This window comes from Haliotis rufescens, unplaced genomic scaffold (assembly GCF_023055435.1).
Source record: "Haliotis rufescens isolate VD_foot unplaced genomic scaffold, xgHalRufe1.0.p SCAF_13, whole genome shotgun sequence".
Classification (NCBI taxonomy): domain Eukaryota; kingdom Metazoa; phylum Mollusca; class Gastropoda; order Lepetellida; family Haliotidae; genus Haliotis; species Haliotis rufescens.
The window spans coordinates 247,269-369,164 of record NW_025963813.1 but is presented as its reverse complement, the minus strand read 5'-3'; the positions used below and the strand labels follow the sequence as shown (position 1 = coordinate 369,164).

Below are 121,896 nucleotides of genomic sequence, written 5' to 3'. Positions count from 1 at the left end.
CACAATATCAATCATTGGATTGTCACTGGATTGTGTGGTTAAGACTCACAATATCAGTCACAGGAATGTCTGGTTAAGACTCACAATATCTGTCACTGGTTTGTCTGGTTAAGACTCACAATATCAGTCACTGGATTGTCTGGTTAAGACTCACAATATCAGTCACTGGATTGTCTGGTTAAGACTCACAATATCAGTCCATTGTTTGTTTCCCCGTGCTGCAATATTCCTGGGATGTTGACTAGAAAATGTTACTCAATTTCCCATGCCTTGCCTTTTATTAGGTTTGGAAAACATTTTAAGAAGCACAACTATCATTTATGCAGACATCATTTACAAATCCCATCCCCCTTAAAAATAATATAAAAAATATTGTCTGAGCAGGATGAGGATCTTGTTGCAGTGATGGACTTTTTCTGAATAACATCTATCTGGTTATGATGATAAACAAGCCAATAGAATGCAGCAAATTACTTCCTAAGTAGAATTACATTCCATTTAAATTGATGTTATCATGTTTGTCAGCATGGTGGGTGGGGATGTTATTTTGAGGATGTGTATGATGTAGACATGTGAGAAATTATGTCAGAAGCTATATGAATAACTGGAAAACGGGTCTCATTTTTAGAATCATTGTGAGTCTCGTGTTTGTCAGTCCAGTTGAATATATATTGTTTGAAGTTTAAACATAATTTCAGTTATTAAAATCTTTTTGACAACAGTGTAAGGCCACAAGAAATGAATCGCTTGTCCTTTGGATCATGCCCTGTGAGAGTGAAGAAGGGTACTCAATGGAGGATTATACTGAAAATAGAATACAGTTCTTGATATGCATGAGTACACAGCAACTTATCTTTCATCCTTGTGTTAGTATTTTATCACATAATAAAATATTTGTCATCTCACTGATCTCAGTATGTCAGTATACCTTTCTTCTATATGTGTAAGGCCATTTCTGGTGTCCCTGGGATATTTCTGGAATATTGCTGAAAGAAGAGCAAAACCCAACTCACTCTTGGTGAAAATTAAAAGAAAGAAATATAGGAACTTCTATCGCTGCTTACTCCTGTCAGGTAATATGTAGGTTATTATTTTTTGTGGAAATTTTTTTATGTTGTGTTGGAGAGACTTTGTTTTCGATTATTTTGAAAAAATGTTTGACTGATGGTTGTTCGATGTTGCAATTGTTTTGAATTATTTATAAATATTTGTAAACCTGTATAACATGCATGGCAAACTGTTTATTGGTTTGTGAAATAATAATAATAATAATAATAATAATAATAATGATAATGATAATAATAATAATAATAATTAGGCCACTTGTAAAGCGCTGTAACACCATGCCTCTTAGCGCATATGAAAACACTGTCAATAAATGTCAATATTGCTAAAATACATGCAAATGGGTCTTCAGTAGGGATTTAAAGGGAATCAATGAAGGGCTCATGTGAGTGGAGGGGGGGTTCAGTAACAGCCCAGCATGCTGAAGATCTGGCCTTTAAGTTGTAGGGAGATACTGTCAGGAGGACCTTGTCAGGTGAAGGAAGAATGCAGGAAGGTTGATACACAGTTGTGAGAGTTTGTAGATATAGATGGTAGCTCTTGTACACGGACTGATATGCAAGACATTGGGTTTGAACTGTATCCTTCTGTGGACTTGAAGTCACTGAAAAGAAAAATAGAAAATCCACAGCCTTGTAGTAGAAGGTCCCCAAGTATAAGACAATTCTGAACAAGAAGTGTATTTCTTTTGGCCTTATATTAATCATTCAGTTGATTTTTGATGAGATATGACAAACATTAATAGATATATGCAGCCACATTGTGTAGTGAATGTTAAGAGGTTTAAGAAGTATAATGTAGGTATATATGCATAATTGTCTGTGTGATGGTGTAATATTAATTGAAGAAGGAAGTTAGAATCCTGGGCATTTGATGCCACTGTTTGATGGACGGGTCAGTCTTCTGTCAAGAGTTGATTGTTTCTGGGACTGCATGATATCTTGTCACTTGTCAGGCCGATATGAAGATAAACCATTTCTCATGACAAAATGAATGTTGTTGTGTTTTGTTGTAAACCAACTTAGTGTGAAGAAAGGGGAATCTCTATGATGATTACACATCATCAAGGACACGGCACTTCACACAACGAAGTCGTGATAATGATTGGCAGAAGCCTTTAGGTAAGGTCAGACAAGCAGTCGTAAGATTCGAAACTTTGTCAATAATCGAGGAATTTTCTGGACTGTCTGTAATAAAGGGAAACCCACACTATTTACGTTTGACTGCTGGCTGGAGTACTCCACGGAGGATGGGCGGGCATCTTTGTGATGTGCGGACTGATGGCTGGAGTACTCCGCGGAGGATGGGCGGGCATCTTTGTGATGTGCGGACTGATGGCTGGAGTACTCCGCGGAGGATGGGCGGGCATCTTTGTGATGTGCGGACTGATGGCTGGAGTACTCCGCGGAGGATGGGCGGGCATCTTTGTGATGTGCGGACTGATGGCTGGAGTACTCCGCGGAGGATGGGCGGGCATCTTTGTGATGTGCAGACTGCTGACTGGAGTACTCCACGGAGGATGGGCGGGCATCTTTGTGATGTGCGGACTGATGGCTGGAGTACTCCGCGGAGGATGGGCGGGCATCTTTGTGATGTACAGACTGATGGCTGGAGTACTCCGCGGAGGATGGGCGGGCATCTTTGTGATGTGCGGACTGATGGCTGGAGTACTCCGCGGAGGATGGGCGGGCATCTTTGTGATGTGCGGACTGATGGCTGGAGTACTCCGCGGAGGATGGGCGGGCATCTTTGTGATGTGCGGACTGATGGCTGGAGTACTCCGCGGAGGATGGGCGGGCATCTTTGTGATGTGCAGACTGCTGACTGGAGTACTCCACGGAGGATGGGCGGGCATCTTTGTGATGTGCGGACTGATGGCTGGAGTACTCCGCGGAGGATGGGCGGGCATCTTTGTGATGTACAGACTGATGGCTGGAGTACTCCGCGGAGGATGGGCGGGCATCTTTGTGATGTGCGGACTGATGGCTGGAGTACTCTGCGGAGGATGGGCGGGCATCTTTGTGATGTGCAGACTGATGGCTGGAGTACTCCGCGGAGGATGGGCGGGCATCTTTGTGATGTACAGACTGATGGCTGGAGTACTCCGCGGAGGATGGGCGGGCATCTTTGTGATGTGCGGACTGATGGCTGGAGTACTCCGCGGAGGATGGGCGGGCATCTTTGTGATGTGCAGACTGATGGCTGGAGTACTCCGCGGAGGATGGGCGGGCATCTTCGTAATGTGCAGACTGATGGCTGGAGTACTCCGTTGAGGATGGGCGGGCATCTTCGTAATGTGCAGACTGATGGATGGAGAACTCCGCGGAGGATGGGCGGGCATCTTCGTAATGTGCAGACTGCTGGCTGGAGTACTCCACGGAGGATGGGCGGGCATCTTCGTAATGTGCAGACTGATGGCTGGAGAACTCCGAGGAGGATGGGCGGGCATCTTCGTTATGTGCAGACTGATGGCTAGAGTACTCCACGGAGGTTCGGCGGGCATCTTCGTAATGTGCAGACTGCTGGCTGGAGTACTTCACGGAGGATGGGCGGGCATCTTCGAAATGTGCAGACCGCTGGCTGGAATACCGGTACCCCACGGAGGATGGGCGGGCATCTTCGTAATGTGCAGACTGCTGACTGGAGTACTCCACGGAGGATGGGCGGGCATCTTCGTAATGTGCAGACTGATGGCTGGAGAACTCCGCGGGGGATTGGCGGGCATCTTCGTTATGTGCAGACTGATGGCTGGAGTGCTTCACGGAGGATTGGCGGGCATCTTCGTAATGTGCAGACTGCTGGCTGGAGTACTCCGTTGAGGATGGGCGGGCATCTTCGTAATGTGCAGACTGATGGCTGGAGTACTCCGTTGAGGATGGGCGGGCATCTTCGTAATGTGCAGACTGATGGCTGGAGTACTCCGTTGAGGATGGGCGGGCATCTTCGTAATGTGCAGACTGATGGCTGGAGTACTCCACGGAGGATTGGCGGGCATCTTCGTTATGTGCAGACTGATGGCTGGAGTACTTCACGGAGGATGGGCGGGCATCTTCGTAATGTGCAGACTGCTGGCTGGAGTACTCCGTTGAGGATGGGCGGGCATCTTCGTAATGTGCAGACTGCTGGCTGGAGTACTCCGTTGAGGATGGGCGGGCATCTTCGTAATGTGCAGACTGCTGGCTGGAGTACTTCACGGAGGATGGGCGGGCATCTTCGTAATGTGCAGACTGATGGCTGGAGTGCTTCACGGAGGATGGGCGGGCATCTTCGTAATGTGCAGACTGGTGCTGTTATCACACATAGGACTGCCCTATTCAGACAGATAGTACATATTTGGCCCTTGATCCGGAGTAGAATTGGTCTTCAGCAACCCATGCTTGCCGTAAAAGGTGACTAACGGGATCGGGTGTCAGGGTCGCTGACTTTGTTGTTGCATGTCATCGTTTACCAATTGCTTGGATCCATGCTCGTGATGTCAATCACTGGATTGTCTGGTCCAGACTATTATTTACAGACTGCCTCATATCGCTGTCATATTGCGGCGTGTGCGGCGTGTGCGGCGTGAAACAACAAACAAACAAACAAACAGTATATACCTTGGGTTGACGTAAGTCACAAATTGAACGTGCAGGCCTGAGTGTTGATCTTCTGTGGGGATTCCAAGTTAGAATTGGTCCCCAACAATCTCGTCCAAGATGACGAAATGGGTCGGTGACTTGGTTGATAGTTTGTCAACGTACGTTGTGGAACATTCACCATAATTTCAATAACCGGCTGCCTGGTCCAGACTTGGTTATAATAATAGGGTAATTATATTGCGCATATTTCCACACGACTAGGGGGCATGCTCAAAGTGCTATTATTACCCCGGTCGCAGGATCAGTGTGCACTCAAGAATCATTCTCAGCTCCCTCGGGAGTATACAACGCAAGCTGCCTGTTATGCGCTAGAAGGTTAACAACCACATTGCCATCTATCCTATCGGGTACCCATTCACTGATGGATGAACAGAGGCACAATTCGAACAAAGTCACTTGTCCAAGGATAGGCCACACGTCTTACATGTGCTTCAGTGTAGTGCGTCGCTATATTACTGAAATAATGCCGATGCGACGTCAAGTTTTTAACTCACACTTTAAGCACGAGAAACTTTCAGGCGCCAAGCTGCCGAAGCGCGGCCACACTTCTAAAGACTGCGCGACCGACGTTGCTTTACTTCAACTGACCACAGGACCACGTGTCACAACAAGACCACGTGCCACCACATGATTATACACTGACCGCCATCATATAGCTACCACTAATGAGCAAACAGACGAAATAAATCAAGATAGTCCATACAATAAGAGTTCATAAAATGTGCTCAATTCAGAACGTGTGGTATTTTCATTTCAAGGAAATGATCTCGGGTGGCCCAGGTTTACAAGTTATATATTAGCGGTCTAAAGCGTTGCCCTTTGCTGTGCGGACTTGCGTCCCTCATCATGGGTTCGACTTCCAGATCCTTTTGATCATTGGTCTGACAACACCATTCCCGTGTTTCTCCAGAGTGGTAAACATCTACCACCCCCCATCACTTCAAACGTTCCATTTTCAGCCGACACTCGGCGATACAACTGAAACACTTTTCAAAACGGTGTTAAAAGCAACTCACTCACTCAAGCGCAGAAATCAGATTCACAATATTTGTAATAAAAATAAAAGATGAGGTGAAATGGGCATTAACGTTGCGTTCAAGATTCTTGCACTTCTACAGCGACTAATGCCGAGTTTAAAGTGAGTCCACTGAGATACCATGCTGCATTTTTAACATGAACATGAATAATGCCGAGCGCCCTACTTTGTCCCTACCATGTCCCTCCTACTGAATCAGATGCCACTTCTCATATCACTTGCATTTGTTTGAAACAAAATGGCGGTGACTCCTCAAGACGATACGATTGATAATCAAGATCTTTATTGTAATAAAACGGGTCTTGCCCCGCGAAGAGCATCAAATCACTTGAGCACCTTGATAAAATACATGAAAAGATTTGGGAAATAACTGTTGACTCCCGGTTGATAAAGTTTGTACTTGTTTTGTCAATCCAGTTTTCAAGTGTGTATATCTACTTTCTTTTGCCTGGCAGTTTATCTTAACTCAGGTGAGCTACAGACCGCGTAGCTCTATATTCCTTTTCTGTTCTACATTTCGAAATGCAACAGGAAGCAAACACTTAGCAGCGCTGGTGAGATGTATAAACTTTAATCGGAGAGATGCACATCTTTGTGAGCGTGTAAAACAGACGAGCTATCAATCACTGTCATTTAATGACATGAAATAAATAATTTATAAATCACTTCCTGGCCCCAAACGAGAAAATTATCCTTTTCATTATATTTGTAATTGTAGATAAGTTACCTTTTATTTATTTCTTCGTATATGTATTTCAACACAGGAATTTTAACCTTGAGGTCTTCTTTTAGGCTCCCCCACATGGATTCCTGGACATAACAAACTCCACATGCTTATCTGAAGATCCTCAGTCGGGGATGTAGCTGAACTCTGGCAGACTGTGGCGTTAAAGAACATACCCTCACTCACTCTGTAATCGTTTTCTGTACGAATTGTCAATCCACAAGTCCCCAGCAACCGTATAAAAATGCAACTGACCTTTCACACGTCAATAATTTAAGTCTACTTACCAAACTTTCTTCATCACTGATTTTCAGTGATCCATTATCATATTTTCACCGCTATTTTGCCTTTTACGCATCATGGAATCTGTTTCGGATAATCGAGACTGGGTACTCTCTGGCGTTGACGTTATATGTTTCAAATATATTTTGTGCTTATCAAACAACGCATGAGGTACAGCGCAGGATTTGTGGACACACAATCTTACTATAGCTTATGGGGAAAATGACTGCTTCTCTCGTTAACATATACAGTATGCTAACGAGAGTAACCCAAAGCATTTGGTTCATATTGAAATATACGGTCTGAATTGAGACATTTTGTTTTATATTTCATTACATATCAACGTATTTGTATGGACTATCTGATTATATTTTGTTGGTTGTTTAATTCAGCAATATCACTGCTATATGACGTCGTCCCATACATAATCATAATTATATTTCATTACATATCAACGTATTTGTATGGACTATCTGATTATATTTTGTTGGTTGTTCAACTCAGCAATATCCAAGCTATATGCCGTCGTCCTATACATAATCGAGTCCAGGCCAGGCAAACCAGTGATTGACATTATGAGCATCGTCCAACGACAACACGCAATCAACCATATCACCAATGTGGGAGTTTACGGAATTTCCAGATCACTGGCTCCCGGTCAAGCATATATTGATGAATTAGTGTGTCCAACTGGTCAATATGATTGTGCCCTTTACTGCAAATCTTTTATATTCATACCTGCTTGAAAAGACAAACCTTTTGTTAACAGTCCCAGTACCATCGCTGAACATTGTGTTTTTGAACTGAAAACTATAAAGAACTGAACATGAAGGTACATGCCATCACCTCACTGCCAGAATGCCGAGTATAGCTACAGCCGCAAACGCTGTCCTTTAAAAAAGTCTTCATATCGTGCAGATCGTTTTCCGTATGAAAACTCGCATTTATCGTTACATTAAACAAGCATTGGATGGTACAAGAGCCACCAACCTTGGGTCCTCTATGGAGCTTCATTATGGACAAAACCCAGTTTTCCGGCACACAGGCCCCTGATAACGATCGTACTATAATGCAAGTAACATGTCGATGTATATGTCATGCTGAGAAATGAACATTTAAAGAGTTCAGCTTAAAGAACCACACATATGGGTTATTACTTAACTACAGAATATTTACATAATGATTTGATTAACTCGCTGCCAAACCTCCTACACATGTTAAAAGAAAAAAATGGACAGAAAAATCGTTTCCTATCTGTGCGAAAATAAGCAAGGTATAAGATGAGAAATCCGGTTTTGAAATGAAGTTTTTTTTCACTTTAGGGAGGGATTAATATCTTACCGTGTAATTGTCAAGCCTTACCAGAAAGCTGTCCTTTGATGTACAATTTTCATGATTTTCTAGAATTGGGTTCGTTTAAGTACACTTAAAGAAGTGGTCCAAAAACATGTTTGTTTTTCTTGGCACACCTGTGTCACGTGGAGTGGAGCAAGGAGGTAGCATTTCCTGGAAGTCAAGTCAGAAACTCTTAAACAACACATGTAAACAAAACAAAGTCCACGTTGTGATACTCAACACCTTAATTGTTTCTTTATAGAGAGAGGATATCATGAAAAACATACTATGTCAACAGAGATATATTAAAATACGTGTATACAATAGTGTTACAGACTGTTGGCTTCACCGTGTAAGTCAGTGAATATTGCGTACAATCTCCTGATTACTTGTGCAGTTATTCACAATGCATCATTCTGAAGCTTTACCCAAGTGATGACGAATAAAACTTTCAAAACGTTACATTTTTTACTTTGACAAAAGTATGTTCGTTCGTTGTTCTAATAGTCAACTCTCCCATTATGGGACCCCTAGTGGTAGCGTGTCCGCCCGGAGAGTGGAAGATCCGGGGTTCGATCCCCGGCCGGGTCATACCCCAAAACGCTAATGGTGGTACTTGTTGTTACCCTGTCTGGCGCTCGGCATTAAGGGGCTACAACAAGAACTGGTCGGATTGGAATGAGTATACTGTGTCTGAGTAGGGTATTCATGTTAAACTGCGGCAAGGTATCTCAGTGTGCTGGCATTATAAAATCGACATAATTCCGGACAAGTACAAGCACACACACACACACACACACACACACACACACACACACACACACACACACACGCACACATGGTATCTGGTTAGATACATAGAATGTTATTTATCATAAGATGGCCATCATGACGTGTCGTGTTTTGGATCAACTTTACTCAACACTGAAACCTCGTAAATCCACAAACCCTGACATGCAATCTTGTCAGCAACGTAAATCATTGTGATTTTATTGTTTGCTCCACTCATGATTCGTTAATCCGGAACCCGTGAAGATCCGGCAAACGTCTTCAGCAACCCATGCTTGTCGTAAGACGCGACGAACGGGATCGGGTGGTCAGACATGGTTGACGCATGTCATCGTATCCTAATGGTGTGGTTCGATGCTCGTGATAACAATCACTTGATTGTCTGGTCTTGACGCGATGTTTTACAGTTTGGCGTCATCTAACTGGAATATTACTGAGTGCGGCGTTAAATAACAAACAAACAAAACAAAACCTTATTCCGGACATTTAATCAGGAAGATTTCACACGAAACGACGTCAGATAAACGAGGTGATAGTGCATAGATGATAGTCTCCCATTCTGTGCTATGTTATCAATACAACGTGGTTAAAGAATTAAACTGTGAAAAAAAACCACTCCTTCTTATATAATACATGCATGTTGCCTTAACAACGAAGGTGTAAGCGAAAGTATATAGGCTTCCGCTTGATGCTTGTATATACAAAGCAACTGCAAAGTTGTCGTTAGCATAACGCTGGCATGTGTTGACAGGATAAACCAATAAACAAAGCACCAAGAAGCGATAAAGATGGTCGCAATCATGAATAATAAATTATGCTTTTTTGCAAATTTATTGGCACATGAACTTACTTCCATATTTCAAACATATGCTTCTAAGTGTGAAAATATCATCTTCGAGATTATCTGATCACTGCTACTTGTTGATTTTGAAGATATGAGGAAATAGTCTCTTGAAAAACACGATGCACTTCGGTCGGGGAAACGGAAATTAGAAGGGAATGTAGAGATAATTAGCTTTGAACTGTAAACCAGGGAAATACAAGCGTACGTATACTCACGTCCACCATTACCTCAATGATAAAAAGATACTTTCGAATACAGCGGTCTTCCGTTATCATGTGTTTGAAGGGACTGAGGGGAAATATCCCCATGCAGATTATTAGATAGAGGCTATTACGCGAGTGTGTTTGGGGATGGTAAATATCCTGTATTAGGAACAAACATTGTATTTAGCGAGCCTAGCTTGGCGAGCTCAGTACATAGTGTTAATTCCTAATACAAGATATTAACCATCCCTAAACACAAAAGCGTGATAACCCTATTTATCATGTAATGTCATTATTTATTTCTGTGCTTGAAAATCGATTTCCCTCTCTCTCAAAAATTACCGAAACATTGAGAGTTTTCCTGGAATGCGCGCTTCAATATTTATTATGTCACAGGGTAAATGATGTGTCAGTCGGACAGTAGCCAATATAATTCCGACTAAAAGCTGTTTCTTATGCAGTGACGGAGCAACATATACGCAAAACAACAATATTATTGTTTTTACTTGCCTTTCGCGGCAATCCATCTGCCTGTCCGCTCGAGTAACTGCCCTTTGTCAAAGGGAAGCTACTCTAACCCGAGTCTATGAGACGTCACGGCCACGGTCAGACGTTGTTGACAGTCGGTCTGCCCTGTCATAACGTTAAGAAGTGCAGTCAGATGAACACACAGCGACCAAACGAAACAAGGTAACAATTCAAACATATTTCGGCCAAATCCAACTATTTTAATTTTTGGAAAAGGTTTTAAGTCGCAGAGGTCTACAAGCACAGATATGGTTACTGATCCCGCTTGGCTAGGCCTAGTGGCCTCGCAAAATTGTTTCGAAATTTTTAATTTTATCTCCAAAGTTGCCAAAACTTAGCTAAAATGCCTTTGCTACGTCACAGTTAGACACTGATTTTCAGTATATTTGACTGTTCTTTTGATAATGATAGCAATTATCCCCGCAGTTTATCCAGATTCCCGATGGTTAATTCTGACTCGATCGCCGAAAGAAAAGGGCGAGGCAAAAACACTGTAAGTAGTCCCTACATTGACCTTTGATATTTGCATCTCTATCCGCATATGACCCCAACGGATATAGTTTTTATCCGTTGGCTTTATCCTGTCGAGAAACCTGCCCATTATATGATAAACAGGGATCGCAGACGTTTCCCCGTGGTGTGTCGGGGTGAAATGAACTGTACTATTGTAGAAATTAGAGATAGAATGGTTATTGATATAAAGAGTTTAAAGGAAGTGTATGTGGCTATAATTTCGAAGTAGGCGGTAAGATATGTTTGTATATATCGTCGACTCAAAAGGGGATTGGATCATTTTAGTGTTTTTTTGTTGGAGTTATGGAGAGAGAAGGTTCGACAATCCGAACGTAGAGAAAAAGTCTGTTTACTGGGCCGCATTTTGTCGGGTTAACTGTACATATTATTTATTTATCGCTTCGTATCGTTAAAAACAAGCCCAATTTCTCTTTAAATATGATTGTGTATTGATGTAACCAATGACCTTTTTATGTTTTTAATTTTCTTTAAATTTAAATTTCAAATTGAAGCATATTTAAAATTTGACTACAACCTCAAATGATGTTAAGCAATTTTTTTAGCCTGTTTAGCCTGTTAGCACAGTTACTTCTATCTCCGGCTTACAGACCTTTGTGCGTTAAATTGACGATTAACTCACCAATATCACACACAAGGTAATTTGGAATCATGGTCATGATCCTGACAGAATTCAGCAGCTCATGAAGATAAACGCCTAACTAGCACTCATCAAAGTACAAATGATCTTACTTAGTTAACAATAATAGATTACTTACCCGAACAGAAAGTCCCGCTGACTGAAACTAATGACTGTCGACATGACACCATCGTTATTCAATCTGCCAATTAATGTTCAGCTTTGTAAATCAGCATAATCAAGACCGAAACCCCCTCAAAGATCTGGTTTCGTTTACGATTTTAATTCTCATTTGAAGGAACAGGTGCGTGGTGATTTATTCTGTGATTTGTCGAAAATCGACCTTCAACGTTCAACTGTAAATCGCACCTGCTGATTGAGTCTGGAAGGGGAGTTTATTTAGTCTCGTATCAACAGGCTGGTCTTGCCACGATCAGGGCGTATGGCCTCGTTCGTAAGGAAGCGCTGTGATCAGAAGGTTTATAAAGTGTTGGTCTGTTTTTCTACAGATTGTTAGCCAGTCATATAGTTTACGTTACAGAACTTCTGGAAGTCTACACTGAGGTATTTAAACGTCTTACATTCCTCGGGTTGCACTTGGTAGAACTGAGGGAGAACCTATCTGTCCGGTGTTGGTTGCGATGTGTTCTGTTACGTTCCACGTTAGGGGCCGAGCGTCTTATATTGTGGAGGTGGTGTGTGGAGGGGTGTGGGGGTGGGGGTTGGGGGGTGGGGCTGGGGTCTTAAAAATATATAAATAAGTATGATTGTATTACATAACTTTATCTAGTACGCACGTTCAATTGGAACATACATGAACATGTATATATGTATTGTGTGACGTAAAATACATACATTAACGACATAGCGTTACCTTGTCAAGTATGCATATTATGGCCACTGATTTACATATCGCTTTTAGTTTCAACAACGTCAGTAAACGCGCTAACATGACACTGGACTGTCTGGATCAGATTCTCTATTGTCTGGTCCAGACTCTATTGTCTGGTCCAGACTCTCTATTGTCTGGTCCAGACTCTCTATTGTCTGGTCCAGACTCTCTATTGTCTTCTCCAGACTCTCTATTGTCTGGTCCAGACTCTCTATTGTCTTCTCCAGACTCTCTATTGTCTGGTCCAGAAAAAACACTTTTTATGCAAATTGTGTGAATGACGGGTTCTAGCGGTGGAGCAGGCCATGCTTACCCTTGTCACGAACACCTGGTGTCACCCCTGAATTTCAGCCATCCATTCATATAATTTTCATCACTAATTTACTTTTTACGCCCAATTAAATCTGTCTTTGTAGAAAATCGAGACTGATTATTCTCTTGCTTTAATGTTTTATTCCCTAATTTATTGTGTTACTCTGGGCGTACGGATTGCACTGTGTAAGGTTATTTCATCAAGGGCGGACAGAGTTGTTTCACAACGAGGAGTATATTTTGCAGCTAACCGCAGTTTTAGTCTACAGCTTGATGTTACCGTAAACATTTGCAACAGTTTTTCAATATGTTCCACTTGAACATGTCTGCACTTTCAGGTTTTGTGACCAAGAAATATCTGTTTGATGGATAAGACTATGCTTGAGTGAGTGTGAGGCGCTTTTGGAATTCCGAATTACCAAACACCTCTGGCGTTCAAGGGAAGTAACTCGGGCATGTGCAAGGTATTTTCAACACAGCTAATCCACTCGGTATTGTGTGAACCTCATTAACTCGAATGTTATTATGTCGATATGTCATATAAGACGATGTAGCTTTACTGTACTTCTCCATCCATCGTTCGTTCTTACTACTGTTAATAGACAGCCCGCGTGGTCTAGTGGCAAAGCGTCCGCCCGGAGAGCGGAAGGTCGGGGGTTCGAGTCCCGGCCTCGTCATACCAAAAGTCGTTAAAAATGGTACTTGTTGTTACCTTGCCTGGCACCCAGCATTATGGACCAAAACAAGGACTGGTCGGCTCGGATTCAGGATACTGTGTCTGAGAGGGGTATTCTTCTTGAAGTGTGGAATGGTATCTCACTGGGCTAGCACTATAAAATCGGCCTTAGCCCTGACTAGTACAAGCTACCATGCACATACACACGTGCATGGACGTCGTTATATATATATATATATATATATGCAATAATCTTGAACGCGACGTTAAAACCCCATTTTTTCTACTGTTGTTAATGTATTGTCTATCACAGTTGTTACTTTGGTGCAGTTATTTATTCTATTTAATAACTTCTTGTTCACTAACTGCCAATGTGTGCACTAATGTTTAAATCTTTTCAAAGACTAAAACGTAATTATTGATCATATTTAAGCCACTGACCTTACATATTGGGCGATGCGACGTTAAAACCTTCGTCACACACACCAATAGCGTTATTGTGTTTCTTGCTTATTAGTTTTAATCCATCGACCTGTAGTTATATGACTGCAACAGGCACGAAGCAAGAGATGAGATGTCGTGAGATAACGGCGCTGGCTATGAACAAAAATGGACTCCACCTGACACGTGACTGAGCCAACTGACTGTTACACCGTCAGTGAGTAAAGTGTCCTAGTTGGTTACACCGTCAGTGAGTAAAGTGTCCTAGTTGGTTACACCGTCAGTGAGTAAAGTGTCCTAGTTGGTTACACCGTCAGTGAGTAAAGTGTCCTAGTTGGTTACACCGTCAGTGAGTAAAGTGTCCTAGTTGGTTACACCGTCAGTGAGTAAAGTGTCCTAGTTGGTTACACCGTCAGTGAGTAAAGTGTCCTACTTGGTATTTTCCAGTTCAAGTTATTGTGAGCCGGAAAAGCTGTCATAATATAAATCTGGACTTCATATATCAACAGCTACAGATGGGATTGTTTCTGTGCAACATATGTTGAAGTAATGACACGAGAAGGTTCGGCGGAGAGGATAGGCGAAAAGCAATGTTTGAGGTGGGTTGGTATTTATTTTTTTTAGCCAAATTGAAAACACAGATAACCGTGATGTCATAAATGTTGTTATATGTACAGCTACTTGAAACAATATTTACCTTTGCAGATAAGGATGGACACATCAAATATTTATTTATTTATGCATACTAATGTAAATGTGATGTTAATGTTACGAGGTGATGTCCAAATTGAAATGCACTCTCGATGCATACTTGACTACCTTATCGGCGGCCGTTCTTGAGTCTAACTACATGCAGTGTTAATCAATTACAAAGCTTGGAGTTTGAATATTTACGAAGGTTATATCCCATTAGTTAGACGTCCCAATTGTTAGACATTTCTGTTTAGACAAAGAGGGAATATACCTACAGGTGTAATGGATCAGTCCTAATTAGATTAAAGTACTGAGTAGGGATAGGGGACTCACAGTTTAGGGAGTATATATGTTACAATTTCGTTTAATTAACCTAAATTACCTTACTCTCAGCACACGTTCAATAGGCATGAGATTAACCATGTAAACTATGGAGTAGCTTAATTGTCTTACTGTATGATCAGTTGAAGGAGTTCAGTTTAGATTATCTACTTATCAAACAAATAAAAATGATCTTGGGGTACGTATCATTATCAGTATCGATATGGCTGGTTTAAGGATAGTAGAGTACATCACCTCTCGGCGTGGAAGTAAGCAGTTGATATTAGATGGATATATTTACAACAGATACCGCGAGAGGCAAACCTGCACACATTCGAGGGGATGAGTGTGAGTGAGTTGGGTTTAACGCCGCTTTTAACAGTATTCCAGTTATATCGCGGCGTGTCAGCTTAATGTGGGAGGAAAGCCCGAAGTGATGCAGGTCTTAGACGTTTACCACTTCGGTGACACCCACGAGCACGGGTATTGTGCTGACAAACCTAGAAACACAATCGGGGCGAACCGGGATTCGAACCCACAATCATAGGTTTCTGGCGTGCCAAAGGGACGCAACTCTGCACAGCGAATCGCGGCGCCTTAGACGACTGGGCCACCCGTGCCCCCTGGAGGGGATGAAGGCGGGGATGACGATAAGCCGGGGTTGACCTAGCTACTGTTGGTGATGTACGTGGTTTGTTTATCAGTTATGCAAACTAGTTTCTTGGGTTATAAAACAGGAAATATTAACATGACACGCCGTGATGTTACTGACGTACAGTTCAAAATGCTTTTCCTTTCCATAACCATAAGACATATCTTCTAAGAGCAGAGTCCGTTGTATGATTCCGACTTTATCATGAGCATGTGTTTATGAAGCACTATGACATAGTGATGATACCAGATGTTTGCGAAACTCACAGAAAGACATCACGTTTTGTAGCGTCATTAATATTGTAATCACGTTCCTCAGCCAGCGTTTGATCTTCATAACTAAGCCACTGTGACTGATTGTAACGGTGACACCGGCCATCCTAAGGTAGGGAACCGGACGTGGGGTATGCGGATGCATATCATTTGGCCCTGGTCAACAACCGAGAAACAAAGTATTGTGATGTGCTTGCTCGAGGTGCAGCCCAGGTCGTGCAGGTGTGTGTTGGGTCCATCAGCCCCCCCCCCCCCCGAGCCGGATGTCTGTTTCGTTACGGAATTTTAGTCCAGTCAAAATATAACTACATAATTGCAGCCAAATTCGGCAAGGGTGAAAACTGGACTTGTAAAGTCAGTTAACTCCCTTGCCTCGGGAAGATGTACCAAAAGACGTTAAACGATGGTTTTTGCTGTTACCTTGCCTTTCGCTCAGCATTTAGGGGATACAAGAATCGGATCGGAGTCAGTATGATGTTTTGAGTTGGGTAGAGACGGGGAGAACTGATATCCCGATAACCAATGTACGCTGTACAGAGTTGCGTCCAAAAGTCGCCCTGAGATCCGCTTGCCGTGAGTTCGAGTCCTATCCTTTAATATCAGCACCGTTACTCCTCACATCTTCCAGTTTCAACTGGACTTTTGTAGTCAGTTAACGCCCTTGCCTCGGGAAGATGTACTCCTCCCGGTGGCGGGCCGACCTCACACACCACCAGGTTTATAACGAATGCCACGGAATATTGATATTGTTGTAAACCCACTGGAACTGTCAGTGTGAGAAATGTTTGTTCGTGTTCTGAACCCGCATTACAAATATCCAAATATTACAGTTATCCATCCCATGTAGTATTCAATTGATTAATGTCCGACTCCGGAGTCTAGTGGATAGAGCGTCTTCCCGGAGAGTATTCGATCCCTAGCCGCGTCATACCAAAATACGGTAAAAGAAGGTACTTGTTATTACCCTGTCTGGCGCTCGGCATTAAGATGCTAAAACAAGGACTGGTCGGCTCGGAGTTAGTATACAGTGTCTGAGTAGGCTGTTAATGTTAAACTATGGCGTGGTATTTCAATGAGTTAGTACTTTATACTCGACATTAATCCGGACGAGTACAAGCAGCCACATACACACACTCACACATATCTTGAACGAGACGTTAAACCCCATTTCGCCTCACCTCTGAACCCGGCCGTCATAAAATGACCTTGTATTTGACGTTAACGACTAACGTGAGCTACCTCAATATTAAGATACCTGTTTCTTAGATTATCTGTCCAAATATATGCAAAAGCATAAGGCAGCTCATGACATGGCTTGATATATTAGGAAAAACTATGTGGAAACAAATGGTCCTGGTTACATACGAACGAATCCGTATGGAGGATACATCGCATCAAACCATATTGAATAGTTATTATGTTATAACTCAGTGGTAAGAGCGATTGTACCTATTTTCATCTTACAGAACACATGCCATTTACTTTCCATATTGAATTGTTATTATGTTATAACTCACAAGGGCTAGAGCGATTGTACCTATTTTCATCTTACAGAAGACGAGACATGTGATCAGTACTAATAGATGGAGACGGCAATGGTATCCCAGGCCTCTCAGCATTTGCTGTTCAGAGTTGCGACCCTTAGATGTGTCAGGATCCATATGCGTTTATCAAAGGGGCAGACCTGCATTATTTTGTGCTTACCTCCCGTCATGTAAGTGAATATTGCTGACAAACCTAGAAACTTAATCGGGGCGAACAGGGATTCGAACCCACAATCATAGGTGTCTGGCGTGCCCAAGGGACGCAACTCTGCTCAGCGAATTTTAGCGTCTTAGATTACTGGGCCACCCGTGTCCCCGTTAAGGTGAAAGTGGAGGTAAATTAATGTAAGCTTTTCTAAACGTTTCATGTCGGATGTATGCCAATATGATATATTATACAAAGCAGCCCTCGTCATTCATATTCAAAGACGCCACTGTGTTATATACGCGGCGAGGGCCTATATAAAAGCAAGGCAAAAAGGTCACGGGTTTTGAATTGATGGCCCTGAAACTATTTGCGTGAAACGTAGCTATATATTTTCAGTGACATGTTTCAATATTTCAGCATGTTTACTTTCCATCCAACATTCCAGCCACCACCTGCTCCGACCCCCATCAGCCAATGAACACACACATCGTCAAACTCACATATTCCTTATTTCATAAGAGAAGGCTCTCCTTATAGATCATCGGCCGTCTGTGGTAATGCGCCCTGTGTTTGAACATGGCCCAGTTTAAGCATGGTGCGATATCGCCATGGTTTTCTCGCATGACATTGATGTATTGCAACTTCTTCTGCGACAGACTTGTTAAACAAAAGCGGGATTTTGGAACGCTCGATTAGCAAGAGCGTCAGTTCTTTAGACTTTTATTGCAAAACAAGTAAAATTAGCTTGAGACGGTCGTTTTGGCTGCATTTGAGGTGTGGGATTTAGAACGAAGTCATTTGAAACTGCAAACGAGTTACAAAACTGTACTTAACCACATGCACGAGTTTGTGAGTGACTTAAGTTTAACGCCGTTTTAACAGTATTCCAGTTGTTGGTTGGTTGGTTTGTTGTTTAACCCCCCACTCAGCAATATTCCAGCTATATGACGGCGGTCTGTAAATAATCGAGTCTGGACCAGACAATCCAGTGATTAATGTCATGAGCATCGATCCACGCCATTGGGATCGATGACATGCATCAAGCATGTCAGCGAGCCAGACCACCCGATCCCGTTAGTCGCCTTTTACGACAAGCTTTGTCACCTTTTACGGCAAGCATGGGTTGCTGAAGACCTATTCCACCCCGGAATCTTCACGGGTCACATCACGGCGTGTCAGCTTAGTGTGGGAGGAAAGCCCGAAGTGATGCAGGTCTCGGACGTTTACCACTTCAGTGAAACCGACGAGCATGGGTATGGTGCTGGCAAACATAGAAACATAATCGGGGCGAACAAATGAGGTGTCTAGCTGGCCCAAGAAACGCAACTCTGCACAGCCAATTGCGGCGCCTTGGACTGTGTTCCATGAACGTACGACCGATAGATAATATAAAGTTAATACCTATGCTTGCCGTAAAAGGCGGCTATGCTTGCCGTAAGAGGCGACTAACGGGATCGGGTGGTCAGGTTCGCTGACTTGGTTTATGCATGTCATCGTATCCAAAGTGCGTGGATTGATGCTCATGTTGTCAATCACTGGATTGTCTGGTCAAGACTCGTCTCGATAGTTTACAGATCGTCGTCATATAGCTGTAATAATTACTGAGTGCATGAAGTCCTGGGATAGTAACCCCTCGCTAAACAGATCTCACTCACTCCATGGACCATAATTATTAATGGACGTCAATGAAAAGAAGATAGAAATGTTAGGAATCGAAATGTCCCCCCCGTGACAAGGGAACCCTTCAACATTCAGACTACCACACTCTCCTTGCGCCAAAGCTTATCAGTCAATATCGGAGGAGAGCCCAAAGCGGTTCAGACCGTTTACCCCCTTAAACCCAGGCAGATAGCACAAAGGACTTGCATGGCCCAGATTTCCAGAAACATTCTCTGATTATATATTTCGTTAAAGACCAGGGTGCCGTTGTACAAAGCGATCTTAACTTTAAGGTGATCGTAACTCCCATACCTTAACATACACTTACGACAGTTGTAGCTCTAAGGTTGATTTGTACAACGGTACCCTTAGCGCTAAAGTGATCGTAGCTCCCATCCTTAACATAGACGTGCGACAGTTGTAGCGCTAAGGTTGCTTTGTACAACGGTACCCTTAGCGCTAAGGTGATCGTAACTCCCATCCGTAACATAGACGTGCGACAGTTGTAGCTCAAAGATTGCTTTGTACAACGGTACCCTTAGCGCTAAGGTGATCGTAACTCCCATCCGTAACATAGACGTGCGACAGTTGTAGCTCAAAGATTGCTTTGTACAACGGTACCTTTAGCGCTAAAGTGATAGTCATTGCCGTACTTGAGCATTGGCTCACGACAGCCGTAGCGCTAAGATCGTTTTTTTGGTACGGAACACGTCACATGGAAATATTCTATGTATAAAAGAAAATGTGAAACTAATTTAATTTCGGACAGACTTTCTTTAAGATAGAAACAATAGTTTGAGTACAAATATCACTCTCTACTGCATACATGCACAGGGTTACGAAGGATACTCTGCTCAAGCATGTAAATACACCCTACTCCTTCCAAGGGCTCTCCATAATACTTTAACGAAAGGGCGTTATCAACCGTTGAAGCACTCCGTTATACAAAACAAATATCACAATACTCCTACCGATGTCCTTCACGTGAACCAGTTCGCTGTTAACACACTTGACACACACGACCATCGAGTAACTAGAGAATAAATGAGCATTGCTGCTTCAGTTCCCAACATCGGGCTAGTTCTCACGACCGTGCACTCACTACCTGCTTCCATGATCACCATGTTGTTATCAAGCAACAACCAACACTAAAGCTATTATGTTGACATTCAAGTGATCTATATGGCGCAATGATGTTGATATACGTTTGGCATATTTGCTTATAGCCTTTAATCTACGTGAATCTTTAGTGCTGAAACTTTGAGAGATACCTCATTAAAAAAAGAGATTTTTCTGTCACATGGATTACGTAACTATATGATAAAGTCATCTTTATTGCGTATGTAATCCTATCGCAAAAAAGGGTGTTGAAACATGCCCACATACCACCTCAGTAGTAAACTTGGCAGATAACTTAAATATGTTCACCAAGCTCTTGAATTATCGTGGTTAATGGATAAAAACGTTAAGTAGAAAATCATTCGTTTCCTGGAAACGTGGTCTAATCGACAAGAGAATTCAGACCAAAAAAAAAAATTCAAATGTGTTTCTTTTAGCACTTAATTCTTACCGAAATATACCTCCTGAGTCTCAGTCCTGCGGTTGTTAACTGTGCCAGATATATGAATTTGAAGGTTCACGTGTTTCACACGGAATCAACATAGAAACCTTCAACTGCTTGTGTTTGTTTGTTTGTTATTTAACGCCGCACTCAGCGATATTTCAGCTATATGACGGCGATCTGTAAATAATCGATTCTTGACCAGACAATCCAGCGATTGACATCATGAGCATCGATCCACGCAATTGGGATGCGATGACATGCATCAAGCAAGTCAGCGAGCCTGACCACCCGATCCCGTTAGTCGCCTCTTACGACAAGCATTGTCGCCTTTTATCGCAAGCACAGGTCGCTGAAGACCTATTCTACCCCGGATCTTCAAGGGTCTCTACTGCTTGGGAGAAAATGATGTTCAACGAAGACGACGCGCTCATGCCCTACTTGCATACGTCCTGTTTGTAATCGTAGGGCAGAATTTGAAAACTGAATTACAGCGGAAAATAAGTTATCGATTATGATGATCCGAAAAAGGCTCCACCATGACAGCGGATGGTTTATGTAAAAGATGGTACAGATATAGGACACGCGCCCTGAGCCGATGTTACCGACAAGAGAGAAGCTGATGAACTTGTACGTTTTGTGTCGGACTTAAGTCTTAAGTACTACCTACGATATGGCTATATCAATTATCTCGTGCTTTATATAATGGTAAATTAAGACAGTTATTTAAAAAGGTAATAATTTGATAATTATCAAAGTTATATTTGTAATTGTGTAAGAATTAAAGGTGGTTGTGACTCTTCTAGAGATTAGTAGTTTAGGTGTGGACGTCCTAGTCTTTGTGAGTAAAAGAGATACTGTACTTAGTATGGCTTTTTGCAAAACACCTGGTGTCATCACTATGTGATAGTGCTTCATAAACACATGCTGATGATAAAGTTGGAATCGTACAACGGACTCTGCCTTTAGAAGATATTTCTTATGATTATGGAAAGGAAAGGAATTTGAACTGTACGTCAGTAACATCACGGCGTGTCATGTTAATATTTCCTGTTTCATAACGCAGGAAACTAGTTTGCATAACTGATAAACATACCACGTACATCACTGACAGAAGCTAGGTCATCCCCTCCTCGTCATCTCAGAATATTCAGAGATTTTTTATGAATATGGAAAGGATTATCGCTTTTATTTACGACTATTAATATCTAGATGACTGGACATCAGAGAAACATGGGTTAGTGTACACAGACAGTTGTATCTGAGGGAACTGAGTCTCATTTGGTTATTGCAAATTGTCCCAAACCTACATGTAGTGCCTCTTTATGATGCATTTCTTTGCACTTGTACGAAATAAGAAAAATAAAAGTTGTAATTCTTTATAACGATAACACCTCGTTGCTGTGTTATTTAATGTTTTGTCGGTTATATTGTAATGTCCTTTGTTGAACATGATCCAAATCTAATCTGAACGTGAACATTATTTTCCAGATCACAGAATAAGCGCACACTGACGGCAGTGGATTGATAGAGTGGCCTCTTTCTCCAGCTTCACCGTGCACATTACCTGAAAACCCATTCCACAGACATTTTCCACAGAGATCTCCAGGAATCGACACTCCCATATCATTTTACCGCGTGCTGCTCAATCAATCCTTAATTCACTTCGGACAGATTCCATAGCGTGGGACAATAATCACGTGATTGCAAACACCTTGGAAACGTGGTTTGCTTCAATCTGACGTCACAAGTTTCGCGGACTCGCGCCCCCATAGTTTATGAATACTTAAATGTTGACTGTTGTTACCTTGGTGCCTCGAAAGTTTCTAATTCCTCGTCGCACCGAATTTCTGAATTAAGATGTGATGGGGAGGATGAGACGGGATTAAGTTACGAACCGAGAGCTTGGAATGCTACGTTAAAGACGGATACCGTTTGGATGGCAATGTAAGGTAGGTTGTGCTGTCTTAAATGTTTACGTTTTTCTTGCAGAATACCCTGAATATCATAGAATCATATTCAGTCATAGTTATAATGCATTCATTTTAGTTATCAACTGATACACTAATCGCGCTAGTCCACGCATTTTATTCATTCTGGTTCATGTACATTAATTTTCAAAAGATATGATACAAAACAAACGTGCTAATGTTTCTTGCAATATTTGTATTCAGAATGAAAAGGGTGTGGTCAGGATGATCTTTAATGTATATTGTATATTGTGGACACTTTTCCTCGTTTAGCATGTACAATGTACATAACACATGGGTATATGTGAAGGTACAGATTTAATCTTTTAATTTTGTTTGCTGATTCTGGCAGGATATATATCTGGATGTATATTTATGTCTGGCTTAAGCATATACCAGGGTGCCGTTGTACAAAACAACCTCAGTGCTACGACTGCCGTAAGTCCATGTTAAGGTTAGGGAGTTACGATCACCTGAGCACGACGATCGCTTTGTATAACGACAACCTGGGAAATGCACGTGAATTGACATATCTGTAAAAGCATAGTTACCTTTATATCTAGTTCTAAACATGTTTAATCAGTCTAAATTAACTTAAATAAAGTAAACTATCTAAAAACATGTTTCTGCACAATATAAACAACAACAACTGTCAATCTGGTCAACAGGTCTTATACTCAGCCAGCTGGCGTGTTGCAACATTATTTAATTGTTTTTAAAACACCTCTTAGATCTTATTTCCTGCGGTTTGAGTCTGTTTGCCAACAAGGATCCCCTGGTCGTGAGTTTGAATCCCATTTTCGCCCGATTATAATCCATGATCTGTTAACACCATACCCGTGCTCGTGATATTCACCACAATGGTAAAAGTCTGTTACTGTCCCCAGTCTGATGTAATTTTAACTGAAATACTGCTCACGGCGGCGTGAAGTCAATCACATCCATCCATCATAATATGGTATCGCATGGCATATCATTATTCATTATAGAGAAACGTCGTTAAGATCGGGTTAGAATAGATCTTTTGCAACCCATGCTTGTCGTGAAAGGCGACTAACAGGATTGGGTGGTCAGGCTCACTGACATGGTTGATGCATGTCATCGTATCCCAATTGCGTAAATGGATGCTCATGATGTCAATCATCGGATTATCTTGTCCCGACTCTATTAGTTACATATATAAGCTCGAATGTTGTCGAGTGCGACGTTAAACACTAAACGGAACAAGAACAGAAATTTCACTAAAAAAAGATAATCACTCGCGTCCAGGTAAATTGAAGATATCCATGTATGACAAGAGACCATCATTCTAAGACCATTCTACCATTAGGTTCTCACCAGTGGGTGGTGTAACGCAAGAACTGAGTCACTTACCTCGGTGTGATAATTACCATAGCAACCGGATATACAAATAGGTAATTGAGTCACCCCAGCAACGTGTCCCAGGTGATGCGTGAAAAACGAAAGGAAGTAATATTTTTTATATTTCTGCTAATGAAATGGTATTGGTCATGCGACATATTGATGATATTATCAGATACCGAGGTTATGCGTGAACTTCCTCCAGTGAGACAGGTAACGCCAACACTTCCTTTCTGGTCCAAGTTACTTTGTATTTCAGCAATCACTGTGTTATTATATTATACTTTTACCATCAAATTAAGTGGTTGTTTTTCGACGGGCATCCCTTTCCCGTTAATGGATAGTGATGTGAATCCTCCACGCACTGTTAGGTTCCACTGAGGCTGCTGACTCAAGTGTTCGGAAACGGTGTTTTATACACATACCAACAGTGTTCTTGTAATTGCTATGAAATGGTGAACCGATTTTATTCAGTGGAGTTTTCAGAGTGTAATATAAAGTATTATGTATACAAATGGCACGATGCTGCGTTCTTAGAGGCGCTTTACTAAAGCACTGATTGCTTCAAGATTCTCATAAGAGAAACCAAACCAGCAACAAGACTCTTGGACGATTAATTGAATGACCCTTCCAACCTTCCTATTTGTGTCCAATGATTGCTGGTACAGGCTCTGCTCCTAGGGCGATTCATTACTGTGTATTTATTGATGTGCATGGCCAACAATGATAATTAAATATTTTACAGGAAAATTTAAAGTAAAGGATATATCGTATCTTCCTTGCAGTGGAATGGACAAGGAAGACATAAATGTATAAATTGTCCTTAAGCGCACATATTGTCAGTTGGACTCCAGTGACAAGCGTAACAAGGTACATTACTTAAAATTTATGGAATTATTCTAAAGACTATGGCAATAGAAAATAATTATAATGGCAAGTCACAGAGTCGGCCAATTATTCACAATTTCAGGATGATGTGTAAGTGAACCCCGAATGAGAAGTGTGTGCGTTTTGGACTGAATAAGCCCAGAATTATTTAGAGGAATTTCTCAACTGTGGCACGTCGCTTGATACGTTGACAGGGACGGAGCTTCTACACCCCATTCACTGGCATTTACACTGACCTCTTCACTGTGTGTGTGTGTGTGTGTGTGTGTGTGGGGGGGGGGGGGGGGGGGGGATCTGTTGGTTACAGTGTGTTAATCCAAACACTCTCTGCTTGTAATGTGGATCTGTTGGGTACAGTGTGTTAACCCAAACACTCTCTGCTTGTAATGAGGATCTGTTGGGTACAGTGTGTTAATCCAAACACTCTCTGCTTGTAATGTGGATCTGTTGGTTACAGTGTGTTAACCCAAACACTCTCTGCTTGTAATGAGGATCTGTTGGTTACAGTGTGTTAACCCAAACACTCTCTGCTTGTAATGAGGATCTGCTGGTTACAGTGTGTTAACCCAAACACTCTCTGCTTGTAATGAGGTTCTGCTGGTTACATTGTGTATACCCAAACACTCTCTGCTTGTAATGTGGATCTGTTGGGTACAGTGTGTTAACCCAAACACTCTCTGCTTGTAATGAGGATCTGTTGGGTACAGTGTGTTAACCCAAACACTCTTTGCTTGTAATGAGGATCTGTTGGGTACAGTGTGTTAACCCAAACACTCTCTGCTTGTAATGAGGATCTGCTGGTTACAGTGTGTTAACCAAACACTCTCTGCTTGTAATGAGGATCTGCTGGTTACAGTGTGTTCACCAAAACACTCTCTGCTTGTAATGAGGATCTGCTGGTTACAATGTGTAAATCCAACAGTGTGTTAACCCAAACACTCTCTGCTTTTAATGAGGATCTGTTGGTTACAGTGTGTTAACCCAAACACTCTCTGCTTGTAATGAGGATCTGTTGGTTACAGTGTGTTAACCCAAACACTCTCTGCTTGAAATGAGGATCTGTTGGTTACAGTGTGTTAACCCAAACACTCTCTGCTTGTAATGAGGATCTGCTGGTTACAGTGTGTTCACCCAAACACTCTCTGCTTGTAATGAGGATCTGCTGGTTACAGTGTGTTAACCCAAACACTCTCTGCTTGTAATGAGGATCTGCTGGTTACAGTGTGTTAACCCAAACACTCTCTGCTTGTAATGAGGATCTGTTGGGTACAGTGCGTTAACCCAAACACTCTCTGCTTGTCATGAGGATCTGTTGGTTACAGTGTGTTAACCCAAACACTCTCTGCTTGTAATGAGGATCTGCTGGTTACAGTGTGTTCACCAAAACACTCTCTGCTTGTAATGAGGATCTGTTGGGTACAGTGTGTTAACCCAAACACTCTCTGCTTGTAATGAGGATCTGCTGGTTACAGTGTGTTAACCCAAACACTCTCTGCTTGTAATGAGGATCTGTTGGGTACAGTGCGTTAACCCAAACACTCTCTGCTTGTAATGTGGATCTGTTGGGTACAGTGTGTTAACCCAAACACTCTCTGCTTGTAATAAGGATCTGCTGGTTACAGTGTGTTAACCCAAACAATCTCTGCTTGTAATGAGGATCTGTTGGTTACAGTGTGTTAACCCAAACACTCTCTGCTTGTAATGAGGATCTGTTGGTTACAGTGTGTTAACCCAAACACTCTCTGCTTGTAATGAGGATCTGTTGGTTACAGTGTGTTAACCAAAACACTCTCTGCTTGTAATGAGGATCTGCTGGTTACAGTGTGTTAACCAAACACTCTCTGCTTGTAATGAGGATCTGCTGGTTACAGTGTGTTCACCAAAACACTCTCTGCTTGTAATGAGGATCTGCTGGTTACAATGTGTAAATCCAACAGTGTGTTAATCCAAACACTCTCTGCTTGTAATGAGGATCTGTTGGTTTTAGTGTGTTAACCCAAACACTCTCTGCTTGTAATGAGGATCTGTTGGTTACAGTGTGTATATCCAAACACTCTCTGCTTGTAATGAGGATCTGCTGGTTACAGTGTGTATATCCAAACACTCTCTGCTTGTAATGAGGATCTGTTGGTTACAGTGTGTGACCCTAGTACCTTCAGCATGTAGTACCTACTCTGTCTAACCCGATTATTTACTCGCTGTGATAATTATCGTTGGATTATTCACCCCAGAAAATTCCATTCGGTTTCATTTATTCCGTTGTACATTACTTTTCATCATGAATAGTGTTTGAAAGAGGCACGTGCAGCTGAAGTGTATGAAACCTTGCGCCATTCTGTTTCTTTTGACCTGTTTAACCAAATGTTCTCGTCATACGTCACCCCAACTTGGCATCTGGTGGGTCGGTACCATCATAGTTTCTTCTCTGTCAACTGACGAGAAACCAGGTTACATACCTTTATCGTTCCTCTTATTTAACTGTCAAATCAGAATTCCACATGTACATCCACGAGACCGCCTATGGCCTAGTGTCTAGAGCGTCTGCCCCGAGAGCGGAAGGTCGCGGGTTCGATCCCGGGCCGCGTCATACCAAAATACGTTTAAAGATGGCACTTGTTGTTACCCTGCCTGGAGCTCGGCACAAAGGAGATACAACAAGGACTGGTCTGAGTGGGGTATTCATGTAAAATTGCGGTATGGTATCTCAGTGCACTATAAACTCGGCATTACTCAACTTTGGTGAAATCCATGATCACGGTTATGGTGCTGACAAACCTAGCAACATAATCGGGACGAACTGGGATTCGTACCCACGGTCATAAGATCCTGGCGCCCACAAGGGACGCAACTTTGCACATATATTTGCGGCGGCTTAGACAACTGGGCCTTTCATTCAAAGAAAATGACAATGACGTATTCACCGAGACCCCCGTGGGGAGTCCGAGGTAGAGTAAGGCCCATGGGGCGACTTTGTGGATCGGGTGGTCACACGTGGTGGATTGTGTGTCATTGTACCCGGCCACATGGAATGTTCAGCTCATTTTTTCAATCACTGGATTGTCTGGTTCAAATTCGACTGTTTACAGGCAGCCGTCATATAGTTGTAATATTGCTAAATAATATCTGAAACAGAAAAACAAACGAACATTCACGTAGACGAAGTGTTTAGCAAGAGATACGTAGCATACTTGATACGTCAGCAATGAGCAGCCCTCACAAAGGACAAATATCGCCACCATATTCCCATTTCAAATGCCGACAAAAAGTAAGTCATTGCCGTGCGTGAAAGAGGGAGTTCCACTCGATGAAGATATCTGTCAGTGAACCATTATATTTAACCCACGATCCGAAATAGCAATCCTGGAAGACTAATAAATTAGGAGCTAAGGTGTAATAATTGTATCATGTTACTTAACGGCGTCTGATAAGTTGGTGATAAACCAGGTGTGATTTATACAGAGCGGAAGCACGTGCAAACCACCGCCCTCGAGCATTCTTTATAACGAGACGGAAATCGAGAGTTATTCTTTGTATTTCTGAATTATCTTCTCGATCTTAAGGATGGTCGTCTTCTGGCATATGCTCACCATTAAGCGTGCCATAAGGGTAGAATGGCTTTTTTTTTTTCTATGAATAAATCACGTTTCTAAACTAAAAGAACAAATTTCAAAGTTTCACATTAAAGATGAGCACATGCTGCTGTAGAACTTATAACCATGAAATTGATACTAAAAGGTAATACTTTTTATCATTTAATGTTATTTTTGACATTTTTACATTTTATTCTATGTCCGGCTCAATGCGAATGGTGAGATGATTCCAGTGATGTTGGATCTATATGATACATTTGGCTTATCGCCAGTATGAATGTATCTCTATGTTCTGGTATGTCGAGCCAAGTTTGAGTGAGTGAGTGAGTTTGGTTCAACGCCGCTTTCAACAATATTTCAGCAAGGTCGTGTCGGGCGACACCAAAAAATGAGTTTTAGGTATTGTACCAATGAGGGAAATCGAACCCGGGCCTCGGCGTGACGAGCGAACGCCTACCCACCTGGCCACCCCACCGCCCCTAAATCATACTTTCCATAATCCATGTTTTCACTGGATCCACAGAGTTCTGAAGGATGCTGATTGAAAAAATCACTCTTGAGAGCTTAAAGTACTTTCGAATATGTCTGTTCCACAAGTGCTGTCAATCTTGCCATGCACCTCAACTTTTGTCCCGCAAGCTGAAACTCGGTACTCACTTGAGAATAGTAGAATGCATATAAAGCTTTTCGTTTTCTCATAACAGAGAACACCTACAACCAACACATTTACTGCTCACGAGCATAATGCAAAATAGGTTTCTGAAAGAAACAGCTCCTAACCATGTCTCGAGAGTATTTCAAAAGTGCAGCAGACACAGTGTTCTCAGTCAGATGTAAACACAACGTTATAGCTCGTCCTGTTCCTCTCGTGTTCTTCTGGGCCTTCTTTCATCACAGTTGTTTAATGGTCGGCTTAGAAACATGAAGCTTCTCTTTTAATTACGCCCACTGTGCAGCGATGGAGATGGAAAGTGGTGTGCAGACGTTCTGAGTCCGCAGATACAGCTAGTATTTAAATCTGAATTCCCCGCAAACAGCGGACTATAAACTCTCTTTCTGCAAGGCTTCTTGTACTGGCTGTCTGAATTTGATCGGACTGTCAGCTCGTCCGATCATTCTCTTGTCAGAACTCACGTGCCAGGGGCTCGGGGCTTATGTTTTCTAATCAGTTGGGGTTTGTTTGTTTGTGTTTAGAGATCGGTCTATCAGTTTGAAAATAATAGGTGTTGAAATAATAATGAACATGAATTGTTCCAGTTTACATCAATGAGTGAGTGAGTGCTAAGGACCAAACTCGTTGCGAATCTAGGATTTTTATCCACGGTTAGGGCTTTGCAGTGCCATAAATCATTGGGCCAAGCCGGTACCCGGATTGATTTAGAACATCGTGGCGTTAGTGATAAAGTATGCTGATACCTGGAAAGCAAATTGACGTCAATACTCCCGGGAAATGAAAACATGCAGATAAAGATCATGGTATTTTATGTCACAATTGGCATTTTCCTTATTGCAGTTGACGTATTAATAGTTAAACTTGTATACTCAGCGTTATACAACTGACAAAAACAGTATGTACTTTTTATTGTATAACCGGTATTGCACTCCAAACATTTTGATTGATTGCCGACTATTAACCTCGTGTGAAGAATATATTTCAGCGTTATTGCCACATGCCGAGTCAGCAAATCCCTTAATGAATATATTCCCCACAAATTGTCTATAACCTGATGATAAGGTAGGAAACATTCCCGATAAACTGACATTTACTGTCGCCATCAAGTTATATTAAATCTCACCAGGACGTGACATCTCGTACTCAGACATATGCTGATTTCGTGATGTCACGTTCCCTCCTTTCAAGCGTTTCCATTCCAGGGCAGTAAATACCAAGATCAACTAAACTCACATTAAACTTTGTGACCGCCCACCGACAGCATCAGTGGGGCGACCCCCTTTCTCTGCAGTAAGCGTTGAACCGTAGACCCGCCGCAGTCAGTGATACCATGCTGATGGATATTAAGAATAGAGTATTGCTATAACGAAGGATTAGTTTAGAGGATGTACCCGGTGACTTTATATAAGTATATCATGGCGAGGAGGCACTTGTAGTAGATCAGATATGTTTCGGCTATCTTTGACACAGGTTTTAAATTGGTTGCATTATTAAGGATGATATTCTAATTTAAAGACAGGTGTTGGGGCTTTGAGTTCTGCAAGCGTTTGCGTCTTCGTTTCTAACAGTGAACACTCTCATTGGCGCCACCGTCATTATGAGGCAATTTTTCACCCCTTGAGAAAAAACAGAAGCGGTTCTATGACCAACTCTCCCATGGAAGTTAAGTGCAAGTTTGGATGAAAACACAAGGCTGTAACAGTTTATATTACTAATGGTTTGACAACGAGGACCCCTTCTACATATAAATGACTCAGAAGCCTTCGAGGACGTCACTGTTTCTGTAACAAGTTTGTCGTCCGCGTTTCATTTCATTATTATATGATAATTGTTAGAAAACAGCAGTGATGCCTTATTGTATTCATTTTAGGATAACTGCTAGCCAAGAATATAGGGATGAATGCAGTGTACAAGATGTAACCACAAACTAACAGTCAAGATAATCATGACGTATGCACTTTAGTAACTACCCGACGAGATGTTACTTCTTTGTGGAATACTGGCCTCATAGTATACCTGCCACTACTACTACTACTACTACTACTAATTAATAATAATAATAATGGTGATTATAACGATGCATGCAACATGTCGTTTTTTCTGCACATTGACACTGACGGTGTTTGTATAACCTATACTGAAATAGATCAACCCACGCACTGTTGTGTTTTCAGGATTGTACTTCATACAACCGCCATGTAATATAACTTGACGGGCCTATCGATGTGGTGTTTCGCTTCCATGACTGCAGGCCGTCTGGTATATATATTTGTAAATTGGAAGAGCACGCGAGATGTTTCTTTGTTCGCTTTTGATTCACTTGAGAATTCGCCGTGTTTATCGTGCTGGAAAGTAAAGCATAAAAAGGTCAAGTTACCAATTTCTCAATCAGAGAAAATAATTTGTTTGTGTTAGTTGTTCGTGCTAAATTTTGAAACAAATAAAGTATGTCTCTGCATTAAAAGTCTTTACTTAAAACATTCTTCAGTTCATGTAATCAAGTACATTGTTTACTGTCGAGTGAGTGAGTGAGTGAGTATGGTTTTAAGCCACTTTTAGCAATATTCCAGCAATATCAGGGCGGGGGACACCAGAAATGGGCTTCACACATTGTACCCATGTGAGGAATCGAACCCTGGTCTTCAGCGTAAAGAGCGAACGCTTTAACGACTAGGCTACCCCATCGACCGTTTGCTGTCTAACTTCCATAGAACGGATGATTCACCTTCGTTCATTTCCAAATCACGAAACGTTCAGAGATTTGCCAAACGTGTTATTAACCTATCCATGTTTATGCCGAATAATGTCGTGGCAATTGGCAATTCAAGTCCACTGTATTTAAGATATACTTTGGTTTTGTATTAATAATTTATATAAAATGAATGCAGATGACCTGGACAAACAGATTGTGTTCATGTTCTGAAAGGACATGTAATCTATTTCGCTTTAAGGCCAGAAGGAATTGAGGCATTTAATTTTTTTCTATTTTATTGGATTCCGATAGTCACGACAAAGCGTGTGGCCGTACCGCTGAAGTTCGGTTGGAGCTGTATGCCATTTTGAGGTGAAGACCGGAAGCAAGCAGATTATTACAAGTATTAGCATCAGCAACAGTATTGTGGGGTTTTGGAGGGCAAAGGGACCAGGGCAGGGATGTAACGATTCATCGACTGTGATATCCCAGTGGAGATATGATGCATTGATGTATTGCGTGTCTGTATCGTTTATCCCATTCTAAATGATTCACCTCTCACGATGCATCAAAATGGCGATTTAGTAGATTTGGTGCTATTGATCCAAACGACAGATACACTGTTTATGCCTGTCAACTGTATGTTCGAATTATATTGGTTTAATAAAGGTTTTTGACGTACAAACGTGTGGGTCAAGTGGACCCAAAATAAATAATTTTGAGGGTCAAGGTTGGGAACATCAGGGTCTTGTAAAGAAATGAAATGGTGTAGTGTTTCATAACAATCTCATTAAAATCAGATCTCATTTCTCGCTACCGCTAAACAAAGATCTGAGGACATCCCATTAGATGTCGAGATGTCTGATTTTAATGAGATTGTGTTTCATAATTACGTTAGAGCCTTGATTCATTGATCAAGTGGACAGTGGTCAGACACCCATAACTGCTCTTGGTGCGCTGAAGGTACAATGGATATTATTCTGCTTCCCTCCGGACGCAGTATACTAGTTTTTTATTTCTGCGCACAATCTCAACATTTGTGCGTCGCAAACAATCCTTTGGGCATCAATATTTTTCGCTTGTTTATAGAAACAATAACCATCCTCTATTCAATATAATACTCCCGATAATGATGGGGGGAGCCTTTAGATACCCGCTGTCCGGGCCTGCATTGTTCTCTGCATCAACAGAGTATCGTTATGGATGATATAACCCAGCTACCAGGAAGCATAATCTTCATTCCTGTGTGTGTGGCTTGGTGCAACCTCATTCACGTGAATCGTTATTGGACATTCTGTAGGTGCAGTCCCTTTACAGACACGTTGTCAGTTTCGTTATAAAGAGAACCTGTTAGACCTCGTAATTTCAACCGTTCCCAAAGCATGAAAAAATGACGCAGACTTTATTTTTCACAATTCGTGACTCTAATATACAATAGGTGATCTCAGGTACAAAGTATATCGCGTACAACATCTCTGTGCTACACATGCTGTGTATCTGAAACGCATTACCTGATCTGATAAATGTTGATGTTATCCTGCTGACAGCTCCATTGGCCCCGTCTTGCGTCGCGTGGATATATCATCCGCACAACAAGCAATGGCTTTACAATACATTAAACTGATTAGGAAACCAAAGTGGAATTAAAACATTTTAGGCGTGCATGAATATGTTCCTATCCACGAAAACCTGATGGTGGCAAGATAGAAATCAGAAGATAACGAGCAAGCCAGGTTCAGTGTTACTACTTCCTTGTTAAAACATGCAGTGTGGCACAGCGGATCCTACAGACCCTCCTAATGTATTAGCCTCATTCCCAGTGGACCTGCAGAGGTCTGGACACACGAGTAGGTGAGGCGAGTGCAATCTCTTGAAGTCAGGTGATCTTTAATCTTTGTCCATGTATTATATAAAATAACATCGTGTACATTGTAATCAATATATATTTATGGTTTTGTTGCTATTTCATATAAAAGCATGTGACTTGACCAAAAAATGTTTTTTTGTGTGTTTTGAAAGGTCTTTTGAACCTATTCGGCTTTTAAACAAGAAGTAGTGTCAGGCCGCATTAACACTGTGTTTTCTCGGGATTTACATTTAGTTTCTTTTTCTTTTTTGAATATGGTGTCGATAGTCATGTCAATATAACCATACCATTGTAAGTTGTAAGAGTTCCAGAGGAAAGACCGGAAGTTTGGGGTTGAAAATAACACAGGCGGAAAAGAGAACCAAAATATTTCCTCGCCAACAGCTGTCCGCCTTATGTCTGTGTGGGTATGACGAAGATCTCTGCAAGATTAAGCAGATGTATGTACAATATTCGGATAAATAATATATATTCAACCACAAAACATAATCTGAGGTTTTGTTTAAGTTACCGTCAAAGGCTCGGGTAAAGGATAAACGCCTGGCTTGGTGATCGTTCTGTCGTACGGTCGGCACGGGTGGCCCAGTTGTCTAAGGCGCCCCAACGTGTTGTGGAATTGCCTCCATTGGGCACGCTAGAAACTTATGATTGTTGGTTCGAATCCCGGTTCGCCCCGTTTATGATTCTAGGTTTGTCAGCACCATACACACGTTCGTGGGGTTCACCACTGTGGTACACGTCTAAGACATGCTCTTTCTGGCTTTCCCCCCACATTAAGCTGACAGTGCGTGATATAACTGGTACACTGTTCAAACAAGCGTCAGTTCGAACTAGCAGGCACGCTCACAAACACCCGTGGCGCTATATAAGTGCAACAATCTTGAACGCAACGTTAAACCCCATTTCACCTCCCCACACCTCTTTAAATTGGTGATATAATTAAATGAAACAAGCGAGCAAAGATATTTCTCTTCCCACAACGAACTTGATGTCTGAAATTAATGAGCAGATGTGAGGAGAAATTAAGACGGTTCTAAAATATGTCATGTAATCTCACCTTTGTTAACGGTGTATCCGCTAAGCAAGTAATTGATAATAAACGCTCATGAATTAATTAAATAATGTGTTCAGTTGCATCATTCTTTCACAAGGGAGGAACATTAACCTCAAGTGTGTTTGGTGCAGTACGATTCCACAGGTATCCATATATTGCTTCAGCTGTGGTAAACACGGACTAAGCACCAGGGAGGCGGAACTAAGAGCCAACAGTGGGAAACACGGACTAAGCACCAGGGAGGCCGTACTAAGAGCCAACAGGGCGGAAAGACGGACTAAGCACCAGGGAGGCGGAACTAAGAGCCAACATGGGGAAAGACGGACTAAGCACCAGGGAGGCGGAACTAAGAGCCAACAGTGGGGAAAGACGGACTAAGCACCAGGGAGGCGGAACTAAGAGCCAACAGGGCGGAAAGACGGACTAAGCACCAGGGAGGCGGAACTAAGAGCCAACAGGGCGGAAAGACGGACTAAGCACCAGGGAGGCGGAACTAAGAGCCAACATGGGGAAAGACGGACTAAGCACCAGGGAGGCGGAACTAAGAGCCAACAGTGGGGAAAGACGGACTAAGCACCAGGGAGGCGGAACTTAGAGCCAACAGTGGGGAAACACGGACTAAGCACCAGGGAGGCGGAACTAAGAGCCAACAGTGGGGAAACACGGACTAAGCACCAGGGAGGCGGAACTAAGAGCCAACAGTGGGGAAACGCGGACTAAGCACCAGGGAGGCGGAACTAAGAGCCAACTGTGGGTAAACACGGACTAAGCACCAGGGAGGCGGAACTCAGAGCCAACAGTGGGGAAACACGGACTAAGCACCAGGGAGGCGGAACTAAGAGCCAACTGTGGGGAAACACGGACTAAGCACCAGGGAGGCGGAACTAACAGCCAACAGTGGGGGGATATTTACGGGTACACTTTATTATCAAGAAGGTGGTTGATTCGTTATCTGTAGGGAATGCAGGGTCAGTAAAGTGTTTAATTCGCGTCTGAAGAGATAAGGAAGTACAGTTGGCTTTGTTGCAACGTTTCGATCAATTCGTTAAAGTTCTAATATATTACAATAGCATACTGATACTGCAGCCTAATTAAAATTAGTTGCCGTTGCTGAAGCTATGTCTGTGTCATTTAGAAGCATGCATCAAAGCAAGAAATATTGAACGAGAGTAAATGTTGAAGGCGAAATCACAGCTGTGTGATGACATCTCGACAGTACAATACAATGAATTCAAATGAAATAATCCAATAACATAGAAACATATTTTCTACAAATATCCATTATCCATCGTCACATTGCATTGCCCCAGTGTTTCCAAAGTTATATACATGCAACGATAGGAATATGAAATACCTGCGCAAAAACTAAACTAAATAGGCTTAAAAATGTTCAGCAAAGCCTGAATATTTCAATATGTGCGATGCATTTTGACTGCACATGATGCTGGTCTAAGAAACGATTATATTGGATCTTAACGTGAAAAATCATCTTAAATATGCATCATATGTATTTAGATAATCACCTCCTTGATACAGTTTAAAGCGTCAGTGCTCGCCATCCTTGTGTTATAAATTACGCTAATGCAGGCAGAGAGCTCACGAGGAGTTGTTTCCAGACGAATCCTTCCAATTATCCCCTGCCTCTTTAATTAGATGAGCAATGAGCATGATGACTGGACGAAATGCAAGAACGTCTTCTACAAGCAATTACGGAATCATCCCAGATAATGGCCCATCCCCGTCCTTGGGGTATAGCGTCCTCGTTATGCACAATCATCCATCATATCTGGGTGTGTATTAGCAATAATATTTTCGTCGGTGTACTAACATTTGGGATTATTTTCCGAACGGGGAAAGAAAAGGGCAGTTTAATGTTTTTCTTCCTAGAAGTAAATATTTATGGTTATTTCATCCACGAAAATGCGTTTATTATCTTTGCCAAACAAAACATATTCTGACGACGGGAAAACATCTCAAGTGATATCTGTTTTAGATGTACATGTTTGTAGACAGTTGCGTGCGTCAACTCCAGGACCTGAGTCGTCAACATGATAACATTTGCGTGTGTCAACTCGATAGCTTGATACGTCAATACGAGAACCTCTGTCGTATGTCAACTCCATGACCTGAGGCGTCAAGAAACGAATCTGTTGCGTGCGTCAACTCGAGAGCCTGATGCACCAAGAATCGAACCTGTTGTGTACGTCAAATCTAGAGCCCTATGCGCCAACAAGAGAACCTGTTGCGATTTTCAACTCGATGGCCTCATGCGTCAACACAAGAACCTGTTACGTGCGCCAACTCGAGGACCTGTTGCGTCAAAACGAGAACCTGTTGCGTGCGTCAACTCGAGGACCTGTTGTGTGTTTCAACTCAAGGACTTGTTGCGTGTTTCAACTCGAGGACCTGATGCTTCAACTCGAGGACCTGTTGCGTCAAAACGAGAACCTGTTGCGTGCGTCAAGTCGGAACATTTTGCGTGCGTCAAGTCGAGGACCTGTTGCGTGTTTCATCTCGAGGACCTGATGCATCAATTTGAGGAACTGTTGCGTGCGTCAAGTCGAGGACCTGTTGTTCTGCGTCAACTTGAGGACCTTTTGCGTGCGTCAACTCGAGGACCTTTTGCGTGTTTCAACTCGAAGACCTGTTGCGTGCGTCAACTCGAGGACCTTTTGAGTGTTTCAACTCGAGGACCTGTTGCGTGCGTCAAGTCGAGGACCTGTTGCGTGCGTCAACTTGAGGACCTGTTGCGTGTTTCAACTCGAGGACCTGTTGCGTGCGTCAACTCGAGGACTTTCTGCATGTTTCAACTAGAGGACCCGTTGCTTTCAACTCGGGGACCTGTTGCGTGTTTCAACTCGAGGACCTGTTGGGTGTTTCAACTCGAGGACCTGATGCATCAACTCGAGGACGTGTTGCGTGCGTCAAGTCGAGGACCTGTTGCGTGCGTCAACTCGAGGACCTTTTGCGTGTTTCAACTCGAGGACCTGTTGCGTGCGTCAAGTCGAGGACCTGTTGCGTGCGTCAACTTGAGGACCTTTTGCGTGTTTCAACTCGAGGACCTGTTGCGTGCGTCAAGTCGAGGACCTGTTGCGTGCGTCAACTTGAGGACCTGTTGCGTGTTTCAACTCGAGGACCTGTTGCGTGTTTCAACTCGAGGATCTGATGCGTCAACTCGAGGACTTGCTACGTGTTTCAACTCGAGGACTTGTTGAGTGCGTCAACTCGAGGACCTGTTGCGTGTTTCAGCTCGAGGACCTGTTGCGTGTTTCAACTCGAGGACCTGTTGCGTGTTTCAACTCGAGGGCCTGTTGCGTGTTTCAACTCGAGGACTTTCTGCGTGTTTCAACTCGAGGACCCGTTGCGTGCGTCAACTCGAGGACCTGTAGCGTGTTTCAACTCGAGGACCTGTTGCGTGCTTCAACTCGAGGACCTGTTGCGTGCGTCAACTCGAGGACCTGTTGCGTGTTTCAACTCGAGGACCTGTTGCATGTTTCAACTCGAGGACCTGATGCGTCAACAAGAGTACTTGTTGCGTGCGTCAACTCGAGGACCGTCGACAAGAAAACCTATTGCTTGCCTTTACTTGAGGAACTGTTGCGTCAACACGTCTGAAACATTGTACCAACACGTGAACCTATTGTGTAAACTTGTGAACCCTTTACGACAACATATGTACCTGTTGCGTGCAACAAGAGAACAACAAGCATTGAGATGAGAACTCCCTGCTTCCCCGTCATATAAATGCAATATTGTTGAGTACGAGTTTAAACAACAAACAAACAAACAAACAAACAAAACGAAACGCCTGAGACTGCACACACTATTTGCATGTTTCGTATTGATATTTCTGATTTTCACAATAAACATTGTTGTCATTTGTCAGGTGACGTGAAGCGAAATGAAGTTGAACATTGCGTTCAAAATTATTGAATTTATATATCGACGTGCATGGATGTATGCATGTAGTTGTTTGTACAAGTCCGGACTTATGTCGGTTTATAGTGCTGACCCACAGCTATACATTGCCCCAGTGTTACATGAATACCCCACTCAGACGTCTTTTGGTTAGACGCAGCCGGGGGTCGAACCACGGACATTCCGCTCTAACGACTAGACCCAGGGGCAGTTCACGTTTCAGAAATGTTTGTTTTGTTTTGTTTGTTTGTTGTTTAAAACCGTACTCAACAATATTGCAGCTATATGATGGCGGTCTGTAAATGTTCGAGTCTGGATAAGACAATCCAGTGACTGACATCATGAGCATCGATCCACGCAATTGGGATACGATGACTTGCATCAAACCAAGTCAGCGAGCCTGACCACCGGATCCCGCAAGTCACTTCTTACAACAAGCATTGGTGGCTGAAGACCTATTCTACTCCGGACAATCCTGCATGTGAGTGAGTGAGTATGGTTTTACGCCGCTTTTAGCAATATTCCAGCAATATCACGGCGGGGGACACCAGAAATGGGCTTCACACATTGTACCCATGTCGGGAATCGAACCCGGGTCTTCGGCATGTCGAGCTAACGCTTTAACCACTCAATCCTGCATGTGACGACATAGTGCGGTACATGTCTTTTCCAAGCTAACAATAAAGAATTGATAAAAGGTAGTTTCAAAATGTACGGTCACTACATATACTAATGTTGTCACCACGAGCTGCTGACAGGATGTCATACCGAATATACTTCCTTGTTCGTGTATTCCCAGTCCGACCGCCTCCGTGGTCTAGTGGTTGAGCGTCTGCCAAGAGAGCGGAAGGTTGGGGGTGCGAGCCCCGGCCGCGTCATACCAAAAGACGTTAAAATATGGTACTTGTTGTTACCCTACCTGGAATTAAACACGGACTGGTCGGCTTGGAGTCAGGTTATCCATGCGGCATGGTATCTCAGTGTGCTATCACTATAAAAGCGACATCAGTTCAGGCTAATACAAGCATCCACACACACACACAAGCATCCACACACACACACACACACACACACACACAAGCATCCACACACACACACACACAAGCATCCAGACACACACACACACACACACAAGTATCCACACACACACACAAGCATCCACACACACACACACACAAGCATCCAGACACACACACACACACACACACACACACACACACACACACACACACACACAAGCATCCACACACACACACACACACGTCACTATATAATTGCACTAATCTAGGACACGTCTTTAAACCCCTCTTCACCGAAGCTGTATTCCAGTCCAGCCGTATATCAAATGGCATCTTTTACATGCGAAAATTCCCGAAATTCATAAATATTACATTTTTGAGACTGTAATTGCTTTGCCATCCACCAACATAACATTTGAATGCACTCTTGAGTGTACTTAATGAACGCACAAGACGCATGTCTTTCCGACACCAAGGTTAACATGAATTGATATTTATTGCATAGGTTTGTTTGATGTTATCTTGTGTACTGTCGCACCTACTTCCTGCAACTGTGCGTCCCTAAGCTATCTGACGTCGTCGACAAACGCTTCCTCTAAGACAGATGGTCTCCATGCGATTTCAATTAATTTTCTTGTAAAAAGACGCTGATTGCTTTCATCAAACGAATTGGAATTCAATTTTGTACTGTCAACACGCATAAGATACTGTATAGCTGAGTTTCACGAAAATATTGATGTTTATATTTTTATAGCAATACTTTTATTCTGAAAGAATTAATTTTTTCAGTGTGAACATAAGGTTGTTGCAAAGGTATGCAAGCGTCTGGAATAACTTTTTTATACCATAGGGAACAAAGTAGACTAACATCTTGTCTCAGAAATGAACATATTTTACAGAAAAAACAGTTCTCAAATTATCTGAATATAATATAATTAAATGGAGCCCAGAGACTCTCTTCACCATCATAAACTGCAGTAATCTAGACTTGCCCACAATTAGGACTTGCATTTGATGTAATGAATATATACTTGTTTCAGGGTCTTTTTGACAGACTAGGTACAAAACTTCACCAAGCGTATCTCGTCTGTATCAAAATACATACATACATGTAAATAAAAACAATTGTAAAGAATTTTTTGTTGTTGAAATATTTAAGAATCTTCTCATATACTTGACGTAGAACGAACGTGAAACTCGAACTCGGAATTCTTGGCGTGTTTATAAAAGAAAGGAGTTTAATAATAATAATAATCAAAGTAATTTGGTTTGTTAATCGCACTCTCACCCCGAGGTATGGCATGTTGGTAAAATATGTAGCACTACTTTGAGACTTCTAAGCCATTTCTTAAAACCAGTTTAACGAAATCATAGAATTAAGACTAAAATCGTTAACAGAAAGTGATATACACTGTAACAACTTCAGAGACACTGAACAAACGTGTCCCTTTGAATATCGTATTGATGCCTTAGGGACCGACCATTTGAATTGGTATTGGGGGTGGGGGGATGGGATTTTGTATGGAAATTGGAGAATTTTTCATCTACATCTGCAGAAACATATTTATTTTTTTTAAATATAAGAACTATGAGACTTAATATTTCATGAAAAGAATAACTTGCAGCAATTTACTGTTTTCATTGTCGCAGAAAATTAATTTGTTTTATCAGTCTGAAGCATAATTATTTTGGTCACGATTTGTCTCTGTCTCCCGCCGCAGGGTCCCCTCCATAGATGCAGCATATTCTTACGCAGCATGCAGAATAATACGATCCGGTTTACGCAGCATGCAGAATAATACGATCCGGTTTACGCAGCATGCAGAATAATACGATCCGGTTTACGCAGCATGCAGAATAATACGATCCGGTTTACGCAGCATGCAGAATAACACGATCCGGTTTACGCAGCATGCAGAATAATACGATCCGGTTTACGCAGCATGCAGAATAATACGATCCGGTTTACGCAGCATGCAGAATAACACGATCCGGTTTACGCAGCATGCAGAATAACACGATCCGGTTTACGCAGCATGCAGAATAACACGATCCGGTTTACGCAGCATGCAGAATAACACGATCCGGTTTACGCAGCATGCAGAATAACACGATCCGGTTTACGCAGCATGCAGAATAACACGATCCGGTTTACGCAGCATGCAGAATAACACGATCCGGTTTACGCAGCATGCAGAATAACACGATCCGGTTTACGCAGCATGCAGAATAACACGATCCGGTTTACGCAGCATGCAGAATAACACGATCCGGTTTACGCAGCATGCAGAATAACACGATCCGGTTTACGCAGCATGCAGAATAACACGATCCGGTTTACGCAGCATGCAGAATAATACGATCCGGTTTACGCAGCATGCAGAATAACACGATCCGGTTTACGCAGCATGCAGAATAATACGATCCGGTTTACGCAGCATGCAGAATAACACGATCCGGTTTACGCAGCATGCAGAATAACACGATCCGGTTTACGCAGCATGCAGAATAACACGATCCGGTTTACGCAGCATGCAGAATAACACGATCCGGTTTACGCAGCATGCAGAATAACACGATCCGGTTTACGCAGCATGCAGAATAACACGATCCGGTTTACGCAGCATGCAGAATAACACGATCCGGTTTACGCAGCATGCAGAATAATACGATCCGGTTTACGCAGCATGCAGAATAACACGATCCGGTTTACGCAGCATGCAGAATAATACGATCCGGTTTACGCAGCATGCAGAATAACACGATCCGGTTTACGCAGCATGCAGAATAACACGATCCGGTTTACGCAGCATGCAGAATAACACGATCCGGTTTACGCAGCATGCAGAATAACACGATCCGGTTTACGCAGCATGCAGAATAACACAATCCGGTTTACGCAGCATGCAGAATAATACGATCCGGTTTACGCAGCATGCAGAATAACACAATCCGGTTTACGCAGCATGCAGAATAACACGATCCGGTTTACGCAGCATGCAGAATAACACGATCCGGTTTACGCAGCATGCAGAATAACACGATCCGGTTTACGCAGCATGCAGAATAACACGATCCGGTTTACGCAGCATGCAGAATAACACGATCCGGTTTACGCAGCATGCAGAATAATACGATCCGGTTTACGCAGCATGCAGAATAACACGATCCGGTTTACGCAGCATGCAGAATAACACGATCCGGTTTACGCAGCATGCAGAATAACACGATCCGGTTTACGCAGCATGCAGAATAACACGATCCGGTTTACGCAGCATGCAGAATAATACGATCCGGTTTACGCAGCATGCAGAATAACACGATCCGGTTTACGCAGCATGCAGAATAACACGATCCGGTTTACGCAGCATGCAGAATAATACGATCCGGTTTACGCAGCATGCAGAATAACACAATCCGGTTTACGCAGCATGCAGAATAACACGATCCGGTTTACGCAGCATGCAGAATAACACGATCCGGTTTACGCAGCATGCAGAATAACACGATCCGGTTTACGCAGCATGCAGAATAACACGATCCGGTTTACGCAGCATGCAGAATAACACGATCCGGTTTACGCAGCATGCAGAATAATACGATCCGGTTTACGCAGCATGCAGAATAACACGATCCGGTTTACGCAGCATGCAGAATAACACGATCCGGTTTACGCAGCATGCAGAATAACACGATCCGGTTTACGCAGCATGCAGAATAACACGATCCGGTTTACGCAGCATGCAGAATAATACGATCCGGTTTACGCAGCATGCAGAATAATACGATCCGGTTTACGCAGCATGCAGAATAATACGATCCGGTTTACGCAGCATGCAGAATAACACGATCCGGTTTACGCAGCATGCAGAATAACACGATCCGGTTTACGCAGCATGCAGAATAACACGATCCGGTTTACGCAGCATGCAGAATAACACGATCCGGTTTACGCAGCATGCAGAATAACACGATCCGGTTTGCCATGCAGGGGTTGTTCTTTACCTCCCGCTCAGAGCAGTATATTTTGGACTTGGTTAACGACGTTGTAATCATTAATTATCTTATTACATCACTTTTAGACTTAAGGTGGGTCACATTTTCAAAATTCTAATATGAAATGTGAGGAAATGTATTGAATACCTGTCTATCAGCGTGAGATAAACACCTGGTCATCAAGCCTCTTTCAGACAGCACTTGGTGAGATGCATCTCCGCCGAGCTACCAATCTGTACATCTCGGGGGATTCTGCAGTTTCTTATGAAAACAAGGTTTTATTTTGTCTAGGATTCCCGAGATCACAAACATATTGCTGATTAAATCAACTTTCACCTGTTTAGTTCAGTCTGAGGGAGTACAAGACAAAGTTTTTGTCTTGAGTGGAGAATGTTGCCGGATCGCATGAGGGGGATGTATCTTCATCAATAGATGCTGCGCCGTGTGATCAGAATACAAGTGGATCAGAAGACTAATTAGAACTAATAGCCTTTAAGTGTGTGTTCCTCTTGACAGAGCAGTTTCCATACTCGTTATGTATTTGGTGAGGTGAGGTGAAATGGGGTTTACCGCCGCGTTCAAGATTATTGCACTTACATGGCGACGTGCATGGGCGTGTGTTTGTGGCTCCTCGTACTAGTCCGGACTAATTTTATACTGCTAGCACACTGAGATACAATGCCGCGGTTTAACATGAATACCTTACTCAGACACAGTATACTCCGAGCTGACAAGTCCTTGTTTTAGCCCCTTAATGCCGAGCGCCAGGCAGGGTAAATAGAATACCATCTTTTCTTTTAACGTATTTTGGTATGGGATTGAACCAGGGACGCTCTACTACTAAGACCATGGAGGCGGTCTTATGTGTTTTGAGCTTTATGTACTAAGATACAAGCTTGGTTTTGTTAAACTTAGCAACTGACAATATAAGTAATTCATATCGAAGCACAATCAGAATTCACACAAACATCAGGAAAAATATACCCGTTGACTGAGACCGAGTATTTGGCGCACTGAGACCTGTATTGGAAAGTTGTTTAAATAATATTTTCCTGATAATATTGGAAATAATGTAAGCTGATTGTCTTGACAGAAATGTGTAGTAAGTCAAAAATAGGTTGTTATGCTACTTCTTTCAGAGAAAACAATTGTATTTCTTGAAGCATTGACCGATACAAATATTCTGCAACAAAATTCCTTGCACCCACTACGTCCGCCGAGTGTTTATTTGGCTCCTTGATGTCAAGTTCTTTTATCGAAGCTGTGGTTGGGCTCTTTTATTAAATCACCAAATGATTGCAAACAAAACGTATACCAAACGCACCCAACAAAGTTAACGCAACATATGTCGACAGGTTACTCCATGTAAACAACCTGATTTTCATGCCCTTTTTTTTCGCATGAAACGCCTCGTCCATGTACACGTCTAAAAATATGAGCCGAGACTAAATAGAAATGGAGGCTGTAGCGCAGCCTATTGGTAAAAGCATCCACTCGTCACGTCTCAGGCGGGTTCGATTCCTGTAGTGGATGCAATGTGCGAAGTCAACCCGCATTCTCTCACTACCCAACCATTGACGTCATATTCCTTGATAGTGGAATCGGACTGCATGAGTGTAGACTGGATTGAGCTGCAGCATAGGACGATGTAGTCATGTGCCTCGTGAAGTGCGTCTTACACGAGGCAACTTTGCTAACGTAACTTACTCGAGTGTTCGTTGAAGTAGGGCGATTTAAACAAAACGACCCAAGTATGTCATCAGATCCTCGACACCACTCCATCACTCCTCCAATAGTGAGCGGGATGCTCAAATCATATTCTTGTTCTCGGTCGAAATAAACTTCACAATTACGTACATCACGCCAACTTTGATGGATTAGAATTGACGTTTTCATATATTCTTAAACGTGTTTAAATTACCCGTGTTCATTATTTTACCCATTTTACCCCGATCATCTGATGATGTAGGGTTGCGTGCCAACCTCCCTTGCATCGTTTGCCTCATTTTATTGACCAGGCTACTCATATATCATTCTGGCGTCGTTTTGTATTACTCTGCACGGTATTTATTGCTCTTGTGTCTGTGCCATATTGTTTCTGGGTGTTAACAGTACATAGCAGTTTCTAGGTGGCATATGCTGTCGACATGCCACATGCCTTTATTTTTAAACCTGTGGTCTTGATTTATGGCTTCACTGGAATGTGTGGAACGAAGACTGTGAGGGACGGGGTTTGAAGGATGAGGAATTTTCTGGGGCGTGGTTCTACGAAACCATATAAGTATGTCCTAGCAGCTATTTATGCCATCATACATCCTATTAAGATAACTGTGACGAAAACCCTTGTGGAGTGAGTGAAAGGTTTTACGCCGCTTTCATCAGTATTGCGGCCGTATCACAGCTGGGGGCACTGATAATGGTCTTATGGGAATCGAACCCGGGTTTTCTGCGTGACGTGTGAATACGTTCACCAATTGCTTCCAACCGTTTTGATCCTTTGTAGAAGTAATTCTTTTCTTTTCTGACTGGATCAAACCCCACCATTCCGCTAAATTTGAAGATGAATGGAATGAGGCTTTCAGAAGCTGTAAAGTTCCTAATCATTAAAGCTTAATTCCTAAGCCATCGAATTCTGAAGTTGATTGAAAGGTTATATTGATCAGATAACAACGCTGACCTATTCCATGTGTTACGAGCGCACACGGATCAAGTTAATCAGCCGAATAATTAATCTAATCTCAAAACTGAAATTTTGACCCATTCCATAAAAACCGACATCCCACATTCAGATTGCATATGCTATGTATCTTAATTTACAAATAAATGTCGGAATCTGATTATCTTCAATGTACCTGCTAGTGTGTTAGTTCCATTTCTAATGTTCCCCACTCGAATTGGCGAACTGTTGGTATACATTTGCAACATACCAACCGCAATGTAGTATCTCGAATTAATTATGTAAGACGCCATTCTCTGGATATTTACGATATTTTCCGAATGAAATAGATAGGGGGAATAACTAACTAACTGTTATCGGTCGTCTGCTTTAAATGCCTATCTGAGGTGTTCCTACCGATTAGGACCAAGGCATGCATGCACAAGACATCTGCAATATAATTAGTGTGCGGTAAGATCCGTTCTCATAATGTTATGAATGACATGGAGAATAACTCTCTTTTCCAGTATCAATGAACTCTCGTCTACATGAACCGTTGTACCTTCTTATTGGGTAACTGGTTAGAGGCTTAGTCTCTTCTACACTATCGACCCACATGTCTAGGTGATCAATCTCTTGTTACGAGGCCGTAGTGGCACCGTCCGGAGATTAGTTCCAGTTTATGGTGCCAGACAGTGTCAGTTTGACCTTCGCGTGTTTTACACTCCATGTTGGACAAGTTCCAGTTGAAATTTCCGCCTTACGCGCAATAACCCGAGACTTTCAAGAGTGCATGCTCGACGCTAAAGCAAGCCTCCAGATATGTGGCTAGTTAACATAATGAGCCTTATTCCTAAATAGAAATCCGGCAGCTATTTAAGATACAGGGAATAAAATTGTAATGCTTCATGTTGCAGTAAATAGATAACAGGGATGGTTTAATTAAAGCGGGAGAAAGCTTGGGCTGTTCTATTATATGATTCTATCAATTTCTCATGATTGTTTATTTTCTATTGATTAATTACGTCATAATGTAGCAAATGTTTAATGGATGGAATGTCGAACGTTCCATTATTGTGCATACATGTATGTGTACGCGCGCGCGTGTGTGTGTGTGTGTGTGTGTGTGTGTGTGGCTGTGTGTGTGGCTGCTTGCATTAGTCGGGACTGATGCCGATTTACAGTGCTAGTCCACTGAGATACCATGCCGCAGTTTTAACACGAATACCCCACTCCGACACAGTATACTGACTCCGAGCCGACCTGACCTTGTTTTAGCCTCTTAATACCAAGCGCCAGGCAGGGTAGCAACAAGTACCATCTTTAAACTTCTTTGGTATGACGCGGCCGGGGATCGACCCCCGAAATTCCGCTCTCTGGGCGGAACGTTAAACACATAATGCGCCATGACACAACTATGTAAATTAAATCCAGCAATGAATGGTATGATTCAACAATTTAAGAGTACGAATGTCTTTTTGAAGAGTTTTATTTAATGTTTTAAATGATACATCATCACGTAACTGACTGTCGTTGCTATCTGCCTCCCGGAAATGCGCCCCAACGTGTTGCTAAGTACCCAGTTCACACTGATTGACTAAAGTAACAAACATTTAAACCTTTTTGACAAGGAGCAACACTTGGAGCAAACAGCGACTCACATTTAGCACATTTTCTGTGAACAGCTCTCTTTATCTTAAATACAAGAATCTATTTTCACGAAGAGCCCATGACATCAGGAACCTCTAAAACCTTTCAACAAAAAGCAAATATGCCACAATCTGGTATGTTGCACGTTTTTCAGAATTTGTTTTTACTTTATTATGAATTCACGAATTTTTGCAATACCGTTAAGTGTAGGCCCTATCTTAAGGGAACTTGATACCATGTGTGGAGGCTTGAATGAGCGATGTTGGAGAATCATAAGTGATGTGGACCTTTTACTTCATATTATTTTTCTTGTGATTTAATGACACTGGAATAAACACTGCTTCTAAGGGAACAATAAACGAAGCTTCTGCACGGGGGTCTGTAGTGTTCAGTCTTTTTCTGTAACTCAATATTTCAAAAATCTTGTCTGGCAGAACTCGGGTCCATAAATTTGACACTTTTATCTGAAACATATCGTATTTGTTGAAGGAGAGACGTCAGAATTCTCCTGTGCCACCCGAGAACTGCTAGTATTTATGCCTGTGAGGGCACCGTGTAGTTTGTACAGAGATCAGACTAGAATATATAGCGAGCAGTGGTGCATGGGAGGGACCAGTCAGCACTCGATAAGATGATCCGGGCGTATGATATGGCAGGGGGATTTACATGATTAGGGAATAAGAAGTTCATTGATATCTATTATCGGAAATGGAATGTCACTGGCGTGTCTGGCTTAAGCTGCTACACTGCAGGGTATACTGGGTCTAGTTTCAGACCACTTACTGTAGCTAAATATTCTGATATTCATTTTCCAAAACTACGTGGTAGGCTGTTTTACTTTCATACGCCCACTCTTCCCTCCGACCCTAAACTCCAGGCATACTCTCCTTTCAGCTCTCACACAACAGAGAAAAAGTATTCCCTCAGACCCTAAACTCCAGGCACATTCTTCTCTCAGACCCTAAACTCCAGGCACACTCTTCCCTCAGACCCTAAACTCCAGGCATACTCTTCCCTCAGACCCTAAACTCCAGCCAGACTCTTCCCCCAGACCGTAAACTCCAGGCATACTCTCCTCTCAGACCCTAAACTCCAGGCATACTCTTCCCCCAGACCCTAAACTCCAGGCACACTCTTCTCTCAGACCCTAAACTCCAGGCATACTCTTCCCTCCGACCCTAAACTCGAGGCATACTCTTCTCTCAGACCCTAAACTCCAGGCACACTCTTCTCTCAGACCCTAAACTCCAGGCATACTCTTCCCCCAGACCCTAAACTCCAGGCACACTCTTCTCTCAGACCCTAAACTCCAGGCATACTCTTCCCCCAGACCCTAAACTCCAGGCACACTCTTCTCTCCGACCCTAAACTCCAGGCATACTCTTCCCTCCGACCCTAAACTCGAGGCATACTCTTCCCTCAGACCCTAAACTCCAGCCAGACTCTTCCCCCCAGACCCTAAACTCCAGCCAGACTCTTCCCCCAGACCCTAAACTCCAGGCACACTCTTCTCTCAGGCCCTAAACTCCAGCCAGACTCTTCCCCCAGACCCTAAACTCCAGGCGCACTCTTCTCTCAGGCCCTAAACTCCAGGCATACTCTCCTCTCAGACACTAAACTCCAGGCATACTCTCCTCTCAGCTCTCAAACACTAGAGAAAAACTCTTCCCTCCGACCCTTAACTCCAGGCATACTCTTCCCTCAGCTCTCAAACACCAGAGAATTTTTTTTCTCTCAGACCATAAACTCCAGGCATACTCTTACTCAGATCCCAAACACCAAACACACTCTTCCCTCTGACAACATGACTCCAGACATACGAGTCGAACTTGAAACCATATTCTTTCCTCAGCTCCCCAAAGAACACGTTAACTCTTACTTCAGGTCATAGTACTGAAGTAGACAACATTTCCGATGGCAACACAACTTTATGAAACCACAAACATGTTCAATGTAATTACCTCATTACGAGATAGTTAAAACCGACTAATAACCGCATGTTTCCTAATGCTCTCAACGACTGATGGATTATGAAGCGGAATCCGACTACCACTGTGTATTCAGCTGACATGCTACAAGATGCAAAATTAATATGTAATATTTAAATACGTACTCTGATATTTACAACGTAGGCATCCGCCTTCACATCAGTAAGACAGTTGTAGTTTATAATTCCCTAGCTTAAGGTTTAATTAGCAAGTTATGGTATTTGCATAGTTAACGTTTTTCTCCTCGAAGATGAAACTTATTCTGACACTAATTGGCTAATGAGATATAGTGGCCAGCAAATGGTTCGTATACACCTACGCAAATATCGACACGATTTAAGACGAAATATCACACAAAGATAATCAAATAATTAATACCTTGTTCCATGGCAGGACGTAAAGTTAACCGATTCCACTGTACTGACTATGCGGCCGTTCCCGACGAAGTCTGTGGTAAAAAAATCAAAGTTCTACAGCTGAAACTACTTAATTCTGCGGTAAAACCAACCATTTCCCCTTCAAAACTTAATCAAACTTCATATACATAGTGCCACTGATATTTATGAATGGTTAAATGTAAACATAGTATATCTTGATATAATAGAACAAAAAAAGTGAAAAGAAAATTTCTTAAATTTTGTTTTACATGTATTGGACATTCATTTTTTTGAATGTATAAAACGCTTGTTTACTGTTTGGGCATCAACATGTCATGGAAAAGCTTGAAAATAATGAAAATTTGTGTATTGATCGATAAAAATGGGCACAGTCCGCTGTCTTTCTGCAGTTCTGCGGGAAAGTATTCATGACACACATGACTCTATTATACAAATATTCATCTGCCGTGGGGATTCCAGAGAAGGTTATGCCACCAGTATCATCGACTAAAGACGCTCTGATAGCTGCCACGTGTGTGTCCTCGTGCCCCAATGGAACATGGTAGCTAATTTCGACCACTCATTTATCTGGGTATCATAGTTGTGTTTGGAGCATTAAGTTTTCAATGTTTCGGCGACTGTTTTCAGACTAGCAATGGTTTGATAACATTTGTCAAATCAAGTTTTCAAGTATATACTTTCTTTTGTCCCTTGGAATGAAGTACTTTCCCACTATGTTCTTTCCAAAATTTTCATTTTCTTCAAAACAACTCATTCGGTGATGGACGACACAGGACCTGCTGTTTACTTTGTACATTAAGATGGTAATTTAGTTGATTAATATAAACGCGATGGCTCAGTAACAGTAACAGCAGTAGTAATCTGTATCCTTGATTCCTCCCAGCATCTACGCCTCGTGGGTCGAAACACGAATAGAGGAACCTCCACAGAAATACACATTTCCGACAGTTCTCATATCAACTAAATACGAAGAAAGTGGCCTTACTGGATCCTAAGTCAACCCGTCTGTCGTTCCAGGCTTTGCATTGAGGTATTCATATTCATATAACTCTCACAGGACAATGAACCATCAGGCGACAAATCAAAGCTTCAACAAGCGCACAGTGAGGACACCAGGGCCCGGCATCATGAAACTAACTTAAGACCATATGTTGTCTTAACTCTTAAGATTTAGACTTAAGACCGAATTTGCCTTAAATCGGGGATCACGAAGCACAATCTATGAGAATATCTTAAGCCTAAGACAAAATTTGATCTCAAGTCCTAAGACTGCCCCTGAGTAGACTTAAGACAAAATTTGTAGCAAGAAAGATGGCGGAGGTTGTTCGCCTCATGCGTCGCCTAGGGGCTAAAAAGGACAAAAGAGCAATTCATCGGACATTTCGAGACCGATTCAACCCTCTTGATCTGTACAACGACGAAGAGCTCTTTGAGAGATATAGATTTCGTCGTTCTACCATTTTTTTCATCGTTGGTCTAACCGGTGATAACTGGCATAGATTCTACCCCACTCAGCGTTCCCACAGTCTCCCACCTATCATTCAAGTTTTGATATTCCAGTGCCGAGTGAGCGCAATTCTCGCACAACCTTCTCTTTTCCGATCTAAGGAAAATGTGCGTCAGAAAAATAACCTCGGCATCCAATGATTACAGTAGTGCGAGATTACGTGCGCGTGTCCCTATGACGACGGTCTTAGACTTAGACTTAGAGCTAAGATTTTGCTGAGACCATTTCAATGGAGGCAGTTCTTGTTTAAAGTCCCTGATAAAAACAATGTTGCTTTATCATATTCATTTGGCAGCTATTATACTCACATATAGTCTATATTTGTATGTTATCAAGGGTTTATTGAGGGTAACGCTGGGGAGATCTCCGCTTTCCAAAGTGTGGCGCACGTTTTTACTTATTGAACGTTCTAGCATCTGGCTACTGCATCAACTGACTTGTTCAGCTCACATGTTTTTGAAGTTGGACAAGACCCAGACACTGGAGTATCTGTTGGTTACACAGACCAATCCAGAACAAGGGATCGGCTCCAAAACACAAATATTGAAACTTGCATAACGTTCAGGCAAGGTACTTCACCCTGTGAGAGCACCACTTGTCTGCATCGCGTGGGTTCTCAGATAAATAGAAAATATTGGTTTACCTCAAACACGTAACTGTTTCCTTATGTTTCTTACACGGCAATGGCAATTACTATGTTGTTTCCTAAAAAAAATATTTATTGTTGGTGGATTAACTCGAGATTAACATGGGAAATGATACAAAGTGTACATGGAAATTCTGTGAACATGTATTTCTTTACTTATGAATTATATTGCATATATGGACTTCGTCGTTGTCGAGACTTGTGACATACATTTGATGGTATTTTCCCTTAATATTTTTGGCTGATAGTGTATATAGTATTTATTAAGACAATAAATGTGAGTTTGCCAAGTTATCTTGATCTATAATTAGATTTACGCTGTGCGTGACCTTCTGTTATTTACTTAGTGTTTTATTGTAAAAATATTAAAATACTCATCACCAAATACCAGATAAACAGATGTCTCATATCAACCCCATTGCAAAGAGACCCGTGAACATCCGGGGTAGAATAGGTCTTCAGCAACCCACGCTTGTTGTAAGAGGCGACTGTGCTTGTCGTAAGAGGCGACTAACGGGATCGGGTGGTCAGACTTGCTGACTTGGTTGATGCATGTCATCGCATCGCATCGCGTCCTAAATGAATAAAACCGAAAATAATCCAAAGTTAGTGCTTAATTAAATACAAAAGAGGTTGTTTGATCTTGACTCAATTGATTTTCTTCGCTACTATCGTTAATGTTAAGTTTCTTGGTAATGACAATATAAGATCGAAACTTAACATTTAGAATTTGTGTTAAAGTACCAAATGTTCCCATTTGTAACATAGCGTACTGTCAGCCGTTACCCAAAGCCATACATTTAAAATAGACTTTTTAGGTATAATGACGTTCTTGATACATCAATATCTACATACATGAAAAACCTTTCATCGGATTGAAGTTTCTCTTGAATAATGCCACTATTGCCACATGACGTAAACGTACATTTGACTAATGGTGAATTTACTTACATGCCTAATATGCATCGTTTGCCAGAAAGAGTTCGACGCATGTGCAGTTGGAACAATCAACCACTGAATGGTTGTGACGTCGATCTGTATTGATCAGATGACCTTCACATTCCTGTGGTTGAAGAATGATCTCCTCCCATCTGCTGATGCTATCAATGGGCACAGCTGTGCAGGTAGCGTGTTCACCAGTTACACTGTGCCTATTTCAAGGGCTGCTGAACATACACCATAACAAAGAACAGGTGCGCGATAATGAATCAGATAGTTCTGCAGTCAGGTTGGAAAGTTACGGCCAGGGCGTTGTAGAGTGTTGAGCACGTGGCGAACGTTTCGGGGAGTAATGGTCCGTTTGGAATCAGCAGATCATGGACACTTCATGCGGTATTTGGGGTCCATGGGATGATTCAGATGCGAGGACATTATGACATTATTAAGGACGTATGACAAAACAAAATGCTCCGAAAAGGAAGCTTAGTTATGACCGATTTACATTTGTTGTGTTTGAGTAGATCCAAAGGACATTACAAATCTCATATGCCATCTATACTCAACAACAAAAGTTCCTGTGACACCAATATTTAAGTGAATTTTTCAAACAAGTAAAGTTTGTTTTTCAATATTGTAGTACAGGTTACTGAGGTATGGACTCAAGTCACAAAAGCGCAACTGCTATAGAAAAGCATGCATTCCATGCAAAAGTTGACTTTTATGCAGCTCCATGCATTTCACTACCCAAGAATGGGTTTTAAAAACATGTGCGTTAACGGGATTCCATATGCATTGTTTAACATCGTGCTGACAACAACCACTCAGAAAAACAACAAAAGTACGCAATTATTCAACATTGCAAAATGCCACGCCTGTTCGAAAATGAGCGTGCGCGAGCCATTGGTATGCTTGAAGCAGGATCGAGTCAACGTGATGTTTCACGATGATTTAACGTCCACAGAAACTCTATTTTGTGTTTATGGCAATGTTGGCAACAGACGAATGAAGTCAGAGACCATCCTCGGAGTGGCAGGCCACGCGTAACCACTACTCGACAAGACAACTGGATTCGAACAACACACCTACGAAATCGATTCCAGCCAGCACCAGTGACTGCAAGAAGCATCCTTGGCCTTCGACGAATATCTTCACAAACCATACGGCGTCGCCTCAGATGTGCAGGGATTGTCGCCAGAAGACCCTCCAGACGTCCCATTTTGACAGGAAACCACCGTCAAGCACGTCTACAGTGGTGCAGACAGCGTCTACGCTGGATGGCCATGCAGTGGGGACAAGTTCTATTCACTGATGAGTCTCGTTTTCACCTCAGCCACAGCGATGGACTGATTCGAGTGTACCGACGTCGAGGTGAACGTTACGTCAATCATTGTGTCATGGAAGAAGATCGGTTCGGGGGCGGCAGCGTTATGGTATGGGGTGGGATTACAGCAAGACAGAGGACCCGTTTGATAGTGGTAGAGGGAAATCTCAATGGACAGCGCTACCGCGACGAGATCATCGGCCCTGTTGTTCTACCACTTTTGCGTCGTCATGGCCCAGGTATTACCTTTCAACATGACAACGACCGGCCTCACATTGCTCGAATTGGTCAGGATTCTCTTCAACAAAACAACGTGATTGTCATCCCCTGGCCAGCTCTCTCCCCTGATCTCTCACCAATCGAGCACATGTGGGATGAGATGGATTGGCGCCTTCGACGTCAACCACATGTTCCACAGACACCCCAGGAACTACGAAACATGCTCCAGCAGATATGGACAGATATCCCACAGGACTTTGTGCGACGCCTGGTCCAATCCATGAGTCGAAGATGTGTTGCTTGCATCGCAACCAGAGGTGGACACACACGCTATTGATTTGTAAATTGCCATTTTGGCATGTTCATGTATTTTCTGAAAATTTTCTGAAGTCAGTATGGCAAATTAAACCATTTGAACACTTACAGGAGTCTTTTATCTGTTGCAATCCGAAATTGTTTCAGATTTGGTAAAAAACATAACTTTGCATTAAATCTTATTCAATGTCACAGGAACGTTTGTTGTTAAGTATATATTTGCTTTTCGCGTTTCTTGGTAAGTTTTCATGAAACCAAGAATCTTGCTAATACATTCAACTGTGGTATGCGCGAGTGTGATTGTAGTTAATGATAATCATAAACACATATTTATTACTAAGGTCAGATGTATATGTCTATATTTACAATAGTTACGAGGAGATAATGAGTGAGTGAGTGAGTTACATGTAACGTCACATCGGCATTATGTCAGCCACGTGGCGACATGCTGAATTGACAAGGTGATGCTTATATACTATGTGTAAATTAAAGCGATTGTACGACTCAGGCTAAATCACGAGCATGCATTTATAAATCAGTATTAAATAGTGATGGTATCAGGTGTTCGCGAAAAGGTGAGCGTAGTATGCCACACCGGTGGCACAACACATGCAAAGGCAAGTCAATTGTTCATCTGAAAAAACACGGGAACATATGGTAAAAGTCAATAATAGGGAATTGCATCGGACATCATTCTTGTAATTGATGCGTTAAAGTAAGAAATTAGCATGAAATTAGATTATTTACAGACCGCCGTCATACAGCTGGAATATTGCTGCGTACGGCGTTAAACAACAATCAAACAAACACACCGTGAGGGAATGATGACGCACAATCAGTCATGTCTCACACTGTAGCTATCTTCAAAAGGCGAATACAGGGAATCTTTTCTCTTGAATCCCCAGGAGTTATCTTGAATTCCTTGGTCTATCGAAGGCCCTTGTTTAAGACTTGTTCTCCCACGACTGATGAGGTTAAAGGCGCAGTGGGCCATATTCATAATACATCACGTCGACCTGTAAATATTAAACGTCATATCCAGTGAATAATGTTATATGGCAGTGTATTTTATTGTCGTCAGGAAGTTAGTATATTTTGATGCTAGTGTGGTGTGTAAACTTCCGGTGATTGAGCCTAAACGGCAAAACAGCGTGAAAATCATATGGATGTATCACTGGAAATCACTGATGACACCAGGTGTTGGAACAAGTGATAGAAAAGATGAGCAGTGGTCCTGGCTATCGGGTTGCTGTAGCTCAGTCAGCCAGGTCACGGCGCATGGTCAGCCACATCCAGTGTGCTGGGCTCCTGGAGGGTCCTGGGAACCTTCTCTGTGCCCGGACTCACCACGGGGCAGATCAGCCACATCCAGTGTGCTGGGCTCCTGGAGGGTCCCGGGAACCTTCTCTGTGTCCGGGCTCACCACAGGGCAGATCAGCCACATCCAGTGTGCTGGGCTCCTGGAGGGTCCTGGGAACCTTCTCTGTGCCCACTCACCACAGGGCAGATCAGCCACATCCAGTGTGCTGGGCTCCTGGAGGGTCCTGGGAACCTTCTCTGTGTCCGGGCTCACCACGGGGCAGATCAGCCACATCCAGTGTGCTGGGCTCCTGGAGGGTCCTGGGAACCTTCTCTGTGCCCGGACTCACCACGGGGCAGATCAGCCACATCCAGTGTGCTGGGCCCCTGGAGGGTCCTGGGAACCTTCTCTGTGCCCACTCACCACAGGGCAGATCAGCCACATCCAGTGTGCTGGGCCCCTGGAGGGTCCTGGGAACCTTCTCTGTGTCCGGGCTCACCACGGGGCAGATCAGCACTGATGACGAGTACTGTGGAGAGGCTGCTAACCTCAGATTACCTACAATGATAAAATAATATGTTTCACTACATCCAGTTCTCATGTACTTCACATTATTAACACTCAACACTCTTCATCAGCAACCGTGAAGACATGCAAGGTACGAGTTGTTATAAACAAACGTAATCTACCCTGCGGCCACGCAGTTGTCATCGTCCGGTCGAAACTATCGACGTTATCAAGAGAAACACCTTCACTCATGTCATACAGTGGCATTATAAGCGCGTTACGTGCAGGAATGAATGAGAGGACTGTCGGCACTGGGGACTGATAACTGAATTACGATTATAATAAACCCTTCTTTTGATGTGTGTCGTGCGAAGGAACATTTCTCTGCTCCGACTGCGAAGACAGGGGCTATTTTTTAAATTCCAAATTATTACGTGTGTCGATGCATTTAGTTATCAAAGCTGATTTTCTGGGCGTGATTACCGGAGAAATATTTAAACAGTAAAGGGGCTGAACGTAAATATTTTCCCAAATCAGAAAATATCTTTCCAGATGCGCTCGTATGATTTGAAGAAGATGAAATTAGAATTGGAGAGAAAACAGTTGTTGGTTTATGTCCCAAATAAACCTTATAGTGTGCGAGAATAGCACTCATGGTGATCTGTCTGTTAGGTGCGCATCTCATAGATCCATCACGTGAGAAGGTTTCAACCGTTCCATTTTTAAGAAATTAAGTGTGGCATTCATAATGAATTGCGTATAATACAAAGTGAAGGTATCATGTTCACAGAAGGATCTCTGGAAAATTAGTTAACACCATGAAAATTGTGATGTAAACAATTTGAACGAATCCACATGTCTTCATGTACAGAGGTAAAAAAATGTTAACTCCAACGTTTCCTCGTTTACGACAGTACAATCTGAATTGACGTTAGAGCAGAAAGTAACGAGTATAAACAGAACAAATCTTTCAGTAGATAATATGGGTACTGACTTGTCAGTGAGTAGTCAGGAGTACTGACTTCTTAGTAGATAGTAAGACATACTGACGTATTAGAAGTATGTAACGTGTACTGACGTAATAGTAGAATGTATGCATATATACCAACGTCACTGTTGAAGAAGGGTCGCTGGCTTTTGAAGATTGTAAGGAGTTCTGAGGTAAAAGATTGTATGGAGGACTGACGTTGAAGGAGACTGTATGGAGGACTGACGTTGAAGGAGATTGTATGGAGGACTGAGGTTGAAAGAGATTGTATGGATGACTGACGTTGAAAGAGATTGTATGGATGACTGACGTTGAAGGAGATTGTATGAAGGACTGACGTTGAAGGAGATTGTATGGATGACTGACGTTGAAGGAGATTGTATGGAAGACTGACGTTGAAGGAGATTGTATGGAGGACTGACGTTGAAAGAGATTGTATGGATGACTGACGTTGAAAGAGATTGTATGGATGACTGACGTTGAAGGAGACTGTATGGAGGACTGACGTTGAAGGAGACTGTATGGAGGACTGACGTTGAAGGAGATTGTATGGATGACTGACGTTGAAGGAGATTGTATTAGGGACTGACGTTGAAAGAGATTGTATGAAGGACTGACGTTGAAGGAGATTGTAAGGAGGACTGACGTTGAAAGAGATTGTATTAAGGACTGACGTTGAATGAGATTGTAAGGAGGACTGACGTTGAAGGAGATTGTGTCGAGTACTGACGTTGAAGGAGATTGTATGGATGACTGACGTTGAAGGAGATTGTATGGATGACTGACGTTGAAGGAGATTGTATGAAGGACTGACGTTAAATGAGATTGTAAGGAGGACTGACGTTGAAAGAGATTGTTTGGAGTACTGACGTCGTAGGAGATTGTATGGATGACTGACGTTGAAAGGGATTGTGTGGAGTACTGACGTCGTAGAAGATTGTATGGATGACTGACGTTGAAAGAGATTATATGGATGACTGGCGTTGAAGGAGATTGTATGGATAACTGACGTTGAAAGAGATTGTATGGATGACTGACGTTGAAAGAGATTGTATGGATGACTGACGTTGAAGGAGATTGTATTAGGGACTGACGTTGAAAGAGATTGTATGAAGGACTGACGTTGAAAGAGATTGTATGGATGACTGACGTTGAAGGGGATTGTATGGATAACTGACGTTGAAAGAGATTGTATGGATAACTGACGTTGAAGGAGATTGTATGGATGACTGACGTTGAAGGAGATTGTATGGATGACTGACGTTGAAGGAGATTGTATGGAGGACTGACGTTGAAGGAGATTGTATGGAGGACTGACGTTGAAAGAGATTGTGTGGAGTACTGACGTTGAAGGAGATTGTATGGATAACTGACGTTGAAGGAGATTGTATGGATGACTGACGTTGAAGGAGATTGTATGGATGACTGACGTTGAAGGAGATTGTATGGATGACTGACGTTGAAAGAGATTGTATGGAGGACTGACGTTGAAGGAGATTGTATGGAGGACTGACGTTGAAAGAGATTGTGTGGAGTACTGACGTTGAAGGAGATTGTATGGATGACTGACGTTGAAGGAGATTGTATGGATGACTGACGTTGAAAGAGATTGTATGGAGGACTGACGTTGAATGAGATTGTAAGGAGGACTGACGTTGAAAGGGATTGTGTGGAGTACTGACGTCGTAGGAGATTGTCAGAAGGACCAACGCGGTAGAAGATTGCAAGGAGAACTGGCGTTATAGAAGATTGTAAGGGTTTGAATCAAAATATGCTCTGTGACCGATTTCAGAGAAAATTGATTGGCCATAACAATCTGCGAGTCTTGGCTCAAACTAACGCAAAAAACCCACTCACACACACACATCAACGACCATAAACATAATATATTCGTTTAAACATATCAAACCCAGGTAACCCGACCAAAATAACATGTCGTAACACTGTGCCGGACATCTATAATAATTTGAACGGCGTTTCAACGTAGACATAACATTTACCACATTGTTCTGAAGCACCAACATTCGGACGTTTATTACAAGATTTCACATGAAATTGTTCAGCAGCAGCCTATTGTTATGTTGGACTCAATCAGCATTCCAGTATGAATAAATCTTGTGTGTTTCGACACCTTTACAACATAATCAAATCCTGTTCAGAGTGTTGAACTTACATAAAAACTAAGTTCTTGAGTGTAATGTATTTCTAATATGGACATCACGAAAATGCCGTTTTACAAGGAAACAACCTTTGCGTAACGAGTTGAATACAAGAGTAGATGTGCTCATTTTCTCAATTAGGAACCAGGATATATTTAGTAACAATCATTCCTACACATCTTCAAACTAAAACGAGGTGGCAGTATTTCCATTCATCATACTCCCGTGATGTCGCACTGGCCCTCCATGCAAGGATTTGCAAGGCTCTTACTTGGTGCCTGTTGGTATTTCTAGAATCTGCCACGCTCATTCGTCGGATGTTGGTTCCTTTCTGTGTTTTATTCTTATGACCAATACGTTTGTTGCAGGATGTTGATGACGTAGCGAGGGAGCTGACATGAGCTGTTTCTCCGTATTCCGCGCCATCACTGTACGTCTGCTCTTCTCAAGTCACGGCGCCATTTCAATATGGCGGTTGTACGTGGTGACGAAGGACCAGCGTTTTTGGTACCTTGCGTGTGCGCTAGGTCTGCTGTTACTGGAGATGACGGTCACCCTTGGGAAGAAGGGAGGCAAGGAGTGGAAATGGTGAGTTTAATATATAAAATTGTTTTGTTTTTTCTTGTGCTTTGTCAAAATGTTTCGTTTAAGAATTTATTTTCGTTTTGTGTAAGTTCATTAGAGTATGAACCTTTATAAAGTGGGGCTATACTGTATGAACGTCAGATCCCTGTTTTGTATCTCGGAGGATGTAGACACAATTTCATTAAGTACGCATGGCTTCATGTTTACACTGACAGCAAACAAACAACTGTAGCGTGGAATAAGTTTAGATCCTTAAAAGTACGAGGTGACATCAGCGTGTGATTCAGAATTAAAAGGCATTTCCTGAGGAATAAGGATGTTGTCCGTCAGTGTTTACGTCATTTCAAGAAACCAATCCCGTGAAAAACGTATAAACGTCAAACTGTGTCGCGCATACACTTATGAACTTCAGGTTCGAGGTCATGTGATCGCCCTCTCGTCCAATGGAAAAGGCGTATATCCTGTAAATTATCATAGTCTGGGCGACTCTTCATATTTAACTAGATTAAAGAAATATTTCACAATATTAATGTGCGGTATGGTTGATATATACGTTTACGCTTTTCTGCCTCTTATGTATTATTGTTTCTATTTTTGTGATTTTAAAGTCAACCCCCATATATCTGTCTAATATATATGTTCACCATATTAGACAGAAGTCGGTCATGTTAGCACTCACCCCCATCCCTATCAGTCTTCCAAGAACACACACACAAAAGAAATCATGTGAACTTCTTGATGCTACAATTTCAACTGAGTGTTTCATGTCATTAACCGCATGCATTAATGTCTAGCAACTGGCTTGAAAGAGATGCTTCGTGTGATTTTATCCGTGAAAGATTTAAGTGTCAAAGTGTGAAAATCAATGGTTCAGACCATCTTCCCGAGGCAAGAGAGTTAACTGACTTTAAAAGTCCACCGGTGGTTATAACGAGTTATGTCACTTCTTAACCTCTCCTATGGACCAATCAGATTCCATCACTTGAATTTGTTTCAAACAAAATGGCGGCGCCCAGTCAAGACGATCTGATGGGTAATCGAGATCTATATTGTGATAAAACGGGTCTTATATCGCGAAGTGCATCAAATCACGTGAGCTCCTTGATTAAAAACATGAAAAGGTTTAGAAAATGTCTGTTGACAACGAGTTGGCGGTGCACATGCAATGGACCGAAATCTGCACGACAGTTTACGAACCGGATTTCGATTTCATTGCGCGATTGTGATTGGTCTATGCATAGACTCGTTAGTCTAGCCAAAATGTAACTCCAACATACCAGCCTGGTGCGGCAAGGGACTTTTATAATCAGTTAACTCTCTTGCCTCGGGAAGATGGGTTTAGTCAGGCTTATGATATGTGATTAGTTAGAAAATGAAGTAGGCACTGTTTCTTTGCAATGAGGATTTCAATTTGACTTGAGACAATAAGTAACAGACCACAGAATTAATGAAAAGGCACTCGCGAATTTTCAGTCACCCTCTTGTCGCTCTTATGTAGGTACAGCCAGCCTTCTAGAATATGTCCCGAAACTTCTCAAACGATTAAGCCTGCCATGGTCTCTTGTACAACAAGGGCGGATAACTCTAATTCCAGTCTGGAAATCTTCCTTCGTCGCCGCTGTTGACTGGCCACGACAGCACTTACTGTCTTACTGAGTATTTCAATAAGCTGCGGCCACTGACAAGTACTACACATATACTGAACCGCAAAAGAAACGTCACCATGGATAGATATATGAGAAACCTCATTTGTCCAAACACTGTAAACATACTGCGAGGCATATTAAAAAGATGAAACTTGGCATAACTGATCATGAAGGTTTAAATTAAAGTGTCAAATGTTCTTAAAGTGAAACACAACACTGAGAAAATGGCATCACAAGTCAGTATCTCGTGGGTACGCCATGTGCATTGATGACTGCCGTGCAACGTCGATACACGCTGAGGAACGCCTGACGCATTTCAGCTGCAGTTTTCGGCCTTGTTCTTGTCCGACAGGTGCTCAATGGGATTTAAATCAGGACTGAGGGCAAGCCACTGCATGGTTCTCACGCCATTCTGCTGGCGGAAGACTCTTGTTGCTCTCGCAGTGTGGGCACGGGCGTTATCATGCTGAAACTCGTGGTTGCGGCGACGTTCCAAATGAGGTATGGCGTGTGGTCTCAAGACTTGATCAATGTACCGAGCTGCTGTGACACCATTGCCCCTCCCAGGACCGACGTTCTGGAAGACCCCTGGGCCGACCAATTCCACCCAACACCATGATGCGCGGACCACCCAACGAGTCTCTCTCAACAACACAAGCATCCGAATAACGTTCCCCGCGGCCTCGCCGGGCTCTCTCTGACATCTGCTGTTGAGATACAGTAACGGCTCTCGTCTGAGAAGAGGACTCTTCTCCACTGCTGGTGGCGCCAAGGCTGGTGCTGTGTTGCCCACTGAAGACGGTCCCGGCGATGACGTGGTGTCAGAATGGATCCACGGTGTGGCCTGTGACAGTGGAGGTGTCTGCTCGTCAATCGTCGACGCACGGTGTCCGGACTAATGTGTCGCTGGTGGGTCCCCATGGTCTGTCGAGCAGTTTCCGCAGCAGTGACAAAGCGATCTTGAAAATGCTGTCGCACAATCTGACAATGCTGACGTCGGGGGGTGACCCTCGGTCTTCCACTACGTGGTCGGTCATCTGTAGTGTTGGCGGTCTAGTAACGTTGCTGGAGCATGTATATTGTCTTCACGTGGACATGACATGCATTGGCACCTTGCCGGGCGGTTTTGTCCAGCTTGCAGTCGTCCAAGGGCATGGTGTCGCTGATTTCTTGTCAATCTTGGCATGTGGTAGCAATTCAATAACGAATGAATGTTATCCGATCTGGGTGGATTTTTATAGGACAAGAAATGGGGGAACGCATGTGCATTTCCATTAACGTGCATCGGGTTACCATAGCCGTTGCCGTGATGCGTTTGGGCGATTGTCATCTGCTTTGTTTTTTTATCATCAAATTTCATTTTTCCGGACAAGGTAATGTTAAATTTTTGAACTTTGACAAAAATTACCCAGATATTTAAATGACAACTTTTCATGTAATGTTACTTGGGGTGACGTTTCTTTTGCGGTTCAGTATATACACTAACATTACTTACAAACAACACTATAGATATCATTACGCTAGGATACAGCTAAACGCATGTCCATAGTACATCTGCTATCAAAAGATGCGACAAATGCGAGGATCGGTTGACCAATATGTCTGCTGAGTATGGAGAATACATGATGTGTTTATTCATCTACAACAGCAATGCACCGACACAATATAAATGTTAAACAAAATGAATAATTTTAACCGCTGCCATTAACTTAAAGAAACCTGTATATCAAGGCTTTTTGTGTGAAATTGTCAGTGTGGCACAACTGGTTTTCAATACACTGTTTTGTGGCGAAAATAGCCACGCAAATTCATAGTCATATTCATTATGGGGCAGTGGGGTGGCACAGTGGTTAAGCGTTGGCTTGTGTGAAGCCCATTCTGGTGGTGCCTCGTCCTGATTTCCCACCTTTAGTGATAATATTGCAAAAATAATCAAAGGGCGTTACACTCACTCACTCACTCACTCACTCACTCACGGTTCCAGGTTCTGCCCAAGCGTCCTTATCTATCTGATGTGTGTGGTTCCTGCCATCTGGTTCTTGGAGCTGAACGAGATGGAGAGACGGATCCAGTTCTTGGCAGCGAACAACGGCAGCATCTTGCCACAGAATGAGTCTATGGAGGAGATGAGTGCTACTCTTGGAAGTGCATTTGGTGTGAGTACAATGATGGGTACTCTGTGAGCTTACCGCTCCAACTGCACTTAGCAGTCACTTAATTGTGGTCAACTTGACTTTCACGATTCTTGAAGTAAAGGCGATCAGAAAGATTTATACCACTTAGGTGTGAAACATATATGGATGCATCCTCACTTTTCTTGATACACGTTGTTCAACATCTTTGAAACATGTAAAGGGGTTTATCGAAAATGCATCCAGTAGAGTTCGTTGATTTCCCAAAGGACGATATTTACCATGTTTTCACATGACAATCTCTTTGAGACGTTTGAGTAAAATTATCCAAAAGCTGATTCTCAAAATAATAATTTAAACCTTGGTATTAATCAGTCCATTTACCTGTTTAGGTATAGGCAATCAATCAAACAATTTTCCAAGACTTGTCCGAAGAGCGCATGTTAGTTACATGTTTTGAGGAGCGGAAGGTGTATGTTAAACTTGCTCACGTGGCATATCGAGTAGGACAGCCCACCTGCAACACTCGATGACCCTTCCAGACCCACTGATGTAGAGAGATAATCATGTTTAGGCGCTTGATGTTTTTCTGGTTGTTTAAAATACACTTAAAATCCTCTTTGCAAAATAGGTGTAAATAAACATAGCCTGTAGGATAAATGAGAGCTGTGTTGAACGTGATGGAGTCGGACAGAGAACAGTTGGTGGGTGATGGTTTTGACGCCGGATGCATGTTATACCCCTCTTTACTGCAAGGTGGTGATGTACGTTTCTAAGACGAGCATTTAAAAAGCCATAAAGCGAAACCGTGTACGTACTTCCCGACGGAATATATGTACTACATGTGTTGTTTGCTTATAGGGCACAAAAGGTGCCGTGATGATTCCGAGTTAGAATTGGTCTTCAGCAACACATGCTTGTCGTAAGGCGCCTAACGGGATCGGGGGGTCATGCTCGCTGACTTGGTTGATGCATGTCATCGTAACCCAGTTGCGTGGATCGATGCCCATGATGTCAATCACTGGATTGTTAGCTCCAGAATCAATTATTTACAGATCGCCGTCATATAGCTAGAATATTGCTGAGTGCAGCGTTAAACAACAAACAAACAAACAAAAGCAACATAGGGGTGTTTTGAAAGTATACGTGAGTGAGTGAGTATTGTTTTACGCCGCTTTTAGCAATATTCTAACAATACCTCTGCCGGAGACACCAGAATTCGGCTTCACATATCGTACCCAAGTGGGGAATCAAACCCGGGCCTTCGGCGTGGCGACCGAACGCTTTAACCACTAGCCTTACCCACCGCCCCGAATACATATGTCGATGTCAAACAAAGAGAAGTTTTTAAAGTGAATATGACGCCGTTGTAATATATTTATGTGATGCATTAAAAAGTTCATGCATTAAAACATGTTCGAGCTGACGTCATATACATAATAATGTCTGAGAGAAGACTACGCGAAACGACGCGAAACGCGGTATGCATGTAAAAAGCGTCTAACACTCATCATTCACCTGAATGTGCCGATCCCATGGATGAAGACTATCAACTGTGAAGTAAAATTGTAACTTGAACAAATTAAACATGCCTTTGTTTTAAGATATCACACTCGAGAAACTATTAGGTCCGGAAAGCATAGGATAGACAGTATCGGCTTGGCATTTGCTTATCAACAAAACAAGCTAAATCAGCTTCCCTGCTAAAGTCGTCGTGTACATAGTTACTTATAAACAGCACCACTTGTTCTCCTATATATATTTAATATGCATAAATTTTCGAATTTGTAGTTATTCACAACATCACTGGTTCTCGTATATTTCTTACGCAAATCGTAACTAGTTGTCGCCTATATAATTATTCTACACAACTTCCTTGTTATCGTAAATTGTTAGTTGTTCAAAGGGTATCTATTTCTCGTATACATAACCATACCCAACTTTACTAGTTCTCGTATACATAATCATACCCAACTTTACTTATTCTCGTATACATAACCATACCCACCTTTACTAGTTCTCGTATACATAATCATACACAACTTTACTAGTTCTCGTATACATAACCATACCCACCTTTACTAGTTCTCGTATACATAATCATACCCAACTTAACTAGTGTTGTTTACATAATCATACACAACTTAACTAGTTCTCGTATACATAATCATACCCAACTTAACTAGTGTTGTTTACATAATCATACACAACTTAACTAGTTCTCTTTTACATAATCATACACAACTTTACTAGTTCTCGTATACATAATCATACACAACTTTACTAGTTCTCGTTTACATAATCATACACAACTTTACTAGTTCTCGTATACATAATCATACCCAACTTAACTAGTGTTGTTTACATAATCATACACAACTTAACTAGTTCTCTTTTACATAATCATACACAACTTTACTAGTTCTCGTATACATAATCATACACAACTTAACTAGTTCTCGTATACATAATCATACCTAACTTTACTAATTCTCGTTTACATAATCATACACAACCATTGTTGTTTACATAATCATACACAACTTTACTAGTTCTCGTATACATAATCATACCCAACTTAACTAGTTCTCGTATACATAATCATACCTAACTTTACTAATTCTCGTTACATAATCATACACAACCATTGTTGTTTACATAATCATACACAACTTAACTAGTTCTCGTATACATAATCATACCCAACTTAACTAGTGTTGTTTACATAATCATACACAACTTAACTAGTTCTCTTTTACATAATCATACACAACTTTACTAGTTCTCGTATACATAATCATACACAACTTTACTAGTTCTCGTTTACATAATCATACACAACTTTACTAGTTCTCGTATACATAATCATACCCAACTTAACTAGTGTTGTTTACATAATCATACACAACTTAACTAGTTCTCTTTTACATAATCATACACAACTTTACTAGTTCTCGTATACATAATCATACACAACTTAACTAGTTCTCGTATACATAATCATACCTAACTTTACTAATTCTCGTTTACATAATCATACACAACCATTGTTGTTTACATAATCATACACAACTTTACTAGTTCTCGTATACATAATCATACCCAACTTAACTAGTTCTCGTATACATAATCATACCTAACTTTACTAATTCTCGTTACATAATCATACACAACCATTGTTGTTTACATAATCATACACAACTTTACTTGTTCTCGTATACATAATCATACACAACTTAACTAGTGTTGTTTACATAATCATACACAACTTAACTAGTTCTCGTATACATAATCATACCCAACTTAACTAGTGTTGTTTACATAATCATACCCACCTTTACTAGTTCTCGTATACATAATCATACCCAACTTAACTAGTGTTGTTTACATAATCATACACAACTTAACTAGTTCTCGTATACATAATCATACCCAACTTAACTAGTGTTGTTTACATAATCATACACAACTTAACTAGTTCTCTTTTACATAATCATACACAACTTTACTAGTTCTCGTATACATAATCATACACAACTTTACTAGTTCTCGTTTACATAATCATACACAACTTTACTAGTTCTCGTATACATAATCATACCCAACTTAACTAGTGTTGTTTACATAATCATACACAACTTAACTAGTTCTCTTTTACATAATCATACACAACTTTACTAGTTCTCGTATACATAATCATACACAACTTAACTAGTTCTCGTATACATAATCATACCTAACTTTACTAATTCTCGTTTACATAATCATACACAACCATTGTTGTTTACATAATCATACACAACTTTACTAGTTCTCGTATACATAATCATACCCAACTTAACTAGTTCTCGTATACATAATCATACCTAACTTTACTAATTCTCGTTACATAATCATACACAACCATTGTTGTTTACATAATCATACACAACTTTACTTGTTCTCGTATACATAATCATACACAACTTAACTAGTGTTGTTTACATAATCATACACAACTTAACTAGTTCTCGTATACATAATCATACCCAACTTAACTAGTGTTGTTTACATAATCATACACAACTTTACTAGTTCTCTTTTACATAATCATACACAACTTTACTACTTCTCGTATACATAATCATACACAACTTTACTAGTTCTCTTTTACATAATCATACACAACTTTACTAGTTCTCGTATACATAATCATACACAACTTTACTAGTTCTCGTTTACATAATCATACACAACTTTACTAGTTCTCATATACATAATCATACCCAACTTAACTTGTGTTGTTTACATAATCATACACAACTTAACTAGTTCTCGTTTACATAATCATACCCAACTTAACTAGTGTTGTTTACATAATCATACACAACTTTACTACTTCTCGTATACATAATCATACACAACTTAACTAGTGTTGTTTACATAATCATACACAACTTAACAAGTTCTCGTTTACATAATCATACACAACTTAACTAGTTCTCTTTTACATAATCATACACAACTTTACTAGTTCTCGTATACATAATCATGCACAACTTAACAAGTGTTGTTTACATAATCATACACAACTTTACTAGTTCTCGTATACATAATCATACACAACGTTACTTGTTCTCGTATACATAACCATACACAACTTTACTAGTTCTCGTATACATAATCATACACAACATAACTAGTTCTCTTTTACATAATCATACACAACTTTACTAGTTCTCGTATACATAATCATACACAACTTTACTAGTTCTCGTATACATAATCATACACAACTTTACTAGTTCTCGTATACATAATCATACACAACTTAACTAGTTCTCTTTTACATAATCATACCCAACTTTACTAGTTCTCGTATACATAATCATACACAACTTTACTTGTTCTCTTTTACATAATCATACACAACTTTACTAGTTCTCGTATACATAATCATACACAACTTAACTAGTGTTGTTTACATAATCATACACAACATAACTAGTTCTCTTTTACATAATCATACACAACTTTACTAGTTCTCGTATACATAATCATACACAACTTTACTAGTTCTCGTATACATAATCATACACAACTTTACTAGTTCTCGTATACATAATCATACACAACTTAACTAGTTTTCTTTTACATAATCATACCCAACTTTACTAGTTCTCGTATACATAATCATACACAACTTTACTTGTTCTCTTTTACATAATCATACACAACTTTACTAGTTCTCTTTTACATAATCATACACAACTTTACTTGTTCTCGTTTACATAATCATACACAACTTTACTACTTCTCGTTTACATAATCATACACAACTTTACTACTTCTCGTATACATAAACATACCCAACTTTACTAGTTCTCGTACACATAATCATACACAACTTTACTAGTTCTCGTTTAGATAATCATACACAACTTTACTAGTTCTCGTATACATAATCATACCCAACTTAACTAGTTCTCGTTTACATAATCATACCCACCTTTACTAGTTCTCGTATACATAATCATAAACAACTTCACTATAGACTCACATTTAGTTAGTGAATTCTTATATTACATTATTCACTTCTTCTAAAAGTTAAACAAATAATTTTCCTGATGTTTTCATAGAGCTAGTTAGAGCTGGCTAGACTTGCTTTCGTATATACATGTATGTCTAAATTGTTGTTTTATTCCATAAAATAAATATATTCTACAGTCATGGTGCAGGACTAAACTTCACTAGCTCTCGTATAGACAATTATACACAACTTTACCAGTGCTATACAGTTATACACAACTTTACTAGTGCTTTACAATTATACACAACTTTACCAGTGCTATACACTTATACACAACTTTACCAGTGCTATACAATTATACACAACTTTACCAGTGCTATACAGTTATACACAACTTTACTAGTGCTTTACAATTATACACAACCTTACCAGTGCTATACACTTATACACATCTTTACTACTTCTCATATTTTTATGCACATCTTCACATCTCCACTAGTTTTCGTATATTGCTAATTACACACAACGTCACAACGTCTGCAGTGTAAACACGACGGTGGCCGCAACACCTTCCCGTGATACTACGCGGGGAACAACACCCCTGAACACGTGCACATGAGTCAGTTCTATAAAAAGACCTGACGTCTTATCTGCACCACCTGGCGCCTCAGACAGTGTCAGACAGTGTCAGACAGTGTCACTGGCAACAGCTGCCTCAGTTCCCTTGATAGACGTAGCAGCTCTGTCTTGTAGCTCATTCATTGGCCGCTGGCGGTCTGTGTATTTGTTGTAGCGGGTCCACGAGGGTGCGTCGTGTTTCATGCGTCCCTCGTTAGGTTTTATACCACTCGCCGGAGGGACGCATATACCCCGAATGATCCTGCTACAACGAATTTATCTTACCGACATGTTTTAAAATGACGTTATGAAAGAATTCAAACAAATTCAAAATTGACAGTTCAGAGCTGTTCGATTGAGCTGAGGTCAGCTTGCGCTATGTCACGTGACTTCCACTGACTCGGAAAAAGCGTGCGGCTTTTTGTTTCACAGTATTGTGTCAAGACCATGTGGACCAATCAGATCTCATCATTCTGACATGGTATGATAAGATCGTTTATCCACCAACACAAGTTTGTTTGTTTACGCCGCACTCAGCCATATTCCAGCTATATGATGGCGGTCTGTAAATAATCGAGTCTGGACCAGACAATCCAGTGATGGACTTCATGTGCATCGATCCACGCAATTGGGTTACGATGACATGCGCGCGTGCGTGCGTGCGTGCGTGCGTGCTTGTACTAGTCCGGACTGATGCCGATTGGTGCGAGCCCACTGAGATACCATGCCGCGGTTTCACATGAATACCCCACTCAGACACAGTATACTGACTCCGAGCCGACCAGTCCTTGTTTTAGCCCCTTTATGCCGAGCACCAGACAGGGTAACAACAAGTACAATCTTTCAGCGTCTTTTGGTATGACGCGGCTGGGGATCGAACCCCAGACCTTCTGCTCTCCGGGCGGTCGCTCTACCACAAGACCACGGAGGCGGTCCGATATCATAGTCTTAGTCGAGTCCGTCAAAACTTTAAATCAAGGATGTGACTGAATATTTACATGCGCGGTCAACCTGGTAATGTTAGCAAGACAGACGCACACACACACACACACACACACACACACACACACACACACACACACACACACACACACACATATAACCAAAGAAAGAAAATTAGACGAATCAACGAACGAACGACTCGGAACCACATAAACCAGGCTATGCGATTGCACAATACATTACGGTATATTTGTCATTGATAGGAATGTGTCCGAGAGTCGGGACCTGACATCTGCATATTGCATGACGAGGTCCTCAGCTTTGAAGATACAGGCTTCAAATGACATCACACCATTATCATTGTTATTGCTCTTCGTACGCATACATAATGATATCAGCACAACTTCCTCCATTCTTAATGACAGCAGCTCCGTGAGTTATGCAGGGTGCTTCGTATTGTTTTACGCTGTCCATGGTCTTTCAGATCAATCAACCGACATCGACACTGCTATTAAATCATGGCTGTTTCAGCTACCTACAATTACAATATCGAGAAAGATTGCAAGGTTAATAAATGCCATTTTCTTCAAGCATAAATAATATACAGTTTTCCATGATAACACAATCGCATTAATAATGATAACAGATGGCCTTAAGCGTGTTCCCCCTCAGCGGGGAAGAAAATGGGTAAATGACGTTAATATTAAGTTCAAAGATCGGCATCGGAGGATGCAAGGCTATAAAGCTACAGGGTAACTCACTAACTGCATGAAATATTGGGAAAACAGTGAAGGTTGTCGTAATCAAGATCTAGGGGCACGTTACGACACGATGCAGCCATCGTGGTATGTGGGATTCGATATAAACAGAATAGGATAGAGTGAAAAAATCCAGCCTGGCTCACATTTTTCGTTTGTTCAAAGAAGCTAAGTGTGAATAGGTGTGCTTCTTGGAAGGTTCATCGCAAATATACCGAGATTACGCTTCTGTGCTTTGCATTATCTCCGCTGCAGATAGAGGTTAATGAGACTTTAAGGCGTCGGCCAGAAATTGGAACGTTGAAATCTGAGAAGACAACTGTAATGTTTTTGTTTTTTATTTTCATGTTTTATGGGGTAATGTGGTACGCTACTTCAAGATAACCGTTGTATCCGTTTGCAATCTCCGTATATTTCAAGGTATTTATTTATCAATTCTTTAATCTTTAATTTGATACTATCAGGAGGGAAATACCATATTTTATTCGACCTCATTCCTCATGCTTGGAAACAAGTTCAAAATGATAACGTTTAATATGATGAGTTGGCAGAAGGTATGGCGTTAATACAAGTAACCGATGTCTTCCTAGACGTAGCCTGGGGAACTCGAGGTCCCTGCAAACATTGCTAATCGATCGGGCGAGTTAATGGATAGGGTGCTCACAATCTCAATCACTGAATTGTCTGGTCCAGGCTTTATTATTTACAGATCGCCGTCAATTAGCGGGACTATTGCCGAGAGCGGTGTTAAGCAACAAACAATCAAATAAACACAGGTTCTCAGGCGTTTAACAACCCTCTTATAACATTGTATTAGAAAAATTAATGACGTCAGGAGGCCTTCTAGTTAAGCGCGCAATTCGCTGTACCTGGTTGCGTCCCTGGAAATGCTGATCATGGTTGCAGATTCAACCATCTTATGATTCTGGTATGTCAGCACAATACCCGGTCTTATGCATTTGGATTTCACTAAGTTCTACTAGTCAACGACTTGCAACACCTCGGACTGTCATAACACGTTAATCTGATATGTTGTTATATAACGCTGAAGCCGATTCTGAAAGTACTTCATTGGCTTGAACAGCGCATCAACTTTAAAGTTTTCTGTTTTGCCCTTCAGTGCCACTCTCAAGCAGTGACCTTCTTCAACCCTATAAACCATCCAGATTTCTCATATAAGAATCACGTCTACTTCTTGTGCCTGAAGTTAAACTTAGTAGTTTTGGACAGCGAGCTTTCTCTTATCACCATTATTGTTGTTGTTGTTGTTGTCGTCGTCGTCGTCGTCGTCGTCGTCGTCGTCGTCGTCATCATCATCATCATCATCATCATCATTATTATTATTATTATTATTATTATTATTATTATTATTATTATTATTATCAACCAACTCATCTCTCTGTCCCTCACAGTTCAGGTTCGAGATCCGCATCCCGATTCTGATGACGTCAGACGAGTGGATCCGGACCCTGGAGCAGCTCCTGCTGCTGATCCTCATCCTGGGACGCTGGATCCTACCCAAGGGGAAGCTGACCCACGACCAGCTGTCACAGCTGCTCCTCGTGTACATAGGCACAGCTGCGGACATTGTGGAGTTCTTTGATGCTTTTAAAGAAGAAGTGGTGTGTATTTATCTTCAGTGTAGTTTGTTTATCAACTATTTAAACATACTGTATGAACTATTTTGTTAGTCTTGACTCTTTTAGTAATAATAATAATTGATCTTTGCGATAATTTATTTATTTATTTAATGAAAAATACTTGTGGTGAACAGATGATGAAAATGATGAAAGTGGGTCAGGATCTCAGTGTATCGGGACTTCTGATTAATTATTAACAACTGACGGTGATCTGGCAAAAATGTCTTTGACGTTTCCATATTTGTCTTACTCTGAAATCAGATGACACTCTCCAAAGTTTACTTTCCATGATAACCGTGTGAAAATGCCTCCTCTCCTCGCCATGTTCTCCCCCATCTTTCCAACACACGCGATTTCTTCTTCTAATCTGGTTTACTGACACACAACTCAGCTATTACGGAGAGTCGCTGAAATCATATCAACGAAATTTCTTTTTCTTGCTCAACTTGACACAATCTCAATTCCTATTGGTTTTCCATCGCATCCAATTTGAAGGCCATTCTCTTATGCAAGATGACATGTAGTCTGTAGGTGGTATGCATCCTCAACATTGATCGAATGCTCTTACTTATTTTGAATTCATGGTTCATTTTAGTTTTTAGCGATGATGCAAATGTAACATTTGTACAAACTTCTATTTTGAATCTATAGTGATTATAACTATACAGAACACTGAGCCAACATAACGATTTTGTGTTAAGGTTCATTCGTAGATCTGAGATGGTTTTGGAACGAACATATTTGGATTGACAAAATTCCGTTTCCACATTCGTACATTATATTAAGCTGTTTCTATTTCAGGTTCGCTACAACAAACTCCTGTGTATGATAATTCTTGGGATTTGGACTCTGAGTTTGCTTCAGTTCACGTTAGTTCTCACAGCTTCGAGAGTTCGGCGAGACCAGTCTGGGCTGGCCACAGAAAAGCCCCCTGTGAAGAAGGTGGGGTGTTGCTCCGCCGACGTGTACGGCATTGTGATCTCAATCCTCCTCCAAGATGTCCCGTTCCTGGTCCTCAGGATGCTGCTCATCTTCCGCTACGGCGTCCTCAGCTACACCAACATGTTCTTCACGTCCAAAAATACTATTGTGATAATACTACTGATCTATCGACTGGTCGTTGTTCAGGTCGAGAAATCAGAGCGTGGTCGTGTCAAGAAGCTTAAACAACATCGGTACCCTTATGACTTTCAGAGCAAGCGTTTGGCTGATTCTATGTCATTGACAGACAGCATCAGCACGTCATGCAGTAGCTACTATGACAGCAAGTCGAGATTGGTCGGCAGTGCCAGCATCCACAGCAATGGTTGGCTGGACACTCCAAGATCTCAGCGGAGACGGAAAGAAAAGCAACGGCTAGCAAGGACCTACACTTTGGAAGATTTGAATACGGATCTATAGTCGCGCGAAACTCCAATATTCGGACTCCGATAATCAGGAATCTCCGGGTGATTAATATTGGGAATATCTAACTAAAACGATAACACAGCATACCCTTGATTCATAAATTGGAAAAAGTGTTATTCCGGAAGGTTTTACCTGGATAGGTGTCGCCCAGTATTAATGGGTTCGTGGTGGTATCCGTGTGATGACGTCATCAGGAGACATTCATAGTGGTTGTCCTCCCGGAAATTTGATGATATCGTATTTTGTACCGTTATTCTGTTACAAGAAGCATACTGAGCTTATCCTTCGTGCTTGGACATCATTTGGCATTGTACGAATACCATCGCCCAGTTGACCTGCCCATGAATAATGTATGTGTAAATATTTGTTTGTTGGAAGTGGGATTTGTTCGCCTGATTCTGATCCCCTGGTTGATAATTAGGCTACGGGTACAAATTGGATTTATTCTCGGATGGTTTAGAATATGAGAATCAACAGAAATATGATACATGCAATTCTCCAAATCTGATCCTGCGTTTGTGACAAGTTTGTTATATGTACCTGACGACTATTATACTGGAAGATTGTATGGCTTCTGTATGTCGATGTTTTTGCTTGAGTCTCTCTAGATGGCCCGCATGGCAACTAGCATATGTGTACGAGGAAATGACGGAGGCGTCATATGTGTGAAAACGTTGGACATGAATACATTCATTGCATAGTAGAAGTACATTGTTTAAGATGTTGAGATATAACTCCTATATTATCAGAGATACTGGAGTACAAATGTTATCTGAGTACATATAAACACGCCTCATGAGGGGACTATATCTCATCATCCTTTCATTATTTTGCCCAGTAGTTATTTGTGTGAAAACCCGCTGGTTGAAATTACATGTAAATTCACTTTTTAGATCCGGGAACGTCTAATGCTTCGAAAAAGTTTTTTTCGTACATTCTTCAAATCCTATTGTGTTTTTGAAATCGTCCATTTCCAAAAATGTTCATTCAGATGTATTTCGTTAAAACTATTTCAATATGAAATCTGGATTGTTAATGTTCAGTGAAAATGAAAACTGGTGATAGTGTTTTTCTGTCTTTCGCCGTTTGGAAATGGCAAGCTTCTTTTGAGAATGATCACAAAAGTTGATGGGCTTCTGCAGTACCTTGGGATAGAAGTTACACGTATATTTTTCGTCGATTATTCCATCGTGTGATTGTTTCTACAGGTGTGATATATCATTGTCCAGGTGTCCATATTATCATTATATCCTTGGTCTAGACGTCATGTACCATATGTGTATCATGTTTGTATCAGCATGCATTATGTTGACGTGTGTACCATCATGTATTGTGGGCGTACCATCATGCATTGTGTGTACCATCATGCATTGTGTGTACAACCATGCATTGTGTGTACCACCATGCATTACGTGTGTACCATCATGTATTGTGGGCGTACCATCATGCATTCTGTGTGTACCATCATGTATTGTGTGTACCATCGTGCATTGTGTGTGTACCATCATGCATTGTGTGTGTACCACCATGCATTGTGTGTGTACCATCATGCATTGTGTGTGTACCATCATGCATTGTGTGTACCATCATGCATTGTGTGTGTACCATCATGCATTACATGTGTACCATCATACATCTTGTTTGTACCGTCATACAGTATGTGTGTACCATGCATGTACCATGTGTATCATTTCTGGGTGTACCCATGTGCAGGTGTCTTCAGGGTGCCAGTATCGTATTCCTACTGTGTATAATTCGTTGCTTTCATCATTCCCCAACTTGCAAGACTGCTACTACTGATACTGCTACTAGTTCTATTTTATAATTGTATGAATGGTGGGTATTTTTCTCTCTCAGAAAATTAAAATGCTTCCTGAGATTATTTGAATAATTTGAGTCGTTTTTGGAATGTCATAACTTATAGAATAGTTATGAAAATGTGTCCATGAATATGTTATATTATAACACACATGTACAATTTGGTATTGTGTTATGTGTCCTTACATTTGCAGGGAAGATATTTTAGAAATAAAACTTTAATTAACGGAGTATGGCATGATGGATGTGATATGTGAATTTTTTTATTACACACAGATTATAATGAAATACACTCCGGCCCATGTTTAGGTAATGTGAAAAACTTCCCATGTTTATCCACAGCCATGAAGCAGGACTGATCCAACATTTATCTGGTTCAAAAAGCAACGGCTGCATTAGGTAAACGTCTTTAATAACCTTCTCTACTGAAAACAACTATATCGACCTCCTGAGCGTTTCCATCATTGTCGCCTTAGATTGCTCACACGTACTTTTATGAATTTTATGAAAAAATTGTCCTGAAGTCCGTGAAATGTGTCAAGAAGTATCTTCTGGCAGTTATAGCCGTGACCCCCAGTGTGAGTGAGTGAGTTGGGTTTAACGCCGCTTTTAACAGTACTCCAGTTATATACGACGTGACAGCTTAATGTTGGAGGAAAGCCCGATGTGATGCAGGTCTCAGACGTTACCACTTCGGTGAAACCCATGAGCACGGGTATGGTGCTGACAAACCTACCTAGAAACATAATCGGGGCGAACCGGGATTCGAACCCACAATCTAGGTTTCTGGCGTGCCCAAGGGACGCAACTCTGCACAGCGAATCGGACCGAGAGCTTTGTTAGTATATTTGTATGACTTATAGCGTCCCAGGATTAGGATATTTGCATCCATTGATATTTGCAATTAACTGTTGTAACTATTTTGAACTTGCAGTGATGATAGCACGTGAAGGACGAGCATGCACTATGCTTCTATAGTCCATCATGGTAATTCATTTCGGGTTAGATCCATCGCCCTAAATGGCGGAATAAGTCAATTTATACAAGCAGTTTTTACAGAGGAAGGACAAAAACCTTCAGCTGTTAACAGTCTTTTTCCCATTATTTTCCCAGGACATTTTATTGGAGATGCATGTGTGTTACAAGTCCCAATTGTAAAGGGTTCATCAGTTGTATTTAGTTCTCAGGTATCAAATTAAGCTGCGTTTTTCCAATCTGTATGGTTTAGATTGTCGGATTGTATTCAAGGTCACGTGATCCATTTACAAATAAATAAACGGAACATCTTGACTCAGTATTCCTACCAAGGGCATGTAGGATTGGCTTCACACAATGTACCCATTTGGAGAAAAGAACCGCTAGACAACCCGATCCACCGTCCTGTTTGCCTTATAGCAATAAATTCCAGGTACGCCTATATCACTTTCCGATCTCTGAGCCAATCCTGTTCTTATCAATCATCATGAAGCCCTTGGCTGCGTTATCTGGGCCATCACTGCTGGGGGATGTTCTTGCACCCCCTGTTTTCAATTATTGCACTTGTGAAACACGCACCGTTTGTTATTGTAATGAAAAACCTACTTTATCTCAGTAAGGCTCATCGCCTGTTGAAGGGGACGTGGTATGGTAGTGTGTCTCACTTGTATGGGGATGTTTATTGTACAATGCAATCAAGTTAAGTGTGCACAATACTTGAGGATGAAACACGCGGAGATTCAGGAGCAACAGTCCTCTCATTTGCTTTATTTCGCCTTCTTGCGACATTGTTGCCGCACGCGTCCCATTGAGACTTCATTTTCTACCTTCCGCACATGACACTTAAGAGTGGTCATTCAAGTACACATCTGAGTATTCTTTTGCAGAAAAGGTCACAGGTTGGAGGAGGGTGGTAACGTCGTCCTTTCTGACTGTGTGACTGTGTGACCGCTCGTCATGAACCATCCGGTGTTTGCGGGTTAGCCGTGATACTGCTGACGTCAGCGTAAAACAAGCTCATAACAAGAACATGGAACATACCTCTTACCTGTTTCCACGCCATTTATTAAATTGGCCCAGCTCACACATTATAGATGGGCGGGGTGGTTTGGAGGACCGAAACATCTATATTTACTGTGAGTTGAGTCCCTTAGCTGCGCCAGGATCCGATGGTCGTGCGTTCGAATCCCATGTTGCTGCGAATATGATCTTCTTTGGACTTCTTCACACATGTACTGACATGCTGTTGTAGATCACCTCACTTACACCTGGTTGGGATACAATCGACCATGCTCTTTCTTCCAAGATTTCAAAGAGCGTCATACAATCGACCATGCTCTTTCTTCCAAGATTTCAAAGAGCGTCATACAATCGACCATGCTCTTTCTTCCAAGATTTCAAAGAGCGTCATACAATCGACCATGCTCTTTCTACCAAGATTTCAAAGAGCGTCATACAATCGACCATGCTCTTTCTACCAAGATTTCAAAGAGCGTCATACAATCGACCATGCTCTTTCTACCAAGATTTCAAAGAGCGTCATACAATCGACCATGCTCTTTCTTCCAAGATTTCAAAGAGCGTCATACAATCGACCATGCTCTTTCTTCCAAGATTTCAAAGAGCGTCATACAATCGACCATGCTCTTTCTTCCAAGATTTCAAAGAGCGTCATACAATCGACCATGCTCTTTCTTCCAAGATTTCAAAGAGCGTCATACAATCGACCATGCTCTTTCTACCAAGATTTCAAAGAGCGTCATACAATCGACCATGCTCTTTCTACCAAGATTTCAAAGAGCGTCATACAATCGACCATGCTCTTTCTACCAAGATTTCAAAGAGCGTCATACAATCGACAATGCTCTTTCTTCCAAGATTTCAAAGAGCGTCATACAATCGACCATGCTCTTTCTTCCAAGATTTCAAAGAGCGTCATACAATCGACCATGCTCTTTCTTCCAAGATTTCAAAGAGCGTCATACAATCGACCATGCTCTTTCTTCCAAGATTTCAAAGAGCGTCATACAATCGACCATGCTCTTTCTTCCAAGATTTCAAAGAGCGTCATACAATCGACCATGCTCTTTCTTCCAAGATTTCAAAGAGCGTCATACAATCGACCATGCTCTTTCTACCAAGATTTCAAAGAGCGTCATACAATCGACCATGCTCTTTCTTCCAAGATTTCAAAGAGCGTCATACAATCGACCATGCTCTTTCTTCCAAGATTTCAAAGTGCGTCATACAATCGACCATGCTCTTTCTACCAAGATTTCAAAGAGCGTCATACAATCGACCATGCTCTTTCTACCAAGATTTCAAAGAGCGTCATACAATCGACCATGCTCTTTCTACCAAGATTTCAAAGAGCGTCATACAATCGACCATGCTCTTTCTACCAAGATTTCAAAGAGCGTCATACAATCGACCATGCTCTTTCTTCCAAGATTTCAAAGAGCGTCATACAATCGACCATGCTCTTTCTTCCAAGATTTCAAAGAGCGTCATACAATCGACCATGCTCTTTCTTCCAAGATTTCAAAGAGCGTCATACAATCGACCATGCTCTTTCTACCAAGATTTCAAAGAGCGTCATACGACTTTCGCTCGGAACCTTGGGGCACGGGTGGCGCTGTGCAGAGTTGCGTTCCTTGGGCACGCCAGAAACCTATGATTGGTTCGAATCCCGGTTCGCCCCGATTATGTCTCTAGGTTTGTCAGCACCATACGCGTGCTCTTGGGTTTCACTGAAGTGGTAAACGTCAGAGACCTGCATCACTTCGGGCTTTCCTCCCACATTAACCTGACACACCGCGATATAACTGGAATACTATTAAAAGCAGCGTTAAACCCAACCCACTCACTCACCAAAGAAATGCCTTCTCATACACATATACAGATGTCAGAGAAGGCATATGTTTCAGCACAGGAAACGGTAGCCTTACCCAAAACCATGTTATATCTCATGCATCCTACGAGAAACGAGTGGCCTCGTAGGATACAGGGGTTGACAATATCTTTTTATATTTTTTTGGGGTACAGCTACGTATTCCTGTGGTTTCAAACAAATACATTAACTTGCTAATAATATTTGACATACTTTTAGGAAACGTTCAAAGAGGTGATTTGTTCAGCTTTAACTGCCATAGAGTTGAAAATGTCAAGTTTGTTGAATCTTTTTCCGTCACACCTCTGTTAACATGGCGATGGGATATACATGTCTGTGTGGCAACGCGTCAGCCACGAGAAAACCCTTGATTAATATAAACAATCCCAGTAACCCTGGCCCGACGCGGCTATATCTAACGTGTCAATGAGTTCATCACTGATATGAATGCGTGCATGGATCCTAAAATATTTTTAAAAGCTGAAACATTTTTATTTTGCAAAACACCTTTTAATTAATCAGACGAGGGACGTGCACTAGGATATCAACAAATTAAATCGTGCTAACACGGGAAGAGACTCGGTGTGTACACATCTTGAATGTTTGTTCGTGTATTAATTATGAAGCGAGACCCTGGAAACGTTTCATACATAAAGGCGGATGAAAGGCACATAATACTGCGCCAATGCGTTTTATTTTGCAAGGCACGCTTTGATGCAATAGATGAAAATATTTCCGTTAATTAGTCCCGGGTAACTGCAAGAACTTAGACAAGCACGTTTTTGTTGTAAAAACCAGCTAAGTAGACAGTTTTTATGTAAGGAACTATCACAGATGTAATTAATAAACGCTGTGACAGCTCTGGCGTATAATACTGGCAAATTGCACTTTAATCACTAATTGAATTTATGAGCAGGCGTCGATTATCTGACATGAAAGGCGCCGCATTCTGAAATAGATTACGTGTTGATATCCACATGCACGTGCTATTATGAAATTGACAAGGGCCCGTTAAAATATGGCCCAGTGGAACTGGGTGATGAACAACGGGTTCTGTATAAAGACATCGAGTATTTATTGGAGTCAGGGAACGCAAATAGCAATGTTTAGAGTCTCAGCCGTCTTATGTGTGTTTTATGTGTGACACATCACATTTCAAGGCCTGTATCCTGTGATCAGTGCTGCAGCATCATATTGGGAATGTTGTTTGAATACTGGTATGAAGCTAATATCGATTCACTCATTCTGTCTTGAAATGGGTTATAGACTTTGGGAGGAAGGAAAACACAGAGACAAAGGGCATAGAATGTCGCTCTGGAAAATAGCTTCCCTTAGGTGTACCAGGATCCGCTGATAGTAGATTCGAATCCATCAGTCGCCCTGATTATGATTCTTGGCAGCCATCATACGTGTGGGTTTTGAAACCCATCAATATGTTGACCGTTTACCGTTTATCTGTCTTAGTATTGGCTTTCCTCCGACACAAAGCTGACCCACCACAATATTACTGAACTGAATACACCAACTCACTGTCCGAAACCGTTTGTTAGGGGCCGACCATTTGATTTTCTTGGGGTGGGGGGCCCTGGGTAGAACAAAATAGTTGTTTTAATTAAAAAATATTTGGCTTTGCAACTGTTGTTGAAAAAAATATCTGGTCTCAATACAAACTCCCAGACCCCTACAGCGTTAGTGTGGTCGTCATTGCCACAATCACACAAATTAACGTTGCAAAATACTAAAAGGTGAAATAGGGTGTTTGCACTTATATCGTTCAGACACGTGTGTGTGGCTGTATGTTCTTATACGCACTAGTTACGTCGGTTATATAGTACTAGTCCGCTGTGACACCATGCCGCAGTTAAATATCACAGTACATCATTGGTGAAGCTCTAACGGAACTGTCAGAACCGCGACACCAACAACATACAAACGGTTCAAGAATACACCCGCAGAGTGCCATCAGACATGATGGTTAATTGACACATTTCAGATTAGTTTAACCAACTTCGGTCCCCTTCAGAAAGGCGCATGCCTTACGCTGTGTCAAGCAAATATAACAACGGCTGACTGACAACGGTGATCAGATGTAGAAAGTAATTTACACACGTCTGATTATATCAGAGTTTGTAAATGTACAGATTGTTAGGTGAAAGCAGGTAGGTCAGTATATCTGCTTGGATTTGCTGTGATATATACATGCCATGGAAACAAATGTTGTTCAAAGCGGCAATAAATGCAGCACACTCACAAAATATCAGCTCATCATCTATCAAGGCGCACATAAAATCTCTTACTTCGACCGCATATTCCAAATTGGTCTTCACAATCCAGGCTTTTGGAGGCCGCGACTGTCACGTAACATTACCTTCTGTCATGACTGATTTGGCCCATGAACTTAATATGGTCCATCTAGAATTCGGGGCTAATATTTATCAGAGTTATCATTTAAGAAACCAAAGATATCCAGGCATTGAATTTAAATCTATCAATATTTGTCTGAACGTGTGAACGTTCACGGCGGTACCGCCTAAATATAGACGGATGATTTTTTTGGCCTTCCGACATGTGCGTGGGTGAATGCGTGCGTGGGTGAATGAGTAGTTTGGTTTAACCCAGTTAAACATCATGTTTCTCTCATCGAGTGACGGGGGGGGGGGGGGGGGAGTGAGTATGGTTTTATGCCGCTTTTAGCAATATTCCAGCAATATCATTGTACCCATGTCGGGAATCGAACCAGGGTCTTCGGCGTGACGAGCGAACGCTTTAACCACTAGGCTACCCGACCGCCCTCGAGTGACGGGGAAAAGAAGATAAGTTAACGAGACATCATATTTATCATATACTTTTTATACCTGTCTGCCGAAAAATTAAATCATTTACTTACAAATGAAAAACATTGAAACATAAATCCTTCCTACCTTACGCGCAGGGAATTATGATAACACCTCGTTATTGCGAAAATAACACAACATATTCTTGAAATCTACGAGACAGTAAATGAATGCGTGCTGGTCAACTAACAAAAATGGCGCTTTGAGAAACGAACAGTCTCTCTAAATGAGAAATTACAGTTGAGGGAGAAACATTTTTCAAGAAAAGAACAGAAGGTAAGAATCGATATTGAATCCATAAATGACCATCTGTCAGTATTTTGCCTTGTCAGTGTGGAACTGACGTATTAAAACAGAAAGTCAAGTATCATCTGTTTTCTCTCGGGAGATAATTTCGATAATTGAAATGCAATGCATAATGGCAGGTTGATGTAAATATGTTAACTCGGGTTGGGGGGTGGTTGGTGGGGGCAAGGGACATGAACTATAACAAATGATCAAAGTCAATTGAAATCTTTACTTGTTGTTGTTGTTATTATTTATGGCAGTTACAATTTCAGTACTCTGTCAGTTTTGACAGTTAGGTAATACATTTCTACAAATTCTGGCTTTTGTTTATTTAATCAACTTGAAAAGAATAATTACAATGCGCAAGGGCAGCGCCAATAATGCTGTACGGTAATTATTATAAAAAAACTGTAAAATGCGTCTATCGAATCATTATAAAATTTCTAAAACTCGCTGGGCCCAAAACTGCAACTTACGTTGAATTTGTTATTTCTGCAACTGATTTGGGACGAGATTATAATCATGGTGACGTCACTTCCGGAAATACATGTAGCAGAAGACACCAACAGTTAGAGCGAGAAGAATGCGATTAAACATCATTTATACGATGTGACAGTAATTAGGATGGATGTAATCTACCCAATAACATGCCCAAGAAGGTGTTTACGTGAGTATTTTGGAATGAATATTTTTACTTTAGTGGATTTAAAGCATGAAACAATCTCGGAATGAACTACCCAACTTTGGATGACGGAAGCGCCAGTAGATCGCGGGACTATTTGAGCCGATCATTGGAGCTAACTATAACTGTTAAATATTACGATGAAACATTGAATTGATCTTATACCTACAATATACATAGTTTTTTACACACAAGACGTGTATGTAATAATAACTTATCATATATTTAATAGCTATAAAAAGTTAAAAACGATCTCGGGAACGTGGGCGAAAACCGAAGGTCTCGATCGTTTGCGATCGAGCCTGACTAGTACAGTTCTCATTCGTCAGACTAATTGACATCCTGTCCCGGATGAGGAAGGCTTAATTCTGTTGATCAAGAGAATTAAGGCCGAGGCGTGGCACTGTTGATTAACGAAACTAACGGCTGCTTCTACCTCTTCCTGTTGTCTTGAGAACACTAATGGGAAACAGATTAATGTGCCAAGGAATAACAGTCATACCTTTTTGTTTGATGTGACGAAGAAGGGACCTTAGTATTTTAAAGATTCCAACGTATTAAGAACGTATTACCATTTCGAAAGTAGAAACGTCGTCATGGATGTGAGGGGTGGTTGGGAAGTCTAATGGTTAAAACGTTTGTTCGTTATGCCGAAGATCGGAGCTAAATTCCCACGTAAATAAAATGTATGAAGACCAGTATTGGTGAACCGAGCCCTGATGGGCTGGAATAAGCGGCAAAAAACACACTCACTCACTCACTCAATCATCATGGTACTAATGAATTCTCGGTAAACTGGACTTAAAATGTAACACTGATTCTACGTCAATAGTGTCTGTACTGTAGACTGTATCGCGTATGTCTGTGACTGTATCACGTCTGTCTGTGACTGAATCGTGTCTGCCCTGTGACTGTATCGCATCTGTCTGTGACAGTATCTCATCTGTCTGTGACTGAATCGCGTCTGTCCCGTCACTGCATCACATCTGCCTTGTGACTGTATCGTGTCTGTGACTGTATTAAGTGTGTCTATGAGAGTATCGTGTCTGCCCTGACTGTATCGCATCTGTCTGTGACTGTATCGCATCTGTACTGTGACTGTATCACGTCTGTCTGTTATTGTATCGCATCTGTCTGTGACTGTATCGCATCTGTCTGTGACAGTATCTCATCTGTCTGTGACTGTATCGCATCTGTCTGTGACAGTATCTCATCTGTACTGACTGTATCGCGTCTGCCCTGTGACTTTATCACGTCTGTCTGTGACTGTATTGCATCTGTCTGTGACTGTATTGCATCTGTCTGTGACTGTATCGCATCTATCTGTGACTGTATCGCGTCTGCCCTGTGACTGTATCGCGTCTGTCTTGTGACTGTATCGTGTCTGTATTTAGTGTGTCTGTGACTGTATCGCGTCTGCCCTGACTGTATTGCGTCTGTCTGTGACTGTATCAAGTGTGTCTGTTTTGCATCTGCCCAGTGACTGTATCTCCTCTGTACTGTGACTGTATCGCCTCTGTCTGTGACTGTATCAAGTGTGTCTGTGACTGTTTCACGTCTGTCTGTTACTGTATCATGTCTGTCTGTGACTGAATCGCATCTGTACTATGACTGTATCGCCTCTGTCTGTGACTGTATCGCGTCTGTCTGTGACTGTATCAAGTGTGTCTGTGACTGTATCTCGCTGTCTGTGACTGTATCACGCATGTCTGTGACTGAATCGCATCTGTCTGTGACTGTATCGCCTCTGTCAGTGACTGTATCGCGTCTGTCTGACTATCAAGTGTCTGTGACTGAATCGCGTCTGTCCTGTGACTGTATCACGTCTGTCTGTGACTGAATCGCTTCTGTCTGTGACTGAATCGCTTCTGTGTGTGACTGAATCGCATCTGTCCCGTCAATGCAGCGCGTCTGTCTGTGACTGTATCACGTCTGTCTGTGACTGTATCGCATCTATCTGTGACTGTATCGCATCTGTCTGTGACTGTATCGCGTCTGCCCGTGACTGTATCTCGTCTTTCTCTGACAGTATCGCATCTGTAATGTGACTGTATCACGTCTGTCTGTAACTGTATCGCATCTGTCTGTGACTGTATCGCATCTGTCTGTGACAGTATCTCATCTGTACTGACTGTATTGCGTCTGCCCTGTGACTTTATTCGTCTGTCTGTGACTGTATTGCATCTGTCTGTGACAGTATCTCATTTGTACTGACTGTATCACGTCTGCCCTGTGACTTTATCGAGTCTGTCTGTGACTGTATTGCATCTGTCTGTGACCGTATCTCATCTGTACTGACTGTATCACGTCTGCCCTGTGACTTTATTGCGTCTGTCTGTGACTGTATCGCATCTGTCTGTGACAGTATCTCATCTGTACTGACTGTATCACGTCTGCCCTGTGACTTTATCGCGTCTGTCTGTGACTGTATCGCATCTGTCTGTGACAGTATCTCATCTGTACTGACTGTATCACGTCTGCCCTGTGACTGTATCACGTCTGTCCTGTGACTTTATCGCATCTGTACTGTGACTGTATTGCCATTGTCTGTGACTGTATCGCATCTGTCTGTGACTGTATCGCGTCTGCCCGTGACTGTATCTCGTCTTTCTCTGACAGTATCGCATCTGTAATGTGACTGTATCACGTCTGTCTGTAACTGTATCGCATCTGTCTGTGACTGTATCGCATCTGTCTGTGACAGTATCTCATCTGTACTGACTGTATCGCGTCTGCCCTGTGACTTTATCGCGTCTGTCTGTGACTGTATTGCATCTGTGTGTGACTGTATCGCATCTGTCTGTGACTGTATCACATGTGTGTGACTGTATCACGTCTGTCTGTGACAGTATTGCGTCTGCCCTGTGACTGTATCACGTCTGTCTGTGACTGTATCGCGTCTGTCTGTGACTGTATCGCGTCTGTCCCGTCACTGTATCACGTCTGTCTGTGACTGTATCGCGTATGTCTGTGACTGTATCGCGTCTGTCTGTGACTGTATCACGTCTGTCTGCGACTGTTTCATGTCCGTTTGTGACTGTATCGCGTCTGTCCCGTCTGTCTGTGACTGTATCGCGTCTGTCTGTGACTGTATCGCGTATGTCTGTGACTGTATCGCGTCTGTCCCGTCTGTCTGTGACTGTATCGCGTATGTCTGTGACTGTATCGCGTCTGTCTGTGACTGTATCGTGTCTGTCTGTGACTGAATCGCGTCTGTCCCGTCACTGTATCACGTCTGTCTGTGGCTGTATCGCGTCTGTCTGTGACTGTATCGCGCCTGTCTGTGACTATCGCATCCATCTGTGACTGTATCGCGTCTGTCTGTGACTGTATCACGTCTGTCTGTGACTGTATCGCATCGGTCTGTGACTGTATCGCATCCGTCTGTGATTGTATCGCGTCTGTCTGTGACTGTATCGCGTCTGTCTGTGACTGTATCACGTCTGTCCCGTCACTGTATCGCGTCCGTCTGTGACTGTATCGCGTCTGTCTGTGACTGTATCGCGTCAGTCTGTGACTGTATCGCATCCGTCTGTGACTGTATCGCGTCTGTCCCGTCACTGTATCGCGTCCGTCTGTGACTGTATCGCGTCTGTTTGTGACTGTATCGCGTCTGTCTATGACTTTATCGCGTCTGTCTGTGACTGTATCGCGTCTGTCCCGTCACTGTATCGCGTCCGTCTGTGACTGTATCACGTCTGTCCCGTCGCTGTATCACGTTTGTCGGTGACGTATCGCGTCCTTTCTCGAATCAAGACATCCGTACCATCAATCCCCGTTATTCCCAACCACATCACACCCGAACAACCCCAACCATCCCCACGCAACTCATTTTCCGACTATTGTTCATGACAGTAATCTCAGATGTCCCCTCGCTGGGTGATTATCCAATAATATGTGATGGCAACAAGGACAGTGCATACCCCTTTCAATATCCGTCTTAGTGTGACCAACGTGCCGCGCTTCATTACTAGCTTTCTGTGGCAGTACCATTATCACAATGGCAGTTATGGCAGTTCATTACACAGGATGAGGTGTAACAGAAGCGTGATTAGTGCAGCTATAAGCTGAGACTATATTTACCGTGGTAGTTGCTTATTAGTTGACAACGCTGTGACTGTTGGAATGATAGTTTAATAATGAACTGCTGATGATGGTTACATGCTGCACACATGTGCCTTAAAATACACAGCCGCAGGTGTTTGAAGCTTATAAGAAGTAGATTGGCATTCATTATAATATTAATCATTTTTTTTCTTTTGGCACAGAACCATCATAATAGATTCTTACTTAGCATAAATCCATGACGACAAAAAGAAAAAAAATAATTTAAATTCGCTTCCCGGTGGTCCATTGGGCACATTGAAACGTTTTCGAAATGTCGAAGTTTTTTTCTTTCGTAATTGTAAACGTTTTAGGCTCTGCTTCAAGTCATAGCACAAAAGTCCAGTAACATTAATATTGAAAGAGGACCTGTGTATCTTAAACTCCTTAATGCAAAAAACCCATCCCAAAACACACACACAAAAACTGAACACAGAAATTTTTTCATTGAAACATAAAAATCACAGAAAATAAATTGACAACTTTAAATATACAGATAACAAAAATCGTTTCCAAAGTGGTCAAACATATTCCCATTGCGACGAAGATAGTTTTTGAAAGTATTTTTATTCTCATTATATTATTTTAATTCTCATTTGTTTCGTAGGCGTTTCAGGAACGCGTTTTTGTGTTTTATGTTTGTTTTTCAGAATTTTTTTGCAATATTCAGAGTTTTCCTCCTTTTTTCTTTTTCTGAAATATGCGTTATACATACAAACTACTGATAAAGAAGTATTCATCGACTTGGACTGCTTATGAGTGAGTGAGTTTAGTTTACCGCCGCTTTTAACAGTATCCAGTTATATCGCGGCGTGTCAGCTTAATGTGGGAGGAAAGCCCGAAGTGAGGCAGATCTCAGACGTTTACCACTTCGGTGAAACCCACGAGCACGGGTATGGTGCTGACAAACCTAGAAACATAATCGGGGCGAACCGGGATTCGAACCCACAATCATAGGTTTACGGCGTGCCCAATGGACGCAACTCTGCACAGCGAATCGCGGCGCCTTAGACGACTGGGCCACCCGTGCCCCCGGACTGCTTATGAGAAAAAACCCGAGAAAATGTACGCTTCATTTCAAATGTATTCAGATTTCTGAGTGAGTGATTTTGTTTTACGCGGCTTTTAGCAATATTCCAGCTTCACACATTATAAGGGGCGGTCGGGTAGCCTAGTGGTTAAAGCGTTCGCTCGTCACGCGGAAGACCCGGGTTCGATTCCCGACATGGGTACAATGTGTGAAGCCCATTTCTGGTGTCCCCCGCCGTGATATTGCTGGAATATTGCTAAAAGCGGCGTAAAACCATACTCACTCACTCACTCACACATTATACCCATGTGGGGAATCCAACCCGGGTCTTCGGCGTTACGAGCGAACGCTTTAACCACTAGGCTATCCGACCACCCCTCAGATTTCTGAAGTTTCGTAACAACGCTTCTTAACGATTCTATAGCACGTCGGTAATGGAATCAATATCTTGCGTGACCTCCTCGAGATTCCAGAGAGGCCTGTATACGCCCCTCATCGATGTCGTAAAGTGATGACGTCGTTGGGTATGCGGCCGCACTCCTCCAAAAACAGTTCAAGCTATTGTACGTTGTTCTGCAGTTTTGGACGTTGTCTCATTTGTCGCCCAAGATACTCCTAGAGACGTTCAATGGGACCGTCCCCTCCAGGAAGCGTCCCCTTGAGCAGACGTAACTTTGCGTGACGTACAGAGATGGCGATCTTCCCGTTTGGTGGTCAGACGTGGCTTGTCCCTTTATGGTATCACTGAAGTAGTTCGGCAATGGTCAGTCGGCTGCACCTGAGCGTTCTTGGGGAGGCACGGATGGCCCAGTCGTCAAAGGCGCCGCAATTCGCTGTGCAGAGTTGCGTCCCTTAGGCACGCCAGAAACCCATGGTTGTGGGTTCGCCCCGATTATGTTTCTAGGTTTGTCAGCACCATACCCGTGCTCGTGGGTTTCACCAGCATCACATGGGGCTTTCCTCCCAAATTAAGCAGACACGCCGTGATATAACTGGAATACTGTTAAAAGCAGCTTCAAACCAAACTCACTGAGCGTTCTTGCAACATGGACCCATCAGCGATATTCCATGCCTCATCTCACTCTGTTCTGCCGATAACCTTGACATTTTTTCGCGTGATTTTATGAACTGTAATGGTTTGCTGGCAATACCCCCAATGCTATCATAAAACAGTTCACACAAAACTCCCGAAAGTCTTTCTTAAAATGCTCCGACTTGTAACAGTCAGGTGATGAAGGGATGGCATGGACATTGCAACGGTAAGTGTCTGTCGACTTGATTTGGGTGAAATACAGCTCAAGGCGGCGAACAACCCTGCTCTATCTCATTCTATTTTGTGATGACACCCGTAGTTTATCAGTGTATGCTCAAGGACAAAAATAACTGATCTTATCATCTGTCATGAAGCTCAGTATGAATAGTATACCCCCAAACCCCCTTTTCTTTAAAGATTTAACATCCACAGAAGAGTAATTCATTTCCCACGTTCAAGTTAATTTTGCCTTTAGTACATACAAAAATACACAAAAAAGGCACACACACACACACAGATCCTCACTTCCTGGGACACAACCGAGTGTATAGTACAGCAATGTTTCAATATATTTCTTCAGTGTTTGTGTAAAGTACTAGTGAGTGAGTTTGGTTTTACGCCGCTTTTAGCAATATTCCAGCAATATCACGGCGGTGTAAAGTACTAAGCACGACTCAGAGAGTCCCTGGCTCACGCATGTTTTTTTAAATCTCCACCAAACCGAGGAGTGTTTTATCTGACACATGAATTCAATAAATGTCAATGAAATGCGAAACCAACACAAAATTCCAGTTGTTGTTCAACACGAGCGCTCTCTGGCGCATCGACAGTTCTCGGCTGTTCTCGGCTTAATGAATGACTTGCACGATTACCTGGTGCAGATGAATCACGTGACAATAGGCACATGGCATTTGAGTGTGAAGGAGACAGTTGCCATGTCGGTCTTTAATTCACACAGAATTTGTTTCAAGACCTCTGAAGTTCTGATAGTTCTGAAAAAGAAATTGAAGGATAATCCATCACGATGTTACACCCTGATATACCAAAAATATCACCCTCTCTGTGGTGAGTTTTGGAAATGTTTTTTTTTTATTTGTTCAACCTTAAATACCAAGAGTATGGCAAGAAACTAAATGACATAAAACTAAATTTTATGTGAGAGTGAATGATAATGATTTTACACACTTTTAGCTATAATCCAGAAATATCACGGCGGGGGACACCAGAAATGGGCTTCACACATTGTACCATGTCGGGAATCGAACCCGGACATTCGTCGTGACCAGCGAACTCTTTAACCACTAGGTTACCATATAGCTGGAATATTGCTGATGTGGCGTAAAACAACAAGCAAGCAAGCAAGCAATCACACACACACACACACACACACACACACACACATGGGCACATCACGGTACACTGTTGCTAAAGAATGATAAAGGGTATTTTCACAATAGTTATTCATGAGATTTTATCATTATAGGTTTCCTCCCTCACTGACGAACGCCGATATTTTTCTCTTTACACCTATTCCCAAACCCAACGTAAAGCTGGTTTTATGTCGCCTTTAAGGGCAAGCATGGGTTCCTGAAGACCTAGCCTAATGACGTCACGGGATTCCCCGGGTCGCCATTAGCGGGCTTTACGAACTGCCAAATGGCTTGAAATAAATGCTGCAATCCTTCTTTAATGTGCTCTTATCCGACCAATAAACAATCTGATAATAATAGCAATACTTAACATAATTATCACGAAATCAGCAAAGCACAGTATCCAGATGCATGTCAGTAGAATCCAAATGCAGAGTGCCCATCCCACGTCCACTCCGACCCGGCTGTAATGGCTGCCGTTTGTGCTGATCGAGCATTCACATCGGCTCAACTTGTTATTGCAGGCGGAATTATTCTTAATGTTTACATTGATTGTAATTAGATGAAAAAAAGTAAATATATTTTAGACTTCCGGATGTGTAACTTTATGATGATGTAGTTATATCTTTGCGTATTTTATGATTTATTTCACCATGTCGGTACGTAAGAAAACTGTCATGGAGTCAGTCTTAAAGATAAAGGTATGATAAATACAACTGTAATAAAACAGGAAGATCGCACGTAACATGTATTTGTTTGGATGCGTAAATCATAACGGCTTTAATTAATTAAAAGAATCAGACGAACCGGAAATGACATGCCCGGTATTATTTTGCAGGGGTATAAATGAAGTATCAACACGGATCGCACGAGACGAAAACACATTCAGCATGTGGTAAAAAAATGATGTGGGTTGCCTCATATCTGATTAGCAGATACCACTGTAAGTATTGCACTGAATTTTAACCACTTGATAATTTGATAGTTACATGAGAGAGTAGTTTAGATGTACAATAATATATATATTTCAGGTACAGTTATGCCCATTCCGGGATAGAAAAGGGTTTACATTTCGGTGAAAACATTTGCATGGAGCACGAGAAAGAAATTAGTTAAAGTTAATACCGTGGTTTATGAAACTGTTCATGCTGTGCTATTTTATAAAACGAAATTTGTTTCGGTTTCAGGCTTGTTTGACCATTCTCGTGCAAACTTCAAAACTGTACACCAACTGGTCCCGTACCTGTATTGTCTATTAATATTTTTTCTGGAATTCCCCCTTTCAACGTTGCCCAAAATATTACCATCATAAGTATAAATAGGGATATATACAGTTTTTAGTCAGAAAAAAATAGAAAGAGCAAGAGTTCGTATTTGGTACGTACACATCAAATATCATAGTGAGTCACTTAATATGATTTATCATCCAAAACTGGCTCCCACAGGAGATATCGCTTGGATGAGATCAAGCGATATCTACACTGTAGATATCGCTGCAATGAAATTACATCACAGGAGATATCGCTTGGATGAGATCAAGCGATTTATTACTTGCCCGTGAAGAGATCACCCGTTTAATAAACATACAGCTTTATTACACATTGAGTAATACCAAAACGCGTGCTTATGTACTCTCGGAACACGTTTCACGAACAAATATTGAAAGCTCTCAACATCCCTTGGCGTATTCAACGACATTGTGTGTGGAGATGATAGATCACTGGGAGGAGCTTATGCACACTCGATGACCCCAGCAACCTTGTTGCTAGGCTGACGTCACATGGCATTGTTTCGCCGATGGATCTTGCAACAAAATTCAACAAATTACGTCATCGGGTATTGTGACGTGATTGTAAACTTTGAGGTGCAAGGCCCCATCCACAAGGCGATCGTACTCTAGCGCAATGACAGTCGTTAGTCTAAGTTAAATTATTTGAGTTGTGATAGCCTTAACACTACGATCATGTTGTGGGACGAACGCCTGAATTCTAAAGGTGGACCATTGTATGATATTAAATTCATACGTTTCAACTTTTGATTGTTTGAAGTATTATTCTGTTAAACTCAATTGGATTATGCCATGGATCGTGTAGGTGTCAGCCTATTTACACTCAACAGTATAATTCTAAAAACATTATAAATGACAAGTAATAAATAAAATACTAAACTCGCTCTCGTGTAAAACCAATTTTATGAAACTCGTGAATAGTTGTGGTATCTGACTCGCTTTCGCTCGTCAGATACCAGAACTATTCACTCGTTTCATAAAATTGGTATTACACGGGAGCAAGTTTAGTATTCTATATATCTACACTGTAGATATCGCTGCAATGAAATTACATCACAGTGCTTGGCAGACCATTGTGACGTCACTGGTTACCGTGACGTCATAATCAAATGATATCACTAATGGCTCTGCTACTGAAGCTGTTAGCAGTACTTTTTACACTGAAGACACTGCTAATTAATAACTGTCTACAAATTGTTCCATTTTCGTCTTAGTGGATAGTGAATAATGATCCCTATCCCCTGGCAGAACGAAAACGGGGTGGAGTTTGTGGAACTTTCCAAACTGAATGCCAATGTCCAGTTGGCGGAAGTACTCATTCTTAGTGGATCTGCAGGTGCTGGCGTAATGCACGAGCCCTGCATCCAAAGGTCTGTTAGACGGTGAGACATGTGGAAGCTGTGCATGGGGATTAGCCACATTTTGAGATGCACGGGTATCTGTGCGCCATTGTCCTACCTCACTGTCTTCACAGACGTCATATCCAAAATAGTCCTCGGGCATCTCAGCACCAATGAGATCCATTAGGTGTGATCTTGCCTGAAAATGTTATAATATACACCACGAGTGTGTCAATTATAAATATATGAGTATTTATTTATTGTGCATGTTCACTGGAGGCATTAAATCGGAGTGATGATAATGTCAACACCATTAATATTGAAAACGCACATGTGGTTTTATCGCCTAAATACACCATTTGTGTTATTATGAAGATCTGCTTGCCGTTAACCAATACTTTTATGAGCGAATTAAGAAAAAGTATGGCTATACCGTAAGAAAATGTCGTGGCATTTATGAGTGACGTATGAGCGAATGTTGATAATTCACATAACAGTATAAACTTCAAATGAGGTGTTTGTACGAATGTTCACTGGTTTATGTACCTGTTCCAAATTGTCGATATTGCGACAGATGGTCTCCCTTTTGTGAGATGTAGGGAGGCCAGGAGACTTCCGAATCTTGATCTTGCGGTAATAATTCTCCAAAATGAAGTCACCTCCCTCTCCCTTGCTATCATGGCCAGATTTGGTCATGGCAGTAGTTTTGTCTAAGAAGTCTTTGACAGCATTGGTCGCATTCACGTATGTGTGCAGCTCACGAATGGCTACCTCCTGGTAATGATACATGTTCAGTCTGAAAAACAATTCACTGCATTTCAGGTAGGCCTCCCTTGCCAAACGTGAATCAGCCCTACGACTAGCCACGGGACAGGTAAAGGGTGAAAACGTGTGTGAACATGTCTGTGAGGAACCTGACATTGGGGTTTGTGACTGTATTTACCCATTCTGTAAATGAATGATAGTCAGGTTTCTTGCGACACATTATACACGCCCTGACATATTGCACAAGACGTTCACGTCTTGTGACAAATAATAGGATTTCAACCATTTGCCAAGCTTTGTGATGGTCAGAGGCATTTTTGCAGGAGGCCATTGCTTTAGGGGATCTATAATGCAAAATGTGGGTGATGTCTTTCAATAATACCTCCCGCAGAAGGTTAAACAACCCCTTTTCCCTGTTAATTTCTTTATGACCAGGACCAGGGACGAGGCGTAGATTTCCAAAGGTTTGTAACCTCAGAAACATCCTTGTTGTGGACAGCTTTCAGATGCTCCATACAGGCCCAACTCCCAGATAGTGATTCGTCGCATGTGAACTCTGCCGTCACTAATCTGGAAGCAAGGTTGTTTGGAAGACCGTCACAACCAATCACTGTCCAACAACGAGGAGTCTCGTCTACTGTTTGTTTTTGGATCGAACCCATGACCTCCTTAACAGCTTTGTAAGAACATAGGTTCACCATAACAGGATTGCCAACATCAATTTGTTTACTTCTGTTGTAACCTTTCTCAATTTCACACTGCCATCGCTTCCACAAGACATCAGTGTAATGTGGTGTGGATGATGAGGCATGTTTACTGTCTGTAACATTATTGGTAACCTTGGAAGTAGCTTTACCCTCGCCCTTACCTTTACGATTCCCTTTAGTTTTGGGTTCGGCGGGGTTGGCCTTGGTGATGTGACTGGTACAGAATCAAACATATCAGTGATGCTCACATCATGCGTTTGCTGGTCGAACACGTGATTAAGATGTTCTTCAATGAACTTCTTCCTGTGTTAGTTCTTACAATCATCTATGTTTGAATCATAAACCTGTTGCGTCACATTTAAGATATCGGGGCTCATGTTTAGCAACACGAATGGCGAAAATTGAGGCTGTGTTTGTAGGACATAGTCCTGGGACGGGGTAATGTGGATAAGTGTCGTCACATAGCTCAGGCGGTTGGTGCTTTTCACACTTACTCGCAATTTTCTGGCCAAAACCTGGTTATTGTCCAAAGATGTAATGAGATCATAACCAGTGGGGCAAGCGGATGCTTGCTCATTCAGCCAGTTGCAAATGGTTGGGTATGAGCCTGATGGTGATGATTTAGAATTTAACTGACATGCATGTTTGCTGACAGTACAGAGATGGATGGAAACATTGGTCATGAAGGAAAGGGGAGGAACAGCAGCATAACAATAACTGTTCAACAAGTATCATTGACAGTGTCTTTTTGTTACAATCCCCATCCTGTAGTAATCCCCTTAGGAAAACAGTGCTTATATGATTTCTGTCATTTAGCCATTTTGGGCCGTCAGTTCATGAAATCTCCAAGAGATAAACATGTGATGGCACGTGCCTCCTTGCATCATGTTGACAATTGCCAGTAGCTGATGCTATGGCTGATAGTTCCATCTGAGTACATTGCCGTTGTTGATGTCGTCAATGATGGATGTGACACTTTCTGAATGTTCAGTGAGAATAAAATCACGGCAATGATCAGCACAGGCAGTGCAGAACAGATTTTGTTTTTCCGTCAACAAATGTTTGTCTATTTATTAGTTAATGATGAATTTTGGTAATTTTTTCCCGAGAACGTCCCGCATTCCATGTTGCTGAGTTGAGTGGGAATGATTGTTCCCAATTCGGCCCCTTTTATATGGTCTCAATCAATTGTGTATTTCTTGTAACCAATCAATGACTTTAAATGTCACGACGCCTCATTTTCATGTTTCGTTTTGGCATTGTTTCTTATTTCAAAATCGTGCATAACTAATCTTATGTCAAGATCCACCTTCCATACATTCGTCAAATAAATGTATGTGCATGTTTATTTTCCGTTTTTTTTAGGTATATGTCGCTACCGTTTATGCGCAGCTGCAACGCAATGGCGGCATGTTGTGTCTGTGTGGTGTGCCTCGGCTTTCATAACTACATTTGGGTAGGTTTGGTGTCTCTATGGCTGTCTAAAAGTCTTTGAGCATGTAGATTATGTATATTTGTGAATGTCTACCTCTTCAACGATGTGTGTTTTTGTGTTTTTTTCATGGATTGTTAATGTCAGTCGATGTGCTGGGTATCGCTAATGCGGTATTTTGTAGCCCGTTTCGTGGGTTTCCCCAACCTCTTCATGACGTAATGGACGTGATCATACCCTACATTTTCCGAGAGAAGAGTCAAAACACACATCTTAGTGTCACTCCTACAGTTCTTACTGTTCCTAACGGAGATCATGCCTTTGTGGAAAGTGACATCATTCGACATGTTTTCTTCACAAATAGTTTTCTCTATATCCTGTCGCAACTTACAGCAGTTTGTGCATTTCTGCGTAAAGGTCTGTGTTTGTTAACATTGTAGAGAACCTTTCACCTTTTCATTTGTTCTTTTTTGTAGTTTCAAAAGTCTCTTTCGGTAAATACTTACCTTATTTCATTTACAAATAACTTGTGCCTTCATCTATCTTCTTTACCTGCTTTTGAACATTATTTATTTCTGCATTCATGGTTTTGTTTTCCTCAAACAAATTCTGCATCTTAATCTGGGGAAACCTAATATCCCTACTTGATTGTTGTGACACTAAGTTTGATTGAGTTCTGGGTTTAGTCAACTCGACTTGGACACTTTCTGTACATGGTGTAAGTACTACGTACTTGGCACGTACTTCCCACCGCATATAATAGTGGGCCAAGTGTTTAAAGTGCCCCAATTTGGCTTCAACCATTATAGCTCTTTAATTAATCCATTTGTTATTGTTGATAGACTGAGGCGCGCCAGCTTATGTGATGCTGGCGAAGCGATAAAGGCATTTAAGCCAAGTTGGTTTAGTTGTGGGAAATCCATGAACTGCAAAATGTATTATTGAATATGTATTATAATCATACATATTTTAAGTCAACTACTAAACATACATCATCAGGGCATGCATATCGGATTCACGTTGAGAGGTGCATATGAAGTGAAATGTTATATTTACCTCAGTTGCAATTGCCTAGAACAAGTTGCTCTTTGATCTCTGGACCTGGGGTATAATGGGATAACAGTATTCAAGAATCTGAAACACCAAGGATAAAATAACTTTAGTTTAGGTCTTTAACATTGGCAAGATTTTAATGATCGCTATCTCCATAATAATAATTATGTATTTATAACATGATGAGACCGCCTTCGTGGTCTTGTGGTAGAGCGGAAGGTCCGGGGTTCGATCCCCGGCCGCGTCATACCAAAAGACGTTAAAAGATGGTACTTGTTGTTACCCTGTCTGGCGGTCGGCATTAAGGGGCTAAAACAAGGACTGGTCGGCTCGGAGTCGGTATACTGTGTCTGAGTGGGGTATTCATGTTAAACTGCGGCATGGTATCTCAGTGAGCTAGCATTATAAATCGGCATCAGTCCGGACTAGTACAAGCAGCCACACAAACACACACACGTACATGCACGTCGCTATATAAGTGCAATAATCTTGGACGCGACGTTAAACCCAATTTCACCTCACCTCACCTATAACATGATGACATTTTCATACAGATAAATGTGATTCTGATGTCGTTTTGTGTTATGTCCACAATAACTATTCTTTACCTTATTGTTTGTTTTCATGCACTAGTCACACTAGCTTAAGGTAAGTATGGATATATACAACATATGCACTTGTAACAACACACACAGTTTTCATAAATTATAATCTGTTTCAGTGGCAAATGCAGCTTCCGAGGAAGGTAGTAGTAGTTGTACTGTTGTACTAACAAAGGACCAGCTTGGGGAATCTGAAACAATATTGACAAGATTTAATAACATTCAGAAATGTTGCTACGGTCTTAATTTAAAGAACACTTTGATTTATGGAGGTAAATTAATGTTTATGAATATATGATAATTTATATTTTTTAAAGAGTATATTCAAAATGTCTTTGTAATAAATTTAAACACGTGTCAATATACGTTTGATTTGGCAAATGCAGTAGACGTTAAGAGTGTAGGTGGTTAATACACACTGGAAACGCTGAATAATATGGGGAAATGATTTATTGTGTACATTGTCTCAATATTTATACATGTAGATATTTTCAGCAATTAGGAAAAAATACAATTCCTATTTTGCAGTTTCTTGTATTGTTAGCAGTTGTAAATGAAATCTATGATATATCAACATGTGTTAGCGTGTGGACACCGCACCCAACTACAGGTTGGTCTATACACAATGACAGATATTGTGGTGATTGTGGTAATTCAGTTTGACCTCTTTGTGTCAATATTCAGATCACAACTACAGGGCACTGACAGATGGTAAGCAAATATAGTGCTACGGTGATGATAAAGGTTAAACAATATTCGTATAATTTTCTATTGCGTTTATGTTCCCTATAATATTAATATAAGTGTTTTCAATGAACATGCGGTTTTTGCATCCTTTTGGTAATATATTAAATATTGTATTTCAGTTTAAAAAAGCAAATACATTGCAGTGCGTTTGTCCTCATATACATATTATGATGAACCTTTGACTTATTGTCTTGCCCTACATATCTTCATTGCTTAACCACATACAGCGTCTTCATGTTCCCACAATCGCCTAAAAGTGTCATATTTCATAGGTTGTCGAATTATCCGTGCTATTTTACGTGCGATTCACACAGTTAACAAATAATGACTTCTCCTCGTTATAGCGCATGCGTACGACGCGCTGGAACAGCTGAGACACCTGAAAATCGCGGATATTATGAAGGATTATTTAGTAAGTAATTAAGTTGGGGTGTTATATTGTTATCATTGTATTTATCGGTGTACTCTCTCGTAAACAAGGAAAACGGCCTGTAGCTTGGCTGAACAAGTGCAGAGTGGTTATATCATGTGCTTCTCGGTGGTCTCTCCGACTGAGGTCAGCATTTGCACGTTCGTCAGAGCACAGTTCGTCTGTCTCGTGCGCCACGTAATAACGTCTGGGTTGAGGTTAAATATCATTTCCATATCCAATCGGAAGTACTTATACGTCATCATTTCATTCAGGTGTCATTTGCCAACGGAATCCCTAATGAGATTTTATTATTTCAGTTTTCCTACCTCACAGACGAACGCTGATATGTTGCACTTTACACCTATCAAAAAACCCAACGTAAAGCTGGTTTTATGTCGCCTAAATCAGCCACAACACGCTACAGGAAACCGTTAGACGCATCTCCAAGGCAGCAGGGATAGAAGGGGGAAAGACGCATCTCCAATGCAGCAGGGATAGAAGGGGAAAAGACAAACCATTCTCTGCGGGCCAGAGCAGCAGCTTGTCCACATCAGGCAGATGTCAACGAACAACTCGTATGCAAAGAAACAGATAAAACTTTTTTTCTGTTTACAGGGCCACTATGTCCGTGTTTTACAAAGCTACTCTTGCACAGCGATGACGTGCAGCCGCCTTGAGCCATTCGTATGCTTAGATTTTAAGCTAGTACGTATACTTTAGTTTTTAGAAAAATATTTCTGCAAAATAGGATACAACTTTTTCACCTTATTATGGGATCATTATCCTTATTTTGTACGATTTGTCGCCGTTAAAAGCGCCTTTCGGACATTTATTCAAAAAAAATAAATCGCCCGTAACTGAATTAAATTTTGATGCGAAAAAGACAAACAAGGTTGTCATGCCCCTTGTGACTATTTTGTGAGGGCCGAGGGCGCTTAATGCAGCGAATACTGTTTTGACTCGTAAGTAGGTGATCATGTAATGATCTATTGTGACCAATAATGTTGCATACATTACTGTTTTAAGGTCACAGAAGCGTGCAATGTCAAGAGGGCGTGTGGCGCCCAGGAAGCTGACGTTCCTGCCCTAATGACGGTTAAGAAAAAATGGTGGAAACCAGTTTTGAAAACGCGTCCGGACGAGGCACTGACCAAGTTACCAGATGAGGACAAGAAAACGGTCAGCACATTTGGGCGAGAATACATTTCCGTAATGATCCACTTCAGTTAACCGAGTGGTGCAAATAAACAGCTTGATCACGTGTTTCTTGAAAGTGTTATTTCTGACAACTATGGAACTCTGTTTTGAAGCAAGGATTATCAAAACCTCCATTTTGTAGCGAGCGTAGGTTGGACGTGAGCCGCTTCAAAGCGTAGGTTTGGAAGTGAGCCGCTTCGTTACCTAGGTTTGGAAGTGAGCCGCTTCAAAACGTAGGTTTGGAAGTGAGAAAACGTATGATTGGCAGGTTAAAGATACTGGTCGTTAGTTGAAATATTCCCTTATTTCACAATTTCCAATTTTAATATGTGTAAACGTCCTGAGGCTGAGCTGGAGCTCCGCTCACCTCATGTTTGCCTTTGCCAAGGTCCGCGCATCGCTGTGTTTGTGTTGTCAGAGCAGGTATTCCGCTCATTGTGTATTTGTTGTTTATTGTATACATGTTGTGGATAAAACGTTCCGGGACAGTAATGTCAATTTTGTCCTTGATTCCCACAAGAGCCAATTCCCCGTCAACAATTCCCCGTCAACATACGCGTTGACACTACCATGGATGCTTTTAGTTTGATAGCCACATGTAGTCTGTGGAATGATTCATCAAGGTAAATGATCTGGAAGCCCTGACTGATAGTGCGGAAATAATGTGACCTCAGACAGGATGGAATATTTCCCCCTGAAAACTGCTTTGTCATCGCCCCGCGCAATGTATCGAAATTCCATCTCGTGGAGAGCAATAGTTAGTGCAGTCCGGGAAACATTAATTAGGAGATAAACATACTGTGTTTTCAATGTAGAGCTAGGTGACCTGAAGATTTAACCCCGCTAAATTGAATTTGGAACCGAACGCGGGGTTAAATCTTCAGGTAACCTAGCTCTACATTGAAAACACAGTATGTTTATCTCCATTCTACCATGACTTAATAAAATGCGAACTCTTTGGTGTATTTGCTGAGTTCAGTGTTTTGAGTGGGTTATCGATCTGAATTACGGAATCACCGAACAAAATATTGTGCCGTATACATGTATACTCAAGCAGTTTGTTTACACCGTAATACTTCACTCGAACATATGACAGGCATTATAAGTATATAAGCACGGCAACTTGGTAAGCTAACATGAGGTGGGCATCCCTAAAGAAAACAAAGCAAGCTTTGCAAGGCTTTCGCTCTACATCGCACGTCACCATTATGACGTCATATCGCCCATTGTGACGCAAAAGATATGACGTCACAGTTGTATATAGAAAAGCGCCAAAATTCCAAGCTCTCTGGTGACATGAATAAATGTGAACTTTCGGTTTTCTTTCGGTTTTTTTTCTCCTGTAAACTTGTTAATAGGACTCTTTGTGACTGAAATACTTCAAACCACAAGAAGGTCGATCGGTATTTACTCGATACTTCAATAACAGTCTGAAAAATTCTGTCCTTTTTTAATGGGCAAAAAGCATTTTCTAGCTTTCCTGACAGTAGTTTTTAACACGCAGACAACAGCTTCTCAAGATGACAGGAAACATCTTCCGTTGAAACCCTTTTGGTCAGGCTCCATGTTGGATGTTCGTGTTATGAAAATTCCCATTAAGAATTAAGTATCCCCACAACAAAGACGGTGAGTCCCAGGAAGAACCAGAGGGTAATTTACGGCATTTCCTGTGATGGCTTTGAGACAGAGTAATGGGATAAAAAGAGTGATTCGTGAATTGTGCTGTATTGTGGCTGTTGTGTAAGATTTTAGTTGGAACCTTTGACCTCAATAAGAAATGTTTATAATTTACGAGAAGAACCGGTAACACATACGCACGAACACGCACGAACACGCACAAATGTTTCCACAACACACCAAGCAGCAAATCAGCAACTGAGGACAAAGCACATAACAACGTTAAACGTTCCTTACGTTGCATAAGTGTCAAGAGCACTGTGTGGACAAAGTGTTGGGAAAGTACATATATTTCAAATGTAAGAAAAAATGTCAAAATAATACGCTTTGAATGGAAGGTGGTATTTTCATTAATAACGTACGAAATAGAATAGTTTGATGGTGATGATTATATTAATTCAGATTGGAACTAGAATTGGTATTGATAGGCACGAAACGCGTCTTCTCTTCAATGCAGGCTGTTCAATCATGAATAACTCGCACACGCTTTTGTCACCGTTGGCATGGCGTGATCATAGGGAGTTGATGAGATTCAATACTGTTGTATGTGTCCTGGAAGTCGTTGATTAATCCAAGCTATGCTGGGCTAATAACAACTCATTAGTTTCCCAGTGATAATGAAAACAATTGGTGTATTGATTCATAGTTATAACCTGATGACTTTATAATATATAGCAAATGTCACCTAAACTATATGACCCCATAGTACACTCGCACTTCTTACGTCTTTAAGACGGGATCGTGTGGTCAGGCTCGCTGACTTGGTTGATGCATGTCATCGTATCCCAATTGAGTGGGTCGATGCGCATGATGTCAATCACTGGATTGTCTGGTCCAGATTCTATTATTTACAGACCGCCGTCATATTGCTGGAATATTGCTGAGTATGGCGTTAAACAAGAAACAAACGTAACACTTCACCGCAGAAGGTTCTATAGGAGTATGTGAAGCCCATTTCTGGTGTCCCCCGCCGTCATATTGCTGGAATATTGCTAAAAGCGGCGTAAAACCATACTCACTCACTCACTCTTCAGGAGTACTTCCATCGTCTCATAAACCTTTCTCGCAACTTCCGCGGTACGTCTGTTGGATGGCCACGGTACGTTTGAGAGACTACTGATACTATTGTTGAACTGGTTCGGTGCAATAGGGCAATGATTCATCCGTGAATGGTGGTTAACACCATAGTCAGAATATTTCAGATATGACAAGGATCAAATTAACTCACAGGGCATGGCCACCCCATCCCTTTTTTGTTGGTTCTTATGACAGTGATGATCGAGTGTCTGGGGGACTTTATCGGAACCGGAATCCCCACGTGGTCCTGTGGTGGCACGTGGTACTGTGCACAGGTGAAGTTAAGCAACTTTGGTCGCGGAGAGTCCTTGGATGACCGCGTTTCGGTAGTTTGGCTGCTTTGAGTTTCGAGGGCTTCGGTCCTGCCCCACACTAAAAGCACGTGCAACACATGTGGTGTCACCTTGTCCAAGTGACTTTGTTCCAAATACGCCTCTGTTCACACAGCAGTGAATGGTAGGGTGAGCTGGCAATGTGGTTGTTAACCTTCTAGCGCCTAACAGGCAGCTTGGGCTGTATACTCCCCGGGGAGCTGAGAATAATTGTTGAGTATACACTGATCCAGTGACCGGGGTCATTAAAATAGCGCTTTCAGCATGCCTCTGAGTAGTGTGGAAATATGCGCAATATAAATGGTCTACTATTATTATTATTATTATTATTATTATTTTATCTCACCGATGTGTGAGGCTAAAAAAGTCCCTGTATTTAATATTTCCATAAACTCGGGTATACACTGGCGGACAAAGGAAAGTTTACACTTGAAAATGGATTTCACCCAATAATTTCAAACGTTATCAAAAGGTAACTAGGCTGAAAACAGCCGCCGAGACACTGCAAACTTGAGGTCCGAAACATAACTATGATACCCGAATAAAATACATCTCACTCGAGTAATTATATAACTATTTCTTACTTGGTATCCCCCCGGCATATCGTGCGAGGGGATCTTAGGATCTGTCCGTCTGTCTGTCCGTCTGACCGTCTGTCTGCCCGTAATCATTTCCTTCTCCGGGGCAGAACTCGAAAACCATTCAGTGTATTTGATCGAAAGTTGGCAAATCTATCAATCACATACTGAAGTGGTGCCTTTTGATATTTTGGGATTTTTCGAATTTATATTTTTTTAAAATTTTTATGGAAAGAGGTTGGACATAGACTCCATTGGGGATGGGTTTCGTTTCCGGGGCAGAATTCTTATCAACCTATTCTTGTCGTAAGGGGCGACTAACGGGATCGCGTGGTCAGGCTTGCTTGACTGTTGTGATGCATGTCATCGTGTCCCTATTGGTGGATCGATGCTCATGATGTCAATCACTGGATTGTCTGGTCCAGACTCGATTATTTACAGACCAACGTCATATAGCTGGAATATTGCTGAGTGCCAACAAACAAAATCCATCGACTTCCAGGAGTGCGAAATTGTGGCGTACGTGCAATGACAGAGGTGCATGACCTCCCGTCCGATGTCCTTGTGTATTTGAGTAGTTCATGTTTGTTATTTTGCCAGCAGTACATCCCCAGCGATGGCAGTCTATTGAGGATCTCTAATGGAACATGCATCACCAAACACTTTATTCTTGTAACTCCATCTGATTAACAATGACCGTGGCTATATTTACTATTTAGTCTGATACAGAATAGTGTTTATACTCTGACCACACGTTGCTTACAACGTGTGTACACTGTGGGCTATTGATGCAATACCCAATAACCATTATGTATCTCCATGCCATTTATCGTGATTCATTTATATTTCTATAAAAAAGATATTTCCGACAATTGACGGATCGATAAACCTCGACAATACAACGTCAAGTATTCTTTCATTTTGTGAACTCATTGATTCGTAATATAGCCTTAAGCTAGCTTAATTGGTGGGTACTGCTCTGACATCGCCAAGCTTTAATTATGGCTGGAGAGAGCAATTAATGCCATAAATGACTCAGTCCTTTTAATTATCACATCAGGCTAAGTGGGTCCTGATGTACTTTTTTGTCTCCCAGAAGTTTTACAAGGCAGTTAAACTTTCATAGGAGAGGATACTTTGTGGGTAGTTTTGGCCGACGTTTATATACTTAGAAATGTGTGGGTGTTTTTGATAAAAGGATTAATTATCTCCTTAAATGATATTTGATTGATTGTATCTGATCTTCTCGGTATTATTCAGTTACGTTCATGGCATATTTCAAATCATTGAGTCTGTTACATTGACTAAAAGCGGCATACTTTATGTGTCGATAAAATAAATTTGAACTGGTTGAACACATTTGCAATGATTTCCTGACTTTGAATTCAATGCTAATGCCTCGGATATCTAAGGGATATATCAACTTATCTCTCAGGAATGTGTTATGAGTTAGGTTAGGTTAACAATTCAGAGAGCTTGGATTTTATCGAAAGAAAAGAAATTGCCCCCGAAAGTTCTTGAAGAAAGTAATTATGCTTCAGACCGTTGAAAAAAAGAAATTGTCTGCCACAGAACTTACATTATGGCAACGTATTTGTCTTTTAAAAAGACAACCAGACTCATAGTTTTAAATAACAATACTAATTTGTAGCTGTAAATTTATGAAATGCTCAGGTTCGTTGTGCAAGTTACCCCGAACATATTGATATTGGCTGTCCACACATTTAAATGGGTTTGCAAGGCCAGTGTGTCTTCTGGAATCAGGTTGTCTGGGTGACAGGTTGGTCCTGGCGGTGCCCGTGTACATGGAAGTCCACATTGGGTGTCTCCTGATTGCATGTCGATGGTGTATGATCAACATGTTACACTGCCGTAGGTACTGCAGGACAAAACTGATGCCCAGTTATCAATGAAACACGACTCATGAGTAACGGCTGGTGTGCCATCTTTCTGCGACAGGGGCGGTCGGGTAGCCTAGTGGTTAAAGCTTTCGCTCGTCACGCCGAAGACCCGGGTTCGATTCCCGACATGGGTACAATGAGTGAAGCCCATTTCTGGTGTCCCCCCGCCGTGATATTGCTGGAATATTGCTAAAAGCGGCGTAAAACCATACTCACTCACTCACTTTCTGCGACAGGGTGGCACGTTCATGATGATTGTAAACGGCAATGGCCTGTCTGGCTCAATCTCACCAACACAATCTCACCAACACACATGCAACCATCCACTGACGCCCCTTACCCCCACCCGCACCCACCAACTCTTAACCTCCGACCCTATGATTTTGTTTTTTAATTTTACGCCGCACTCAGCAATATTCAAGCTTTATGACGACGGTATGTAAATAATGGAGGCGACATCAGGAGCACCGATCCACGCAATCCGACCCAATGAAATCGGCATCAGGCAGGACTAGTACAAGCAGCGACGCACACACAAACACACACTCCTGTGGAGACACCAACGTCTTCATGTTTGTAATTGCGAGCATAACTTTTGCTGGTGACAGGATAATATTGTTATTGGTTTTAACATGGATTTTACTAAGCACCACGACGCCATGCATCCATGGGAACCAATATAAAACACTGAACCTATTATTTCGGTGAAATGAAAATTGGGCGATGTTTGCGTATCTAATGATATGTTGAATTTCTCACTTTATAAAAACAATTGCGTGCTCATCTAAAAAATGATTTCTTTCAAACAGACAAGAGATCAATGAAACTTCGATAAGAGTGAGTGAGTGAGTATGGTTTTACGCCGCTTTTAGCAATATTCCAGCAATATCACGGCGGGGGACACCAGAAATGGGCTTCACACATTGTACCCATGTCGGGAATCGAACCCGGGTCTTCGGCGTGACGAGCGAACGCTTTAACCACTAGGCTACCCGACCGCCCCAACTTCGATAAGAGCAATCGTAAGACGCTGTAAGCACAAATGTTTCACAAATCACGATAGTGACTTAATCGTTTCTGATATTTTAAGTGTGTTACTTTGTTGTTATAATTGATTGGGTAGCCGTTGTGGTAAAAAAACAACGATTGTTCCCGTTGTGGTCGACTATAATAATCCATGGAGCTATTAGAATAATGACGCGAAGACATCTCGAGACCTATTCTATGTTGCTCAGCTATTCACTCAAACACGTGTTCCCGTGTCTACCTGATTCACATGAGAACGACAGCATTGAGAGGTCTTGCCTCAGTGCAGCTTGGCAATCTATTCAATGTATATTCAAAAAAGGGCAATATTACACACTGACGTATTTCTCAAATCTTTTCTTGGAGTTTTTCATGGGATTGTCAATGTATGCCCTTTAATGGTTTAAACTGTTTGAATTGTTTTAAGGCGAGGTGAGGTGAGGTGAGGAGTTTGTACTTTGACCGCCATCACACCGACGTGTGCTCACTTGGTGAGATCATAACATTGAACACAAACTTTATCACTGATTATTTTGTAATCTTCCCAAGGCAACGGAGTTAACTGACTGTAAAAGTCCGATTTCCATCCTTGCCAAACCAGAATTTCTAGCCTCGATCGGGGCGCCACCAGTGGCTAATACGAGTTATGTGCCAGTCAAGTCACACTGCTGTGGCATTATTCATTCAGATTCGTACAGCGTCGGTGTAAACCACCTAGACTAGTCACACTGCTGTGGCATTTTTCATGCTGGTATCATCAGTATTTGAGAGTTATTCGTAAACACAAGCTCAAGATACAATCGGAATCGCACAATCTACTCTGCTTGCACCAGAGATCCTTCATTACTCTGGAAATGAAATAACCATATTGTCTGACATTGCATACACATGTACAAGTCAACAAGTAACATAGCGTTAAAAGAGTGATTGTTGTTGCCCTGGAGTATACATCATCTGCAGCTGTGTCATCTTTCATCCTAAATAATCGATTCTGGACCAGGTAGACACCTTGATACTAATATGAGTAACGACCATCTTCCACTGGAGGAGTATTTTTGTTTTAAAAAAACCCGTGAGTTTTCTTTTTAATAAAAGATGACACTCCCGAAATCACCAGCCAACCCGTGAAGATCCGGATTACAATAGGTCTTTAGCACCCCATGCTTGCCGTAAGGGGCGGATATGCTTGTCATAAGAGGCGACTAACGGGATCGGGTGGTCAGGCTCGCTGACTTGGTAGATGTCGTCGATCCCAATTGCGTGGCTCGATGCGCATGATGTCAATCACAGGATTGTCTGGTCGAGACTCGGTTATTTACAGACCGCCGTCACATAGCATGCCTTTGTCAACGTGGTTCGGATGTTCGAATCTTTTTCTGTGTTTCCCCATCTCCCTCCGACCGTGAATTGTCATTCTGACGTGAAATAATAAAAAGTTTTCTTGTCTCAAGATTCCCTGCCGCTGTGGAAGTTTATGCCTTGATATGATAAAACAGATACTCCTACCATTAAAACCCCCATAAACCCCAGGCTAGCTTGGTCCGTCTTTAGCTATATTTATTATCCCCCGCCCCAACGAAGTTGGCGGGGGATATAGAAATGGGTTCCGTGCGTGTGTGCTTGTGTGCGTGTATGCGTGTGTGCGTGTTTGCGTGTGTGCGTCCCGAAATCGTTTCCGGAGCATAACTCAGAAACCGTTAAATATTTCTCAACGAAACTTTGCATGTCTATCAGACTCATGCTGAACTGGTGCCTTTTGCTATTTAGGAATTTTAGACATTTTTATTTTTTACGTTTTCATGGCCAAAAGTTGGACTTAGGTTCTATAAGGGTGCTGTTCGTTTCCGGAGCATAACTCATAAACCGTTCAATATATTTTCATCAAACTTTGCAGGTTCGTCAGGTACATACTGAACTGGTGCCTTTTGCTATTTAGAAATTTTAGAAATTTTAATTTTGTTACGTTTCCATGGCAGCAAGATGGATTTAGGTTCCAAACTCTTCTCTTCTTTACAATTTCCATGACAAGTTCCACCTCGGTTAAAAAAGGTTAGGGTTTGTTTAGATTAAATTATGTCATAAATTTTGCAACAGGGGCGGGGGATATAGCCACGTTAGTGGCAAACTCTTGTTTAAAATTCGTTTTCGAAGCAAAGTGACTCGATTTATGTCATAAATTAATTAAATACTGGTATCAAGTGTTCTAACCTAAATGTCATAAGAAGAGTAACATAATAATGAAAATCAGCTTTTTTTAATTTATATTTTTTATTCTCCCGCTCTTGTGCCCGTTGCGGTTGGAGAAACTAGTAAAAAGGACCCTGAATTGAATTTAAGCAAGAGTGGGGCGGTCGAGTAGTCTAGTGTATAGGTCGTTCGCCCCCCCCCCCCCGTGATATTTCTGGTATATTGCAAAACGCGGCGTAATACGATACCCACTCACTCACTGAAGCCAGAGTATTTGTGACCGGCGCTCATCCACAGTGTCTAGTTTCACTTGTACGTTGATTATGGCTTTGGGTCTACACGTCCCCCATGTTCGGGTCCTGATGAATGCATGTTGAGTATGGCGTGGCACGGTTGGATCAGTCATCTATCGCGTAGAAATTCCATTTGCAGAGTTGCGTCCCTTAGGCGTGTCAGAAACCGTTGATCGTGGATTCGAATCTAAGATTCGTCCTGATAATGTTTCCTGGTTTGTTAGCATCATGCCCGTGCTCTTGGATTTCGCCAAAGTGGAACTCGTCATAGACGCCATCACACCGGGATTTTATCCCACAGCAACATCATCACACATTGGTGAAATTGATTTACTGTTTAAAGCCACATGACAACAAACCCACTGCTTGCACGAAGTATGGTTTTGATAACACGACAGGGGGAATATCGAATGAGTTCATTGAGGTACTTTGATCTGACAGTTAACAAAGTCTGTCTAAATGTACCTCTGTTCCCAATTATACTAATGAGATTTCCCAATAATACAATAAAATCTCAGTAATACTGATGAGATACACAAGATATTGACCCATTAATATCGACGAGACTATCCCCTTAATTAGAGGTCACAAGTTGTCACACTCACATTAACCCTTCTTCTATCGACCAAGCCGGGAACTTGATCACACCTTCGCTAAACCAAAGTCAAAATTAGATCCGGTGGATCAACAAGTTTGAACCAGCATGACCTTACTCAATATGTCCGTCGTTAGTTTTGGTTTTCGGTCCTTATTTTGAGTCCCTGTGTGTTTAAACAGTTCTGGGACATTTACCTACTTTGGGAAGTCGCACGAGCACGGATGAAGCGCTGATAAACCATGTTAAGAAACAGGTCTGGGATTCGAACCAAAGATCATTGAACCCTGCCACGAGTAGGGGAGGCAACGCAGGTATCTCAGACGACCAGGTCTCCATTGCAGACCAGAGAGTTGATTCACTGGCTTCGGGATCAGAATACCGGGACTTCCCGCATGTAAGCCCCGGGCCAAATTAAATAGCGCTTTTTCGTTTAAAATACGCTTACGCTTTCTTACCTAAATAGGGGACATCCTTTGCTAAATAAAATAAGAAACTGTTAAGTTGTTTTAACTGAGAAAATATATAAATCCTGAATTTTAACTTTGAACCGGACTGTGGAATGCACATGAGGATTTGCCTTGAGTAGTGCATCGCCACGTGTTAACTTTCGAAAGGAGTAAGTTATTAATTTAAGGAAGATCACTCCAAAATAAATATCCGAATTTACATGGGCCTAAATACGGAATTATTTCCGTTTTAAGCCCATGAGCGTAAATACGGTAAGTCCCGATAGGTTCCCATAACCTATGATAGTCAGGAGAGGCTGCCAAAGTGTGTGTTTGTGTGCGCGTGTGTGTGTCTGTGTGAGCGTGCGTGCGCGTGTGTGTCTATGTGTGCGTGCGTGTAACTCGGTAACTTGATTGCGTACAGCGGAGTGACTATCGATTGTTTGTTTGTGTATGAATAGTTTATATTATAAACATGTGATCAGTCAAACGCTAGAGCGACTGTATGTTCATTACGTTGGTGTAGATCGATGCTCATGGTGTCAATCACTGTTTTGTCTGTGGGGCTTTAAACAACAACAACAACAACAATCTTATAATATATTCACAGTCTTTCATGTCTCAGGTACCTACGTCTAGACAAATTGAAGCATACTTAATATAGTAATGTCTCAGAAAAGAACATTGCATATAAAGAAAATGAATTATTCTCAATTAAAAATAAATATCATCAGTACAGAGTACCTCATCAACTCCTCATTAATATCGGCATACCGATTGGAGCTTAAAACTATTGATTCATATTTTAATGTCGGGTGAATGTATACGACCATGTCATTGATCAATGTCGTTACACAAAAATAGCACAACATTGCTTGATGGGTTTAATCTTAAACGTCGGTTGAATGAATAAGACAATGTCAATAATCAATATCGTTATATGAAAATAGTACAGCTGAACAGGTTGAAGAACACACAAATAGCATTGTGGTATGATTCTGGTGACGAAATCAATGAAGACGACAGTTATCATTGCATGGTATAATGAACCTAATTGACCTGAAATATACGCTACAATTGACGTACAATTGATCTCATGTCGCCGCGGAAGCGCATGCTGTACATAATTGATAGCAATCAAATAGTACACGAAGTGTATGTGCGTCCACCTAACAGCGGGCCTCCCTGTGGTCTCAGGCGTCGCATTTTGGTGTCGCTGTTCGAATCCAAATATAATCCATGGCGTGTGAGTTTCCAAGGGCTTCTCTTACTTTAAAATGTATGTTTGTTGGTTAACGCCGCGTTCAGGATATAATTTTTATGAAATATTGTTCAACCAAAACTCGTGCAACTTGTTCACTACCAACTCCATCCTGCTTAAATGGCAGGCAGTGGCATGGCTGTTTGGTTTATTGTTTTACGCCGCACTCAGCAATATTCCAGCTATATGACGACGGTCCGTAAATAATCGAGTATGGACAAGACAATCCAGTGATTAACATCATGAGCATCGATTCACGCAAAAGGGATCGATGACATCTACCAAGTCAGCAAGCCTGACCATATGCATCCGATCCTGTTAGTCGCCTCTTTTACAGCAAGCATGGGTTGCTGAAGAGATATTCTAACCCGGATCTTCACGAGTCAGAAAAGGCGTGGAAGAAGGGAGCTTGTAACTCATGAAAGTTTATGCGCCTCACTTGTTTCACAAAAGGCATGGAAGAAGTGGGGCACGTACACTTTCATGAGCTACAAACTGCCTCACTTTATGGCTGGATGAGCGACGCATCACAGCCACAATGGATGTCACCTCACTTCACAATAAAATACTCGCTTCTGATTGGTTAAGGAGCGGGCAATTCTTTCCAAGAAGCCCGCACATATACCCCGCAGTGAAGCAATCGGAACACACCTCGGGTAACTTGCTTATCTCGCACAAGAATCGCTGAGCTGAACCGATGTTTATCGGAATGCATTTGTGTAAAGGGAAGTAATAAGGTTTGCGTCGTCATCTAGCTGTCACAATGACTAAATCAAACCGTTTTATCGTTGAAACTAAGGACATTCCGGGTGTGTATGAATGTATGTCGGCTCGGGGAACATTGGTCACACGCAAGGCTCATCACACTAAAAAACCCTCGAGATCGGTTGAAGTCCCGGTATTCTGATCCAGAAGCCAGTGAATCAACTCTCTGGTCTGCAATGGAGACCTGGTCGTCTGAGATACCTGCGTTGCCTCCCCTACTCGTGGCAGGGTTCAATGATCTTTGGTTCGAATCCCAGACCTGTTTCTTAACATGGTTTATCAGCGCTTCATCCGTGCTCGTGCGACTTCCCAAAGTAGGTAAATGTCCCAGAACTGTTTAAACACACAGGGACTCAAAATAAGGACCGAAAACCAAAACTAACGACGGACATATTGAGTAAGGTCATGCTGGTTCAAACTTGTTGATCCACCGGATCTAATTTTGACTTTGGTTTAGCGAAGGTGTGATCAAGTTCCCGGCTTGGTCGATAGAAGAAGGGTTAATGTGAGTGTGACAACTTGTGACCTCTAATTAAGGGGATAGTCTCGTCGATATTAATGGGTCAATATCTTGTGTATCTCATCAGTATTACTGAGATTTTATTGTATTATTGGGAAATCTCATTAGTATAATTGGGAACAGAGGTACATTTAGACAGACTTTGTTAACTGTCAGATCAAAGTACCTCAATGAACTCATTCGATATTCCCCCTGTCGTGTTGAAGCATTTCATCGATACTTCGTTGGATCGATGCTTATGATGTCTATCACTGAAATGTCTGGTCTAGACTCGATTATTTACAGACCGCCGTCATATAGCTGTAATGTTGCTGAATGCGGCGTAAACAACAAACAAACGAACAAACATGAGTTTGGACACGAGGGATACGATGACATGCTTCAACCAAGTCAGCGAGTCTGACGACCTGATCCCGTTAGTTGACTCTTATGACAAGCCTGGGTTGTGAGCATCAATCGACGCCCATCGTCATGAACTAACAATAGCTCTATCTTTTGACTGATCAAAGCTTCTTCTATTTGAGAAATAAACGACAGGCGGGAGTTGTTTATCGTACAGTAAAACACTGCAGGGATAATAAACCATGAGGGTTTGGATGCGATCGTTCGACCACTGCGTTTATCTGCGTCGCCCAGCTACATCTATGGGGAACAACTTACAAGACACTTCCCTCTCAAAGATAACTTCGTCCAATATATGACGTTATCAAGTTGCGAGCGCATATTCGAATCTCCAGAAATGACGTTTCGTTCTTCATTGTTCTTTACGAGTTATCGCGTAGCTATCTTATATATGCTATTCTTACTCAAGCACGAAATCAATAGTCATGCCACGTAGTACTAAGAACACAAGCTCTCCGCCGGCCTACCTTGAGCACGTGTCTGCATCCATGTTTGAGGAATGTCCCATACATTCAAGATTGTCTGGGCAGTAACTCAAATGTGCTGACGAAATGTGACAGATTATTGGGGTCTTTACGTCACTATAGACCTCATTGTGTCAGCTGACGAAGAATAAGAATGCGTGTGTACTATAAACAACGCAAGCACTGGAATGTATTAGTATCATAAATATTAGATTAATGAACAGAGGAAGTACACTTTAGTTAATTGTCAATTAACGATAATGTCGTTCATTCTATGAACGACACCTGACAATTTATTGATGACTCTTTCAGTCACGTTTATCACGTCCTATTTATCTGGAGATACGTACGGAGGTGACTGAGTACGCGTTATCTCCGCGAAAGGAAAATGTTTTTAAATTATAAGAGTGAACGAGTGAGTAGGGTTTACGCCGCCGCAAAACATATTCCAGCAAGGACACCAGAAATGGAATTCACACATTGTACCCATGTGGGGAATCGAACCAGGCTCGCTGACTTTGTTGATGCATGTCATCGTACCTCAATTGCGTGGATCAATTCTCATGTTATCAGTCACTGGATTGTTTGGTCCAGACTCGAGTATTTACAGACCGCCGTCATATAGCTGTAATATTGCTGAGTGCGGTGTCAAATAACAAAGATCCAACATGTTCATATTGTGGACGGCAATTGTCAAGTTAAGGTTATAAGGTGTCCCAAAAAATACCGGAAGCGGTTTCTATCATTGGGTAAAAATCAACTTTTCCAACTGATTGTCTTTAGCAGGTGCAGGTTCAGGGATACAAACACATGGTGACAAACATACATCAAGGAAATATGCTTGCTCATGACCACATTGTTAGATTTTCTCAAAATGTTACAAATATGTTGATCAGTCCAAAAGCGATAGAAAAAAGGCCTCTGGTCCATGATGGGAACATGCCCAATGGTTTTCGTGGCGAGGTCTACTGGTAGGGCAAGGCAGGGTTGCCCTTTTCGCGAACACCTGGTGTCATTACTGATTTTCAGTGATCCATTCATATAATGTTCACCGCTACTGTGCCCCTTACCCCAGATGGAATCAGTTGCGTCCGATAATCGAGGATCGTTATTCTCAACTATACATTACAAATCAAAACGATACAAAATATTTGTCAGCAAAGTCTTTAATGGAACGAGGAGCACGGATGATACATTCGTTTAAGGCGCCGCAATTCGCTGTGTTCAGTTGCGTCCCTTGGTGCTCCAGGAATCTATGATACCGGTTTCGAATCCCGGTTCTCGCTGATTATGTTTATAGGTTTGTCATCATCATAGCGGGACTCGTGGACTTCACCAAAGTGGTAAACGGCTAAGACATCGGGTTTTTGAAATAATGTTCAAACCCGCGTTAACCGAATCACTCAACGTTACTAATTCTGTAAATCTGCACAATGTTAGCTTTCCTCCAACATCAATCTGGCACTCCGTGATTTAACTGCAATACTGTTCAAAGCGCCGTTAATTCACCCCACAGCTGACCTTTAGTGTACCCCCCCATAAAGACATATGTACAGTTTATATACACTCTTAAAAAATAAACGTACAGGTAGTTTTTTAGTAAATTTATTGTACCTAATGAGGTCGATATATTTATTTTCATATCATAGATTCAAATATGAAATTGTGGAGCTCGATAGTCACAGGTTGTCGTTGTACAATGGCATATAACCTGTTCATTGTCATGTCACATAAGGCCACAAGGTTGCGCTAAACTCAGTATCTCGTGTGACCACCGCGGGCAGCAATCACGGCTCTGCATCTCCTCGGCACTGACTGGATAAGTGTACGAATTCTGCCCTGCGGAATTCTGTGCTATTCTGCTGGTTACGCCTTTGTCAGTTGTGGTGTGTCTGCGCCTTTTCTGACGTTGACGTACACGTCGATCGAGTTCACTCCAGTGGTGTTCGATTGGGTTGAGATCTGGAGATCTCGACTGCCAGGGCAAGACATTCATGTTCGCATTATGAAGGAAGTGACACGAGCTGTGTGCGGTGGAGCTTTGTTCCTGTTGAAGAAGGTGAGGTTAAAGAATTTGAATCATATATCGATTTTCTGTTACATTTCCTTGAACCACAACCAAGTCAGATCTCGTGGTGTAGGATATGGCCACACCATGGTACTACCGCCGCCGAAATTGTCGAATTCACGTACACAATGTGGGTCAAAACGATCATTTCGACGACGATAAGCACATTGTCTTCCTTATCGCTGGTGAAGAAGAAATCGTGATTCATCGCTGAACCACACTGTCAGTTTCTCAAATTCCAAGGATGTAAAGTATAGCGCCAACGCGAGCGTCGCTGTCGATGATCTGTTGCAAAACAGGGACGATAACTGGTCTTTTGGGTCGGATTCCAGCCTCGGGAGATGATTCCTGACAGTCTGGTCCGATATCCTCCGCAACCAGTCTCCGGTCTGCAGTGGTATTCAACTGTGTGTATCGCTCCCAAATGCGGCAAATGGTGCTGTGGTGGACGTTGAAGTGGCGTGCAACAGAAGACTGCGATTCCCCTCTTTGAATACCTCCTATGGCGACGTAACGATCGGCAGCGCTGAGTCTCGGCATTTTCGAACTTGAAAAATGTTGACAATTGAATGACAAATTATTGGCGTATGCTTGCCTTTTTATAGCCACTACCACGAGTTACGAATGCCATAACTTGCACGTGCATTTTGCTTTCCTGTTTTCCTCCATGACATTTTTGAACAAGTTTGAAAACAATGCCGTTTAAGACATTGCCAATCGACAATGGCTCCGTTTTGACGCACAGTTTGTCGAATATCAGGCCACCAACATTTTGCAAAAACATATATCTATATTCTATACCGGATTTTTTGTGTAGTCAGGTTCAATGACCCACATACTACCTGTGCGTTTCTTTTTTTGAAGAGTGTATGTATCATTGTCTGCTTGTTAATATTTAGTATTGAATATATCTATCGTTATAATGTGTAAGTCTACGTCACATGCACTTAATCGTAGAGGTTCAATGAATAAACTACTTCCAATCAATCAGTTAAACAGTCAATCGTGGAAGTGACAGTTCAATGAGATCCAATATCCGTGAAAAGCGTACACCCTTACACTACACAGTCCATGGCATGTATACAACCCAATAAAGCCGCTATCAAGTGTAAAGTAAAATCTCTATATTGAGGTGGAAATACAACTGATTGCAAAATTTTTTTGTTGTACTCAGTTGAACCACAAATACGCTCTTACCGTGCATGTCTTTAAACCCACCACTGAACCTGAGTGCACCCGATCAAGCAGTTAACCCGCCGAAGGATATATTGCTGAAATTGATTGAACAGTTTTGTTTAAATCCGTCATCAAAGAAGAGCCACATCTAATTTGATATTTCTATCCCGATTATTTAGCTGAGATGACAATGATGACGTCATATATCTAAAAATTAAAAATGTATTTTATTGACTATAAATGGTGAAAGACCGGAAGTTCGAGTTGATCGGTAACTTCAAGGTGTTTCATGTTTGTTGTGTTAATGGCTAAACATAGGAAGGTGCCCCTGTGGTGGCTTGTATCAATTTATTGATCGTGTTTCATTTTACTTCTGAAGACATTTTGCAGCAATAAAATTCTTAATTATATTCTTTTCATCTTGAGTCTTTTGTCAGCATGCACTATTAAACAACTACTCAAACTGATAAATAGACATTTTGATATTGACTTAATGTAAACAACACATTATTTTCTAAGAAAGTGTAAAAGTATCATTTGAGATAATTATTGTGTATTTCCAGTATGCCTGGTGTTTTATATGCTGCAGTTTAAAAAATCTTCAAATAAAAGAGTCTTCAACAAGCAAATACAGTCGAACCACGTGATCTCGTACCTCGCGGCACCGTTTTGTTACTTCGTGACAGCGGGCAAATTTATGTATTGATATAGTGAACTGTCGGGACCGGAGAATTGGTTCGACTGTATATATGTCGTATATGTTTAACGCCGCACTCAGCAATATTACAGCTATGTGACGACGGTCTGTAAATACTCGAGTCCGGACCAGACAATCCAGTGATTGATAACATGAGCATCGATTCACGAAATTGGAATACGATGACATGAATCAACCAAGTTAGCCAGCCTGGTTCGATTCCCCATATGGGTACAATGTGTGAATCCCATTTCTGTGTCAACCACCGTGACGTTGCTGGAATATGTATAAAGGCGGCCTTAAACAATAGTCACTCACTCACTCTTATAATTTAAAAATAATTTTCATATTATTAGCAAACAACGGTAATGTTTAACGAAACGATTCCAAATTATTCAACACGAACGTTTCGCGTGTTCGTGTCACCCTATTGTTGTTGCAGCTGATTCTGAAACAAGTTATTTTGATAAGTAAATCTGACGCAACCTTAGTCCATTAGGCAAAATAAAGCTAATTTGACATCAACCTTAACATGTTTTAAGTCAGAGAGATCACTCGAATCAATGGATTCCATCTTCCCGAGGCAAGGGGTTATCTCAGTTACCAGGATTCCGGGAGAAATTTCTCCATTACAGAATACCATACTAAATTATATCACAAATATCCCATTTTAATATTATTACTCGTGATGTCAGTAAATAATTGATTCCGGGGTGAAACAGGTCTTCAGCAACCCATGCTTGCCGTAAAGGCGACTATGCTTGTCGTTAGAGGCGACTAACGGGATCGGGTGGTCAGGCTCGCTGACTTGGTAGATGTCGTCGATCCCAATTGCGTGGCTCAATGCGCATGATGTCAATCACTTGATTGTCTGGTCGAGACTCGATTATTTACAGACCGCCGTCACATAGCTGTAATATTGCTGAGTGCGGCGTTAAACAACAAACAAAGTAAATAATTTCAGCATTCGAATCCCGTTCGTCCAATTGTTCCTTCACCAAATTCTATGATAAAAAAGTTCCGTCATGGCGACGTGATGTTTCACGAACAAATAAACATTTCTGTATGAGGCAAGGGAGACACGGCTCTAACAGAAGTGCAATCTCCATGGCAACTAAACGTCGCAGTGTGTTGGCTGAATACCTGCCTGCCTGCACTGCCCCCTCTCCATGCATCAGCTAGTGGTGTGTAAATCACACATCGATGATCAAACACAATGTTCTGATAGTCTCACGTCGTTCTGGGTCAACTTGATAACAATTTATCAGCTCACCTTTCACCCTATTTGCGTAAGTGCTTATATATTAGGATCCGTTTTGGCTACACATTTTCGTGGTCATGTTTACATCTTGTTTAAGGTGGTCTTGGTTGACAAACGACATCGGTGTTGACAAACGACATCGGTGTTGACAAACGACATCAGGGTTGACGAACGACATCGGGTCTGTCACGTCCCTTCTCCTGTGACGGAATGCAGTGGTCGAATGTTCCATGAATTTTCCACGGCGGATATCAGAAATATATTTGTTGTTTACATTGCAGGTTTTATGAACATGTATTTTGTATTGTTACAACATGGAAATATTGCAATCTAATGGAAATCTATCAGAAATCGACGTTTGGATATTCGGTTTGTTGCTCTCTAGATTGTCAGAATCGAGTCTGTTTCAGTTTCTGTGGTGAGTAAAGACACACTCAGCAATATTCCAGCTGTATGGCGGCGGAATGTAAATGATATGGACAGGACCACAGAAACAGGTGATTGATAGCATGAGCGTCATTCCGCTCCGATTCATTTAGTCCCCATCTACAATAAGCGTAGGTTGCTGGGGCGACCAACCTCTCCAGAACACAAAAACTAACCACCGTAGCTGACCATTCCTCCTTGTTTGACCTTCGGTAAAATACGTAGGTTCTGGGTAAGAACTTGCGAAATGGGATTTGGGAACCGCGTTCTAATAACTTAACTGACTGATGTCATCGAACATAAAAAGTGTGTTGCTTATGATTCAAGTTACTGGTAAGTCAAACTCAATTACTTAAAGCACACCGCCATACAGCAGGGACCGCGCTGCGGCGTTATACGGCATTCTCTCGCTCGAGGTAATAGCATTGACGAAGCAGTTCTGTAACAGGACCATATGTTATCGTAGTGATAAACATGTCCAAACAACATTGTATCTAGCTTGTTTCAATTCACGAAAACGCAACAGTGCTTGCGTTATCAGTGAACTCAG

At 41.7% G+C, this 121,896-nt stretch overlaps 3 protein-coding genes and 1 long non-coding RNA gene across 7 annotated transcripts in view; 3 read left to right on the top strand and 1 right to left on the bottom strand.

The window, feature by feature from the left end:
* Positions 1-759: 759 nt before the first annotated feature.
* On the bottom strand, positions 760-7,759 carry LOC124148628 (filaggrin-like). The gene is made up of 3 exons (XM_046519809.2): positions 7,736-7,759; positions 2,283-4,352; positions 760-804 (listed from the first exon to the last, which is right to left on the bottom strand). The coding sequence occupies exons 1-3, from the start codon at positions 7,757-7,759 to the stop codon at positions 760-762; spliced, it is 2,139 nt and encodes a 712-aa protein (XP_046375765.2).
* A 14,430-nt stretch (positions 7,760-22,189) lies between these two features.
* On the top strand, positions 22,190-77,667 carry LOC124148661 (transmembrane protein 26-like). 2 transcript variants are annotated; one of them, XM_046519893.2, is made up of 5 exons: positions 22,190-22,712; positions 60,756-60,975; positions 64,603-64,774; positions 73,990-74,199; positions 75,019-77,667. In XM_046519893.2, exons 2-5 carry the CDS (start codon positions 60,785-60,787, stop codon positions 75,616-75,618), a joined length of 1,173 nt encoding a protein of 390 aa, XP_046375849.1. In that variant the 5' UTR covers positions 22,190-22,712; positions 60,756-60,784; the 3' UTR covers positions 75,619-77,667. The 2 variants fall into 2 exon arrangements, with proteins under 2 accessions (XP_046375849.1, XP_046375848.1); XM_046519892.2 differs by having other exon boundaries at positions 22,190-22,717.
* A 22,286-nt stretch (positions 77,668-99,953) lies between these two features.
* LOC124148616 lies at positions 99,954-102,259 on the top strand. Of its 2 annotated transcripts, XR_007220312.1 has the most exons (4): positions 99,954-100,546; positions 100,927-100,994; positions 101,312-101,699; positions 102,021-102,259. It is a non-coding gene; the product is annotated as an uncharacterized LOC124148616 (long non-coding RNA). The 2 variants fall into 2 exon arrangements; XR_006862987.2 differs by having other exon boundaries at positions 99,954-100,994.
* Positions 102,260-121,886: 19,627 nt separating this feature from the next.
* Positions 121,887-121,896, top strand: part of LOC124148664 — a 49,036-nt gene continuing 49,026 nt past the window's right edge. The window contains exon 1 of one of the 2 annotated variants that reach the window (XM_046519896.2): positions 121,887-121,896. This exon is cut by the window's right edge and continues 117 nt beyond it. The gene's annotated coding sequence lies outside the window, so the exon portion shown is untranslated. The other variant, XM_046519895.2, reaches the window with a different exon arrangement.

Coding starts and splice junctions, on each gene's coding strand:
- LOC124148628 (XM_046519809.2), bottom strand. CDS start 7,759: ATGAAGCTCCATAGAGGACCCAAG. Junction 4,353..7,735: donor AGCTCCATAGAGGACCCAAG/GTTGGTGGCTCT, acceptor GTGTGATAACAG/CACCAGTCTGCACATTACGA. Junction 805..2,282: donor ACTCCAGCCAGCAGTCAAAC/GTAAATAGTGTG, acceptor TTCTATTTTCAG/TATAATCCTCCATTGAGTAC.
- LOC124148661 (XM_046519893.2), top strand. CDS start 60,785: ATGAGCTGTTTCTCCGTATTCCGCGCCATCACTGTACGTCTGCTCTTC. Junction 64,775..73,989: donor CTCTTGGAAGTGCATTTGGT/GTGAGTACAATG, acceptor TGTCCCTCACAG/TTCAGGTTCGAGATCCGCAT. Junction 74,200..75,018: donor ATGCTTTTAAAGAAGAAGTG/GTGTGTATTTAT, acceptor TTTCTATTTCAG/GTTCGCTACAACAAACTCCT.